This window comes from Diuraphis noxia, unplaced genomic scaffold (assembly GCF_037042655.1).
Source record: "Diuraphis noxia isolate RWA-SAM2 unplaced genomic scaffold, SU_Dnox_SAM2 contig0004, whole genome shotgun sequence".
NCBI lineage: Eukaryota > Metazoa > Arthropoda > Insecta > Hemiptera > Aphididae > Diuraphis > Diuraphis noxia.
In genome coordinates this window covers 32,239,517-32,383,695 of record NW_028301714.1, presented here as the reverse complement: position 1 = coordinate 32,383,695, position 144,179 = coordinate 32,239,517, and the positions used below count along the sequence as shown (strand labels likewise).

At 26.8% G+C, this 144,179-nt stretch overlaps 13 protein-coding genes across 20 annotated transcripts; 7 read left to right on the top strand and 6 right to left on the bottom strand.

Annotated features, from left to right (window-relative positions):
• Window positions 1-32,083: 32,083 nt before the first annotated feature.
• On the top strand, window positions 32,084-36,627 carry Or85f (Odorant receptor 85f). The gene is made up of 5 exons (XM_089227131.1): window positions 32,084-32,786; window positions 33,567-33,675; window positions 34,178-34,282; window positions 34,360-34,515; window positions 36,281-36,627. Exons 1-5 carry the CDS (start codon window positions 32,119-32,121, stop codon window positions 36,353-36,355), a joined length of 1,113 nt encoding a protein of 370 aa, XP_089083257.1. The 5' UTR covers window positions 32,084-32,118; the 3' UTR covers window positions 36,356-36,627.
• Window positions 36,628-40,665: 4,038 nt separating this feature from the next.
• LOC107170162 (sodium- and chloride-dependent GABA transporter 2-like) lies at window positions 40,666-48,728 on the bottom strand. Of its 3 annotated transcripts, XM_015520208.2 has the most exons (13): window positions 48,584-48,728; window positions 48,374-48,507; window positions 44,797-44,990; window positions 43,520-43,654; window positions 43,274-43,402; window positions 42,813-43,185; window positions 42,616-42,748; window positions 42,271-42,509; window positions 41,995-42,211; window positions 41,757-41,909; window positions 41,421-41,624; window positions 41,183-41,353; window positions 40,666-41,096 (listed from the first exon to the last, which is right to left on the bottom strand). In XM_015520208.2, the coding sequence occupies exons 3-13, from the start codon at window positions 44,987-44,989 to the stop codon at window positions 40,941-40,943; spliced, it is 2,103 nt and encodes a 700-aa protein (XP_015375694.2). In that variant the 5' UTR covers window position 44,990; window positions 48,374-48,507; window positions 48,584-48,728; the 3' UTR covers window positions 40,666-40,940. The 3 variants fall into 3 exon arrangements, with proteins under 3 accessions (XP_015375694.2, XP_015375693.2, XP_089083665.1); XM_015520207.2 differs by having other exon boundaries at window positions 48,374-48,725; XM_089227539.1 differs by lacking the exons at window positions 44,797-44,990; window positions 48,374-48,507; window positions 48,584-48,728 and adding an exon at window positions 44,081-44,131.
• A 6,621-nt stretch (window positions 48,729-55,349) lies between these two features.
• Window positions 55,350-72,465, bottom strand: aay (phosphoserine phosphatase). Of its 2 annotated transcripts, none has more exons than XM_089226084.1 (6): window positions 72,199-72,465; window positions 67,118-67,256; window positions 64,640-64,774; window positions 64,344-64,489; window positions 55,938-56,099; window positions 55,350-55,729 (listed from the first exon to the last, which is right to left on the bottom strand). In XM_089226084.1, exons 2-6 carry the CDS (start codon window positions 67,249-67,251, stop codon window positions 55,638-55,640), a joined length of 669 nt encoding a protein of 222 aa, XP_089082210.1. In that variant the 5' UTR covers window positions 67,252-67,256; window positions 72,199-72,465; the 3' UTR covers window positions 55,350-55,637. The 2 variants fall into 2 exon arrangements, with proteins under 2 accessions (XP_089082210.1, XP_089082209.1); XM_089226083.1 differs by having other exon boundaries at window positions 71,946-72,464.
• On the top strand, window positions 57,494-61,009 carry LOC149055969 (uncharacterized). The gene is made up of 8 exons (XM_089226085.1): window positions 57,494-58,138; window positions 58,915-59,158; window positions 59,274-59,432; window positions 59,492-59,679; window positions 60,061-60,157; window positions 60,252-60,523; window positions 60,614-60,779; window positions 60,853-61,009. Exons 1-8 carry the CDS (start codon window positions 58,088-58,090, stop codon window positions 60,957-60,959), a joined length of 1,284 nt encoding a protein of 427 aa, XP_089082211.1. The 5' UTR covers window positions 57,494-58,087; the 3' UTR covers window positions 60,960-61,009.
• Window positions 61,312-63,282, top strand: LOC149055968 (uncharacterized). Its single transcript, XM_089226082.1, has one exon. The coding sequence runs from the start codon at window positions 61,345-61,347 to the stop codon at window positions 63,280-63,282; it is 1,938 nt and encodes a 645-aa protein (XP_089082208.1). The 5' UTR covers window positions 61,312-61,344.
• A 5,870-nt stretch (window positions 72,466-78,335) lies between the features above and the next one.
• On the bottom strand, window positions 78,336-92,191 carry LOC107170158 (mutS protein homolog 4-like). Of its 2 annotated transcripts, XM_089225923.1 has the most exons (20): window positions 91,913-92,191; window positions 91,383-91,842; window positions 91,084-91,169; window positions 89,569-89,971; window positions 88,628-88,728; window positions 88,407-88,555; window positions 88,135-88,325; window positions 87,944-88,065; window positions 87,110-87,330; window positions 86,801-86,992; window positions 86,543-86,729; window positions 85,263-85,405; window positions 85,021-85,124; window positions 84,718-84,937; window positions 84,290-84,391; window positions 84,103-84,216; window positions 82,739-82,947; window positions 81,664-81,847; window positions 78,860-79,076; window positions 78,336-78,599 (listed from the first exon to the last, which is right to left on the bottom strand). In XM_089225923.1, the coding sequence occupies exons 3-20, from the start codon at window positions 91,148-91,150 to the stop codon at window positions 78,517-78,519; spliced, it is 3,009 nt and encodes a 1,002-aa protein (XP_089082049.1). In that variant the 5' UTR covers window positions 91,151-91,169; window positions 91,383-91,842; window positions 91,913-92,191; the 3' UTR covers window positions 78,336-78,516. The 2 variants fall into 2 exon arrangements, with proteins under 2 accessions (XP_089082049.1, XP_089082050.1); XM_089225924.1 differs by having other exon boundaries at window positions 78,336-79,076; window positions 91,559-91,842.
• On the top strand, window positions 91,909-96,864 carry Alg7 (Alg7 dolichyl-phosphate N-acetylglucosaminephosphotransferase). 4 transcript variants are annotated; one of them, XM_089225927.1, is made up of 8 exons: window positions 91,909-91,924; window positions 94,172-94,292; window positions 94,356-94,434; window positions 94,561-94,774; window positions 95,065-95,296; window positions 95,365-95,553; window positions 96,115-96,346; window positions 96,400-96,864. In XM_089225927.1, exons 2-8 carry the CDS (start codon window positions 94,264-94,266, stop codon window positions 96,463-96,465), a joined length of 1,041 nt encoding a protein of 346 aa, XP_089082053.1. In that variant the 5' UTR covers window positions 91,909-91,924; window positions 94,172-94,263; the 3' UTR covers window positions 96,466-96,864. The 4 variants fall into 4 exon arrangements, 3 of the variants coding, with proteins under 3 accessions (XP_089082053.1, XP_015375696.2, XP_089082052.1); XM_089225926.1 differs by lacking the exon at window positions 91,909-91,924 and adding an exon at window positions 93,907-94,049; XR_016191427.1 differs by lacking the exons at window positions 91,909-91,924; window positions 94,356-94,434; window positions 96,400-96,864 and adding exons at window positions 93,696-94,049; window positions 95,723-96,035 and having other exon boundaries at window positions 96,115-96,302.
• A 359-nt stretch (window positions 96,865-97,223) lies between these two features.
• Window positions 97,224-100,037, top strand: Bap55 (Brahma associated protein 55kD). Its single transcript, XM_015520211.2, has 5 exons — window positions 97,224-97,998; window positions 98,073-98,464; window positions 98,534-98,785; window positions 99,461-99,640; window positions 99,716-100,037. The coding sequence occupies exons 1-5, from the start codon at window positions 97,749-97,751 to the stop codon at window positions 99,929-99,931; spliced, it is 1,290 nt and encodes a 429-aa protein (XP_015375697.2). The 5' UTR covers window positions 97,224-97,748; the 3' UTR covers window positions 99,932-100,037.
• Window positions 100,038-100,590: 553 nt separating this feature from the next.
• Window positions 100,591-110,432, bottom strand: Nprl2 (Nitrogen permease regulator-like 2). The gene is made up of 9 exons (XM_015520209.2): window positions 109,978-110,432; window positions 109,618-109,709; window positions 108,810-108,966; window positions 103,911-104,040; window positions 103,213-103,346; window positions 103,043-103,140; window positions 102,832-102,962; window positions 102,602-102,771; window positions 100,591-100,852 (listed from the first exon to the last, which is right to left on the bottom strand). The coding sequence occupies exons 1-9, from the start codon at window positions 110,065-110,067 to the stop codon at window positions 100,688-100,690; spliced, it is 1,167 nt and encodes a 388-aa protein (XP_015375695.1). The 5' UTR covers window positions 110,068-110,432; the 3' UTR covers window positions 100,591-100,687.
• Window positions 104,398-107,238, top strand: LOC149055967 (uncharacterized). Its single transcript, XM_089225929.1, has 2 exons — window positions 104,398-105,019; window positions 106,066-107,238. The coding sequence occupies exons 1-2, from the start codon at window positions 104,666-104,668 to the stop codon at window positions 106,597-106,599; spliced, it is 888 nt and encodes a 295-aa protein (XP_089082055.1). The 5' UTR covers window positions 104,398-104,665; the 3' UTR covers window positions 106,600-107,238.
• A 3,700-nt stretch (window positions 110,433-114,132) lies between the features above and the next one.
• Window positions 114,133-119,087, bottom strand: CkIIbeta (casein kinase II subunit beta). The gene is made up of 6 exons (XM_089225930.1): window positions 118,884-119,087; window positions 118,587-118,662; window positions 118,422-118,524; window positions 117,603-117,794; window positions 116,221-116,410; window positions 114,133-114,380 (listed from the first exon to the last, which is right to left on the bottom strand). The coding sequence occupies exons 2-6, from the start codon at window positions 118,656-118,658 to the stop codon at window positions 114,275-114,277; spliced, it is 663 nt and encodes a 220-aa protein (XP_089082056.1). The 5' UTR covers window positions 118,659-118,662; window positions 118,884-119,087; the 3' UTR covers window positions 114,133-114,274.
• Window positions 119,088-119,285: 198 nt separating this feature from the next.
• On the top strand, window positions 119,286-129,045 carry LOC107170160 (Vav guanine nucleotide exchange factor). The gene is made up of 18 exons (XM_089225925.1): window positions 119,286-119,652; window positions 120,870-121,045; window positions 121,123-121,188; window positions 121,391-121,532; window positions 122,871-123,044; window positions 123,118-123,321; window positions 123,739-123,858; window positions 123,935-124,051; window positions 124,147-124,262; window positions 124,417-124,465; window positions 125,224-125,426; window positions 125,630-125,747; window positions 125,827-125,985; window positions 126,857-126,912; window positions 127,664-127,795; window positions 127,876-128,025; window positions 128,098-128,266; window positions 128,336-129,045. The coding sequence occupies exons 1-18, from the start codon at window positions 119,443-119,445 to the stop codon at window positions 128,399-128,401; spliced, it is 2,427 nt and encodes an 808-aa protein (XP_089082051.1). The 5' UTR covers window positions 119,286-119,442; the 3' UTR covers window positions 128,402-129,045.
• LOC107170161 (torsin-1A-like) lies at window positions 128,313-132,683 on the bottom strand. The gene is made up of 6 exons (XM_089225928.1): window positions 132,267-132,683; window positions 131,525-131,796; window positions 130,173-130,318; window positions 129,740-129,888; window positions 129,341-129,485; window positions 128,313-128,506 (listed from the first exon to the last, which is right to left on the bottom strand). Exons 1-6 carry the CDS (start codon window positions 132,463-132,465, stop codon window positions 128,398-128,400), a joined length of 1,020 nt encoding a protein of 339 aa, XP_089082054.1. The 5' UTR covers window positions 132,466-132,683; the 3' UTR covers window positions 128,313-128,397.
• Between the last annotated feature and the right edge of the window lie 11,496 nt (window positions 132,684-144,179).

Genomic DNA, 144,179 nt, shown 5'->3' with positions numbered 1-144,179 from the left:
CAATAATTTGATCTATATTTTTTTTTTTTTTTGATTCTTCAAAACCTTTTGCCTGCGGGCGCCAATACCCCCTTACAATTTTTATTTTCAAAATATGCCATTAGTTTATTTTTGTGGACACAATTTTCCAATTTTTTAACCAGTTGCAACTAAAAAACATAATTTTATCATGAGATAATTATCCTTCATTTATCTTTCTTGAAAATACATAGTGCTGTCTTCTTTGTGTACTCCAAGACTATAAATTTTCCAATTTCTTTTTTGATCCTATAAATTAATTTGCCTGTGGGCGCCAATACCCCCTTTCCATTTTAATTTTTAAAATATACCTCTAGTTTATTTTTGTGGACACAATTTTCAAACATTATAAATCACTTGCCACTAAAAAACATAATTTTATCATGATTTAATTATCCTTCATTTTTTATTTCATTTATTTTTCTTGAGAATATATAATGCAGTCTTCATTGTGTATTCCAAGACTATAATGTTTTTCAATTTCTTTTTTTGATCCTATAAATTCATTTGCCTGCGGGTGCCAATACCTCATTTCCATTTTTATTTTCAAAATATGGCTCTATTGTATTTTTGTGGATACAATTTTTAAACTATTTATCCTTCATTTTTTATTTTTTTATTTTTCTTGAGAATACAAAGTGCAGCCTTCATTGTGTATTCTAAGATCATAGTTTTTTCCAATTTCTTTTTTGATCCTTAAAAACTATTTGCCTGCGGCCGCTAATACCCCCTTTCCACTTTTATATTTAAAATATACCTCTATTGTATTTTTGTGGACACAATATTCAAACTTTTTTAACCATTTGCCACTAAAAAAACATAATTCTATCATGTTTTGTTATCCTTTATTTATTTTTCTTGAGAATACATACTGTAGTCTTCAATGTTTATTCTAAGATCATAATTTTTTCCAATTTCTTTTTTGATCCTTAAAAACTATTTGCCTGCGGGCGCTAATACCCCCTTTCCACTATTATATTTAAAATATACCTCTATTGTATTTTTGTGGACACAATTTTTAAACTTAATAAACCACTTGCTACTAAAAAACATAATTTTTTCATGAATTAATTATACTTCTTTTTTTTTTCTTGAGTATATATAGTGCAGTCTTCATTGTGTATTCTAAGATCATCCTTTTTCCCAATTTCTTTTATGATCCTTAAAAACCATTTGCCTGCGGCCGCCAATACCCCCTTTTCATTTTTATTTTTAAAATATAGCTTTATTTTATTTTTGTGTAGAAAATTATCAAACTTTATTAGCCACTTGCCACTAAAAAACATAATTTTATCAACATCTAATTAGCCTTTTTTTATTTTTCTTGAGAATACATACTGCAGTCATCATAGTGTATTTCCAAGGAATATAAGTTCTTCCAGATTTCTTTTTTTTATCCTTTAAATTCATTAGCCCTGTGGGCGCCAATACCCCCTTTCCATTTTTATTTTCAAAATATACCTCTAGTTTTTATTTGTGGTCACCATTTTTAAACTTTATTAGCTACTTGCCACTAAAAAACATTATTTTATCATGATTAAATTATCGTTCATTTTTAATTTTATTAATTTTTCTTGAAAATACGTAGTGCAGTTTTCATCGTGTATTTTAATACAATAATTTGATCTATATTTTTTTTTTTTTTTTGATTCTTCAAAACCTTTTGCCTGCGGGCGCCAATACCCCCTTTCAATTTCTATTTTCAAAATATGCCATTAGTTTATTTTTGTGGACACAATTTTCCAACTTTTTAACCAGTTGCAACTAAAAAACATAATTTTATCATGAGATAATTATCCTTCATTTATTTCTCTTGAAAATACATAGTGCTGTATTCTTTGTGTATTGCAAGACTATAAATTTTCCAATTTCTTTTTTGATCCTTAAAAATCATTTGCCTGTGAGCGCCAATACCCCCTTTCCATTTTAATTTTTAAAATATACCTCTAGTTTATTTTTGTGGACACAATTTTCAAACTTTATAAATCACTTGCCACTAAAAAACATAATTTTATCATGATTTAATTATCCATCATTTTTAAATTTCATTTATTTTTCTTGAGAATATATAATGCAGTCTTCATTGAGTATTCCAAGACTATAATTTTTTCCAAATTTCATTTTTGATCCTTAAAAATCATTTGCCTGCGGGCGCCAATACCCCCTTTCCATTTTTATTTTTAAAAAATACCTCTATTGTATTTTTGTGGACACAATTTTCAATCTTTTTTAACCACTTGCCACTAAAAAAACATAATTCTGTCATGTTTTGTTATCCTTTATTTATTTTTCTTGAGAATACATATTGCAGTCTTCAATGTGTATTCTAAGATCATAATTTTTTCCAATTTCTTTTTTGATCCTTAAAAACTATTTGCCTGCGGGCGCCAATACCCCCTTTCCACATTTATATTTAAAATATAGTTCAAGTTTATTTTTGTGTACACAATTTTTAAACATTAATAGCCACTTGCCACTAAAAAACATAATTTTATCATGATTTAATTAGCCTTCTTTTATTTTTCTTGAGAATACATACTGCAGTCTTCATAGTGTATTTCCAAGGACTAAAAGTTCTTCCAAATTTCTTTTTTTGATCCTTAAAAATCATTTTCCTGCGGGCGTCAATACCCCCTTCCATTTTTATTTTCAAAATATATCGTATGTTTATTTTATTGGACACAAACTTCAAACTTTTTAACCAGTCGCAAATAAAAAACATAATTTTACCATGAGTTAATTATACTTCATTTATTTTTCTTGAGAATACAAAGAGCAGTCTTCATTGTGTATTCCAAGACTATAATGTTTTTCAATTTCTTTTTTTGATCCTATAAATTAATTTGCCTGCGGGTGCCAATACCTCATTTCCATTTTTATTTTCAAAATATGGCTCTATTGTATTTTTGTGGATACAATTTTTAAACTATTTATCCTTCATTTTTTATTTTTTTATTTTTCTTGAGAATACAAAGTGCAGCCTTCATTGTGTATTCTAAGATCATAGTTTTTTCCAATTTCTTTTTTGATCCTTAAAAACTATTTGCCTGCGGGCGCTAATACCCCCTTTCCACTTTTATATTTAAAATATACCTCTATTGTATTTTTGTGGACACAATATTCAAACTTTTTTAACCATTTGCCACTAAAAAAACATAATTCTATCATGTTTTGTTATCCTTTATTTATTTTTCTTGAGAATACATACTGTAGTCTTCAATGTGTATTCTAAGATCATAATTTTTTCCAATTTCTTTTTTGATCCTTAAAAACTATTTGCCTGCGGGCGCTAATACCCCCTTTCCACTATTATATTTAAAATATACCTCTATTGTATTTTTGTGGACACAATATTCAAACTTTTTTAACCACTTGCCACTAAAAAAACATAATTCTATCATGTTTTGTTATCCTTTATTTATTTTTCTTGAGAATACATACTGTAGTCTTCAATGTGCATTCTAAGATCATAATTTTTTCCAATTTCTTTTTTGATCCTTAAAAACCATTTGCCTGCGGCCGCCAATACCCCCTTTTCATTTTTATTTTTAAAATATAGCTTTATTTTATTTTTGTGTAGAAAATTATCAAACTTTATTAGCCACTTGCCACTAAAAAACATAATTTTATCAACATCTAATTAGCCTTTTTTTATTTTTCTTGAGAATACATACTGTAGTCTTCAATGTGTATTCTAAGATCATAATTTTTTCCAATTTCTTTTTTGATCCTTAAAAACTATTTGCCTGCGGGCGCTAATACCCCCTTTCCACTTTTATATTTAAAATATACCTCTAGTTTATTTTTGTGGACACAATTTTCAAACTTTATAAATCACTTGCCACTAAAAAACATAATTTTATCATGATTAAATTATCGTTCATTTTTAATTTCATTAATTTTTCTTGAAAATACGTAGTGCAGTTTTCATCGTGTATTTTAATACAATAATTTGATCTATATTTTTTTTTTTTTTTTGATTCTTCAAAACCTTTTGCCTGCGGGCGCCAATACCCCCTTTCAATTTTTATTTTCAAAATATGCCATTAGTTTATTTTTGTGGACACAATTTTCCAACTTTTTAACCAGTTGCAACTAAAAAACATAATTTTATCATGAGATAATTATCCTTCATTTATCTTTCTTGAAAATATATAGTGCTGTCTTCTTTGTGTATTCCAAGACTATAAATTTTCCAATTTCTTTTTTGATCCTTAAAAATCATTTGCCTGTGGGCGCCAATCCCCCTTTCCATTTTAATTTTTAAAATATACCTCTAGTTTATTTTTGTGGACACAATTTTCAAACTTTATAAATCACTTGCCACTAAAAAACATAATTTTATCATGATTTAATTATCCTTCATTTTTTATTTCATTTATTTCTCTTGAGAATACAATGTGCAGTCTTCATTGTGTATTCCAAGACTATAATATTCAAAGTATTCAAAGACCATCATTTTTTCCAAATTTCTTTTTTAATCCTTAAAAATCATTTTCCTGTGTGCTTCAATACCCTCTTCCATTTTTATATTTAAAATATAGCTTTATTTTATTTTTGTGTAGAAAATTATCAAACTTTATTAGCCACTTGCCACTAAAAAACATAATTTTATCAGCATCTAATTAGCCTTCTTTTATTTTTCTTGCGAATACATACTGCAGTCTTCATAGTGTATTTCAAAGGACTATAAGTTCTTCCAAATTTCTTTTTTTGACCCTTTAAATTCATTAGCCTGCGGGCGCCAATACCCCATTTCCATTTTTATTTTCAAAATATGGCTCTATTGTATTTTTATGGACACAATTTTCAAACTTTTTAACCAGTAGCAACTAAAATACATAATTTTATCATGATTTAATTATCCTTCATTTTTTATTTCATTTATTTTTCCTCAGAATACAAAGAGCAGTCTTCATTGTGTATTCCAAGACTATAATGTTTTTCAATTTCTTTTTTTGATCCTATAAATCAATTTGCCTGCGGGTGCCAATACCTCATTTCCATTTTTATTTTCAAAATATGGCTCTATTGTATTTTTGTGGATACAATTTTCAAACTTTTCATCCTTCATTTTTTATTTCATTTATTTTTCTTGAGAATACAATGTGCAGCCTTCATTGTGTATTCTAAGATCATAGTTTTTTCCAATTTTCTTTTTTGATCCTTAAAAATCATTTGCCTGTGGCTGCCAATACCCCCTTTCCATTTTTATATTTATAATATAGTTCTAGTTTATTTTTTTGGACACAATTTTCAAACTTTTTTAACCATGTTCAACTAAAAAACATAATTTTATCATGATTTAATTATCCTTCATTTTTTATTTCATTTATTTTTCTTGAGTTTACATAGTGCAGTCTTCATTGTGTATTCAAAGACCATACATTTTTCCAAATTTCTTTTTTAATCCTTAAAAATAATTTGCCTGCGGGCGCCTATACCCCCTTTCCATTTTTATTTTCAAAATATAGTTATAGCTGATTTTTGTAGTCACAATTTTCAAACTTTATAAACCACTTGCCACTAAAAAACATAATTTTATCGTGATTTAATTATCCTTCATTTATTTTTTTGAGAATACAAAGTGCAGTCTTCATTGAGTATTCCAAGACTATAATTTTTTCCAAATTTCTTTTTTGATCCTTAAAAATCATTTGCCTGCGGGCGCCAATACCCCATTTCAATTTTTATTTTCAAAATATATCTCTAGTTTTTTTTTTTGTAGACACCATTTTCAAACTTTTTAAACAGTCGCAAATAAAAAACATAATTTTAACATGAGTTAATTATCCTTCATTTATTTCTCTTGAGAATACATAGTGCAGTCTTCATTGAGTATTCCAAGACTATAATTTTTTCCAAATTTCTTTTTTGATCCTTAAAAATCATTAGCCTGCGGGCGCCAATACCCCATTTCCATTTTTATTTTCAAAATATACCTCTAGTTTTTATTTGTGGTCACCATTTTTAAACTTTATTAGCTACTTGCCACTAAAAAACATAATGTTATCATGAGATAATTATCCTTCATTTATCTTTCTTTAAAATACATAGTGCTGTCTTCTTTGTGTATTCCAAGACTATAAAATTTTCCAATTTCTTTTTTGATCCTTAAAAATCATTTGCCTGTGGGCGCCAATCCCCCTTTCCATTTTAATTTTTTAAATATACCTCTAGTTTATTTTTGTGGACACAATTTTCAAACTTTATAAATCACTTGCCACTAAAAAACATAATTTTATCATGATTTAATTATCCTTCATTTTTTTTTCTTGAGTATTCATAGTGCAGTCTTCATTGTCTATTCTAAGATCATAAATTTTCCCAATTTCTTTAATCATCCTTAAAAACCATTTGCCTGCGGGCGCCAATATCCCCTTTTCATTTTTATTTTTAAAATATAACTTTATTTTATTTTTGTGTAGAAAATTATCAAACTTTATTAGCCACTTGCCACTAAAAAACATAATTTTATCAACATCTAATTAGCCTTCTTTTATTTTTCTTGAGAATACATACTGCAGTCTTCATAATGTATTTCCAAGGACTATAAGTTCTTCCAAATTTCTTTTTTTGATCCTTTAAATTCATTAGCCTTCGGGCGCCAATACCCCATTTCCATTTTTATTTTCAAAATATGGCTCTATTGTATTTTTGTGGACACAATTTTCAAACTTTTTAACCAGTAGCAACTAAAATACATAATTTTATCATGAGTTAATTATCCTTCATTTATTTCTCTTGAGAATACATAGTGCAGTCTTCATTGAGTATTCCAAGGCTATAATTTTTTCCAAATTTCGTTTTTGATCCTTAAAAATCATTAGCCTACGGGCGCCAATACCCCCTTTCCATTTTTATTTTTAAAATATACCTCTAGTTTATTTTTGTGGACACAATTTTCAAACTTTATAAATCACTTGCCACTAAAAAACATAATTTTATCATGATTTAATTATCCTTCATTTTTTATTTCATTTATTTTTCTTAAGAATACATAGTGCAGTCTTCATTGAGTATTCCAATACTATAATTTTTTCCAAATTTCTTTTTTGATCCTTAAAAATCATTTGCCTGCGGGCGCCAATACACCCTTTCCATTTTTATTTTTAAAATTTAGTTCTAGTTTATCTTTGTGGACACAATTTTTAAACATTATTAGCCACTTGCGACTAAAAAACATAATTTTATCATGAATTAATTATACTTCTTTGTTTTTTCTTGAGTATTCATAGTGCAGTCTTCATTGTCTATTCTAAGATCATAAATTTTCCCAATTTCTTTAATCATCCTTAAAAACCATTTGCCTGCGGGCTCCAATATCCCCTTTTCATTTTTATTTTTAAAATATAGCTTTATTTTATTTTTGTGTAGAAAATGATCAAACTTTATTAGCCACTTGCCACTAAAAAACATAATTTTATCAACATCTAATTAGCCTTTTTTTATTTTTCTTGAGAATAGTGTATTTCCAAGGACTATAAGTTCTTCCAAATTTCTTTTTTAATCCTTTAAATTCATTAGCCTGCGGGCGCCAATACCCCATTTCCATTTTTATTTTCAAAATATGGCTCTATTGTATTTTTGTCGACACAATTTTCAAACTTTTTAACCAGTTGCAACTAAAAAACATAACTTTATCATGATTTAATTATCCTTCATTTTTTATTTCATTTATTTTTCTTGAGAATACAAAATGCAGTCTTCATTGTGTATTCAAAGACCATCATTCTTTCCAAATTTCTTTTTTAATCCTTAAAAATCGTTTTCCTGTGTGCTTCAATACCCCCTTCCATTTTTATATTTAAAATATATATCTAGTTTATTTTTGTGGACACAATTTTCAAACTTTTTAACCAGTAGCAACTAAAATACATAATTTTATCATGAGTTAATTATCCTTCATTTATTTCTCTTGAGAATACATAGTGCAGTCTTCATTGAGTATTCCAAGACTATAATTTTTTCCAAATTTCGTTTTTGATCCTTAAAAATCATTAGCCTACGGGCGCCAATACCCCCTTTCCATTTTTATTTTTAAAATATACCTCTAGTTTATTTTTGTGGACACAATTTTCAAACTTTATAAATCACTTGCCACTAAAAAACATAATTTTATCATGATTTAATTATCCTTCATTTTTTATTTCATTTTTTTTTCTTAAGAATACATAGTGCAGTCTTCATTGTGTATTCCAAGACTATAATATTTTTCAATTTCTTTTTTGATCCTTAAAAATCATTTGCCTGAGGGCGCCAATACCCCCTTTTCATTTTTATTTTTAAAATATAGCTTTATTTTATTTTTGTGTAGAAAATTATCAAAATTTATTAGCCACTTGCCACTAAAAAACATAAATTATTTTCAAAATATGGCTCTATTGTATTTTTGTGGATACAATTTTCAAACTTTTCATCCTTCATTTTTTATTTCATTTATTTTTCTTGAGAATACAAAGTGCAGCCTTCATTGTGTATTCTAAGATCATAGTTTTTTCCAATTTTCTTTTTTGATCCTTAAAAATCATTTGCCTGTGGCCGCCAATACCCCCTTTCCATTTTTATTTTTAAAATATACCTCTAGTTTATTTTTTTGGACACAATTTTCAAAATTTTTTAACCATGTTCTACTAAAAAACATAATTTTATCATGATTTAATTATCCTTCATTTTTTATTTCATTTATTTTTCTTGAGTTTACATAGTGCAGTCTTCATTGTGCATTCAAAGACCATACATTTTTCCAAATTTCTTTTTTAATCCTTAAAAATAATTTGCCTGCGGGCGCCTATACCCCCTTTCCATTTTTATTTTCAAAATATAGCTATAGTTTATTTTTGTAGTCACAATTTTCAAACTTTATAAACCACTTGCCACTAAAAAACATAATTTTATCGTGATTTAATTATCCTTTATTTTATATTTCATTTATTTTTTTGAGAATACAAAGTGCAGTCTTCATTGAGTATTCCAAGACTATAATTTTTTCCAAATTTCTTTTTTGATCCTTAAAAATCATTTGCCTGCGGGCGCCAATACCCCATTTCAATTTTTATTTTCAAAATATACCTCTAGTTTTTTTTTTTGTAGACACCATTTTCAAACTTTTTAAATAGTCGCAAATAAAAAACATAATTTTATCATGAGTTAATTATCCTTCATTTATTTCTCTTGAGAATACATAGTGCAGTCTTCATTGAGTATTCCAAGACTATAATTTTTTCCAAATTTCGTTTTTGATCCTTAAAAATCATTAGCCTACGGGCGCCAATACCCCCTTTCCATTTTTATTTTTAAAATATACCTCTAGTTTATTTTTGTGGACACAATTTTCAAACTTTATAAATCACTTGCCACTAAAAAACATAATTTTATCATGATTTAATTATCCTTCATTTTTTATTTCATTTATTTTTCTTAAGAATACATAGTGCAGTCTTCATTGAGTATTCCAATACTATAATTTTTTCCAAATTTCTTTTTTGATCCTTAAAAATCATTTGCCTGCGGGCGCCAATACACCCTTTCCATTTTTATTTTTAAAATTTAGTTCTAGTTTATCTTTGTGGACACAATTTTTAAACATTATTAGCTACTTGCCACTAAAAAACATAATTTTATCATGAGATAATTATCCTTCATTTATCTTTCTTTAAAATACATAGTGCTGTCTTCTTTGTGTATACCATGACTATAAAATTTTCCAATTTCTTTTTTGATCCTTAAAAATCATTTGCCTGCGGGCGCCAATACCCCCTTTCCATTTTTATTTTTAAAATATACCTCTAGTTTATTTTTGTGGACACAATTTTCAAACTTTATAAATCACTTGCCACTAAAAAACATAATTTTATCATGATTTAATTATCCTTCATTTTTTATTTCATTTATTTTTCTTGAGAATACAAAATGCAGTCTTCATTGTGTATTCAAAGACCATCATTTTTTCCAAGTTTCTTTTTTAATCCTTAAAAATCGTTTTCCTGTGTGCTTCAATACCCCCTTCCATTTTTATATTTAAAATATATATCTAGTTTATTTTTTTGGACACAATTTTCAAACTTTTTTAACCATGTTCAACTAAAAAACATAATTTTATCATGATTTAATTATCCTTCATTTTTTATTTCATTTATTTTTCTTGAGAATACATAGTGCAGTCTTCATTGAGTATTCCAAGACCATAATTTTTTCCAAATTTCTTTTTTGATCCTTAAAAATCATTTGCCTGCGGGCGCCAATACCCCCTTTCCATTTTTATATTTAAAATTTAGTTCTAGTTTATTTTTGTGGTCACAATTTTCAAACTTTATAAACCACTTGCCACTAAAAAACATAATTTTATCGTGATTTAATTATCCTTCATTTTTTATTTCATTTATTTCTCTTGAGAATACAATGTGCAGTCTTCATTGTGTATTCCAAGACTATAATATTTTTCAATTCCTTTTTTGATCCTTAAAAATCATTTGCCGGGAGGGCGCCAATACCCCCTTTTCATTTTTATTTTTAAAATATAGCTTTATTTTATTTTTGTGTAGAAAATGATCAAACTTTATTAGCCACTTGCCACTAAAAAACATAATTTTATCAACATCTAATTAGCCTTTTTTTATTTTTCTTGAGAATAGTGTATTTCCAAGGACTATAAGTTCTTCCAAATTTCTTTTTTGATCCTTAAAAATCATTTGCCTGCGGGCGCCAATACCCCCCTTCCATTTTTATTTTCAAAGTATAGCTTTAGTTTATTTTATTCGACACAATTTTCAAACTTTTTAATCAGTTGCAACTAAAAAACATAATTTTATCATGATTTAATTATGCTTCTATTGTTTTTCTTGAAAATACATAGTGCAGTCTTCATTGTGTATTCAAAGACCATCATTTTTTCCAAATTTCTTTTTTAATCCTTAAAAATCATTTTCCTGTGTGCTTCAATACCCCCTTCCATTTTTATATTTATAATATAGTTCTAGTTTATTTTTTGGACACAATTTTCAAACTTTTTTAACCATGTTCAACTAAAAAACATAATTTTATCATGATTTAATTATCCTTCATTTTTTATTTCATTTATTTTTCTTGAGTTTACATAGTGCAGTCTTCATTGTGTATTCAAAGACCATACATTTTTCCAAATTTCTTTTTTAATCCTTAAAAATAATTTGCCTGCGGGCGCCTATACCCCCTTTCCATTTTTATTTTCAAAATATAGTTATAGCTGATTTTTGTAGTCACAATTTTCAAACTTTATAAACCACTTGCCACTAAAAAACATAATTTTATCGTGATTTAATTATCCTTCATTTATTTTTTTGAGAATACAAAGTGCAGTCTTCATTGAGTATTCCAAGACTATAATTTTTTCCAAATTTCTTTTTTGATCCTTAAAAATCATTTGCCTGCGGGCGCCAATACCCCATTTCAATTTTTATTTTCAAAATATACCTCTAGTTTTTTTTTTTGTAGACACCATTTTCAAACTTTTTAAACAGTCGCAAATAAAAAACATAATTTTAACATGAGTTAATTATCCTTCATTTATTTCTCTTGAGAATACATAGTGCAGTCTTCATTGAGTATTCCAAGACTATAATTTTTTCCAAATTTCTTTTTTGATCCTTAAAAATCATTAGCCTGCGGGCGCCAATACCCCATTTCCATTTTTATTTTCAAAATATACCTCTAGTTTTTATTTGTGGTCACCATTTTTAAACTTTATTAGCTACTTGCCACTAAAAAACATAATGTTATCATGAGATAATTATCCTTCATTTATCTTTCTTTAAAATACATAGTGCTGTCTTCTTTGTGTATTCCAAGACTATAAAATTTTCCAATTTCTTTTTTGATCCTTAAAAATCATTTGCCTGTGGGCGCCAATACCCCATTTCAATTTTTATTTTCAAAATATACCTCTAGTTTTTTTTTTTTGTAGACACCATTTTCAAACTTTTTAAATAGTCGCAAATAAAAAACATAATTTTATCATGAGTTAATTATCCTTCATTTATTTCTCTTGAGAATACATAGTGCAGTCTTCATTGAGTATTCCAAGACTATAATTTTTTCCAAATTTCGTTTTTGATCCTTAAAAATCATTAGCCTACGGGCGCCAATACCCCCTTTCCATTTTTATTTTTAAAATATACCTCTAGTTTATTTTTGTGGACACAATTTTCAAACTTTATAAATCACTTGCCACTAAAAAACATAATTTTATCATGATTTAATTATCCTTCTTTGTTTTTTCTTGAGTATTCATAGTGCAGTCTTCATTGTCTATTCTAAGATCATAAATTTTCCCAATTTCTTTAATCATCCTTAAAAACCATTTGCCTGCGGGCTCCAATATCCCCTTTTCATTTTTATTTTTAAAATATAGCTTTATTTTATTTTTGTGTAGAAAATGATCAAACTTTATTAGCCACTTGCCACTAAAAAACATAATTTTATCAACATCTAATTAGCCTTTTTTTATTTTTCTTGAGAATAGTGTATTTCCAAGGACTATAAGTTCTTCCAAATTTCTTTTTTAATCCTTTAAATTCATTAGCCTGCGGGCGCCAATACCCCATTTCCATTTTTATTTTCAAAATATGGCTCTATTGTATTTTTGTCGACACAATTTTCAAACTTTTTAACCAGTTGCAACTAAAAAACATAACTTTATCATGATTTAATTATCCTTCATTTTTTATTTCATTTATTTTTCTTGAGAATACAAAATGCAGTCTTCATTGTGTATTCAAAGACCATCATTCTTTCCAAATTTCTTTTTTAATCCTTAAAAATCGTTTTCCTGTGTGCTTCAATACCCCCTTCCATTTTTATATTTAAAATATATATCTAGTTTATTTTTGTGGACACAATTTTCAAACTTTTTAACCAGTAGCAACTAAAATACATAATTTTATCATGAGTTAATTATCCTTCATTTATTTCTCTTGAGAATACATAGTGCAGTCTTCATTGAGTATTCCAAGACTATAATTTTTTCCAAATTTCGTTTTTGATCCTTAAAAATCATTAGCCTACGGGCGCCAATACCCCCTTTCCATTTTTATTTTTAAAATATACCTCTAGTTTATTTTTGTGGACACAATTTTCAAACTTTATAAATCACTTGCCACTAAAAAACATAATTTTATCATGATTTAATTATCCTTCATTTTTTATTTCATTTTTTTTTCTTAAGAATACATAGTGCAGTCTTCATTGTGTATTCCAAGACTATAATATTTTTCAATTTCTTTTTTGATCCTTAAAAATCATTTGCCTGAGGGCGCCAATACCCCCTTTTCATTTTTATTTTTAAAATATAGCTTTATTTTATTTTTGTGTAGAAAATTATCAAAATTTATTAGCCACTTGCCACTAAAAAACATAAATTATTTTCAAAATATGGCTCTATTGTATTTTTGTGGATACAATTTTCAAACTTTTCATCCTTCATTTTTTATTTCATTTATTTTTCTTGAGAATACAAAGTGCAGCCTTCATTGTGTATTCTAAGATCATAGTTTTTTCCAATTTTCTTTTTTGATCCTTAAAAATCATTTGCCTGTGGCCGCCAATACCCCCTTTCCATTTTTATTTTTAAAATATACCTCTAGTTTATTTTTTTGGACACAATTTTCAAAATTTTTTAACCATGTTCTACTAAAAAACATAATTTTATCATGATTTAATTATCCTTCATTTTTTATTTCATTTATTTTTCTTGAGTTTACATAGTGCAGTCTTCATTGTGCATTCAAAGACCATACATTTTTCCAAATTTCTTTTTTAATCCTTAAAAATAATTTGCCTGCGGGCGCCTATACCCCCTTTCCATTTTTATTTTCAAAATATAGCTATAGTTTATTTTTGTAGTCACAATTTTCAAACTTTATAAACCACTTGCCACTAAAAAACATAATTTTATCGTGATTTAATTATCCTTTATTTTATATTTCATTTATTTTTTTGAGAATACAAAGTGCAGTCTTCATTGAGTATTCCAAGACTATAATTTTTTCCAAATTTCTTTTTTGATCCTTAAAAATCATTTGCCTGCGGGCGCCAATACCCCATTTCAATTTTTATTTTCAAAATATACCTCTAGTTTTTTTTTTTGTAGACACCATTTTCAAACTTTTTAAATAGTCGCAAATAAAAAACATAATTTTATCATGAGTTAATTATCCTTCATTTATTTCTCTTGAGAATACATAGTGCAGTCTTCATTGAGTATTCCAAGACTATAATTTTTTCCAAATTTCGTTTTTGATCCTTAAAAATCATTAGCCTACGGGCGCCAATACCCCCTTTCCATTTTTATTTTTAAAATATACCTCTAGTTTATTTTTGTGGACACAATTTTCAAACTTTATAAATCACTTGCCACTAAAAAACATAATTTTATCATGATTTAATTATCCTTCATTTTTTATTTCATTTATTTTTCTTAAGAATACATAGTGCAGTCTTCATTGAGTATTCCAATACTATAATTTTTTCCAAATTTCTTTTTTGATCCTTAAAAATCATTTGCCTGCGGGCGCCAATACACCCTTTCCATTTTTATTTTTAAAATTTAGTTCTAGTTTATCTTTGTGGACACAATTTTTAAACATTATTAGCTACTTGCCACTAAAAAACATAATTTTATCATGAGATAATTATCCTTCATTTATCTTTCTTTAAAATACATAGTGCTGTCTTCTTTGTGTATACCATGACTATAAAATTTTCCAATTTCTTTTTTGATCCTTAAAAATCATTTGCCTGCGGGCGCCAATACCCCCTTTCCATTTTTATTTTTAAAATATACCTCTAGTTTATTTTTGTGGACACAATTTTCAAACTTTATAAATCACTTGCCACTAAAAAACATAATTTTATCATGATTTAATTATCCTTCATTTTTTATTTCATTTATTTTTCTTGAGAATACAAAATGCAGTCTTCATTGTGTATTCAAAGACCATCATTTTTTCCAAGTTTCTTTTTTAATCCTTAAAAATCGTTTTCCTGTGTGCTTCAATACCCCCTTCCATTTTTATATTTAAAATATATATCTAGTTTATTTTTTTGGACACAATTTTCAAACTTTTTTAACCATGTTCAACTAAAAAACATAATTTTATCATGATTTAATTATCCTTCATTTTTTATTTCATTTATTTTTCTTGAGAATACATAGTGCAGTCTTCATTGAGTATTCCAAGACCATAATTTTTTCCAAATTTCTTTTTTGATCCTTAAAAATCATTTGCCTGCGGGCGCCAATACCCCCTTTCCATTTTTATATTTAAAATTTAGTTCTAGTTTATTTTTGTGGTCACAATTTTCAAACTTTATAAACCACTTGCCACTAAAAAACATAATTTTATCGTGATTTAATTATCCTTCATTTTTTATTTCATTTATTTCTCTTGAGAATACAATGTGCAGTCTTCATTGTGTATTCCAAGACTATAATATTTTTCAATTCCTTTTTTGATCCTTAAAAATCATTTGCCGGGAGGGCGCCAATACCCCCTTTTCATTTTTATTTTTAAAATATAGCTTTATTTTATTTTTGTGTAGAAAATGATCAAACTTTATTAGCCACTTGCCACTAAAAAACATAATTTTATCAACATCTAATTAGCCTTTTTTTATTTTTCTTGAGAATAGTGTATTTCCAAGGACTATAAGTTCTTCCAAATTTCTTTTTTGATCCTTAAAAATCATTTGCCTGCGGGCGCCAATACCCCCCTTCCATTTTTATTTTCAAAGTATAGCTTTAGTTTATTTTATTCGACACAATTTTCAAACTTTTTAATCAGTTGCAACTAAAAAACATAATTTTATCATGATTTAATTATGCTTCTATTGTTTTTCTTGAAAATACATAGTGCAGTCTTCATTGTGTATTCAAAGACCATCATTTTTTCCAAATTTCTTTTTTAATCCTTAAAAATCATTTTCCTGTGTGCTTCAATACCCCCTTCCATTTTTATATTTATAATATAGTTCTAGTTTATTTTTTGGACACAATTTTCAAACTTTTTTAACCATGTTCAACTAAAAAACATAATTTTATCATGATTTAATTATCCTTCATTTTTTATTTCATTTATTTTTCTTGAGTTTACATAGTGCAGTCTTCATTGTGTATTCAAAGACCATACATTTTTCCAAATTTCTTTTTTAATCCTTAAAAATAATTTGCCTGCGGGCGCCTATACCCCCTTTCCATTTTTATTTTCAAAATATAGTTATAGCTGATTTTTGTAGTCACAATTTTCAAACTTTATAAACCACTTGCCACTAAAAAACATAATTTTATCGTGATTTAATTATCCTTCATTTATTTTTTTGAGAATACAAAGTGCAGTCTTCATTGAGTATTCCAAGACTATAATTTTTTCCAAATTTCTTTTTTGATCCTTAAAAATCATTTGCCTGCGGGCGCCAATACCCCATTTCAATTTTTATTTTCAAAATATACCTCTAGTTTTTTTTTTTGTAGACACCATTTTCAAACTTTTTAAACAGTCGCAAATAAAAAACATAATTTTAACATGAGTTAATTATCCTTCATTTATTTCTCTTGAGAATACATAGTGCAGTCTTCATTGAGTATTCCAAGACTATAATTTTTTCCAAATTTCTTTTTTGATCCTTAAAAATCATTAGCCTGCGGGCGCCAATACCCCATTTCCATTTTTATTTTCAAAATATACCTCTAGTTTTTATTTGTGGTCACCATTTTTAAACTTTATTAGCTACTTGCCACTAAAAAACATAATGTTATCATGAGATAATTATCCTTCATTTATCTTTCTTTAAAATACATAGTGCTGTCTTCTTTGTGTATTCCAAGACTATAAAATTTTCCAATTTCTTTTTTGATCCTTAAAAATCATTTGCCTGTGGGCGCCAATACCCCATTTCAATTTTTATTTTCAAAATATACCTCTAGTTTTTTTTTTTTGTAGACACCATTTTCAAACTTTTTAAATAGTCGCAAATAAAAAACATAATTTTATCATGAGTTAATTATCCTTCATTTATTTCTCTTGAGAATACATAGTGCAGTCTTCATTGAGTATTCCAAGACTATAATTTTTTCCAAATTTCGTTTTTGATCCTTAAAAATCATTAGCCTACGGGCGCCAATACCCCCTTTCCATTTTTATTTTTAAAATATACCTCTAGTTTATTTTTGTGGACACAATTTTCAAACTTTATAAATCACTTGCCACTAAAAAACATAATTTTATCATGATTTAATTATCCTTCATTTTTTATTTCATTTATTTTTCTTAAGAATACATAGTGCAGTCTTCATTGAGTATTCCAATACTATAATTTTTTCCAAATTTCTTTTTTGATCCTTAAAAATCATTTGCCTGCGGGCGCCAATACACCCTTTCCATTTTTATTTTTAAAATTTAGTTCTAGTTTATCTTTGTGGACACAATTTTTAAACATTATTAGCCACTTGCGACTAAAAAACATAATTTTATCATGAATTAATTATACTTCTTTGTTTTTTCTTGAGTATTCATAGTGCAGTCTTCATTGTCTATTCTAAGATCATAAATTTTCCCAATTTCTTTAATCATCCTTAAAAACCATTTGCCTGCGGGCTCCAATATCCCCTTTTCATTTTTATTTTTAAAATATAGCTTTATTTTATTTTTGTGTAGAAAATGATCAAACTTTATTAGCCACTTGCCACTAAAAAACATAATTTTATCAACATCTAATTAGCCTTTTTTTATTTTTCTTGAGAATAGTGTATTTCCAAGGACTATAAGTTCTTCCAAATTTCTTTTTTAATCCTTTAAATTCATTAGCCTGCGGGCGCCAATACCCCATTTCCATTTTTATTTTCAAAATATGGCTCTATTGTATTTTTGTGGACACAATTTTCAAACTTTTTAACCAGTTGCAACTAAAAAACATAACTTTATCATGATTTAATTATCCTTCATTTTTTATTTCATTTATTTTTCTTGAGAATACAAAATGCAGTCTTCATTGTGTATTCAAAGACCATCATTCTTTCCAAATTTCTTTTTTAATCCTTAAAAATCGTTTTCCTGTGTGCTTCAATACCCCCTTCCATTTTTATATTTAAAATATATATCTAGTTTATTTTTTTGGACACAATTTTCAAACTTTTTTAACCATGTTCAACTAAAAAACATAATTTTATCATGATTTAATTATCCTTCATTTTTTATTTCATTTATTTTTCTTGAGAATACATAGTGCAGTCTTCATTGAGTATTCCAAGACTATAATTTTTTCCAAATTTCTTTTTTGATCCTTAAAAATCATTTGCCTGCGGGCGCCAATATCCCCTTTCCATTTTTATTTTCAAAATATACCTCTAGTTTTTATTTGTGGTCACCATTTTTAAACTTTATTAGCTACTTGCCACTAAAAAACATAATTTTATCATGAGATAATTATCCTTCATTTATCTTTCTTTAAAATACATAGTGCTGTCTTCTTTGTGTATACCATGACTATAAAATTTTCCAATTTCTTTTTTGATCCTTAAAAATCATTTGCCTGCGGGCGCCAATACCCCCTTTCCATTTTTATTTTTAAAATATACCTCTAGTTTTTTTTGTGGACACAATTTTCAAACTTTATAAATCACTTGCCACTAAAAAACATAATTTTATCATGATTTAATTATCCTTCATTTTTTATTTCATTTATTTTTCTTGAGAATACAAAATGCAGTCTTCATTGTGTATTCAAAGACCATCATTTTTTCCAAGTTTCTTTTTTAATCCTTAAAAATCGTTTTCCTGTGTGCTTCAATACCCCCTTCCATTTTTATATTTAAAATATATATCTAGTTTATTTTTTTGGACACAATTTTCAAACTTTTTTAACCATGTTCAACTAAAAAACATAATTTTATCATGATTTAATTATCCTTCATTTTTTATTTCATTTATTTTTCTTGAGAATACATAGTGCAGTCTTCATTGAGTATTCCAAGACCATAATTTTTTCCAAATTTCTTTTTTGATCCTTAAAAATCATTTGCCTGCGGGCGCCAATACCCCCTTTCCATTTTTATATTTAAAATTTAGTTCTAGTTTATTTTTGTGGTCACAATTTTCAAACTTTATAAACCACTTGCCACTAAAAAACATAATTTTATCGTGATTTAATTATCCTTCATTTTTTATTTCATTTATTTCTCTTGAGAATACAATGTGCAGTCTTCATTGTGTATTCCAAGACTATAATATTTTTCAATTCCTTTTTTGATCCTTAAAAATCATTTGCCGGGAGGGCGCCAATACCCCCTTTTCATTTTTATTTTTAAAATATAGCTTTATTTTATTTTTGTGTAGAAAATGATCAAACTTTATTAGCCACTTGCCACTAAAAAACATAATTTTATCAACATCTAATTAGCCTTTTTTTATTTTTCTTGAGAATAGTGTATTTCCAAGGACTATAAGTTCTTCCAAATTTCTTTTTTGATCCTTAAAAATCATTTGCCTGCGGGCGCCAATACCCCCCTTCCATTTTTATTTTCAAAGTATAGCTTTAGTTTATTTTATTCGACACAATTTTCAAACTTTTTAATCAGTTGCAACTAAAAAACATAATTTTATCATGATTTAATTATGCTTCTATTGTTTTTCTTGAAAATACATAGTGCAGTCTTCATTGTGTATTCAAAGACCATCATTTTTTCCAAATTTCTTTTTTAATCCTTAAAAATCATTTTCCTGTGTGCTTCAATACCCCCTTCCATTTTTATATTTATAATATAGTTCTAGTTTATTTTTTGGACACAATTTTCAAACTTTTTTAACCATGTTCAACTAAAAAACATAATTTTATCATGATTTAATTATCCTTCATTTTTTATTTCATTTATTTTTCTTGAGTTTACATAGTGCAGTCTTCATTGTGTATTCAAAGACCATACATTTTTCCAAATTTCTTTTTTAATCCTTAAAAATAATTTGCCTGCGGGCGCCTATACCCCCTTTCCATTTTTATTTTCAAAATATAGTTATAGCTGATTTTTGTAGTCACAATTTTCAAACTTTATAAACCACTTGCCACTAAAAAACATAATTTTATCGTGATTTAATTATCCTTCATTTATTTTTTTGAGAATACAAAGTGCAGTCTTCATTGAGTATTCCAAGACTATAATTTTTTCCAAATTTCTTTTTTGATCCTTAAAAATCATTTGCCTGCGGGCGCCAATACCCCATTTCAATTTTTATTTTCAAAATATACCTCTAGTTTTTTTTTTTGTAGACACCATTTTCAAACTTTTTAAACAGTCGCAAATAAAAAACATAATTTTAACATGAGTTAATTATCCTTCATTTATTTCTCTTGAGAATACATAGTGCAGTCTTCATTGAGTATTCCAAGACTATAATTTTTTCCAAATTTCTTTTTTGATCCTTAAAAATCATTAGCCTGCGGGCGCCAATACCCCATTTCCATTTTTATTTTCAAAATATACCTCTAGTTTTTATTTGTGGTCACCATTTTTAAACTTTATTAGCTACTTGCCACTAAAAAACATAATGTTATCATGAGATAATTATCCTTCATTTATCTTTCTTTAAAATACATAGTGCTGTCTTCTTTGTGTATTCCAAGACTATAAAATTTTCCAATTTCTTTTTTGATCCTTAAAAATCATTTGCCTGTGGGCGCCAATCCCCCTTTCCATTTTAATTTTTTAAATATACCTCTAGTTTATTTTTGTGGACACATTTTCAAACTTTATAAATCACTTGCCACTAAAAAACATAATTTTATCATGATTTAATTATCCTTCATTTTTTTTTCTTGAGTATTCATAGTGCAGTCTTCATTGTCTATTCTAAGATCATAAATTTTCCCAATTTCTTTAATCATCCTTAAAAACCATTTGCCTGCGGGCGCCAATATCCCCTTTTCATTTTTATTTTTAAAATATAACTTTATTTTATTTTTGTGTAGAAAATTATCAAACTTTATTAGCCACTTGCCACTAAAAAACATAATTTTATCAACATCTAATTAGCCTTCTTTTATTTTTCTTGAGAATACATACTGCAGTCTTCATAATGTATTTCCAAGGACTATAAGTTCTTCCAAATTTCTTTTTTTGATCCTTTAAATTCATTAGCCTTCGGGCGCCAATACCCCATTTCCATTTTTATTTTCAAAATATGGCTCTATTGTATTTTTGTGGACACAATTTTCAAACTTTTTAACCAGTAGCAACTAAAATAGATAATTTTATCATGAGTTAATTATCCTTCATTTATTTCTCTTGAGAATACATAGTGCAGTCTTCATTGAGTATTCCAAGGCTATAATTTTTTCCAAATTTCGTTTTTGATCCTTAAAAATCATTAGCCTACGGGCGCCAATACCCCCTTTCCATTTTTATTTTTAAAATATACCTCTAGTTTATTTTTGTGGACACAATTTTCAAACTTTATAAATCACTTGCCACTAAAAAACATAATTTTATCATGATTTAATTATCCTTCATTTTTTATTTCATTTATTTTTCTTAAGAATACATAGTGCAGTCTTCATTGAGTATTCCAATACTATAATTTTTTCCAAATTTCTTTTTTGATCCTTAAAAATCATTTGCCTGCGGGCGCCAATACACCCTTTCCATTTTTATTTTTAAAATTTAGTTCTAGTTTATCTTTGTGGACACAATTTTTAAACATTATTAGCCACTTGCGACTAAAAAACATAATTTTATCATGAATTAATTATACTTCTTTGTTTTTTCTTGAGTATTCATAGTGCAGTCTTCATTGTCTATTCTAAGATCATAAATTTTCCCAATTTCTTTAATCATCCTTAAAAACCATTTGCCTGCGGGCTCCAATATCCCCTTTTCATTTTTATTTTTAAAATATAGCTTTATTTTATTTTTGTGTAGAAAATGATCAAACTTTATTAGCCACTTGCCACTAAAAAACATAATTTTATCAACATCTAATTAGCCTTTTTTTATTTTTCTTGAGAATAGTGTATTTCCAAGGACTATAAGTTCTTCCAAATTTCTTTTTTAATCCTTTAAATTCATTAGCCTGCGGGCGCCAATACCCCATTTCCATTTTTATTTTCAAAATATGGCTCTATTGTATTTTTGTCGACACAATTTTCAAACTTTTTAACCAGTTGCAACTAAAAAACATAACTTTATCATGATTTAATTATCCTTCATTTTTTATTTCATTTATTTTTCTTGAGAATACAAAATGCAGTCTTCATTGTGTATTCAAAGACCATCATTCTTTCCAAATTTCTTTTTTAATCCTTAAAAATCGTTTTCCTGTGTGCTTCAATACCCCCTTCCATTTTTATATTTAAAATATATATCTAGTTTATTTTTGTGGACACAATTTTCAAACTTTTTAACCAGTAGCAACTAAAATACATAATTTTATCATGAGTTAATTATCCTTCATTTATTTCTCTTGAGAATACATAGTGCAGTCTTCATTGAGTATTCCAAGACTATAATTTTTTCCAAATTTCGTTTTTGATCCTTAAAAATCATTAGCCTACGGGCGCCAATACCCCCTTTCCATTTTTATTTTTAAAATATACCTCTAGTTTATTTTTGTGGACACAATTTTCAAACTTTATAAATCACTTGCCACTAAAAAACATAATTTTATCATGATTTAATTATCCTTCATTTTTTATTTCATTTATTTTTCTTAAGAATACATAGTGCAGTCTTCATTGTGTATTCCAAGACTATAATATTTTTCAATTTCTTTTTTGATCCTTAAAAATCATTTGCCTGAGGGCGCCAATACCCCCTTTTCATTTTTATTTTTAAAATATAGCTTTATTTTATTTTTGTGTAGAAAATTATCAAAATTTATTAGCCACTTGCCACTAAAAAACATAAATTATTTTCAAAATATGGCTCTATTGTATTTTTGTGGATACAATATTCAAACTTTTCATCCTTCATTTTTTATTTCATTTATTTTTCTTGAGAATACAAAGTGCAGCCTTCATTGTGTATTCTAAGATCATAGTTTTTTCCAATTTTCTTTTTTGATCCTTAAAAATCATTTGCCTGTGGCCGCCAATACCCCCTTTCCATTTTTATTTTTAAAATATACCTCTAGTTTATTTTTTTGGACACAATTTTCAAAATTTTTTAACCATGTTCTACTAAAAAACATAATTTTATCATGATTTAATTATCCTTCATTTTTTATTTCATTTATTTTTCTTGAGTTTACATAGTGCAGTCTTCATTGTGCATTCAAAGACCATACATTTTTCCAAATTTCTTTTTTAATCCTTAAAAATAATTTGCCTGCGGGCGCCTATACCCCCTTTCCATTTTTATTTTCAAAATATAGCTATAGTTTATTTTTGTAGTCACAATTTTCAAACTTTATAAACCACTTGCCACTAAAAAACATAATTTTATCGTGATTTAATTATCCTTTATTTTATATTTCATTTATTTTTTTGAGAATACAAAGTGCAGTCTTCATTGAGTATTCCAAGACTATAATTTTTTCCAAATTTCTTTTTTGATCCTTAAAAATCATTTGCCTGCGGGCGCCAATACCCCATTTCAATTTTTATTTTCAAAATATACCTCTAGTTTTTTTTTTTGTAGACACCATTTTCAAACTTTTTAAATAGTCGCAAATAAAAAACATAATTTTATCATGAGTTAATTATCCTTCATTTATTTCTCTTGAGAATACATAGTGCAGTCTTCATTGAGTATTCCAAGACTATAATTTTTTCCAAATTTCGTTTTTGATCCTTAAAAATCATTAGCCTACGGGCGCCAATACCCCCTTTCCATTTTTATTTTTAAAATATACCTCTAGTTTATTTTTGTGGACACAATTTTCAAACTTTATAAATCACTTGCCACTAAAAAACATAATTTTATCATGATTTAATTATCCTTCATTTTTTATTTCATTTATTTTTCTTAAGAATACATAGTGCAGTCTTCATTGAGTATTCCAATACTATAATTTTTTCCAAATTTCTTTTTTGATCCTTAAAAATCATTTGCCTGCGGGCGCCAATACACCCTTTCCATTTTTATTTTTAAAATTTAGTTCTAGTTTATCTTTGTGGACACAATTTTTAAACATTATTAGCCACTTGCGACTAAAAAACATAATTTTATCATGAATTAATTATACTTCTTTGTTTTTTCTTGAGTATTCATAGTGCAGTCTTCATTGTTTATTCTAAGATCATAAATTTTCCCAATTTCTTTAATCATCCTTAAAAACCATTTGCCTGCGGGCTCCAATATCCCCTTTTCATTTTTATTTTTAAAATATAGCTTTATTTTATTTTTGTGTAGAAAATGATCAAACTTTATTAGCCACTTGCCACTAAAAAACATAATTTTATCAACATCTAATTAGCCTTTTTTTATTTTTCTTGAGAATAGTGTATTTCCAAGGACTATAAGTTCTTCCAAATTTCTTTTTTAATCCTTTAAATTCATTAGCCTGCGGGCGCCAATACCCCATTTCCATTTTTATTTTCAAAATATGGCTCTATTGTATTTTTGTGGACACAATTTTCAAACTTTTTAACCAGTTGCAACTAAAAAACATAACTTTATCATGATTTAATTATCCTTCATTTTTCTTGAGAATACAAAATGCAGTCTTCATTGTGTATTCAAAGACCATCATTCTTTCCAAATTTCTTTTTTAATCCTTAAAAATCGTTTTCCTGTGTGCTTCAATACCCCCTTCCATTTTTATATTTAAAATATATATCTAGTTTATTTTTTTGGACACAATTTTCAAACTTTTTTAACCATGTTCAACTAAAAAACATAATTTTATTATGATTTAATTATCCTTCATTTTTTATTTCATTTATTTTTCTTGAGAATACATAGTGCAGTCTTCATTGAGTATTCCAAGACTATAATTTTTTCCAAATTTCTTTTTTGATCCTTAAAAATCATTTGCCTGCGGGCGCCAATACCCCCTTTCCATTTTTATATTTAAAATTTAGTTCTAGTTTATTTTTGTGGACACAATTTTTAAACATTATTAGCCACTTGCCACTAAAAAACTTAATTTTATCATGATTTAATTATCCTTCATTTTTTATTTCATTTATTTTTCTTGAGTTTACATAGTGCAGTCTTCATTGTGTATTCAAAGACCATACATTTTTCCAAATTTCTTTTTTAATCCTTAAAAATAATTTGCCTGCGGACGCCTATACCCCCTTTCCATTTTTATTTTCAAAATATAGCTATAGTTTATTTTTGTAGTCACAATTTTCAAACTTTATAAACCACTTGCCACTAAAAAACATAATTTTATCGTGATTTAATTATCCTTCATTTTTTATTTCATTTATTTCTCTTGAGAATACAATGTGCAGTCTTCATTGTGTATTCCAAGACTATAATATTTTTCAATTCCTTTTTTGATCCTTAAAAATCATTTGCCGGGAGGGCGCCAATACCCCCTTTTCATTTTTATTTTTAAAATATAGCTTTATTTTATTTTTGTGTAGAAAATGATCAAACTTTATTAGCCACTTGCCACTAAAAAACATAATTTTATCAACATCTAATTAGCCTTTTTTTATTTTTCTTGAGAATAGTGTATTTCCAAGGACTATAAGTTCTTCCAAATTTCTTTTTTGATCCTTAAAAATCATTTGCCTGCGGGCGCCAATACCCCCCTTCCATTTTTATTTTCAAAGTATAGCTTTAGTTTATTTTATTCGACACAATTTTCAAACTTTTTAATCAGTTGCAACTAAAAAACATAATTTTATCATGATTTAATTATGCTTCTATTGTTTTTCTTGAAAATACATAGTGCAGTCTTCATTGTGTATTCAAAGACCATCATTTTTTCCAAATTTCTTTTTTAATCCTTAAAAATCATTTTCCTGTGTGCTTCAATACCCCCTTCCATTTTTATATTTATAATATAGTTCTAGTTTATTTTTTTGGACACAATTTTCAAACTTTTTTAACCATGTTCAACTAAAAAACATAATTTTATCATGATTTAATTATCCTTCATTTTTTATTTCATTTATTTTTCTTGAGTTTACATAGTGCAGTCTTCATTGTGTATTCAAAGACCATACATTTTTCCAAATTTCTTTTTTAATCCTTAAAAATAATTTGCCTGCGGGCGCCTATACCCCCTTTCCATTTTTATTTTCAAAATATAGTTATAGCTGATTTTTGTAGTCACAATTTTCAAACTTTATAAACCACTTGCCACTAAAAAACATAATTTTATCGTGATTTAATTATCCTTCATTTATTTTTTTGAGAATACAAAGTGCAGTCTTCATTGAGTATTCCAAGACTATAATTTTTTCCAAATTTCTTTTTTGATCCTTAAAAATCATTTGCCTGCGGGCGCCAATACCCCATTTCAATTTTTATTTTCAAAATATACCTCTAGTTTTTTTTTTTGTAGACACCATTTTCAAACTTTTTAAATAGTCGCAAATAAAAAACATAATTTTATCATGAGTTAATTATCCTTCATTTATTTCTCTTGAGAATACATAGTGCAGTCTTCATTGAGTATTCCAAGACTATAATTTTTTCCAAATTTCTTTTTTGATCCTTAAAAATCATTAGCCTGCGGGCGCCAATACCCCCTTTCCATTTTTATTTTCAAAATATACCTCTAGTTTTTATTTGTGGTCACCATTTTTAAACTTTATTAGCTACTTGCCACTAAAAAACATAATGTTATCATGAGATAATTATCATTCATTTTTTTTTCTTGAGTATTCATAGTGCAGTCTTCATTGTCTATTCTAAGATCATAAATTTTCCCAATTTCTTTAATCATCCTTAAAAACCATTTGCCTGCGGGCGCCAATATCCCCTTTTCATTTTTATTTTTAAAATATAACTTTATTTTATTTTTGTGTAGAAAATTATCAAACTTTATTAGCCACTTGCCACTAAAAAACATAATTTTATCAACATCTAATTAGCCTTCTTTTATTTCTCTTGAGAATACAATGTGCAGTCTTCATTGTGTATTCCAAGACTATAATATTTTTCAATTTCTTTTTTAATCCTTAAAAATCATTTGCCTGAGGGCGCCAATACCCCCTTTTCATTTTTATTTTTAAAATATAGCTTTATTTTATTTTTGTGTAGAAAATTATCAAAATTTATTAGCCACTTGCCACTAAAAAACATAATTTAATCAACATCTAATTAGCCTTTTTTTATTTTTCTTGAGAATAGTGTATTTCCAAGGACTATAATTTTTTCCAAATTTCTTTTTTGATCCTTAAAAATCATTAGCCTGCGGGTGCCAATACCCCCTTTCCATTTTTATTTTCAAAATATACCTCTAGTTTTTATTTATGGTCACCATTTTTAAACTTTATTAGCTACTTGCCACTAAAAAACATAATTTTATCATGAGATAATTATCCTTCATTTATCTTTCATTAAAATACATAGTGCTGTCTTCTTTGTGTATTCCAAGACTATAAAATTTTCCAATTTCTTTTTTGATCCTTAAAAATCATTTGCCTGTGGGCGCCAATACCCCCTTTCCATTTTTATTTTTAAAATATACCTCTAGTTTATTTTTGTGGACACAATTTTCAAACTTTATAAATCACTTGCCACTAAAAAACATAATTTTATCATGATTTAATTATCCTTCATTTTTTATTTCATTTATTTCTCTTGAGAATACAATGTGCAGTCTTCATTGTGTATTCCAAGACTATAATATTTTTCAATTTCTTTTTTGATCCTTAAAAATCATTTGCCTGAGGGCGCCAATACCCCCTTTTCATTTTTATTTTTAAAATATAGCTTTATTTTATTTTTGTGTAGAAAATTATCAAACTTTATTAGCCACTTGCCACTAAAAAACATAATTTTATCAACATCTAATTAGCCTTTTTTTATTTTTCTTAAGAATAGTGTATTTCCAAGGACTATAAGTTCTTCCAAATTTCTTTTTTAATCCTTTAAATTCATTAGCCTGCGGGCGCCAATACCACATTTCCATTTTTATTTTCAAAATATGGCTCTATTGTATTTTTGTGGACACAATTTTCAAACTTTTTAACCAGTTGCAACTAAAAAACATAATTTTATCATGATTTAATTATCCTTCATTTTTTATTTCATTTATTTTTCTTGAGTTTACATAGTGTAGTCTTCATTGTGTATTCAAAGACCATACATTTTTCCAAATTTCATTTTTAATCCTTAAAAATAATTTGCCTGCGGGCGCCTATACCCCCTTTCCATTTTTATTTTCAAAATATAGCTATAGTTTATTTTTGTTGTCACAATTTCCAAACTTTTTAAACCACTTGCCACTAAAAAACATAATTTTATCGTGATTTAATTATCCTTCATTTTTTATTTCATTTATTTTTTTGAGAATACAAAGTGCAGTCTTCATTGTGTATTCTAAGATCATAATTTTTCCCAATTTCTTTTATGATCCTTAAAAACCATTTGCCTGCGGGCGCCAATACCCCCTTTTCATTTTTATTTTTAAAATATAGCATTATTTTATTTTTGTGTAGAAAATTATCAAACTTTATTAGCCACTTGCCACTAAAAAACATAATTTTATCAACATCTATACAGTTCTCAGTGTGTATTCTGACATCATAATTTTCTAAATTTTTTTTTTTTACCTGAAATGTATTTGCCTGTAGGTGCCATACTGCCAATCCCCTCTTCCCAATTTTTTTAAATTATTTATCTGTTGTTGATTTTTGTGTTCAAAATTTTTAAATATTAATAATCAATTGCCTCAAAAAACATTATTCAATCATGATTTTATTCATCTATTTTTATTTTATTTCTTTTTATGGGAATTATATACTTAATCTTCAGAGTGTATTCTTAGTATAGAATTTTTATTAAATTTTTTTACTTCTCGAAATTCTTTTTCCTGTGTCTACCAATACCCTCTTTCGTTTTTATTTAGTATTGAACTATAGTTGAATTTTGTGTACACAATATTATTGAATTTTGATAATTATGTGTTCTCTAAACCTTGCACCGTTGAGGCGATAACCTGTGTATGGCTGCTCTCGAATTTTTTTGCTGCTGCCCTCCAACTTTATGCTATTTGTTAAAAATTTTCATTATTTATTTTAATTATAATAAATGAAGTGGATTCATTACTATGAGGTATGTAATATTTCGAAATAAGTTACGAGTGAGAACATAATATTTTACAGAGTATATAATGAATATGCATTCCATAGTTGTAATATTATATCTTGTATTTTAGGTTTGTCCACTTATTGTTCAGGTTATTTAAGATGACAAAATTCATGAAACTAAGTAATATTATTTTTGTTATCTGCGTAACACAATATTAGGTTATACATTTAATTGTGTGTTATTTAAAAAAAAAAAATCAAAACTCATGGTTACCATAGTTAAAATTTACCTTCGGCGCAAATATTCACTGCACGCTAAGTCTTATGTAGGCGTACAGGTGCAATATGCCAATATATTATGTATAATAATATATAATATAAATAATATACGCATATCCTCTACATTGTATCCATAATAAAATCACTGAAGTGATATTTTTACAAAACAATATATTTTATTCATATATGAACGGTTATAAATTAATTATTTAATAAGATGTACCGTTGGTAGCGACGGATAATTATACGGTTTGTATTGTATGTACCTACGCCCATTTTCGTTTTAGAATATTGCGATGACGTTGGTGAATTTAAAGCGATGTAAACTTTATATATTATCATAACAGCATTTAACTTGCCGACTAGATAGGTCTATTTAGGTATAATATATATAATGCTATATTGTTAAGTTGCAGAAATTACAATAAATAACGAGTCAGCTAACGCGAAAATACGTAGAGGTGTAAGACAAGGGTGTCCACTTTCACCATTATTATTCAACTGCTATATAGAAAAAAGTATAACGGAAGTTAAAGATAATCTAAACAGGCTTGGGATTGGAATAAGAGTGGGTGGTATATTGATTCCAATGATCCGGTTTGCAGACGATATCGTATTATTAGCAGAAACAGAACATGACCTCCAGAGAGCCCTGGCAGAAATGCAAATAATTATAAATAAGTATAAAATGCATATAAATTCAGGCAAGACAAAAATTTTAGTCTGTGCACGTGAACCCACAATAAACGTAAATATTTATTTAGAAAACCAACTTATTTCCCAAGTTTCCAGTTTTAAATACTTGGGAAGTTTAATAACATCAGACGGAAGAAGCTCGCAGGAAATTAAACAAAGAATCGGGCAAGCGAAAACAACTTTTATCAAGAAAAAGAAAATTTTGGGTTCAAAAAAATTAACAGAGCAACAAAAAAGACATTTCTAAAATCATTTATGTGGAGTGTCGCATTATACGGCTGCGAGACATGGGTTATTAATGAAAAAGAAAAAAGATCCCTTGAAGCATTTGAAATGTGGTGTTGGAGACATATGGAAAAAATAAACTGGACAGAAAGAGTAACAAATGAAGATGTACTGACCCAAGTTGAAGAAACAAAATCCATAATTAAAGCCATAAAGCGACGACGATGGGACATGATGGGACACGTTTTACGTCTAGAATAGAAGGTGCAATTGAAAGACGGAAACCACCAGGAAGACCAAGAAACTCGTACATATCTCAACTGAAAAATGACGCAGGGATTGATACTTACGCCGGATTAAAAAGACTTGCCGAAGATCGTGATAAGTGGAGAGCGAAGTTAAAAATATTGTAAACCAACCCAATACAGGTTGAAAAAAAAAAATTGTTAAGTATTCCATTTGATTTATTATCTCGGGATGACGGAATCCCTTCATCGACAGCCCATTAAATCTAAAGTTAAACCTTTATATAGTTAGTAGTTACAAAATATATTATCAACAATAGATTTATAATATTTGATTGATTTGTTGTCAAATCTTAAAATACAAGCTCATATGCCTTTAAATTATTCTGGACGATTTAATTTTTAACAAGTTTTTTTAAAAACTTTTAATACAGTGGATGCACTTAAAGAATCAATTTAGGACGAACACAAAACGAGTCTCATAACCGAATGAATTTTCGTGGTCGAAGTGGAATAAAAAATAAAAAATACTCATGAATTTTATATTATTACATATCTAACTAATTTTAAACTACTTTAATGAATACATATCACAAATTACTTATTACTGAATAAATGAAAAAAATGTACATATACACATTATAAGGTACGAATCAAAACCAATAATAATCAACAAAAATATGTTATTTTTTAATACAAATTTATTTATTTGTTTAAAAAAAATTGTTTTTTACGAAATTTGAGTCTTATTATTAATGAAGTGGTGACTCTTACTATATTTATTTTATAATAAAAAGCAAATTAAAAAAAAAAAGTGGTGACTCTTATAACAGAATTTTTTTATATTGTATTTGGATACGTCTGGTCCGTTCCAGAAGATTTTGAGTCTATTAAGTGACTGAACCTAATATCAATGAGTCTATTATAAGCGGTGTCCACTACTGTATCTAAAATTGACATACAAACATGGTCACTAATTATCGACTTGATATTAATATGAGTAGCCATATAGAAAATTATAAGTATTTATTATTTGTTTTTTATTTTTAATAAAACTTCTTGCCGTCAATAATCAACTAAATATTTATAAGTAATATGCCACCAAAACGCCATCATGTTTTTACCTCTTATTTTTTTTTACCGATTTTCATTATAATTATCATTAGGTATCAATTTATCGAGTATCTATTCACGTTATATTTTACCCAATCTTAGGCACGGAAAACTAAGACTAATATAATTTTAATGAGATTATATAGTTTAATTTTGACACGCACAAAAATTCTATATGTATTATTTAGGGCTATAGTTATTCCTAGTATTTTTATTTTTTATTATTAAACACATTAATATATTATACCTTATTTTTATTAATAATTGTATAAATATTATGTTTAGATTATAGAGTGCATACAGGCCTATATAAAAAGAAACGTTCACATCCTGTGGTGCCTCAGTGGAGTAAAGGCTTTCAGCGATGGCGTGCATAGACATCATCAACATATTTTTGCAAATGACCGGGTGCACCGACAACAAGATAATGCTTTATTTGACCTACTTCGAATTTTTAATTACATTTTATTATTTAATCGCGGCGGCGTACTTATCAATTGATCAGAGCAGATTCGAGCAGAGTGTGACCATTCAGTTGTTCACATTGTTGTGCGTGTTGATAGAGTGTGTAATACTACTGAATATCACTTTTCGGCTCTATCATCAAAATCAAATCCGCGAGATGCACCAGTACTCGAGACGAATGGGAATACCGGACAGCTATCAGTCGAAAATAAACTTAATAACGAAATACCATCTGATAGCGTCGAACGTGTTCGTAATTTTCCCGGTCACGTATACGATTTACTACGATTCGGTGCGCATTGGAGATCCCTTCACATTCCCTTACTTGGATGCATTACCGATACAAACTAAAAATCTCACAATCTACACGTTCAAATACTTAGTATACGCAATATCCGTTTACATAGCACACATCGAACTTTGTTTTATAAACACGACGTTTATATTTTATGTGGGCGTTTTGAAACAAAGGTTAAAAACCATTGTACAAACGATTCAAGAAGCTTTTGTAGAAAATGATGAACAAAAATTTGAATACGCAATAATTCAACATCAAAAATTATTAACGTATGTTGAAAAATGTGTATGATAGTATTATATTATTTATTGACTGATATTTTGTCGTCAAACAATTAAGCCATAATAATTATTTCCGTTATGACGACATAACCTATTACGCGAAAATAATAAAGCTTATAACAGCTGAGACATATGATAATAATTAATAAAACAATAGCATATAGTTACTCTTACATATTCTATGATCAATATTCGTGATTTGTCATTTGTTTTAACATCATACATACATACACTTAAATGAAAAAAAATTATTTATGAATTTTCAATATAAAAACTCATGAACAAAATTTGATCTTATATAAATCGAAAATAAATTAAAATAATATTTTACTATTTGTTTAGATATTATCTATAAATAGCAACAAAGGAAGCAAAATATTTAAAAAAATATATTATAAAATATTTGTAAATGCCAATATGAATATTTACTGAGTACGTATAGCAAGTATTTAAGATTCTCATTTTTAAATTAGAAATAAATAATTTTGCTTGAATTCCTGTTATTCCTTAATTTCTTAATTTCTTATTGTTCTAAAAATTGGCGAATTTTTACTTTTGTAAACCACTGACCCACTGTCTCAACTACCAACTAGATTAAGTATTTTAACTGTTAACTCCTAGGCAAAGGTTCGTCAAACATAAAAAAGATATAAACGAGATATACCGTTGTTAAATCAATAGATACATTCATCACTTCGCTCAAAAATTAAAAATAACCGTCGATGGAGATCCATGGATAACTCACTGTAATTTTTATTGATTTTACAGATATCTTAATACAATGAAGAAAGTATTTACAAAACCGATATTACTATCAATGTCATTTAACGCTTTATATTTTGGTTTGACTACTTCTTTTGTGATTCAAGCCATTCAGGTGAGTATTGATAAAATATAATATAGGCCATTTTATAGGCAATTTGTTACTTAACATTATTTTCTTAAAATTAAATTTATAAACATAGAACGAGAAGTCCACACTCTGCTATAATTATTACTAACTTTATGTCATTTGTAATCGGGACTATTTGGGTAAATTATAATAGACAATTTTTGTTACCCAATCCCAGAGCTTGGATTGGAAAAAATAGAAAGGGTATGTAAAAATATTTAAAAAAATTGCATATCCGAATATATAATTTTTTTTATTAATTAAAGTGTAATTCCTTGAGTTGTGTCCAATCAACCTTTTTAAGTTGATAAAATTTCCCAGAGTTCTCATTTTTCGATTAAAATTGTTAAATACAAAACATAGAATAGGACCAATATATCATGATGGTATACGTTTTTTAATGTAAACATAAAAAAAAAATGTTTTGAAATAGCATTTATCATGTACCTAATTCATTAATATTTTAAATAATAATACCTGTTTTTAGGGTTATATTAATCAAGTAATATTATCAATTTGCATAGCAAGTAGTGCAGCAGCTGTTATAAATATTACAATATATACTTTTTATGGAAGCGTGATTTTGGATTTAGTAAGCATAGCATTAAAATTTTGAATAACATGTGTGTTAAATTTTTGAAAATTTATTATTTTTGAAAATGTTTTTAGCACGATGAAGTATTACATGCCCTTTTTGATAATGCATTTTTTTTTGTAAACAAATCATTTAAACGTTCTATTTTAATATTTATGACAAGAGTTACAATACCATTACAATTTATAGTTGGTTACATTTTTTTCATCAATTTAAATTTACTTCTAAAGGTAAGTGATGTATTATAAAATAAGTCAAAATTGTATGCAAAAATATTATCTTTAAGTCAAATATGAATAGATATGTATGAAATAATGTATATAGAATTATATAAAAACCATTACGATTTATTAAAATAATTATCAAGAATGTTAGGATTATTATTCATTTTCAAGTGTAATAAATAATAATGCGTAATTGACTATCATTGAAGGTACATCTTATAGAAAAACAACCAATATACCTAGCGTACAATTTAAAAATATTCGTATAATATAATATAAAAATTACAACATCACAAATTTACGAAATCAAAAAAAGTCTGATTGCGGCGAAAAAGATAAATAATATTATATTATTATTTATTATTAAAAATGTAAAATATCTATAATTTATTTATTTATAAAATATTGAATAGGGGATAAGATTATAACTGTCAGTACTACCAAAAATAAATTAATGAAGAGGTACGATACATTTCTACCAAGATTAAACTACAAATAATATTTTTTCAAAATGAATACTTTAATCTTAATATCAAAAGTCCATAAAATATTTGCATAAAAAGTAAAACTAATAAAAACTTTTGTAGAATCATTATCTTTCCAGCTTCATACACTTAAAAATTATCTTTATAAACTTAATTTCAATAATACTTAAGTTCTGAATATTACTTGCGTTACGATAGTAAGTTATGGTACTAACAAATTGAGTTGTATACCTATTAGTTTACGACTAGGTACTATAATTCGATAGTACCATGGATTAAATAAGCATCTACTCGTATCTCTTGCAATCATAGGCCAATATAGTAAGTCAAATTCATATTAAAATAATGAGCGATAAATGATTGCACTATTGTCGCTAATTTATAATATTATATAATTTATTTTACTATCATAAGTCCATAACCATTCAACACTTGTTTTTAATCAGTTGTGTACTTAGTATTTTATATAAATTACAAAGCATATGCCTATAATAACTGGTCATTTTTTAGGTTTTTATTTTAATTTTATAACTTTTATTAAAATACTATAAAATTATAATATACTTTTGTTAAAGCTATAATAACCTATGTAGTTGATGCTTAACCAATATATACAGGGCGATTGATTTATCATACAACACTCATTATTTCAAAAAGTATTAACTTTCTATGGTTTCAAGTTGTTAAAAAACCAACGTTTTTATTAAAAAATTATATTTTTTAAATAGTTTTTATTCTTACCATTTTTTAAGTTTTTTACTTTTTTGAATGAAAACATAGAGTTTTAATTTCATACTCCAAAGCAGAATATTTTTCTAAGTATTTTGATACATAAAAATTGAGACAAACGGAGTAGTGGATACTGGATAAACATATTGAGGGGTAACCCCGTACCACACCACTCTGCCAAACTAAACTTTAAATACTTATAACTCATAAACTATTAGCCTCAAATTTGATTTTTATATATCGAAATACTTAGAAAAATATTCTGCTTTGGAATATGAAATTAAAACTCTATGTTGCCATTCAAAAAAGTAAAAAACTTAAAAAATGATAAGGATAAAAAATATAATATTTTAATAAAAATGTTGGTTTTTTAACAACTTGAAACCATGTAAAAAAATATTTTGAAAAAGTCAATACTTTTTGAAATAATTAGTGTTGTTTGATAAATCAATCACCGTGTATATATAAAAAAAATATATATTTTTTTACTAACTGAGCTAACAATCTTATATAATATTTAAATAATATTTAATTTATTTAAAAATATTTAATTTCAGGTTGTAAAAATATCGTATACAGTGCTGAACGTGGTACTGTCATCGGAAACTATAAAATCTCATAAGTTGTCATAATAGTGAAATAAAATATACTTAGGTAAGTTTGTATTTTGTAATATTTTAATTGACTTAAGGTTTATCATAGCTCTAAACAACTTTTTACTATGTGTTAGGTATGTCTGCAGTAAGTTATTTAAGTATGTAGTTACCTATCTACAAAAAAAAGTCCCAATTATAGAGAAATAAAAGTCATGCATACTCACATAATCACGTGATACATAGTTATGCACAGTGATTGTACTTTGTTTTTATTATTATTGCTTGATGAAACTGGCTAAGTAACTTATTTTTCTTTGATCCATAAATCCTATCTACCATATTAAGGATAATTAATTATACATAATTACAATGTATTTTGAGCTTTTGAGCTTTTAAAAATAACTAGTAATAAGTATTTATATAATAAACTAATATATTATAATATCATGTTACAATTTATTTAAGTGATTAAATTCATCATTAACAAGTAGCATTAGAAGTTGTGTGTATTGCAACGATATTTCAATCAAACGAGATTTGTATAACTACCTACGTAATGAGTCTACTTAAGCTCTAATGCGACGAAATTCATCACTAATTTTCTAAGAAGGTGTTTAAGATCCAAAAAATTCACTAATCACTATTACTTTAATAGTATAATACGTAGGTAATAATTATATTATCTTATGCTAAAAGGCTTATAAAACAAAATACTGTTACACTAAGATGACAATATTTTCAGGAAAATAAAAAAAATAATGATAGTAATTTTTCCCAGCATGAGAAAATAGTTATAAATCATAAATTACCTTAACTATAAAATAACAGTCGGGAAAATAATTATTACGTAAGTGTATAAAGTTTCCTAATTGGCCTATAAAGAGAGTATCATATTGAGTGGATTAATAATGAAAGGTGTAAGGTTTTTTAAACATCTTGAGAAAATCTAAGCCATGCGTGGAATTATGGAAAACAAATCATAAATCATTGAATACCTACTATACAAAAGTACGTTTTTACCATATTCAGATATTAGATATTCTATAATCTATAGTAGGTAATTACAGAGTTACAGATTATTCGGAGATTCTGCAGAGATTTAGTCGCTGAAATATTGTTCTAACTTATTGCGTTGATTTTATGTAATACAGCCATGCAAGTATTTAGATACACTATGATAATATTATAAAATCAACACTGTTTAGCCATAGTATCATTTTATACTCAGAATTTCGAGCCAATAAAAATTTAAAATGTCTACAAATAAGAACTTAGTGGTATCGTTACAGTGGCTAGTAGGTATACAAGATAATATGTAAAGTGGAAGTTATATAATATTTTAAGTATTACAGACACCATTTTATAACAAACACATCAAACAGAATGAGCGAGTACTTGCAGAATAATTACGGAAATTGTCAGTGGCTCATTGCACAGGCTATATTGGTGTAAATACCTACAATCAATAACACCATTCTAAATGAAATTTCAGGCAACACAATAACATACCAGTCGATACCGTAATGAATCAAGACGTAGTTGTTAATTATTCAACTGAATTCTTAAATTCACTTGATTTGCCAGACATGTCACCGCACGTTCTAACATTGAAATTTGGCGTGCCCATCATTCTTCTACGAGACATCAATCCACCACTACTCTGCAACAGTTTCCGGCTTTCAGTGAAAAAGTTGACGAACAACATTATCGAAGCTACAATTTTAAACAAAAAGCTTAAAAAGGCGAAGATGTACTAGCTGTTGCCACGGATTCCAATGATTCCAACAGATATGCCTTTTGAATTCAAACTTAACAGTTTTCTGTGCGACTCGCCTTTGCAATGACCATCAACAAAGCACAAGGACAATCGCTACAAGTGTGTGGACTGAATTTGGAAAATCCATGTTTCTGACAAAGACAGCTGTATGTGGCATGGTCAAGCATCGGAAACCTTCTGATTTATTTATGTACGCACCAGAATGACAAAAAATATTGTGTGTCCAAATGCATTTCAATAAGTATCATTCAATTGAATACTTGAATTGTCAGACATTTCTCGATAAAACGAATACAATTACATAATAATAATTAATAAACTAAATTGATTATCAGTGTAAGATTATTACTTACTAAAATAAACGATCACAGGTAACGAATTTAATACACAGTTTGAGCCATTTAAGAGGTAGGCTTTTTAACGGACTATAAAGTGCATAGGTTTAGCTAGTTTATATATAATTTATAACAATTTTTAAATTGTAATAAAATATACGCTTATAACTTACATACAGATTAAAATATCATAAAATAGTAAACGTAGGGACACAGCTAATGTTCTTAATTTAAAGTTTGATGATGAATTCACTTTAATATTAAATGTAATAACACAGAGTTGATCCTGCTAAACATAGGTACATTTTCTGTTTAGTGTGGGTCAGAGACAGAAAGAGAGAGAGAGAGGAAAAGCAAATGGTGCACTAACATCCTCTTAAGTGTGTCTACTATATTTACCATGTGTAATCTATATATTGTAATCACAAGATTTTGACATCACATATAGTATTTATTTATGTAACGTTATGTCACATTAAATGATAAGTTGAACAATTTATAATAAATAATATAAATATAATAACAAGAATGTGTATAAAACGAAAATTATATGCAACCGCGAACACATAAAATAATATATTACACTACGTTTAAATAAAGAAGTACCTACGGTCATTCCTCAATTTCAGTTTTTACTTGGAGGAGCTTTACATATGATTTAAATGAAACAGACTTTTCTTTTTAGTTTTTTCCTGAAAACGTCGATAAAAAAAATTAATTTTTACACCGGTTACAAAAATACCAAACGTATACTATATACTAAACTACAAGCCAGATAAATTAAAATTCCACCTGCGTGTTGACGCGTTTATTAATAATAAATAATAATCAATTAAATAATACCTAAAATCAAATAAAAACTAATCAAATAGGTAACATACCAAAACGTTTATTTGTGTAAATCATAATACGATTTGTAGTATAACAAATGTTATGATCTAAAATATATGACCTTTTGTTTCAACTATTTTAGTGTTCGAATGGCTGCAACCCGATTTGTTGATATCCAATCGAGCTGCAGGGTCTATTTTTATTTTATTTTTTAAGCGATACCTGTACCAAGCAAAACGAAATATGCGTAAATAATACACGTTGGTAGTGCTTGGGTTTAACCACCGTGGTGATTACCGGTTCTGTACCACCATTGCACTAGAAGATACAGACATCTACAGCAAAATCACGTATATACTGCAACTATATGCACATGAAATTTAGTTCGGCTATGTTTCAATCTCAAATTTATCGGTTGAAAACTCAGCAATCGATACGGCAGACAGTGGACGAATCTCGACTTCGGGTGATGTATTCTGTACTACAAGCACATTAATATTCTATGTGATCGTAAATATGTATATTATTTTAAAAGTGTGTTATTACTCTTTGAATATAATAAATTATTCATATAATGTTCGTTATAAAGATGAAACAAAAATAATATTATACTGTTACACAATATTAAACACTTTATGGCTGTCTATTGTAAAAAGATTTTAAACATTTTTTTCTCAGAAATGAATATACGAGTTTATTAATTATTGCTAAATGTTAATTTTAAATTTATTGGGCCGAAGAATTTAACAAGTTAGGAAAGTTTACTCTGCGAGTGTTAAGTCAATATTAAACTAATTGAGCATTTTATGATGTATACGTTGTATAGGGTAGTTGTTACCATAAAAGGGGGTCGTGCGATTAAACCTACAACAATTAATGTTTCATTCTGACTTTCTGAGGTAAGAAACAAAATAAGATTAATAAATGGTTAAGAGCATCAACTTCACTACTAAGAAAGGAAGAGATAAAAGAAGTATTGGAATATGGCGAAAGTAATATTAATTTTACACAAGTTATATTTTTGATGGTTTAAGTTAAACTGAACCATTGTCTATGGCTAATCGTTAATAGGTAGAGTGGTAAAATATTTCATATTTGCATGGTATAAATAAATTACCAATTAATTTACAAGCCATGAAAGATTATTAGCTTATTGTTAAATTGACTTAAGTTACAACACAATGAATGCCATATTATAATTCACCCATATATAAATAGTTTATTTATTTTAAAAGTTAAATAAACTGCTTCGACACTTTTTATACTTTTGATTTATTTATTATATTAGCATGTTTCGAAAAAATATTAGCATATGAACTTAGAACATCCAATACTGTATGAATCATAAACAATTTATTTTTTGTCAATATAACGAAAAATTAACTTTAAAAAGTTAAACACTATTGTATAAATGTATAATGCACCTGCAATCTTTACTATGTAATATATACCATATAATATATAAATATTTTTTTATAATTTAATCAATATAAAAAACTTACAAGACACTAATTATCTTATTTAAATCGACTTTTACAAATAAAATATAATTCTATATGTCAAAAATATAGATATTTATTTTAGTGTTAACTATTTGAATTGATAAACACAATACTCAATACTGCTTTTATGTAATAATAATGAAACATAAACGCTATAGTTAACTAAAATTAATTTCTTATATGTTTTTACTATCATTATTGTCACAATATACCAACGCACTGCGTTCCATCATTTGTATGTTGATTCTCTTATCAATGATGTTTTTAGTTTCTTTTTTTATCGTAGTTCTGCATTTGACTTCTGGTATAGGCGTAAAGCCTCTTTGGAGTTTCTAAAACCATTACGAATTACGATTTAAAAAAACAAACTATTATGGTTATAACCAATATTATTTATATGACTATTTAATATTCTTACTTGTTTTAAAGTCCCTGACTCCGTCATTAAATAGTATATAGCATAAAGTGGTATCCAGATCATAGAAATCAACGATATCGTTATTCCTAACCCTTCGCCCCACCATGGATATGTATAATGGTTTCCATACTTCACTGGTTCATACTTGATGATGAAAAATATAAATACCGTCTGTAAAATGATACGTTTAGATATTATTTCGTAATTTTATCACAAATAGAATATAGTTAAATCTTACAATCATGACTAGAGGTGCAAGATACACCCAACAGATGTACCAAAACAAATTTGGTCGAAAACCGAGCATCTGATTGATACATTCACGAAACCTATCAGCTCCAAAAAACCATGAAATGGCTATGGTCTGAAAGAAACACACCCAAAGCAATGATATTCCCGATGCCGAATATGTATCCATTAATTGAAATATATACATTCCACCCTAGAAATCATCAATAAATAATTTATATATTTTTTGAATAATCGTCTTAGCGATATAATATATTTTATCAGTTCTAAAATGAATATATTATTATGATACAATAAATTAAAGTTTTGTTGTTGGTTTACTTACGTTAGTAACCATAGACGAACTTAACACAAACATGCCTATACACACCAACAATGTGAAAGTTTTTCGTTTAGCGTGTAAGTGCTTAGGCCACTTATCCGTCAGTCCAGTTATAAACGATTCGACATTACAGAATTCACTATCAATACCAATCATCTAAATACGACAAATCAGAATAGATTTTTATATTTATAATAATTCATACGAAAATGTACTCAAGTATTTAAGCAGCCATACCTACAGCAAGCATAACGAAGAACACAACTGCCCATATCCTTGCCCCTGGTAACTGAAGCACCACTTGCGGATAAGTTATAAATACCAAACCCGGTCCACTTTCCACGACATCGCTAACCGTAGCTCCCTGGGAAGCAGCAATAAAACCTAATATACTGAATGTAATTACACTGGGTATGATAGACGTGAGCGTGTTAATAACACAAGTTAAAACTGCATCCCTATAAAATAATTTTAGGACATTCGTATCAATATATATTTTGTGATACAATATTCGTACCTATAACAATTGTGATGAAATCGATTGAATGATCCAAGAGCTGGTAAAGTGCCTACTCCGACACTATAACCAAAGAAAATTTGTGTTGTTCCTTCTATCCAAGTGTCTGAGTTCATGAGACTCTCCCATCTTGGAGTGACTAAGTACATGATACCTTCACCAGCTCCTTCCAGCGTCACTGCTCTAATCAGTAATGCTCCCATTATTAAATAAGGAAACATTGCTATGAACCACACTATCTATTTATCATTAAAATAATAAAATAGCACACTTCATTAGATATTTCAGACAGTTATTTAAATTGTTTATTGTAGCATTTGAAGCTATTACTTATTAGTTTATTACCTTTCCACTCTGACTGAGACCTTTTCCCAAGATGATGTAAATCAAGATCCACGATAGTCCTAATAAGCACAATAGTTCCCATTGCATTCCTCCGATATTTTCAATACCACTAGTCAGCATGAGCACTCTTCTCCTACAACAATATTCCAACCCATGAGAATTTGGCAAAATTGATCATTTTGATGCACTTCACGCACTCCCAATATTCTTCAGCTGGTGTTACAGTAGTCACATTAAAACAATTTCGAAGTTGGTTCAAAAATTCGATACCTTGTCTTGGATGAAGAACAGATGAACTGTTTATTTCTATATCAGTGAAGTTCAATGGAACTTCAGCATACGATAACGACTTAATAGTGCGACAGAATGTCGTAAGCTGACCATTGTTTTTGAAAACATTATTTTGCAGTGCATACGTTTTATTGAAATACATTTGATTCCATGAGTCTAAATTTTGATTGAGCGTCAACGATGTATTAAACATACGTTTTATTGTATCAGTACTAAAGTATTCGTGAGTCATATTAACACTATTTGGCTTCAAACAATTTTCCGTGTTCCACCAATTGTCTAAAATAAATATAACCATGTCATAAATGTAATATTTTAGTTGATTTCAATACAGTAATCTCTAAAGAAATTATTAAATAAATCTTACTACAACTTTCCCACGGTAAACTCGGAAATGATATGAAGCAACTTGCCAAATAAAAAAATGTCCATGCAACAATAACGCAATAGTACACATCTAATAAGAAAACTATGGTCATCGTTGCATAACCAGTGCCTATACAACATATAAATGCATATAAAATATTAAAAGTAAAACAACTTGATTAAAAATATAATAATAAAAATAGTAAATACTTTAGTTAGGTATTATTTAATGAAATGTTATTTTTACCAGAAAGTATTGGACATATCTTTCCGACCAACGTCATTCCACCAGAACCCAAATACTGTCCGATGGCCACTTCTTGAAAAAAAATCGGTATTCCACAAAATACCATGGCTATAAAGTAAGTCACCAAAAATGCCCCTAAAATATTTTAAATCGTACTATTAATATAAATAGTTATGATGAAATAATATTTAACAATCTATAAAATATAATGTTTTGTGTATAACATAGGAAATTATATTTAAAATGTATTGCTAATTTTATAAAAAGTAAAAACCATTTGATATTAAATCATTTAATATGTGCTGCCTACATAATTTTAGATTCTGAGCGGAGCTAGGAATGTATTGATTTTACCATTATGTGTGTGTTTTTTTTTTAATTTCAAATTTTTTTAATTTAATTTTTTTTTTGTGTCTGTCATAATATACATACTACATAGGTATATGATATCAAAAAATTAAAACGATAAAGCTTCTAATCTTAACAAACGATATGCGATAACACTGTTTTCTAATGTAAATAAATCTAAAGGTTTATGGATCGAGATTGTTATGTTATTACCAGCAGTAGAATAACACAAAATACCCATGTTTAGTCAGCTTTAAACTGAATACTGACAATAGAAATGGGATTGCAAAGCCACATCTAGATTCAATTACAAAATTTATCTGTTCCTAGTTATAATTAATAACAATCGTTTTAATTTTAATTCATGTTAGCATGTGTTATTATAATTATAATTATAAATTGTTATGTTATTAATCAACATACAAAAATGTGAGTGCGTATCTATTTTATAAGGTAGACTATACAAGGCTATTGCAATAAAACAAAATATTATATGTATCATTAGATTTATATAGAGGCGCTTCCGGAGTTCACTATAACGAGTTATCTGAGTCTTTTAATTTTAAATATAAATAATCTAAATCTCCGATTTTTCCAATGTTACTATTATCATAGGTAACCCAATTAAAAAGACTTAAAAGACGGTGGTGTCGTAACCTGTTGGATTAACTAGTTAATAGTAGTATCTCCACTAGAAATTCGATCTACAGTCTGTCTAATCTGTAATTTTATTTTATTTTTATTTTATTAATTATTCATCGATTTTTCTTATTTTTCTATACTGAAACAGATTGAATAAAAACCCTTAAGTAACAAAAAAATTAGATAAATACACAAATACTTCAGAATGACGGAATAACATCAAACAAACATAACATACTTACCTACATATATCCTAGTTCAAAAAAATTCAGTGATCAATAGCTTACCTCCGCCATGTTTGTAGCATAAATATGGAAATCTCCACACGTTTCCCAAGCCAACAGATACGCTAATACATGAGAACAAAAAGTCAAGTTTGTTTCCCCATTCCTCTCTTTGTTCTCTCTGAGGTGACTGTGGTGATGTTGGCTGTTCATATATTATGTTCAGTTTACTACATTTTTCTTCTACGTCTAACATACTGTAATAATTTATTTAAAAATACAAAATGTTAATTTATTTATTATATGTATATTTAAATAATCATAGTACATTAAGTTATTAAACTAAGTATAAATTTATCAAAGATGATGAACAACTAACACTAAAAATATTTTCAATTAACTATTTTATTTATTTAAACTAAAGCGAGAAAATGAGAAAAAAAGTATTAGAAATTACTCTACTAATATAATTTTTGAATTTACAGTTTTCAATTAATTAACAAAATTATTATTATTAACCTGGCTCAACATATTTAGGAACATTTAAAACTGTCGGAAAAATCCACACACACATTTTCAATTTCCTATTAATAAGTAAAATGTTATAAGTGCACTAAAGCCTAAGAGTTATTTTAAAGCTGTATTATTAACTATTAATTACTACCTATTATTCGATATTTAATCAAAAAATAATATTTTAAATATAAATTTTACTTCGGTAAAATAAAAATAATTTTGTTATGGTGTAATAATATTATGATGTATTACTGAATATAATACAAAATTTAACAGTAAATACCAATGTAATGTTCAACTTGTTTAGGGATGTAATTTTGATGCAAATGAAAAATTCAATTTGTTTTAAACTGTAAAAAATAGATATAATAACCTAAAATATAAGAAATCGGTTATTTTGTTATTAATAATAACTTCAGAAAATAGGGTAGTTGTGTTATCCATCATGAAATATGAAATAAACTACCTACGCCCATTTCACTTTCAAGGTGAATGAGAAGTTGAAACAATATACCATCACGAGTTTGACATGAATAATAATAATAATATGGTGCAGGTAAATAATAATAATATTCTCTATTGTTGCCACAATAATACATAGGCACTAAATAAGTAGGCAAATAAAATTGTTTAAGTGTAAAATACACTTATTTAAGGGAAATTTCCCAAAAAGTCTATCTGTGCAGTATATTTTTATATTTTTAATCTATTTGAATTTGTATAATATTCTTAGGTAGATAGGTAGACCTGTATACAATATTATTGTAATGACACATATTTTTCAGCCACCGTATATACAATAAATTAATTTGATTTGTTTTATAATGTAGGTAGCTGGTAGAAATTATACATTAATATTATAAGTTTATACTTAAAGCTATAATCATGATATAACGTCATGTTCCCAATTACTTACAGACTAGGTATATAGCTTAAACTGAATCAAGGTTGAAAGTAAATACTTTAAATATTAATTCAAAAGTTCATAGTATAGTCATATTTTTTTTCAATCAATTTTTTTAATTCGTGTATACATTTTAGTAATCAGCTAGTGTAGCAACTTTTTAGTTTTGATATGAAAATATAACGGGTATATTATTAGAGCAACATATTTTATTGAGTTTTAAATAAAATTAAAATTAATTAATATCTACATTGTATTACCTACTAATAATTAATATCAAGCTTTAACAAGCATAATTTTCATTTTTCTATAATTTAATTTATGATAATATGTATTATGTTATTGACTTAAGATATGTGTTACAAATTATTAAATAATATCAAAATATTAAATAATTTTGTTAGCTTTTTGACGAGCAGTGGATAAAAGTATACCTTCATATTTGATTATTTTGATTTCCGTATAAAATAATTTCTAAAATGAACTTTTGTCATGCAAGCAATATGAACAACATCGCTCTTTTACGACATTTTTGATTAGTTTGTTCAGATAATTTGTATATAATATCTGTTCAAATATCTATACGCAGATTGTTATGCGTTTAAAAGTGATAGTTGAAAGAATAGTTTTAGTCCTTTTTTATTTAAATTGTGGTGAAAGTAATATAAATACTAAAACTTATTTGAACAATAAACACAAGCACTATCGTACGCACTATACAAATGGGTACATAATATCAAATCAAGCAATTATTGAGATAAATTAGACGTTTTCCATACCAAATAATTGGTATTTTATAACAAAACCTTGAATATTTTAATTAAGCGCACTTAAAAATTATAATGACCTTTCCAATCGGTCCTTATTTTTATACTCAGTATCAATGTTAATAACAGTTATTAAATGTTGAATTGGTACATTTTTGATAAATTTTTCTTTGGGACCAATTCATTAAACAGCTTTTATTTAATATGGTATTTTAAGTTGTGTCTCTTAATTTAATGTGTGTAAGTGTCGAGTGTGTGATTTAAATTTACGTTTGGGATAAAATAAATAAACTATTGATTTATTATATAGGTAACTTCTATATAGGTAGTGATTTATGTATATAATCATAGGTATCTAAATATCTAATGACTAGAAATCAAAGAAAAGCAGTACATTATAAATAATATCGTCGACGTAAACATGACGTCCAGCTGTGTATGTCTTTGTCAATACATTGTTTTTTTAACACAAAAAAGAGTAATAAAAAGTAATAACAACGAAAAACTAACAACAGTAATATAGTAGTAGTAATACTATATACGGTATAAATTACAATTTATAATATATTATTATATTATTATAAATTATTAATAATTGTATTGAACATCTTTTTGCATCTTTTTGGGGAAATATTAAATTTGTTACTCTGCATGTAGTGCTAAATTAAAAAGTGTCAAGTAATCATTGTCACAGCTTGAATTTATTATTATTTTAGCTATTTATCTCGCAATGATTACCATTTGCCAATATGGCCTCTCATTATTTGGCGTATAATCTAAAATGGTAGGCAATCAAAATGTATTATTACTCTGCATCTGTATTTACTATTTATCTCTTACATTGACAAAACTTATTCAATGAGTAATATAATAATATAGATTGTGCATCATCAAAAATTATTGATTCCATGTAAAAAATAAATGCCACGATACAGTATATATCCACGATAATAATTATCGCCATTATCAGACAATTCCAATTATAGTAACTCATTATGTTATGAGGAATAAGAATTTTTAATTTTTAAATTAAACATTATTTTCGATAATTTTTAATTTCTAATTCATTATTTTAGAATAAATTATTAGAGCTAGCATAAATTTATTAAAATTTACCCTTTGAGGTTTAATATATTTCAATAATTTTTAAACCTAGCTACAAGATATGTCTTATGATTTATAAGGTGCCAACCATACTCGATAGAGGAGTTTAAAACTTATAACATTATATTATAATGTCAACGCTTTTGTTATTATGATATATTTGAATAGGTACCTATAGTTACATTAAATAGTTAGGTTACACTGTAGCTGTATAAGTAGGTACTACCTACCTAATATCTATAGGACAAACGTAAATACAAATTGATAAATATATAATATCTGACTATAAACAATGAAATCAATCTGTATTAGATATATTGTAATGTTGTTAAATAAGACAAATACGTACGCAGAGCGATGTGATGAGTGTATGGTGTATGATATAATAATATGCTGTATTGATAATTATAGCTGGTAAATATTTAGACGTGACAAAATAAATTTAAAAAAAAAACACTGCTTATTAACGAAAATGAGAAAACACTGGAATGATTGAAAACAAGATGTAAAAAAATTGAAGAACATCGAAAAAAAAATCAAACGTTTTTAATTTTTATACTTCTCCATTTCTCGATTCGGACGTGTGCCGTTGCCGCGGATGACTATAATATTGTATACTAATCCAACCACCCCGCGAACATGACTGGGCCCTCGGACAAACCTTTCGCAGTCCGTGCTGCGCGCGTATTCGCGGTCGCCAAATTAATGCGCGTACTTCTACATCGTCGTGTGTCGTCGTCGTCTAACTATAGTAACTACTATATTATGCAACACAGGTACACTCTGCCACAGATTTAAAAATTGTTTTGTTTTTTTATGGTGGGTGCTAAGTACTAATAATTCTCCTTTAGATATACTTATAAGTGATGATATTTTAAAAAGATTGCACTTTATTGAGCCATTGTATAGTAAATAATTTGTAATCACTCAACGTAACATATAAATCCAAAAACAACTAGAAAAATTTGAATACCTATTTAAAATATCTATAAAAGGGACATGACACAAAATAAAGAGACGAATTATTTTCAAAATAATTTTATGACTATCAATTAATTAATATTCTGTTATATCAGGTGAAAATTTTGAGTCTTTGCACAGTTTGTATAGATTTTAGTTAAAGTAGAAAAAAAGCTAAGTAGAAACCCCAGTTTTTTCAAATATATTGTATTATTGTATTTTTAAAGTACATGAAAATGTTGACGTTTGACCACCAGAATACTAATTACCTACTATAGATTCAGTTTGCTATACAATAAAACACCACCGAGATAGAAGTTTAAATATTTTTCTAAGTAATTATCAGACAAATTATTATTAATCATTAGAAAAATTATCTTTCAGTCATCATCTTTATGCTTGATAAAAAAAAAAAGGTAACATATCATGTGACCCTCTGATTGAATATTTGTTAAGTATATTGGCATAATATTTTGTGGCACCTAGTAGATACCCGCGGGAACATGGTGATTTTTTTTAGTTTTCTTATATTTTCAACTGAATACAGTCGTCCTTTATAGTTTATAAAATTAGTGGTTAATTTTCATTAACCACCTCGGTAATAAGTAATAACATATAAGTTATTTACATTTGAATTCTTAAGTATAGGTGTTTTTATTTTTTGTGACTCGTAAAAAAATAATGTCCTTGGAACATTTTAACTCTTATCTCAAATTAAAAATTATATTATACATTGTAATAGTTTTGTTTTTAAGGGTTCTTCTTTTCTTGACATCAAGCCCCCCCCCTCTCCAAGACAGTGTGGGTTTGTCTACAATAGTATGGTCCTCAGAAACATCCTCTTGATCCAACACATATTATTTTCAAAATAACAATTAGCAGCAACTGTGCTACACTTGTTTAAACCGTAGGGTCAAGGCTTGTATTATACTGCAGTCACATAGGTATTAACCCTGAGTAGAAAAGTATATACTCGTGTAATCATGTGGCTGCAGTGACGTCAGTGGTTGTGCATGCATTTCGATTGGTTAACTATATTTGGTTTAATAAAACTGATATTGAAACTAGGAAACAGGAGCTTGATTAACTCAACAACGGTTCTGATTTTAAGTACGAAAACCATTACACGGACTGAACCTAAATCTTTCCGATGATTCGCTCACTAATAGAGTGTACCGCAACAAACTCACTAACCATCGTACAAAAATAGTCTGACAAAATCACTACTTACCTGCAGCAACAAAACGCACGTAGCGAAAACAGTACCACACACAAACACACGTATTAAAAACATGTAAATATATGCGACCCGGTGCTAGTTACATAAAGTTCAAGCGTAGCGTATACTCGACCATGATTTATAAATAGACTTTTAAAAGTCATACACGAGCAGACAAAACCGTTTATCGTTTATGTATGTTAAACGGTCGTATTATAATATATACAATTATTATGCATATATAAGAACACAGTACTAAGTAGCGGTCGTGACCACATGATGGTTATATCTACAGTTGTCCAAATCATTGGAAATCATATGATCACACGCGTGTTATACTACTACACGTATACCAATTCAATTCACCAAAATTCGATGCTAAGTTGCATATATTGTTATAAAATATCGGCATCTATAGAAAAATACTCAATCACCTGATTATAAAGAAATCGCGCGATTCGTTGGGTGTTGAATTAGTATTGATGTAAAAACGGCCATCAAAATGTTGTTATTTTGAGTCAGAAGCGAAACGCCCATATATACCTAATATGTATATACTGTAATAAGTGTAATGATATAAATTTTTTTTAAGCCTCCTTTCAATGTATATCAGGCGTAATTTTTGAATTTTTCGTCATAGGTTCTATATCATAATGTCTATTATTAAAACGTTGCTATTTGTTTCGGCGCCAAACCCGTGGAGTACAATATACATATATACAAGTTTATTCGTCGTTATATATACATACGTAATCGCGGACAGGAAAGGTCACGGTGAGGGTGAGGGTGTTCGGCCTGGTGGTATATAAATTATTATATTATTATAAGGATTCGCATGTACTATATATATATATGAAATATAGTATGTATATTGTATACACACGACGTACCTATATAGTAATTAATTTAACCTCTCACACAAACGACGCAAATTATACGTACCTATATAGAAGTGCAGTATAATAGCATACACCTTGAACTCTGTGGAATAACACTTCAAGTGCTCATCGTAACCCCGTTTATTTTTATTTAATTTTTTCATTTTTGTGATCGATAAAAAAACGGATGATGCGCGAACCGCGGCCGCTGTTGCCACTATATATTGCACAGACTATAATAACGGTCCAGGAAACGATGATGGAGACTGGAGAGGTGGGACCGTCAAAGACATAGTATTGTCCGAAGTAAAATATGTAAAATAACTAGTGAATGAGAGGAAGATATTATGGAGCAAGATAGTTGGTTTCAATGGCAATGGACCTAAACAGCCCATAAAATATAGCCAAGAAAAACTATAGAAGATGAGATTATTGGTACCGGTGAGCAATGGGCATCAGTGCGTCACCGTTTTCCGCCAAAAACCGACCTTTCCGTTTACCACCAGCAATCCAGTAGAATAATGTATATTTCCGTTTTCCATCATCACAAATTTCAGTTTTCATATTTTGGGTAATCCCTTACCTATGGCTTATTGTAAGAATTGAAATATGACATTTAGGAAATTATCAAAAATAATTAAAATTGTTTGAACTAAATTTAAAATTAGTCAGAAAAGGATAATAATCATTTTTAAGTTGTAAATATTGATAAAATATATTTATATGTGTTATACTTGTAGAAATACTAATTTGTGTAATTTAGTAAGGTACTTAACTTCATCATAATTTAATTTAATTGTGTAACTATTATTGAATATTAAATCTATTACTTATTTTATGTATTAACTTTATACCAATAAATTTATATAAACTTCATTGTGTTATTTATATATATTTTTTAATGTTTTCGTTTTTGTTTTCCCTTTATAATGTATATATAAATATATAATCCTTATTTATGTGGTTTTGATACTTGATAATGCATTATACAATAGGTATCCTAGTTATATTTAGGTACAATACAAGAGTATTTATTTAATTTATAAATTTATGATTATTGCTTGAATATGTTTTTTTCTGATATATCGAATTAATAATCGATGAACCTAATTTTTTTTTTAATTTAAAAGACATTGCTAATAATTTTCATCAACTTCACATATTTTCATAAAAGGGGCAATAGGGGTACTAAAATATAAAAACTGACATTTATGATGGTAGAAAAGGGAAATAATGTATATTAGGGAGCAGCACGTTTAGGTACATAGCATTGTTTTTACCTGTAAATGTAGAACACATTTGGATACATAAATACATACCACGTTTGGCCCGTTTGGATACATTCACACTAATCGCTAATCGCAATAAGACAGAATCGATTATTTATCTTTATAAGTGTTTCAAATTACAGCGTTCAGCTTCAGTTTCGATTTGGATTTCTAATCGGAAATAGGATTATTTTACTCTAGAAGATATGGAACCACAGAATAGATGAAATTTTCATCAAAAAATCTATATGTATTATGTACTCAAACGTATTATTTTTCTAAAAATATGGTGTACCTAAACGTATTATGGCCATGTATTATCGTACTGGCAGTAAACCGTTATACCACTGAACCGCTGTCGAATCATCCGTATACACTGTTGTCAAGCCGATTGTTGAAAATATTAAGATGTCAACGGCTTGCAATTGACAACAGTCAACGTGTTTACGAAAATCGTTCGTTCACTAGCCGTTTTAAAACTATTTAAGTTTATGCCGTGTACAGTATACTATTGTATGAGAATAAAATAAGTGCTCATTTAAACATCATATTAAAAGACCTACTCCTGGGGTCGTTAAACTTGTAAAATATATAATATAGTAGGTGCACATTATACAGTTATTTAGAAACATCTATATTGATTTTTTCAACCCTCGTAGCCCATTTAAACCGTAGTCGGACATTGCCGAAAACAGCATACTTAAATATATATATATATATTATACCTTCAAAAAGTCATTACCATTTGCTTTTAAACTTCACAACTTGGTATCGCAACTTGTCAACACACAATACGTATACACTATAAAAGTTTGCATTATTTATAACACGCATTTGACATATTATTATTATTGGTATACCTACATGGTACACTATATCTACACCATCATCGTTTCTTGACCTTTTTAGTGTCACGACCCCTAAAATAGGATAAAAATAAAGTCAGTCACCTCACAACCACTTTTTAATAAATATTAATTTTTAAGCTTAATTAGTAATTATGTCGTTACAAATATTTTATCACACATTTTATCTAACTAATCTATGGGTGGTCATAATGAGACAAATAACTACATAATATAACAAATAACGATTGTTACAGATAAACTTTTAAAATATGTTAAATAATCACAACCATCATTAATTTATTGTATATTTATTAAATTATTATCATTGAATTAAATTACTTAAATTAAAATAACCTTTTTTTCCTGATTAAAAACCAGGAACGGGTAACTGTTCATCACAATACTGCCACCCGTTCCTAAAAAAATTTAATAACCTACATAAGCATTTAATTATTTCTAACCAGTGTGCCAGTGTACCTAACCTATGTAATAGGAAGAGTTTAGTAGTAAACATTTTTTAAATATCATAAAAAAGGACATGGGGGATCTGACCCCCCACACACCCCTTGTATGCGCCTCTGTATTACAATGTACATAAACATAAATGTATGATTAATAATTTTAAATTCATTTTACAATACAATTTAACACGTCCATTTATTTAAAATACTTAAATTAGAAACAAAACTTTATCTTTAAATTTGATTTGAATTGATATATTTTTAAATTATAACATATTCAAAAGTAACGAGTGTATAAAATACTAATCACAAACATAAATTAAATAAACCATTTGTTGTAATGTTACACAGTATTATGTATTTGTACGATATATACATTGATACATTGTAAACTAAATAATTGTCCAAACATTTAAAAAATTATATTTGTACAACTAAAAACTTCAATAACTTTGACAATAATGAAGTGTATTGTGCGTTAAAAAATATTTCGAAATGAGTTAAAAAGAATGTTTACAAAATAGTAGGTATCAGTGTAAATACTCATCTAGATGTAGGTACAAAAAGAAATAGGAATTAATAAGCGTAATTACTAGCGAAAAAACCAAGAATGGAATTATTTTATGATACGGTGATATTAAGTACCTACATATAGAATACACTCCGTTTTCAAAACTGTTCTCACCTCATAAAGACGAATAAACTGCGCTGAATTACACCGTAAATTGATGACACTTGCTCATCAAATTCAAAATAATGTATCAACAACTGTGATGAGCGATACCCGTTTCCACCAAAAGTGTACTTTTCCCTTTTCCACCGAAAGTGTATCTTTCCCTTTTCCACCAATATCCGTTTCCACCAAATAAAATTAATTACCACGTTTTTACAAAAATAATTGTACACTACAATATTCTACGATTGAAAAAAAAATATCAACCAATTATATATATATATAAGTAAATACAATATATACATAACTAAATACACTAATATATCATTTTTTCAATCCAGCATTAGTATTTTAAATAAACTTATTACTGTATTAAAGATTTTAATATAATAATACAAATTATTTTGGTAAATTAACCGTAGTTAAATTATAGGTAGATCTCATTTGGTGGTAGCGGATATTAGTGGAAAAAGGAAAGATACACCTTTGGTGGAAACGGGTATTGGTGAAAAAGGGAATGGTCTACTTTTGGTGAAAACGTGTTACGCCCACTGTGGTGTACCCTTTATGGTCTACCTACAATGCCGTATAGTGATAATTTCATGATTAATATAATAAATTAAAATCTTCTAAAAATGTACCTGGACAAAAAATGAAAGTAAAATATTAATTTAATAATTACTATTTAGAAGAAAAAAAGTTACATAATATGTTAATATAATATATTATCTATTATAGCATAGAGTAGTCCTTATAATTGTTGATTTTTTTTTTCTCAATTTGATTGTGAACTATAATCACCAAATTTATTCAAAATAACTTTATTATAGTAAAATATGGATTCATTTTTTTTCTACATTTATATAAATAAGAACCAGTCTATTATTATATAATAAAGATTATAAATAAATATTTATTATTATAGTTATAGGTTAATGGTTATATAGAACTATAGAAGAACAAGATATTAAGAAGTAATTTATAAAATGTATGGTTTTTGATAAATAAAATACGCCTATAGATAAGTTTATATTTAATTAAATACATCTGTACTAGATGTTAGGTACAAATTATTCAATAAAAATATAAAACAATTACACAAGGTTCATATATAAAATATAAATATGTAAAATAATTAAGTATAACTGTTGTCTGTTGTGTTTGTTATCAATAAGTATTAATTATCCATAGTGAGTACAGCTGCTTCAGTGCTTGTCGTCTCATACATTTCTAGAGGTACAGAATTATTTAGACACAATACTTAATAGTTCGAATTATTATAACAAAAGTGAAGTCTTTTAAAAAATCACTGCAGAGTATTGATAAGCTCTTGAAAACTTTCAATGTACCATTTCGACTTCGCCTTTACTTCTTCTCGAACGACATTACCACCAAATCCTTAACATAATAATTTTACAATTAAATAAATAAATTTATAAATTGAGACAAATAATATTATTAGATAGAAATACAAAAAATACCATAGGAAAGCTTTAAAAATCTAGTAAGCAGTAATAAAAAGTATAAATCAAACATGAATATTGATGAGCCTGTGGTATTTTTTAATTTTCCTGTTTAATATAATATAACATTTTTAGAAATTTACCGATGAATGCGTCAGCGGGTGGAGATGCTTCTAAATCAGTAATTCCGTCTCCAATCATAAACAATTTCGTATAACCATATTTTTCTTTTAACATGTGTATTACTTCAGCTTTACCACCATTTTTTGACGTAGGTTCTTTTTCGTCAAATCCTGCATAGTCTCCTATACATATAAATATTATAAGTAAATATAATAAGTAGGTATATATGAGATGTATATAGGTTTACCTTCTTCGTCAAAAAATTATTATTCTATATAATAATCACAAAAATAGTATCTATTAAAGTATAATTCTGAATAATTTATTTGAGTAATATTAAATTTTACAAAAGTTTTTATTCCTACATATTTTACATGAATTAAGATCATAAAAAATGGTAAAGTGTAATATACATTGTAATTACTAATAACATACAACAGTATGAATCAGCTGTAGTTACATCAAATGAATCAACAAAGCAATAAATATAGTATATACTGATATACACTAATAGGTATTTAAAATCTTGAAACAGTTGGAATCCACGAAAGAGAATTTTAAAAACTTAACATTTAAAAATGTAAAATACAATAGGTGAACAACAATAATCAATATAAAAACAAAATAAATATAATGAATAAAAAACTATGAAAATACTACACAAAATATATTTAGTTAAACTTTATATGCAAAGTGTATTTTATTTAAAAATGTTAAATTTTCAATATTACCCGAAAAATATTGAAAACAAAAATACATTTCGTATTTTAGATTCTGAGCGGAGCGATGAATGTATTGATTTTACTATGATGTGTGTTTTTTTTTTGTGTCTGCATCACGTTTTTGGGCAGTAAAAGTGCTTCGATTTTTGACTTCAATACCTCGTTTGATCAGAAAGTGAATCTAGTTGGTCGAAGGGGGGTCAAAAGTGAAAAATTCTTAATACTTTTCTAAATAATCGAGAAAAACAAACTAAAAATTAAGGGAAAAACGGGAAATTTTACGCACAATCATTTTTCGACAAAATCGATTTTGGTTTTTGATGTAATTTTAAAACAAATGACCAGATACATGAAATTTTAACCGAATGTTTATAAAAGTATATTCTATCCACTACGCAATTTTCAAAAATTTTCGACTTAAGTTGAACTATTCATAGGCATTTGAAATTTTCGATCATTATTAGTTTTTTTTAAATTAATATTGATAAAAATTTATTTGTTGGGCAGAAAAGCTTGAAAATTTAATACAAGGCTTCTAACACATTGTAACAATAGCAGTTAAAAAATATTAAAAATACATATGCACGATTTTTTTTTATAAGCATTCAAAGTTTGAATTTTGACAACATATGTAAAAAACACGAAAATTCACAAATTATTTCAAACTAGAAATTCATGACAAATTGTTTTTTTAAATCTAAGATTTGAAAATTTTTAATAATCTATAATATATCCTAGACAGATAAACCGTCTTCGCTCAGAATCGTTTTCGTATACAAATACAATGATATAATATCATTGGATTCAAATTTAATTCCATCCATTACAGTAAGCCACTTGTAACCTAGGTTACAAATCGTTGCCGCTATGTTAAGTTTCGATCACATAAAAATATTACGAAGTATCAATAATGCAATATTGTAAAATTATTCCATAAAAATAATATCTAATGTATCATAAAGTAACATTATTTAAATATTTTAAGCGTCATACGCATGTAATGCTACAAATGAACATTCGTGAAATGTTCATTTATTATTGTATTGAAATAATCTTGTTTACGCGTTAACATGCAATTATAATATTATTATTACTTTATTAATAATTTTAAAAATATACCCAAATAGTTTTATCTCATTGTTATAAGCAATATAGCATTGTATTTCTATTTCCGATTTCGGGAAAGCTGAACCCACATGACGCGCAACGGACGGCGCAAACAGCGCACTGTGTAGTGTACTAGTGTGCGGATATTATGAAAGTAATATTACACTACATATTATTATAAACATAAAATTCGTAATCATAACCCATGTGACATTGTGACCGTTTAAGTTTTCATTTGTTTTTTTCCGAGTTTCTCTTGTTTGAAATTGTTCAGTTATTGTTTTTCTCTTTCATTCTGGTTATTTTCATTTTACCTATACTTCACGTCTATACGGAAAGAAATGGATTACCAAAATAGCTGTGAATACTCAACTTCTGCAATTAATAGAAAGGTAATTAATAATTATACACCTATTTTGCATTTTAGTCTCAATGTGGTCATCAAAAAGTAAGTAATATAATTTTTTTTTTCGTATAAATGGTTGTAAACTTGTAACTTTATTAAATAGGTAGGTTTATAGACAGTGTTGGGAAGTAGGTAACTTAAGTAACAAGTTACTATAACGAAATTACTTTTTTATTAATTTTCTGGTAATTGAATTGCATTTTATTGTAAGTAATTTATATGTGATTTAAGTTACTCTTTTGAAGTAATTATTACTTAATTATTCATTACTTTATTTGGTTTAATACTTTAATATAGGTACTAGGTATAACCTATGCACTAAAACGCGATCTAAAATTAGTGACTGTAATTTTTAATATGCACTTTTTTTAAAAATAAATTTGAAAGTGTGAAGAAATAACTAAATGTGTAGCAAAATGAGTATTTGTTAATAATTTCATATTGTTGGTTGTCATTATTTAATATATTTTAGTTTATGTATTGTCGTATTGAACACATGTGATATTTGCTCCAGTGATATTTTTGAAAAAAAGTAACTTTTATTGTAATTGAGTTACTTTTTAAACTCAAAATAAATGTAACTTGACCAATTAAAAAAAAAAAAGTGACTTAAAAATAATTTAGTTACAATTTTGAAGAGGAATTAGTAATGTAATTTAATTATTAAAAAACAGTAACTTCCCCAATACTGTTTATAGATAGGTACACACATAAATATTTATAATTAATTAATAATTATTCATTTTCCATACATTTTCATAGACACTAACGTCACTAACCAAAAAACGTTGGGTGATAGCTACATTTCCTGACAGTCAGGAGTATAGTGTCATACCAACTAATTGGGTTTTAAAAACTGTTGATGGACATGGCAATGCAATAGTAAAATGTATGTGGCCACCTGCTACATTACATGTTACAAGTGATGTACTAAAAGAGGCTATGGAACCATTAGATGATTGGAATACTTACAGAATAAAATTATTTGAAAATGGAAAAGAGTATAGTATGTATCTATTATATATCTAAAATTTTAAAGTATTAATGAAAATAAACCTACAAAAAAAAGGCTAGCATAGATACCTACCTAAATTTACTATATTTACATAAACAATTTGTAGGTGATTTTGGTAAAGCATGGTATAGGCATGGCGCATTAACTGAAGAATCAGCATCCGAAATTGAACAGCAACATTTAAATAAAAAAAATAAAAACAAAAGATTGTATGGTCAGTCATCATCAATGATGTGTGGAGATTCTGATACTTCTAGTGATGAAGGTAAACAATTCATTAATTTTTTTTACCTAATAGCTTACTTATTTTATTTTTAATTATAGGTATTAACATTATTCAACAGAAAAAAATAAATAAAGGTCCACAAATTGGTATGACAGAACAAACTGTTGTTAATAACATTTCTGAGCCTCAGTTTACTGAATTAAATAATATCAATTTAAGTCCTTCCACAAGCTCAGAGAATGTATCGTTGAATATGGCAATATCTCGCAGTTTTAACATACCTGAGGTAAATAAATTTAACGTCATTTTTAGTTACTTAAATAATAACAGCTAATAAAAGATTAAAAATTTTAATTTTTAAAAAATAATTCTTAACATTCATAAATACTAACATTTTTTGTAATAGAATTTCCTTAGAATTTCTAAATTAATTATTTTTAGTTACCTAGGTACTTACCTATTCATTTTTTTTAAAATGTTTAACTCATTCTGATTTAATCCTAAATTATTTAAGTATTAGGTTTAGGTAGGTATGTTATTTAATTAACATTGCATTTTAAGCTATTATAGGTATGTGATGATAAAAATATAATTCATGTTTCATTTAATTTTTACCATAAATTTCATTAGTCATCTATTTAAAATAGTATTTTTGTTGTAAACTTAGAGTAGCAGTGCATTACCTCAACAAACTCAAATTAGCCCAATACCACATTCGGTATACAAATTAAATTCAGTGGATTGTTTGGACAAAACTCAACCAGGTTTAATGAAATATAATAATTCTTATGAATATTTTCCCTTGTTTATATTGCACTTAAACATTTTATTTCATATTTTTATATTTACTATTTATAGAAATCATTCAGATAGATAAATCAAATACAATTATGGAATTATTAAATGTAATTTATATGGAGCAAATTCAAAGTCGAATTAAGTATGACCATTTATTGTCTAAACTTAATAATATTGAAAGAGCTGTTAATAAAATTGGATTAATTAATAACGCTTCAACTGTATTACCCAATTTCGATGACAATTTTATGTCAAATTGGCCCATGAACAATGAGAAAATGTTTCAACATGTTTCAAACTGTTTGTTGGACGATTCATTTGTTTCATTAGTGGCACGTATATTGTTATAATAATAATAATATAAATCATTAATTTAAATTCATACCAAAATACCTAATTTTAATTCTATTTAAAAACTTCAGGAACATTTTTTTATATCTATTGGTGGGAACGCAGTTAAAGATAACGTAAAGAGAGTTCTTGCAAAATCTTTTACTGATGAGTTTGCCATACGTTGTTCATGGACAGGAAGAGGAAAAGATATTTCTACTAAATTATGTGATTCTAAAATTGTAGTTGTATTAAAAAGTAAATAAACTTATAAATAGTTATTTTTTTACATTTAACTTCAATATTTTTAAATTTATAATTATTATTACAGGGTGTATAAAGAAAGGCCAAAAAGATTATAGTGATGCTTTATTTGAGTCAATTTTAGCTGATTGGTTCCGTTATGCTACAACAAGATACAAAAGATCATTAGAATAATATTTCTATCTTTTTTAATAATAACTATTTTATTAAAATTAATATTTTATGCACAGTGTTCAAAAATTTTACATGAATCTAAAGTAGTTAACAAAAGTATAAAGACTTATAATTTATATTAATTAATAATTATATATAAAAGCTTAATTATGTTGGTATTTATGAAATAAATGTCAAATGTTTGATTGAAAGTAGAATATGTTTTAGTTTTTGTTTGGGATCTATTTTGTTAAGTACCTATTTACACTATTTCTAGAAAAAGAGAAGGAAAGAGCTTTGTCAAATAACAAGTCGTCACTTGAGGAGAATTATTCAAACTGAGCAAGATAGATGCATAACCAATTTAAGGTCCTCTCTGCAACAACCTACTTCCACGATTAATACAATGCCAGAAATTACAACTTCTCCTGTACAAAATGAAATTTCAAGTAACACATTGATATCTGATGATATCCCAAGTTTATTAACTTGTACTGATGATATTAATAATAGTGAAGAACCTTTAATTGATAATTTAATACCTGAAATAATTGTCAATAATTTTGACAGTACTATTTCAAATGATCAAATGGGTATATGTGATAAATTAAGAAATTGGAATGTAGAGTTTAATGTTTCTCATAATTGTTTAAACAAATTATTAAATATCTTAAAAAGTGAGGGTCTGAATGTTCCTAAAGATGGTAGAACGTTAATGAATACACCCAAAAAACATAACATTTTGTCTATGAAACCTGGCGCTTATGTACACTTTGATATTAACCAAATTATAAGTTCTTTATTACATAGGCATGAATTTGATTTATCTGACATTACTGATTTAAAATTAGGTGTAAATGTGGATGGTTTACCGATATCAAAGAGTTCAAAAAGCCAATTTTGGCCAATTTTAATTAGTATTTGTAATGTCCCAGTTTTATCGAGATACGTTTTACCCGTAGGTATTTATCATGGTTTAAAAAAACCTGATTCATCAGACGATTTTTTAAATTATTTTTTAAGTGATATTTTAAATATCATACAATTAGGTATTCAAATAAATGGCAAGGTATTTAATGTTACAATAGGACATATTGTGTGTGATGCACCAGCTAAATCATATTTGCTAAATGTTAAAGGTTTTAACGCATATTTCGGATGTAATTCGTGCTCTGATGAAGGTACATATATTGATGGTAGAATGGCTTTTTTGTCCATGGATTCTTCTTTAAGAACAAATGAAAGTTTTAGAAATAAAACAAATGAGTATTACCATAAAGGACCTAGTGTACTTGAAAAATTACCAATTAATATAACAGATGATGTGCCACTTGACAATATGCATTGTACATATATTGGGGTGATGAAAAAACTTATTGAATTTTGGGTGAAAGGAAAAAAAGATGTACGGTTATTGGATGTAGCAAAAAATGACATTAATGATAGTATTTTAAATTTAAAAGCTTATGTTCCATCTGAGTTTTCTAGACTTCCTAGGTTACTTGACGATTTTTATTTTTGGAAGGCTACAGAATTAAGATGTTTTTTATTATACTATGGGCATATTGTTTTAAAGGGAAAGTTAAAGAAAAAGTTTTATGTACATTTTTTGCATTTGGTTACTGCTATAAGAATCCTTGTTACAGCTGAAACATGTATTTCTTTAAATGAAACAGCCAAAATATTACTTGACACTTTTGTAAATGATTATGCTGCTCTATACGGTCAAAAGTTTATTAATTACAATGTTCATAGCTTAATACATCTACCATTTTTTGTTCTTAAACATGGCCCACTGGAATCTTTTAGTTGTTTTAAGTATGAAAACTACTTGCAAGAAATAAAAAAATTTATGAAATGTTCAAGGTTTCCTTTACAAGAAGTTTCTAATAGAATTTATGAAAAATTAGACCAAATTAGAAATACTCCAGAATCTAAATATCCTAAATTGTCTAAAGAATTACATAAAACCCACCATTTATTGAGTGACAGAGTTTATGAAAAAGTGGTTTTGGAAAATTTTTCAACCATAAATATAAATACCATAAATAATAATTTCATCATGTTGAAAAATAATGATTTGGTGTTTGTTGAACAAATTTTAATGACTTCAAACAATGAAATCAAATTTCTTGTCAAAAAATGTAACAGCTTTTCATCTTTTTTTAATCTACTTAATTTTTCATCCAAAGATATTGGCTCATATATCATAAATCTTCAATTTTTAAGTACACCTCATCTTATCCAAGTAAATGATTTTAAATGTAAGTGTTTTTATATTCAAATATCAGAGAATAAAGCAGTAGTTATCACTCTTTGTCATAATTTAGATATACCACAATAATTAAAACAAAATTTTTAATGTGATTTAAAATATTTGATAAACTCCTCATGATAAATGAATTATATTTATTGAAATTATTAATTATTGTTTTTTGTTTATTAGAATTAAGGAATGTAAATATTTAATGAATATAATGTAGGTAGATATCTAATCAATTTGGATTAAATATATTTTATATTATTTTATATATTATGTATTGCAATACCTATGTACAAATATGTTATTAATTTGTATTATTTTAAATGTAAATGTTTTATAAAATATTAAGTTTGCTATAATATTATAAAAATTATTTTAAGTTAATTAACATTTTAGTTAGATTACCTTTGTGCCACATAGACGTTAATTAATTCATATTTTTTTTATGTATAACATAAAATTATAGAAATGTATATTTAATAAAAAAAAAATTGTTTTGAAGTCAAATAAAACACTTGGTTATATTAATTTGTTTTTTAATTTTAAATAAAATGTGTATTCCTTTTCATATTTGATAAAAGTATAAAAATAATATTATGATACCTTAAAAGAATAAGCTATGAATTATGTAGGTATTATTGTAATGTTTTATTTATATTAATATTCTAAAATATATTTAGAATACGATTGAAAAGGTTTAAAATTATTTGATAACGTTTATTGAATGTTTTTTGGGAACAATCATTGAATGTTATTTGGTAACAATCAATGGATGTTATTTGTAACGTGCTTGGAATATTACCAGATTACTTGTATGGAATGATATACAGTAATATGCATGGAACATTGGGATAAAGCATTGTATTCATATTACGAATGAAGTTACTTTCTCGGGACATAAGCAGTTCCGTGCACATTGCAATCACACAAATGTAACTTAAAGTGTAACATTACAAGTTATAAATTAATATTGTAAAAACATCGTAAAAATATTCCATTGCACAGTGGGCTACTGTACGGCAGAGCGACATCCACGACTTACCCGCCTTTTTTTAAAATCTAATTAGACTAAATTATTTATTATTTTTTTTGCGCTATTCATATTTAAACAATATATTATTATATGTGCATATTAATCTCACCATCTAAAAAGAACTTTAATTTATTGGCATAGATGTGTTGTAATGGAATGCTTAGTTTGATAGCTATTGGTCCAATGAGGCCACGGAACCCGCCAGATATCAAGTACACGGGAATATTCTTCTGTTGCAATAATCCAACAAGTTCCCTAGATGATAAAAATTATCATTTAATACTCAATAAATGATTAACTTTAAAGTGGCTAATCAAAACTAATCGTAGAAATTGTATGAAAAAAAAATACGCCTAAACCAAACAATTATTTATTTATTTTACATATTTAATTGATTCAATTTACTTAATTCCCGGAGTTAAATTAAACGGGCGGTCTTTGATGAAACTTTGAATTTGTTTCAGTGATGGTTTGATTATCTGAAGTCGAGCCGACAGTGCTTCTCTGAAGTCCATCTTGCCTGACATTGCACTGTTTGTTCTGAAACACAAAATTCATATTAATATTACTAGACATACAAATATAATATAATATATATATTTTTACAACAGATTATCCATATTTTACTGTGGTATCATATAATGATGTAACTTAAAAAATGTCAATGTTTATAATTCAAAAATGCGGACATAATGAGAAATTTACCTAAAACATAGTTAACATAACATAGATTGTTTAATCACCCAACAAACATATAGTATATACAGTAGAATCTCGATTATCCGAACTTATTGGGACCGCACCTAGTTCGGATACGCAAAAGTTCGAAAATTGGAAATTAAAAAAAAAAAAATTAGAATTACATATGTATTAACTATTTATTATTTTTATAATTAAATATTTATTATTGTTATTAATATTTTATTAGAATTACATACATTACATTATCAGAAACATTATCATACATTATAAGAAATAGGTACATTACATTTATTTTATTTACATATGTATGTATTTAGTTATGATAAATTCGATAACCGGCCGACCGGCCGGATATGAATTTTCATGTTCGGATAACAGAACGTTCGGATACGCTAATTATAGTTCGGATAATAGAGGGTTCGTATAACGGAGGTTCGGATAATCGAGGTTCTACTGTACCATATTAAATATTTAATCAAAATAAGGGTTTTTTTTATTATTATTATTACTAAACCATTACAATAATATGTACTTATATAAAAAAAATTACTCAAATAAAATAACAAGAACTAAAATATGCTATTTATTATTTATATTCATGATTATTGATTACGGATGAATGATGATTATTAATAAATTAATTGTTAAATACAATAATTTATTATTTTAACGCAGGATCACTTAATTGAGATTTTGTCATGATTAATATAAAATACTCGAATATAATTTTGCATTTACACGTGTACAAAATTATACAACGATGTAAAGTTTTATTATCCGTACCTATACACGAAAGCGGTTAATAAGAATGTATGTCATCTTTAAGTATACTCTTACCCAACTTGCCCCGACTTAAGTGATATTGTATCTTACATCTACGTTTTTTCAATGATGAATAAGTAAATACATTTAAAATTGAAAATAAACTGACGGTTTTTTAAACATTACGGCAGATATTAATGTGTCATACATACCTATTTCTTATATTTTTGCTTCACAGCCATTATAACATATAAAACCTATTACGTTGAAACATTAAAATTGTAAAGTTATGAAAACAGTGATAATTATAAACAATCTTAGACAATTTAATATAGGTGATCTAAGATATTTTAGAAATGTAATATTTGAACGAACCTGTATATAGTTAGGTACCTACCTATAAAATACTATGAACGAAAGTGCTAAGATCTGCCTTTTAAAAGTATTAATAATAATTCAAATTAATGATGAAACCCAAAACTTTTATGTGGCTTCTTGACCTTGGAACATTAAGGTACCTCTAATTTTTAAATGGCTTATCACGTAGATAGGCTTATTATTAATTAATTTGATGTAATTTATTTTGTAGTATATATTATCATCGTATTATTTTTAAGGACATGTATGTAACAAATTAATTAATCATCTACCCGATAAACAACGATATAGATACCTAATTATCAAATTAAATTTGAATCAATTAATAGTAATCAAACCTAATTTTATAATAAAATATTAATATACGCAAATAAATGAAAAACTTAACATATTTTGAATACATACCTATATAACAATGATGATTAATAAGTGCAAGAGTTGAGATTGATTATATACCATTGGCAACCGTTAATATTTAATATTAAATATATTATACAACTCCACAATATTATTTCATTTAAAAAAGCGTAAAAATAATTATAATATGGTACCCAATATTCATTATTATGGTACCTATACTACCTGGCACATTAAATTTTATAATAAGGAGATTGAAACCGAATGTCTGTATTTAACGCGTCATGCTCGACATATTTCAACGAACCAATTATTCCAGACTTCTAGCTAAGCGATAACAACTCTAAAAACAGATGTAAATTTGTCGTAAAGTCTACTTAGACTTCCCGCATATTTGAATTAAATTTCTTAAAAAAATTAAATAATATGACATTTTTTAATTTCTACATTTTAAATTTTGCTTCTTAGGATTTAAGGGGATAAAATCAGTGATAAGAAATAAACGATTTTAATTAGACTTCACGAAAAATTCAATTTCTTTCTGAATTCTTATCACTTCACTAAATCACTCAGTACGTAAAATCGGAAATAAATAACAGGAAAATTCCTATATTGCGCATGAATAAAAATAAAAATAAAAATAATTTTTTTTAAATTAAGAATTTGAATAAACAATAATCATACAGTTTTTGAACTTCCAATCCTTTATTGCAATATTTAGCAACTTCGTCAATTGCTTCCTCTTGTATAACTGTTGAATCCACGTCGAAACAAACTGCATCTGCATTGCGCCAAAGATCTTTTATTGTGTCAGTCATAATGCCTATAAATAAAAAAAACTTAATCCATTAAACAAGATTATACACTTAGGTATATAAATTTAAGTTCTTGTCACGCCTGAACAGAAAGTTTAATTTTCGATACTGGTTAAAGCGTTGGAAAATTTACATTATTTTATCCTAATCAGATTAATTCTGATTAAAAAATAGTAAGTAGGAACATAATCAAGTTAGTGAATTAAAACTATTAAAACTTATAAAAATTATAATTGTTAATTTATATAAGCACTAAACAATGTAGTATTAAGTAGGTACTAGATTATATCTATACTTTATTCGGTTCGCAATACTCATTTAATACTATTGTACCTACAGTCGATAGCTAGGTACCTATATAAAAAGCAAAATTTAATTTTTTCAGTTCTACATGACAAACATTTTAATGAGGGTAATTTCTAGTTCAAATACTTTATTCCAGCATCACATAATATAAGTTACAACCATTATAATTTATAACTAATTAAAAATGATTTCGGTTCCAAAGCAAGTAGATTTAGTATTAATTAATATGTACGTGAATGAATATTGTCAGATTGACGACAGAAAATGATTATTTATTTTCAGACCAGTTTAACAAATCGGAGACAATTAATTTACCATTGTAGACTTTACAGCCATGCAATATAAAACTATCTTTTTATATAACTAAATTTTTATAATAGTTATAATTGTTCAAACCAGGACATTATATTATTTATACATAAGCGATATCTATTGATAAATAAAAATAGCTGATATTTGGTACTAGGTAGATATAATACTATACAATACCTTTATCCTATACCTAGTATTGCAATTGTAATTAGTAAACATTCAGTGTAGACATTATTTAAAATATAAGTACATATATACAAGGGAAGAGAATCCCTAAAATCACGATTTATATTTTCATTAACTTGAATGTATGCGGTATACCTAAGTACCCAACCAATATTATCAATCATATATATAAATATATTAGAACCTAGAAATCCTAGTTGAATATACATATTCTATGACTAATTTTAATTTTAGCGATATCTATTAATTTATAATTTAATTAATAAAATAATAATATGTTTAAATAATTATGCCGTACGAACATCGTCTGTCGCCTGATGGTCATTACATCGACCATTTATTAATTATCACTGAAACATGCTACAGTATAAATCAATATAATGTTTATTTAACCTTGATAGTGATAAAAAAAAATGTGTATTAATAAGAGGTTGTAGAATTTAATTTAGTCGTTAAATTTAGATGTATAATTAACAATTACACATCGGACTGCAAACTGAAAGTTCAACGTTTGAAAAATACATAATATACCTAACTGTTAAGTTAACGAGACAAGAATAAACTATGTATCAAAATTAATATGGCATAACAATAAAATCATAATATTTTCAATCACTCAAATACTCATGTTTTCCAAACAAAGTCAAAGCTTTCATTTTGGAGACAAATAGTGGCGTGCCTAGAAATTATCAATGGGGATATTACTCGTATAAGTAGTAATACATTTTACAATAATTTTTTGCTAATAATTAATACAAGTATTAAGTAACGACTCTTAAACAGCTCTTAACTAACAAGTTGTTTTCTGTAGGTCAGCAAAAAAAGACGATGTGGGGATTAACTCCTAACCTCCTCCTCTCGAACACGTCACTGAAGACAAACTTAGTTAATGTTAAATATCGAATTTGATTGAAACATCGAATCAATAGTACATCGAAAACTAATTTGCGTGTCCTACATATGTATATATTCAACATGAAAATATATAAATATATCATTATATTTAGGTAACTATATTTTGTACAATAACGGATTTATAGTGTTTTCGGATACAACGACTATTGAATATTGATAATAAAATCATTCTACCCTCAAATATTCTGAGATTCTGACTTTAATTGCGTGTGTACTGTATATAGTATGTACCTACCAGATGAATATACAAAATTCAAACAATGTTTAACAAGCAGACATTTTAAGCTAACATAAATTATACAAAACATAAATGATTCATTATTACTATTTGTATTCTAAATAAATGAACGATACACAATGGTATTCATTTTTTATTTCTTTGGTGTATAGTGACAAATTATAGATTTCAACATGTTAGAGACATCTATACAATATTGTAAGGTGAATATGGAATAGGTATAATATATTAATATTATTTTGTTATACGATTTGCATTTTTTTTATTAATAACACTTGAAAATATAATACAAAAAATTAACCAATATGTAATACCTAATATATTATAAGAACTTTAATACTTTTCGCTTTCTTCCGACACAATAATTGTGTTCTCACATGTACGGCTCGGATATTCACCCATAATCTGCTACCTCCCCATTCTTAAAATATGCTATATTCCTCAATTCTTCCTCACCGACACAATCATTACTCAGCATAAGCGTGCGTAGGTATTCTTGGCAGGGGAGGCAATACCTTAGCTAAGGAGGTCCAGACTCCAATCCCCCCACCCGATTTTCCCCAATTGGTAGGTATAATATTATATTTTGGTGTAGAGGAAAATCTCGCAGGGGAGGCAGCCGCCTCCCCTGCCTCCCACGTGCGCACGCTTATGTTACTCAGTATATTTTGTTTGATTGTCATTCCACTTTTTGTGTTTTAAATGAAATTTTTTAAAGCTTATATAAATAAAAAAAAAATGGTTTTAATAAATTATTCAAGTTAGTAGATATAACTTTATAATTCCATATATATAGGTATTATGATTAGTTTCAAGCTTATGTCCTATATAATTGTTAAAGCACATTCATATATTCATTATCTTAAGTCAATACCAACAACTACACAAATAAATGATAAATTATAATCTATTCATATTAATTCAAAATATATTTTATCTCGAACTAGTATTTAAAAAAATATGCATATAATAAGTATAAACGAAATAATATAAACATAAGCTAAATATAGGTACAATTATAAAAACAATATCATTTGTATAAGTATTGGACAATTTTAAGAATATCTTATTCAGAGTAATAATAGGTACATATTAGGGTACATATATCAATGATGATATCTATTAACTATTAGAAGTTTTAAAATTTAACTATTTTTACACATCCCTTTTTGAGAGAACTTTGGAACTAGTATCACTGAGTTTTCATAATTTTAAATACCTACGCATACTTATAAATATCACATATCTGTATGTGTATATAGGTACACTGCGACTACACACACGTGTATTATAAATATTTATAATTCATAATTTTACATGATACTCCAGCAGTCCGGCTATATGAGTTAGGTTTAATAATCCTCAACAATGTCTCAATATGTATAAAGTGTACCTATAAACGTTTCTAAAATGTAGATAATACTTTAAGACGTATAGGTACCTAACATAGACGTAAGTGTCGTTGTCCACATGTGTATGTCCGTAGGTTTTCAACAGTTTAAAATTTAAATATTTCCTATAGACTATAGTACAGATAAGTGATAATAACATGCGTAAATATTGAATATACCTACAAGATTGCACCGAATACGAGAATAAAACGAAATACATCAATACTCTCAATAGTCAATACCATATTATTATGCATTATAGTATTATACATTTATACATTATACTACATGTAAAACCTGCACACGCCACATTGCAGGTCATAGGGTGTCTTCCCTTGTTTACCTTCGTTACTTATATAGTTATATCCTTACAAACTCGCTTATTTACATACTCCTCGACCCGTTTTATAAACTGACTAATAAAAGCTTTTTATTGAACAATGTAGAATTAAAATTAAATAGTTTAAAGCAACGCGGTTCTAAGACTTTTATAAAACACGGACCCCCATAAGAAAAAAGTTTTTAGAAATCGAGAACCCTCAAACTAATATTCTATCAAATAATTTTTTCCGTTAAAATATCTCATATTATTAACTATCATAATCAATATTTTAATATTTATAATGCTACGGACTAGTTTAAGAACTACAGGTTTTAAGCATAAAATAATAAATATTTATAAAAAGAGGTCTAAAAATTGGCAAGTTAAATCAGGTAACTACGAAACCCGAAAAAAAAGATTCCAATATCACAGTGTTATATGCAGAATGTTTTTAATATTCACTAAATTAATTAATATTGTTTAAGTAACACAATTCTACTATACTTATTTGTCATTGACCAATTAATATACACTTTTAAGTGTTCGAATATTTTTAACAGTTTAGTTAGTATATTATAATATGATATCGTGTTAACCACACGATTTACATCAAAAATTATGACAATAAAGTAGTAAATTAATTATGTCTCTTCACATCAGTAATTAAATTCTAACATCAAAAGAAATTCGGTAGTGTGATATTATATTATAGTTTATAGGTACACCGAACTATAACATCTAACCACATACCTACGTAAGTACTTTAGTAAATTTGTAAAGACAAAAAAACGTGTTGTGCTTGTTTATCAAATCGTTTTGTACTATAATACCTGCTTAAGTGCACATAACATAAACTAAAATTTAATACTCAAAACCTACGTCTCATTTGTTTTCTCAAAAAATTAAAAATTGAATTATAACGCGCACGTACACTATTATACTTATCATTTATCATTCATCAATATACAATAAAAAACAAAATCATAACGCATAACTCATAGAATTTAAAAAAATAAAATCATCTTACAGGTTCGCAATATTCGGCAGCTGCGTGTGTACGGGCGGTGGTCGTTTACGGTGTGGTGTGCGCGTTATTTGGTATATATTTGTATGTGATATTACGGCACAACCGACGGGCCTGTGTAGTTTGTTACTACAGACAAGTGACGACAGGTATGGCGTATACGATTGAGTGTTGACAAAATAATATGTCGAAAACGATTACGATTAGTAAAAACCTGACTCCACGGGTAGAAAAAAATAATATTAACGTGTACTACCTGTTAAACGCAAACGACGTTGCACGTGTAGGATTGCTGCACGCGGTACTGCCTCGAAAACGTTTGGTTTGCGTGGTCCACGGTAGTAGTGGTTAGTCGAAGTCGGTCGGGCGGCTAAAGTGTCGTGGTGGGACTAGGCAATCATGGTTTCGTCGTGTTTTCGCCGTTTTCGGTGTACCTAATCGATTTCGGAATAAAAAATATCAAACGACACGATTCCGTAAATCGTAATCGGTTGCGGCGGCAACTGCTGCCGTGAACGATCGTCTGCCAAACGGGTGGGGCGGATGAGAGGCGACCGCGCTCGAACGGAATTCGAGAACACTCGTTCCGAATCGCGTCGGATCGACAGCGTAACGAGGTCGAGTTCAAGACGCCGGCAGATTTCGTCCCGAATCACACACACGGCGGATCCCGCATTCCCGCATTCCCGCGCAGTCACCATGAGGACTGGCAGGTGAAGTGGGCGCTAGTTGGAATAGGTGCCATTTATGAGATGGCATAATAATAATAGTAATATGTAATATTTTTGTACAATATTAACGCCTATAACGCTATAGGTATTAATATAATATTATTCTGAGTGTAAGTTAATAACGTAGTCACGTATTAATATACGTAGTAATTGTACCTAGGTATTAAACAAAACTGCAGATACTATGGTTATGAAATCATAGACTTAAAAAAGGAGATTCTTTAAAATGTAAACACTCATAATCTTGAAAAGAATTAGGTATCGTTTTTAGAAATATTTGAGGAAGTAATTTAAAAGCAAAATAATATTTTTTACTATTTTTATTCGTTTGTTTTTAATTTTTTTAATTATTGCAAACATTTTTAATTTAAATTTTCGTACTCCGAAGAATTATAATTTTTGAGAATTTTAATAAATGAAGAAAGGAATAAAACAAAAATTGCTAATCTGTATGAAACTATCTTCTATTTTTATTGATTTAAAAATATAGTCAATTACATTGATTGATGAATTAAATCTATTTGTAATTTCTCCTTAAGTATTATAAGCCACGCGGTGAGCACGCATCATTGTGTGGGTAAATTTATATTATATTTATACAACAATGGATAGTCATTTAGATAAAGAACATTGTTATAAAAAATGTGCTACGTAAAATTATACATTTGAATTATTGGTAACCTGAAACAAATTTATACATCTAGTTGGTCTTTTTTACAATTGCGTAAAACAACTACCTATGCAAATATTTAATACTTGAAGTCATTTGCCCTATATGCCCTATAGTAATAACTAATAAGCATTTAAAATGACGACAAGCATCCCAATAAACCAACATTTATAATTGGGTAGGTACCACATCCTTTTGCACACTAAATAGGTACTAATTTATTTAAAAAATAATAAGTTGTAACTTATTATCTAATCGTTAAAAATTTTATCTTTTAACATTGAAATTCTTAAGAAAATATTCAATTTTTAAATAAGAATTTTTAAAAAAAAATATAGTAATTATATATTAAAAGAAAATAAGAAATTTTTCTCATAAATTTTATTTTGTCAAAATTTAGTATAAAAAAATTTCATAACGCTAAATCCGTTTGTTAATAGTTGTTAAATGCGCCTACTACATGGTGAGCAGTATTTCGAACGCTACTATAAAATCTATAATATATATAGAATATATTATAATATATAAGAATTAATACCTATATTATATAGATAGCTATATATATTTAGTCGTCGGTTAAAACGGAAAAAAAAAAAGATAGCTATATATACAGGCTATATATAGGCTATATAAACATATATTATACTTACTGCAGCATACTTACACCATATAGACGTCACGTCATTATGTAAAGGCACTTGACCACTGGATAGTAAAGCATATAAAATAGGGTCTACTTCTGTTATACTAATTTACTATGAAATAGGTAAATAATAAATATAGACTTCTTGAAACAGTTTACAAAAAAATCTTTGCACATTTAATAAAAGCAGTAAAGACACTCATTAAATTTATAAACAAAACTGATCTTTGTCTACTAACTTTATGGTATAAATTAAATTTTGTTTATTATAACATTTTCATTGATTCTATAAATATTCTAAAAAAAAAAATGTTTATAAATAAATATGCAAACCAAAAAAAGTGTGTTCCTTTATATATTAAAAGAAGGTTTATTAGAAAACATTGTTGCAATGAATAAACCGTAACTCAAAAACAATCAACGGTAAAATTTAGATCTTTACCATTATTAATTAACAATAAAATATATTGTATAATATCATTCATTCATTCAGTAATTTATTATTTATCATTAAGTATTACATATTTATTTCACATAAACACTCAAGATGACGACACATTGCAATTATTATACACATCATGAATGATGAAGGCTTCTAAATCCCGTGTTTGATTAAATACGCTGATAAAAAAAAAGTTATATAATTAACTACTGGGTCAAACTGTCAAAATGATATTATAATACATACAACTATATTGATATATTTAAATTAGAAAAAACTATTGAAATGACAAAGGTAGAGTCACATTAGTTATACACAAAAACCTAGCGCAAAATAACTTTTTCATGCGATAGGTTATAATTAGGCATTAGACATATTACAAATTATAATAGATACTGTTTAAAACCCGACTAGCCATGTTCAAAACTTTCCGTGGATTTACTCTATTTTAATTTACATAATAGATTTTTAACACAGTCATATAGAATACAGTATTAAAATTATATTCAATCATAATATTTTCTCGCATTTTTATCTTTAGAAAGGTGAAGCAATTTTTTAAATTGGTAACTAATAACAAATTTCTGATTTCTTATTCATCCATGCTAAATTGTATAACCAATAGCTATCAGCAACCCCATAATAAACTAAAAAATGTTTGTTATTATTATATATTTATATCTATTATAGCTGACCCGGCAAACGTTGTTTTGCCATATAAATTATTTCAAATGAGTATATTGGAAGTAAAAAAAAAAAGCGGGTAAGTCGTGGATGTCGCTCTGCTGTACAGTAGGTTACTGTAATGGATGGGATTAAATTTGATTGCAATGATAGCCGATAGGTATCATTGTATACGAAAAACGATTCTGAACGGAGATGATTTGTCAGTATAGGATACATTATATTTAAATATTGTCATATATTCTATTTTGAAACAAATATTTTATTTTTCAATTGAGACGCATTTTGCATAAGGCATGGTTAATCAATTAGTGTAGTTATCATAATTCATAATACCTTATATTATCATAGATATACATATACCTGTTTTGAGGATAAATCGTTATCATTACGCGATTTCATACAAAAGTAAAACTCAAACGCTCAAAACATTTTTCCAATAATTACGCTTCAAATTTTCTCTATAGCTAATTGAAGCAAAACTTATGGAAAACTTAGTGTTGAATTTTATAACCTTAGATAAAAATACAAACAATATTATGAATTTTGAACTACAAAATAATTTGCAAATATTCATGGTTTTGACGAATTAATGTCAATATTTGAAATTTAAATGCTTATAAAAATTTAATTTGCAAATTCCTGTGGACATTTTTTTTGTGATAAAGATCGAAAAACTTGTAAGGAATCTTATATTAAATTTTTAAATCTTAGTTTAAACAAGAAAATTTTTTATGAATTTCTAGCTTAAAATAATTTGTGAATTTTTGTGATTTTTACGTAATTTGTCAAAATTCAAACTTTGAATGCTTATAAAAAAAATTGCAACTATGAATTTCTTTTATATTTCAACTTTTATTGTAATAATATGTTAAGAGAGCCTTGTATTAAATTTTCAAGGTTTTCTACCTAAAAAATAAATTTTTATCGATTTTAATTTAAAAAAAAACTAATAATGATTGAAAATTGCATATACCTATGAATAGTTCAACTTAAGTCAATTTATTTTTTAAATTTCATGGTGGATAGAACATAGGTATTTATATAAACATTCGGTGAAAATTTCATGTATCAATGGTCATTCGTTTTAAAGTTACATAAAAAATCAAAATCGATTTTGTCGAAAACTGATTGTACGTAAAATTTACCTGTTTTTCCGTTAATTTTTATAGTTTGTTTATCCCGATTATTTAGAAAAATATTAAGAATTTTTTACTTTTGATCCCCCAAAGTATCAACTAGATTCACTTTCTGATTTAACAAGGTACTGAAGTTAAAAGTCGAAGCATTTTTACTGCCCCAAAACGTAATGACAAAACACAAAAAAAAAAAATATTCATGGTTTTGACGAATTTTTGTCAATATTTGAACTTCAAATGCTAATAAAATAAAATTGTGCATATGCATTCTTATAATTTTTTATTCACTATAAGAATAACTTATGAGGAACTTTGTATTAAATTTTCAAGTATTTTTATAGGGCCAAAAAAATTTTATCGACACTTCAAAAAAATGTTTTCAGACCAATTGAAAATTTCAGTCGTCTATAAATCACTCAAAAAAGTTCAAAATATTTTGAAAATTAAATCATATAAAGAAAATGCCAATCTAAATAACTGGTAAAATTTTCAAGTATCTACGACTCATATTTTTTAATAATAACAAATATTTAAAACCGTTTCAGGATAAATCGTTATCGTTACGCTATTTCATAAAAATTTAAAATTCAAACGTACTTAAAATTTTTCCTATAATGCTGCTTCGAGTTTTCTCTATAGCTACTTGAAGGAAAACTTATTGAAAACTTAGTGTTGTATTTTTAATCCTTAGTTATAAACACAACAAATTTTATGATTTTTCAACTTCAAAATTACTTGCAAATTTTCGCGTTTTCGACAATTTCGTAAAAATTTGAAATATAAACGCTTATAAAAAATAATTGTGACTAACGATTTATAATTTTTTTTAGCTACAATAAGAATAATTCATAAGAAACCTTGTATTAAATTTTCAAGTTTTTTTGGTCATCCAAAATTTTTTTACGGACACTTCAAAAAAAAATTCTCATAAAAATCGAAAATTTCAGTTGTCTATTAATAACTCAAAAAAAGTCAAAATTTTTTGAAAATTAAACTGTATATATATAACACTAACATTAACATTTGGTGAAAATTTCAAGTATTTACAGTGATTAATTTTTGAACTACAACTATATAAAAATATCGATTTGGTCGAAAACTGGTTTTGCGTAAAAATTCCCGTTTTTCCGTCATTTTTTTTTTTTGTTATTCTCGATTTTTTTTGAAAACTGTTGGAAAATGTTTACTTTTGACCTCTATAATGCACCAAGGATATTCACTTTTACATCGGAAACCACCCCCAAAGTTTTAAATTGAAGCATTATTTCGACTAAAAAAACACACACATCATTGTAAAATCAATACATTCATCACTTCGTTCAGAATCTAAAAAACCAAAAGCGTCTATAATTTTATAATACTTTATAGTTTATATAAACTATATAAAATATAATATTATTAATCTATATACAAACAATTTTTTTCATGTTATAAATTATAATATAGTCATTACTCGTTAGTTTAGCTAATTCAGATTTTGGAATAACGTAATATTTTAAATACCACATGATCATTATAATTATGAAGTATAAATAAATCTTTATGAATACGTCATATTAGTGTTTATTCAATTATTATGAACAATGTTAAGTGTTTTAACCAAACAAATATTAACCTTTACCTATTTAAAAATTATTATAATCTATATAGTTGTTATAGCTAATAATGTACCTTTATTATATATTTTTAACTATTTTATAATTTTATAGATAAAAAAAAAAAATAGTAGTCTTTTTTTATACCTAAATGAATTACTAGTATCATAAATTGTATATACAATGCACATAACTTCTGTTTACATTAACTACCATCCATAATAGATAATATAGGTACATGAATAGGTCATGCCACTTATGCATAATATTATATTCAATAGTGTAAAGTTGGGTTCACAACTCACTGAGAGGTGTGACGTGTTGTGTACTTAACATTTAATACATATAGGCAACAAAATAGATACCTCAATGTTTTCAACTCTACATGACACGGCGAGTTGTGAATTCCCCTTGATTAAATAGCATATTACTATAGTTACCAGAGCTAGTGATTGCATGCAATCGAGGCTGTCCAGAAAAGAAACAATATTAAAACTTATTAAATGTTTTAATTTCTGTTTAAACTTATATAATATGAGTAATATAATATACAACTTCTAACACATTATAAGGGTTTATATTCAGTTGTGGTGTTATAGTAGGTTTGATGTAATCAATGGAAAATGTTCAATGGATTGAAGATTTGATACTTGATATCCAACGAGCTCACTTACACACCACATGCACTTAATAAGCACATATTGCAAACATATTTATTTGTTGATAGTAATAGTGATGGTGATTTCCTATTACCTATTTAGTAATATTTAAAAATGTTATTTGAAATAAAAATATAACAAAATATTGACAACCGCTATACCTATTCTATATTATATAATATGGATTATTTTTATTTAGAAAAGTTAAAAGTGTTCTTATTACTTTAAGAGTAAATATATAATAATTATAATAATATTAAGATATTTTTAAGTCATATTATTTTAAATTTAAAAAAAAATTTTTTTTTTTTGTTAATTATGTAAAATTATTTGTTAACGATGTATTATAATCACTTAATCTTTGTGTATACATTTCCTCTTCGGAGTCTATGCATTCAATCAATGGATCAATATTTTTTCTTCTGTTTTCTTTTAATTTATTCATCATTTCGGATACTACTGACTGAAAGTTGGATATATTGAGACATTCTGTATCTTTCATGCTTAACAACTTTTGAATACAATTATCCAAAATCAGGTCTGCTTCATTTGATGGATTGTCTGGTAACGCCTAAATATGACATGAGAACGATAAATAAATTAGAGTGATATATTATTTACTATCTCAAATTGTTTGATTGCTATTTTTGTGTATTTAATATTAAATAGTGCTCAATTTTTTTTTTTTTTTTTTTTGATTGGGGAGGAATTTGCGCAGAAAGGCGGAACTCCTTTACTATTCTAAATTCTTATTTATTTTTGCGTGCCCCAATTTTTTTTTTTTTTACTTAAACGGGGGACGGTATAACTAATGCCCGAAATATTTTTTATTAAAATGTGGAATTTACTTAACTTATTGTTGTCGATGAACAATAATGATTCCTACCTACTAAATTTTACATTTTTAAATAATAAAAATATTTTTCTATATTCTATGGTTCAGAATCCCTAATACCTTATATTTTTTTATATAAATATATAAATTGTTTATACTATAACATGCTCTATGCTCAAATATATGTGGATTTATGTTAAAAATTGACATAGATTTGACATGCGTCTGAACCACAAATTACAATATTATCACTGATAATTATGAGTTCATTTTTTTTCTACTGAAATAGTGAAATATGTAGGTATTATTGCTATTAAAATAATAATAATAATAATAATAATAGAAATGAAATATTAAAAGACTAAATGTAAACCTGTCGACACCAGTTTATCAGTGATGACATAAAAAATATACATAAGTCACTATTACAAAAACGTGTCTAACGTTATATAGAAAAATATTAAAATAGTTCTTCCTCTTTTCTTCTTAGACTGAGGTATTAGAGCATATTCATAATAAATATATTTTTAAAATCAACTTTTTAAATAGTTAATATTGTTGTATAGTTAAAATTGAAGAACCTAGAAGAAATCAACAATATCAGTAGGTCCAATAATCTCCGATTTCTAGGATATGGTTATACCAAATCGTAAAGTAACATTGTAACCAGACAACTCATTTTGTTCGCTGCGGTACTACACTTGTCAACAATCTAGATACCTACTGTCAAAAATCATCAAATCAACCATTTATATACGGCATACGCACTATGTGACATCCCTCTAACTATAAAGTCTGTCCTGAGTATAAAAAAAATATAAACCACACGTCAAACTAGAAAACTACGAGACAAAACAACAAAACACAAACCCCCCCCCACCACTGAATAAAAATGTGAACCTCAATTATATAGCACTACTTTAACCTTGACCCGCACAAATTCAAAAGTCTAATATTATTCTAATCCAATCAAATCTAACAGTTGTTGTAAAGATCAACCCTCTCCAAATACTGCAGCTATCGACGATATACAATGCACCACTTATTAAATAGATTAACCTCTTTCCCCGACGACTTAAAATCCCTAATTAATACCTCAATCTTTCTATTATCTGTAATAAATAAATTCCTAAATGACAAATAAACAGCATAATATTGATCATGTAATCATTAATAATAGTATAGGTAATATAATCCTAAATAACGTCGCGTAGTATAGCATTTAAGATTGTCATTTTATTCTTGAAGTGTACATTATACTTATAGTGTCACCGATAGCCCCTTCAATCACATTTTCCAGTTTAATAACGTCAGACTTTTAAAAAGACTCTTTTTAGTTATTAAATAAATAATATTCATAATATTCAATACAGATTGACATTTTTTTTTTAAGAATTTGTTGATACTTTATGATATTAACATAATAATATAAGAGAGAAGCCACCGCCCCCCACATGGACATGGCAGAAACCCCAGTCTGCCCATTAGAAATTCAGCCAAAAAAATACACACGTGTACCAAAAAACCTACTCAACTTAAAACCCATCAGTATCCTCCCTACACCCAATGGCCTAAATGTTGCTGCAGGTTAACTAAATAAAAATAATAATATAATTTTTGAAGCCGTAATTATGTCCCAGAATCAATAAAATACTTTAGAGTGCCATCGATGAGCGAGTCTTATTTCATTTATATACATTTTGTAGGTATGCATCCACATTTTACTCTATGAACTTCTATAGTATTGAATGTAGTTTATTAATATAGATAATATAGATGGGTAGATGGGTAAATAGTGCGAAATGAAATACGTAAAGTAAGTAGGCTAATAATAATTTATTATTTTGTTTATTTTATTAATATTTTTATAGATGAAATATTAACGATCTAACAAATATTTTTTATAATAGTAGGTAACGCGTTATAAAATTACATCTGACTCTCTATCATCAAAATATCAAATGTATTATTTTGGATGAATTTTAGAAGTGCTTATCTTATTTGTTTAGATACTTTATATAGTATCGGAACAAATTTAATATTTTAATTAATATTATCATTCATATTATTGAATACTAAGATATTTGATACCTACATCAGTTATAAGAATTAAACTGCAGGTGATTTAATTTTAATACATTGTAATCGTCTGTAGAAAATATTAGAGATATATTAAATAAATAAGCTAATAACTAATTTACTGTGAATTCTTTACTTTTAGTATTTAGTTAATCTTAATTCTCATAAACAAAGTATTAGGTTTTTAAACAAACTAAAAATTAAAACTGTATTATATTGAATAAAATAAAGTTACTTTACTTACTGTTCTTGTTTGATGTAGACATTTTTCAATTTCTGTAGCATGTTCGATTAAATACTCTGGCATTTTTACATCCCTAGCCAAGGTTAAACCATAATCATCTATATTCGTTGCTCCCGGACATAATTTATACGTATAAATCAATCCATTCGAAGAATCTCTCGCAGGCAATGCCTCCATATGATAACTAGAATAATATATATTATATTATTATACAATACAAATTATGTTATCAAATTATATTACAGTCATTATTTTTCATTTCAATAGTTGAATATAAAAATATGGAATACGCAGTTTGTAAAAAAATACCTAAGTTATTAGTTATTATTGGTTTCAAAAACGTAAAAACTATAACGAGATATTTGAGTTAATTATCAAAGATAATGCTCTAAGCCATTGGAAAATGTTAACTTGTTCAAACTTCTAATGAAGGCCGAGTGAGGAACTAGGTACTTATAATGGTGTACATTAAATATTTTAATTTTAGTGCAAACTACAAACTCTTGAGTGAGGGTGATCCTGGGTGAATTTAAGCATCGTGAACTGATATATAATACCATTGCTCTTGTTCGAAAATAATAAAAACGATTGACGATTAAGAAGCTTATGAAATTAGTACACCTATAGGTATCAATCGGTTTAAATTGGCCAATATTATTGTATGAAAAGCATGTCCTCAAAGTTGGAAAGTGCTAAGATTATGAACAGAGGACCAAATGGAATATTGCGTCTGGAAAATTAGCTAAAGGCTTCTTTCCTTGGAGGAAATTATAATATGTTTTCAAAAGTTTCAAATTCGTTGGAAGCATAAACACTGTATAGTGTGTTTAAAAGACACTATTTTAAACCTAAGTTATTAAAATAAGTTATACGTGTTAAATATACCTAATTTATTCATTTTTTTTTAATGTATAATTATTTTAACATATCTCGTATAAAACCACATTACGATTTCGTGCGGCAATTGTTGATAATTCATCTTTACCTATGGATTCAAATCTAACTACAATTATTAAAATTATGACCACTCATTAAAAATTTATTAAATATAAAAATATATGATTATTTTGTTTACTTTAATACGTTGCAGTATAAATCTTGAAGTTTAGTTATCAAAGTACTGTGCGTAGCAAAAAATATAAAAGCACAAGATTGCATTATGTGTTCACAAATTGCCCATGCTAAAGTTGATCCTTCTTCACAAGAAGTAGCTCGACATAATTCATCAATAATTACTAAACTATGTTTAGTCAGTGAAGGAAGTATGCCATTTAATTCTTTTATCTAAAAAAATATAATATTGATTTCAATTACCAGGAAAATATGTCTAAAATTATAAATATTACATCGCAATTCCATATTAAATATATTTCATAGAATTATAAAATCATAATGACTAATAAGATAGCAAAAACGTAATAAGTACAACAATATTACTAATAAAAATAGACAACTTTAAAATTATAAACCTATTTAAATATTTTTTTATTAAACTAAACAGTTTAGTTTTTACCAGTATAATTTTATAGTAAAATGATTAACCCATAATGAAATAATGGGTTATGTTTTCCTTTCAATAAATTAGTTTACGGATTCAAAAAAGTAATAATACATGTTAGTAAGTATATAATATTAATTATAATAAATTATTGAATATTAAAATATTATTAATTATTATCCTTGAAAATAATCACTCAGTTCATACATTTTTCATACAAAACTTTTCATAGAAAAATATGGCCAGTGAACAATGTTGAGTTTGGCGCCTACTGATTAGTCATTTACTTATTTATATAGTATTTAACAGTTATAAATTACACAAAATATATAAATATTATATTTAATCAATAATATTACCGACCAGAAAATAATTGTCTTTCGTAAATTACTAAATTATTATTATAACAAGGCAAATATATAGATTTATTTTTAATCCCTATGTAATAAATTAAGAGCTATCATGATTAGTGATTACATAACAAAATACAACCATCAACCGTTGGCCATACTAACTCGTAAGGTATAAGAAACTAAGACACAGATCGATGGATATTGTCTTACAATAAACCGATATTAAATCTTCATGATATTAAATAAGCATAATACTATGACTAAAATCTACGATTAAATATAGAAGCATAAAATAAACACTTGCATGATAACCATCAGTAATAAATGTGTTAGGTATAAGTGGAAAAGTTAAAGTTGTATTGAGCAATGGACCAAAGAAAATTAAATTACAAGTTACAATTAATCAAATATTCAATGGTATAAAATGTACTATATATTATATCCTGTATGTACTATACACCAATCAATTCGTGTTCCTATTTTTATTGGTATTTCCTTATTTCTAACTTTTCATTATTAAGAAAATTTAGTTCATACAACTTTACATTGAAATATACCTATAATGAATATTAAAAACATAATAGGTACCTCTAAAACCCAAGTGGACGCATTCGATTCTATACTGTCTCCAAATCCAATTCTCGTAAACAACCGATCGCAAATACGAAATTGAGCAAATGTTGCAGGTACAAAGCATCCAATCTGGAATTTTAGATTTATTAAAGTATGTTGGTACTTTAAAGTTTACAAAATTTTATTTTTGTGCCTAGCCTACCTGAGCAATAATCTGTAACAATGCCACTTGACGTATATAAATGCTTTTCCCGCCCATATTAGGGCCAGTTATGATATTTAAATTCCTATCAGTTGAAGCAAACTACAATCATAAACAAAATCTAATATTACATTTTTTTTTTTTTTTTTTTTTTTATTAAAAGAAAATATATACAATCTGTATAAACAATACAATAAGTACTATGGTTGATTAATAATATTACATAAAATTTAAAAATTAAAGATAGGAATGTCGATTGTCAAACCAAGTTTGTTAGCAAAAATTAGTTTTTACTTCTTTATAATAATTAAATACTCGTATACTTTATTTAAAAAAAAATATTAATACTTTAATTTTTAATAATTAATTTTCTCTTACTTAAAGTTCTATATATTTTGTACAGTCATTTATTTATTTTTAAAACTTACTATATCATTATCGATTGGTATAATTGAATTAATAATATCTAATATTGGATGTCTAGAACTTTTAATGTCCATGTATTGACCAAATTTTGGTCTAGTTAATCCTGAACGCATACTGTATTGAACAAATGAAAATATTAAGTCTAAATCGGCAATACCATTACACAGATCGTAAATACAACTAATATACTTTCTTAGCTCTTTTAACATTTCATTTAGTATTCTAAAGAAAATAAATATTTATAAAGTTTAATTAAATTTAAATTAAAGTGTTAACATTAAAAATTGCTAGTTCATTTAACTTACGCATTAGTTAATATTTCTACTTCATTTAATGCTTGAGTAATACGGACATTTAGTACTAATAAATCTTCTGTCGTAAATTTCACAATATTTTTTACGCATTCAACCTATAAATATTTAATTTGTTAAAATAGGTACACATAATATAATAGTTGTAGGTATTTACTATTTAATTATTATAACTTATTAATAGATTTTGTTAAAATTATTCATTTATTTATCACAATATTTAACAATTAACTTACATTTTTACATATGCTCGGAGGATGTTTGACATTGAAATTTTTAATATTCTTTAATTCAACCTGGACATGAAAACCTCTTTTACATGAATTTTGTGGAAACAAATATTCCGTTTCTAATTCTTCACCTAAAAGTTTTACTTTATCTAAAACAGTAAATTGTATTTATATACCAGTGATATATAAATAATATGTATACACTATTTAGTAATAGGCATTGGTGGTAGTCGGTAGAAGGGTTCGTCAGCTAAGCCCCGCATGACCTTCAAGCCGCTTCGATAGCAAATTGTATCCAATCGTCCTAGGTTAGATAACTTAGATTAAGTAAAATCTACAAACTTTATACGACTTTGAAACCTTATAGTTTAAAATTATACATTCGCGTATGCAACACGTGGGGTTCCCAATCCACCGCAAATCGATTGCTTATAACTGATAGTATACTTCTCGCATATTCACAAGCTAGTCTCACGGGATCCCTATAGCCATATTAATTAGCACAGGCAACGCTAGACAGGATGGCTATATATTATATAATATAATATAGGACGTGTCCTCACTGACTCACTGACAGATCAACGTAACTTGAGACTTGAAATTCTTACGGTGCCTGCGTACCACGTGTGTAGTAAGAAATAATTTACCAAAATTCACATTTTAAAATGTTGCTTGCACATATATCTGAAGATTCACGATGGTCGAATGAAATCGAACGTTCTTATTTTGGATTTAAATAATTTTTATCAACGATAACAGTCTACTGATTATAATAGAAATATGTTAGTAGAACATTACTTTCGAAATTTTGAACACCGTTACACCGAATATTAAATAGGTAACAAATTAAAGTATATTGAACAAAGTTTGAATCATATAGAGTTGGCATTTTAACGGTCAACGAAGTGCTATTTTAATATTTTAATATTAGTAATATTACAAATACATTGTTTTTTACAAAAATTAATTCAAATTACCTGATTACTAATAGTAATAATACTCAAATAAATTACTATATTAGCAATATAATTAAATAATAAGATATACTTAGAAATATAACTGACAGAACATCTTCGCTCAGAATCGTTTTTTGTATGCATGATTTACTATTGAATTCGGATTTAATTAAAAAAAGATTACCTACAGTGATTTACTTAATGAATAAGTACACTCAGTACAGCAGAATAGTTATTTACAATTTTTTAATAGGATTCTGGTATTTTCAGTTGTTACCTTCCCCCTCCCCACTCCCACCAATGAACGTTTGTATAAAACTTTATAAATACCATGAAATTCTTCAATTAATTCACTATAAATGGTACGAGCAACGTCTAATAAAGGATTTAAATTAGATTTAACAGCAAAACATCTTTGAAATTGAGATTGTGAAAATCCTTTTGATCTAGTAGACTCTTTATTTATGGTTATCTCAATTATTTCTAACATCTTTGAATATCCAGAATTGGATAATGTCTAAAAAAAGGGGACAGTAATATTAATTAGAAATCCAATTTGTCTTCTTTTAATTTAATCCACAAACAAACCTTGCGTATGGAAGAAATGTATTCAGATTTGAATGGTTCTAAAATATCTACAAGGGCTGGCAATGCTTCTAACGTAGTTTTTAACAACAATGTATAATTTCCTTGTAATTTAGATAACTGTTGAGTATTTTTAGAAACTTTTGAACATAACCAATATAACTGTTCGACGTCAGTGAATTTTTGGATTACGTTCTATAAAATAAAAATGTCACAACAATTTATAGGTTGGTACTGACTTATAAACTATTAAAAATAATATTTAAAAAAAAATGAATATTGTATGCTAATAAGTAACTAGTAATTAATTACTTTGAGTAGAATGAAGTTTTGTTCTGAGCTGCTTAAGATTTCTTCAACAGCTTCTTGGCGATTATGTATCAACAGAATATCACTAGAGGGCTGAAGGATAGATGATCGGAGTCTTCTTTGACCTCCAATAGTAGCGCAACGGTTTAAGACATCAAACAGTGTATTTTTGGAATTTAATGAACTATTTAGTACTAATTCTAATCTCAACGCCGTATTTACATCTATAGATATGAGAAACTAAATATTTATATGTTTTTACTTGGTTCTATAATATTTCTAAAATCTACTCAACAACATACCGATTGCCAATAAGTTTGGTATAAAATTCCGAACTATTATAGTCTTATAGGTAAGTATTAAGTAACATAGAAAACGAAAGGTGCTTAATAAAACCCCTTCCCGCTGAAATTCTTTCATTCCTAAATTTGATAGTTAATAAATTAACATATAACTGTAAATGCGTATAATTTAAATGGTGACTATATTGTTATTACTATAAAAATAAAAATATATTTTGTAAAATATAAATATTATTATAAAACTCTGGTTAGACTATCTAATCATCTAATCAGATCATCGAATTTATATAGTACATTAACATAATTATGAAAATTTACAAAATAATATACATCATTATGATGTCATCATATTGTATTGCACTTGCAATAAAAATAATATATTTATAATATAATAATATAATAATATATATAAGACTATATTAATAGTTTAGTAAAATATATGACTTTGAAATACAATATACTATTTAATAGGTCCAACGCCCAAAGGTAGAAGTGTACATAACAAATAATGATATAAATTAATAAAATGATTCACCAATAAACATGGACTTTTCAACTCCTTCGTATTCTATTCGCAGTGTACTTGAAGAAAAAATCACATTATGGTTAAACTCAATGTGTTTTAACAATGCTGCCGCAGCAGAAACTGCGTAGAATCTGTAAAATAAATTGTGATATAAGATATAGTATGAAATTGTAAACTTTTATCAAAACAATATTTCTTACTTCGGCAACACCTGCTCTAATGTAGAAACGCATTCTGGTATAATCGAATTTTGTAGGTAAAGTCTACCTTCATTTTCAGAAAAATGTTTTCGAGATGCAGTAAGTATAGTGCTTAATGGAAATTGACTTTTAATAGTATTATATAACATTGTACCTTGCATCTGATCCATAAATGTATTTGGAACTAAAATCTATCAAACACATTAACACAAATTATACTATTAACTTTTATAATCAACTAATTATAGTTTATAACGGTTGAAAAAAAATACCTCTGCGGGATTAAGAATATTTATTTTATTAATTGTGTTCATATACGTTTGAGTATCACTAATTTGGCATAAGATTAAAACTGGTCTTTTTAAATCAATTGCAGCCAATCCAATTTCACCTTGAGCGGAACCTCTGCCCTCAGTTAAAACTGAAAACAGTTTGAAAATACTTTTATCATCACTGTCTACAATAAGCTAAACTTATAACGTAGGTATTTTACCTAATACAACACTGTTAGTCATTTCACTTTTACTGTCAGTTTTCTTTGCAATTGATTGATTGCGGGATTTGTTTCGCACAACAGCTGAAACCGCCGAAACACTAAAAACAAACAGTTCAACAACCCCCATTTCAAAAGATAGCTTTCATAATATGTTATAATTTACAAAAGATGTAAGTGCTATATATTATGCAAGACAATTTTAATAAAATCAAAGACAGCAATGTTCATGTATAGTCTGCTACTATTATATTTAACATTTTTAATTAAATTTTCTAAATAAGTAATAAGCGATTTGTAAGTTCAACCGTTTTCACTTATCCATAAAAGTACCTATATACCGAGGCTAACTTTATCATAACTTGGCTGCTTTGTCGTTACTCGTTTCTGAGTTTTGATTGTGCCAAAATGGTGTGTGGAAATTAAAAGCTTTTAAGTCATACCTACCTAAATTACGCCTTACAAAAGTATAAGTCATACGTAATTTATTTGAACTTAGACCGTGTTCAATTTTATTGCACAGTCATAAGTATTTATAAGCACACGTCCATAGTTTGTAATGCAAAACCTACACAACTTTTTGTTGATAATTTACAATTATTTGTACAATTTCATGCCAAACGAGTACCTAGTACCTACTAATTATTGATTAAAAAAAAGCAATGTATTTTAATGGTTACTGACGTTGGTGGTAGCGCAATGTATTACATCCGCCAATCTTATTTCTTCTACAACAGTTCAGTATATTATTTGCTAATTTTTTGCAAAATGGTTAAATATGATTTCTAAGAAATTGGTTTGAGTAGGGAGGGGGAAAGTTTCACAAACGTCAAGTTTACTGTTTAGTAGGTCTTAAATGTATAAATGGTGGAAGCAGATTTTCCACATTTAACAATGAATGTTATAGAATAGGTTAGAGTCTAACCGTTAGACATTATCACCTGCAGGCTTGTGTCGTTGCAAACGGTTGAGGTTTAATAAGTTGACGAGGAGTGCTGTTGACCACAAAATCTTCAAGTTTTTGACTAACATCGTATTCTGGCACGTAAATATGTTGATTGGCCTCCATATTCGGAATATCAAAATTGTCACTTTGGGTTGTTCGTCTAGGTAATGTCAGTGACTGAGTGTATTCAATATCTGAAGTTTCTGCAGTTAATCCGCCATCAGTCACTCCAAAATATCTGCTGCTAGGTGAAATTAAATCAGACCTACATATCGAGCGAGAGTGCAATACACTGCTATCGATAATCAAATTTGTCGATTGGTGATTCGTATGACTTGTAATTTTTTTAGGCATTTGACATGTTTTATACCGCGACAAGTTGTACTGACCAAGTCTTCCTGTTTGAAAAAAAAAATAAAAATTTAATAATATATTATAACATATATAGGGTGATAAATCCAATTAGTCAAATTAGTCGATATGTTAGTTTAAGTAGATTAGGGTCCAAAGTGCAATACTAATCTTTAATTAATTGTTATTTATTTCGTTGGGTGGCCCCCTTTTCGGGCTTTCAGCCAATTTCACTTTTTGGCCAAAACTTACCGTTTCCCTTTCGGCCATTGTTCCTTTTCAATCATTAGTTTTTTTTTTACTAACATAATTACCTACAACTGTGTGAAAAAATAATAAAATAAAACAATTGGCAATAAACTGTTTTAACATATTAAATTAATCGAATAAAAATTAATATAGTTTTACAATACCAATAAAATATGCATTCATGAATATTATGTTGAGAGTTAAGGTTCCTAATACAATAGTTAAATAAAAATTAATATTATCTTATAATATCTATTTAATAATAATTTTGATAAAAAAAATATGCGTTCGTTGAAAGTCAAGTAATCACAGTATTTTTTTTATTTTTCGTCATCAGGACAGTCCAACATAAAATCATTGACAAAACATTTTGATACTACATTATAACTTGATTGGGTTGCTTTTTACATTATATCATACCTATATCATATCAAACAACTAACAAGGAATAATAATATACTGGTTTATCTTTATTTTTAAAAATCAACTATGAACAAAATTAAACTTACATTGAAGAGTCCAAACTATAAAACAAGTAAAATTTTTACAAACAAAAACTAATTGTTAATTTATGCGACGAAGCTAATAATATGTAAATTGCATAGGTACTGGCTGAAAAGTGAACGGTAAGTTTTGGCCGAAAAGTGACACTGGTTGGAAAGGGAAGGGTAAATTTGGCCGAAAACGGCGATGCTCATTTTGTTAACTTGGATTTAGCGATATCGAATTTATCACTAGCTCCTGGTCAATATAATTATTGAAAAAATAGTAATAAATATACAGATGTACAAAGAAAAAATATCCTTGATGCATTTTTTTTTTTTGTTTTGTTTTTTCGTATACTATATACAACAATGGATCACACATTAACACTTATTGAAATATACAGTATATGCGACTTGATATTTACGTATTTGAAAATCATTCTCTGTGGTTTTTCGATGAGTTCCTGTTTTGTTCTTATTCACAACGTTCATTTTTAATGTTTATTTTCAGCTGTAAAGTAGTAGAATATTAATTAGGTATTTATTAGTATAGCTTACAGCAATATTGTAAAATCTATATGTATAACCGTTTTAGATATAGGGTCGTTATTTTAGTTTCTCTTGAGGCGTAGGGTTGGGGGTGGGACTTGTAATGATACCATTAAATATATAATATAGTTAAATATATAGTTATAATATAACATAATTGCATATAGGTATTTACGGAATATAATATGGCGGGGTGATCCAGTTAAAATCCATAATTAATCCAAATTCGAGATTATAAAAATAAATATGGAGGTTACGACGAATCACAGAACAATGATGGTTATACTCTTGCCCTGCTATGGGACATGTATCGCCAATCATGTTTTTGTTTTATTACTTGTTACATCTTACTCAGTTATCAACGTCAAATCATCGACCGCCAAAAACTCTTAATAGTTGGATGTCGTTGTTGGTTTTTTTAATTTACGGTTTGTTCATCAAACATGGACTGATACGTACAATTTACTAAATGATATAATATATATACCTAATACCATTGATTATAAATACTATTTATAATCAATGCTAATACCTATAACCTAATAACCTATCAATAAAATTGTTATTTATCATTTATTATTTTTTTTTTCAACGGCTCCACAACTTGGATAGCAACTAAACCAGCTACTGCATTACTACAAAATAATAAGCTACAGTTACAACATTATCTATAAGACAAATCGTATTATGAATTTGGAATTATACCTGTACTCAGTAGTAAGTATGTACTTACTACTACCTAGTTTATAGTTTATACTTTATATAGTACAACTCTTGAGCTTGAGTTTTTTTTTTTGGAGAAGACATACACATTTTCCTATTTTCCTTTCACACAGGCACACAGAACACAATTACACAAGTAATCAACTAACACTAAATTTCATTTTTCAATAACAATTTTTTTTAAAAAAAAGACCTCGAGTTTGGCGAACGGAGCCGGTAGGCGAAGGGAGCCACTATATAAACTTATATTACTTTAACTGACAAGGTATACAATATACAATGTACAATGTACTCATTAGCCTGTCTACTTGTTGATAATTGCAAAATAACTTTATAGAGCTTATTTTATTATCATAAAGATAATTTAATTAACAATTACGCAATAATGAGATAGTTATGAAATAGCGATATTGATATAAATATAGAACGTAGTCCAATTAAAATTGAGCGCAATTGGTGTTGAGCGCATGCGTATAAACGTAAAATCGCAAACTTTGGAAGGCTATAACTTCCAAAATAATGGTTTCCGCACAAAAATTCAAACAGTTTCGAAATCAGCGTTGAATAACAAGTCTTTTAAAAAAAAAATTCGAAATTCGTGAGGCGCGTGGTAAAATGCATTTATTACAAATATATATATATCCCAGCAGAGGCGACCGCAAAAAAATCAATATGCACATGGGATTCATAACTATATTTTATAAAATTTCGGCGTTCATAAAAGCCCGCATTAGTAAATTATACCTACTACACAAAGCAAAAATATTTTTGATCATCTCAATTCTACCAAAATAACACAATAGGTATTGGTGCGACAATGCGACGTTGTGAGTACGACAATTACCGGGAAACCCAAAAAATATAAAACATACTATATACACTCATCCACTGACACACCGTGTGTCTGCGTAGTGTATTTTGGACTAAATGTCAGACGTTTATCATTTCTATAATAGTATTTAATTCATATTTTATGCAATATTATTAATAATACCTATGTTTAAAATTGTATAATAATTTGAATTTGTAGTATTATAATTTTTTTTTTATTACATTTGGAGTTATGTTTATTACATCGGTAGATGTATAGCCAAATACATAATAATGTGAATATTCGACTAGGTATGTGAATATATAAAATGCATTTCATTTCGCACCCATTGAGCTGATTTTCTGCGGGCGCCACTGTAATCCCAGATTACATTTATGAGCTATGACCATAAATATTTATATAAATTAAAAATAATTAACATTGAACTTTCATCATCTCGATAGTTTAGATAGAGATGTTATATTATGTATAATTATTATAAGAATTTTTAAATGAAAGTCCATAAATAGACTACGTTGCTTTCATAAAGACAATTACCTATTAAATATAAAAATAGGACTTACCTTAAGCAACAAAAAAGAATATATTTAATTTGTGTTTGAACTTTTGAAACTAATAAACCTATATCAAAATCGACAAGTAACTACTAAATGACAAACAAAGTTTCTTTATAAATTGTGAACTAATACTAATGTGAATTATTATATGATTGTTATTGACAAAATAATTCTTTATTAGTTCCTAAATTAGCGCGAAACTATGTGTTATATTTTATTCCATGAAAAATCGTGTTGTCGACTGTCCGAGTGCGATATATCCCACCTTGCGATTGTCGTTGATTATCAAAATATTATATATGAACATATTTTAACAATCGTGATTATATGATAACCTTTTAATATTGCACATACAATAATTTAATTTTTGTTTTTTATTTTGTAATTTGTTGTTTATACAAGTAAATAATAATTCTGTATGACCAAATAAACCATAAAAAATATTCATAATCTGTTTTAAATTAAGTTATTTACTAATTTTATAATTTACACGTAACATGTCATATGACGTGTATTTTTTATTTCTGGGATAATGTTAAGTGTTTGTATTTAGTTATAATATTATAATTTACATTTTAACCATGGAAACTCTTTATATAATTTCTATTAATATTATACTTAGTGTATTTGCCTTTTTTTCTACTTATAATATTATACCACATTTAAAATCTGTGTTCATTGGTGCTAATTTATATGGAAAAGATTTAAATAAAAAATCTGAAAATAAAATGTAAGCTTAAAATAACAAGAATTTAAACTTTATTTTTTTTTTTTTACCATTGATTATAATTTTTTTTATATTTGCACAATTGATAGTTGTATGATCAATAATCTATTATTATTTTGATTTAGTCCTGAAGCTTTTGGAGTAGTAATAGGATGTACATTTCTGATCACAATATTTGTGTTGATACCAGTCATCTTTGGCCGTCACATGTTACAAAATGATACAACTCTATTTCCTCACAGTGAAGTAATTTTTCCATATTTTATTTAAAATAAAATATTCTGATATTAAACATTTTAATAAAAACAGTTTGGTCCGCAGAAATTATTATTTAAAAATAATATATTTCAATATTTTAGGATTTATTCAAACAATTATCTTAGGTGAGGTGAGAAATATGTATCTTAATAACTGATTAACTAAAATATTTAGTTGGTGCTTTGGAATAGTTTTATTAATAATTTAATAAAATAATCATTATTCAAGAAATCAGTTGCTTAATTATTTTTTTCAGTTTGTTGAAATGCTAGCTGCTTTGTTGTCAATTTGCTGTATGCTTCTATTGGGATTTGCAGACGATGTTCTGAACTTACGATGGCGACATAAACTATTATTACCAACTATTGCTTCATTACCTTTACTTGTTGTTTATTACATAAATTTCAACTCTACTACAATTATTGTACCTAAACCTTTCAGAGATATTTTTGGAGTATCTGTGAACTTGGGTAAGCCTTACATTTTAATTAAGATGTATTATGTATTTCATAGGCGTATGCAGACTTTATTCGCAGGAGATGCCAATATAATTCAAAATAACTCAATTTTTAACTCTCTTAAAAAAAAAATCACAATTTTTTTCTAAAAAAATGTAATACATAACTACAAAACTCTGTTACGTTTGTGATAAAAATTATGATAATATTGATAGTTTTCAATATTAAAAGTAAAAACAAAACAAGCTAATGTTAATGTTAATCTTTACTTGTCTCAATGTATTATTTTATAATTTCTACAGGTTTACTTTATTATGTGTACATGGGAATGCTAGCTGTATTTTGTACAAATGCTATTAATATTTTAGCTGGAATAAATGGATTGGAAACTGGACAGAGTCTTATAATTGCAATTTCTATTTTAATTTTTAATTTAATTGAACTATCAGGAGATTGTGCTCAAGCACATTTATTTTCATTGCATTTTATAATACCATTCATATCTGTTACTTTTGCTTTATTAAAATATAATTGGCAAGTAAACTATTAGTTGTTAAAACTTTTTTTCAGTTAGTAGCCATAATCAAATATGTTTGTTTCAGGTATCCTTCAGAAGTGTTTGTTGGTGATACTTATTGTTATTTTGCTGGTATGACTTTTGCAGTAGTTGGAATTCTTGGTCATTTTAGCAAAACTATGTTATTGTTTTTCCTACCACAAATATTCAATTTTTTGTACTCAATTCCCCAGTTATTCCATTTCGTTAACTGTCCAAGGCACCGTATTCCAAGGTATTAAATGAATACTTATAATATTATAATACAGGTTATGACAAAAAAATTACATGATTGGTAAAACTAATAAAAATCTTAACTAAATTACATTTCTAAAAATATATTTTATTTATGAATTGTACATTCAAATATTTAATACCAATTGATGTAAATTATATGACTTCAGTGGCAGATCTCATTATAAATTTACATTAGTCTCTTGGTGGTTATCTATGGCCCTAGAGGTAATTTCGTGTAAGATGGCATTAACTTCAGTATGCATTAAGATAGCCTAGAGAAAAAAAATCACAGAGGATTAAATCTGGTCAATTTGGCCATAGAAAGAGACAGTTTATCTGGAATCATTTCTTATAGAATACTGAGTGCTAAAGAGCTCTGGCCGATTTATATTATCAATGATATCAATAAAGCTTTCTGTCAATGTAAATACTACTGATGTACCTCCACCCAAAATCAAACTATAACCTTTTCAAATCAAGGTTTATTATTACTGCATTCTGTATAATACGCACATTAAACATGAATTAATGAAACAAATTAAAATTATGTTATATGTAGATTGGATAAATATGGAACACTATCACCAAGTTTTGCTGAGTACAATAATAATAATATTTCAACTATTGGAAAGATTTTTTTGAAATTATTTTCAATTTTTAAAATTATTCATATTCAAGAGAAATCTGATGGAATTAGTAAATGTAATAATCTAACACTTATTAATCTGTGTCTACTTAAAATGGGACCGACTGATGAGAAAACATTGACTGTAACATTGTTAATCATCCAAGTAAGTTTTGATTATGACAATGCTATACCCATTTCTGATTTTTTTTTTTTCAGGTTTTTTGCAGTTTATTTGCATTCATTATAAGGTACCCATTAGCATCATTATTTTATGATGTCTAATAATATTGTTTGCAATATTTTATATATGGGCCAAATAAGTTAAATTTGGAAACATTTTTGTAAACATGAACAAAATTACCATAATAAATTGTTACCATTTATTTATTTAAAAAAAAACTTATAATACTATAAAATATTCCTGTAATTAAACAATTTTAGCTTGATATTCATTCAGTTGTATTGGATCAGCAAGTCACTGAAAGTTTTTGAGGTTCAATGGGGCATTGAAGGTAACAATGAGTCTTAACGGCCATAATAAAACTGGTGAAATAATTGTAAAATTATAATCAAAACTACTAATCAAAGAATAATGTATTCTAATGAGCAGTGATTAAGTGATTATTATTATTGCATATGTCGTTATTATTCAATATATGATATGATGATGCATTAAAACTATTTTAAGATGTTTAGTCTTTTTGAAGTTGACTTTTTACTTCTCTTTTTTTTGTTTGTCAGTTCTCAGTTATCACGTTTATAGAACAAAATAATTGCATTGTTTTATCATATTTATGTAAATTTTTAATTAAGTCCATGATCAGCCGATCAACATGTCCTCACTCCTCAATAAGCACGTTATGTTCCTTGTCTATCATATACATTAAACAGTCGCACATTGTGATCATCCCGCCAAAACATTTTAAAAAGAACTTGATGAAATATTTTGATAAACCAGAGTGGGCAGTGGTTTGTTTTAAATATATATATATGTATAATTCGTTTAAATATAATGAAATGGAGACAGTTCTACCAAAGAATAATTTAAGTTCGGCTCCTCGATTAGAAATGATGTTATACATACAACCATGACAAAATATATTTATATTGTCATGCATACAACAACTAAACAGCTTATACATTACATACATTTATCGGAATAAATATCCCCGGGAAAACATTACAGTTTTTCCGATTTTGATAACAACTAATAACAGTGATGATTTGCGCTCAAATCGATTCCATCTCTCGCTTCGAATTTGGTTACACTGCAAAGTATAAACAAACCGGCGTCTCGTATTATCTGGCTTCTGTTCAGTATTCAATTCTAATTTCTAATGTTCTATTCTATGGTAAATACTTATATCTCACATAATTAATGAATGATGATGATTATGGTAGTGTAATATACTAATACATAACAATAGGAGCTTAGTTTATAAGTGTTTTGCTTTATTCGTCTTAATTCTCAACGCGGCATGAGACTTCATTAATTTAATTCTTACTCGTAAAAATCATTTATTATTATAATTTTATGTTTTACAACATTCAAACCACAATTAAACATGAATAGTGGCATGCTATATGGTGGTGACGAAATTGGAGCTTTGGTGTTTGACTTGGGGTCTCAATCGTTTCGTATCGGTTATGCCCAAGAAGACACACCAAAAGCTGAAATACCAGCAGTGGTCGGTGTTTCAAGCGATGGTACTGCGGACACTAGTATGTTAGAACCTGGTGCTAAACTAAGTAATCGTATCAACGAAAACACCAAACATTATATTGACATTAACTCATTGTGTGTCCCTCGAAAAGGTACTTGTATAATGATATGAATACTTATTAATTATTAAAGAATTATTTTTCTTTATCAAATATTGTCTTTTTAGGTATGGAAGTAGTAAGCTATATGAAAGATGGCATGATTGATGATTGGGATTTGTTTGAGAAAATATTGGATTACTCTTATTCGAAGTGCTTACAAACAGAATCACAGTATCATCCTGTATTATTTACCGAGTCACCATTAAATATCAGATCTAAAAGAGAGAAATTGGTCGAATTAATGTTTGAAAAGTATAATGTGCCGGCCACTTTTCTGGGGAAAAATGCTGTATTAGCTGCATTCTCTTGTGGACGCTCTACTGGTATTGTAGTAGATAGTGGAGCTACACATACCTCTGCCATCCCTGTACATGATGGTTATGTTATACCTAGTGCTATTGTGAAATCTCCTTTAGGTGGAGACTTCATTAATATGCAATGTAGACAGTTCCTAAAAGTAAGTAAATTATATGTCAAAGCACCTGTTTAATCTATTAAATTAAATTTTTAATTTCCTCTTTTATAGGATAATGATATCGAAGTGATTCCACATTATATGGTTGCACAGAAAGAACAGGTTAAAGAAAAAGACAAACCAGTATGGACAAAGAAACATTCACTCCCCGAAGTAACAACTTCATGGCATAATTATATGTGCAAAGCAGTTATTCAAGACTTAAAGCATTCTATATTACAAGTATCTGAAAGTCCATATGATGAGAGAATAATATCAGCTCTTCCAACTTCTCATTTTGAGTTTCCAAATGGCTACAATCAAGTAATAATTTAAAAGATATCAGTTGATTAACTGTCTAAATTGAATATTCTTAATAGCATGCATGTGGTGTCCTCTTTGAACACTAATATTTTTTATTGAGCTGAAAACTAAAAGCAAAAGCCATATATTTATTTCTATTTTTCTGTTCAATATTTTTTGTTAAATATACTTTATACCATGAGTGGTTAAACGGTCAATCTCAGATAATTTCTAAGTTGATCTCCTAATTTGTTATGATAGCACTTATTTTTTATATTTTGTAGATACAGTTAATACATAGTTTGGATTAACCTTCTTTTGTATAAAATGGCATTTTCTAGTTATATAAAATAATAAATATCAACCTACATTTTCTCATGATAATCAGAACAGCATCTTAGCACGTATAAGTGTATACTATCTTATATATGTAACGTGTATGTAATATGTAATAAAATTTGTTAACATTATAAATTTAATCGTGAATGGTTTTTTGGAAAAAAAATCTAGAAAATATAAAAGACAATCACTAGACTTATTACATTGACTTGATGGATTTCTTTGAGATTATATTATAAAAGAACTTTGAAAAAAGTATAAAATTATTTAAAATAACTATACATTTAGTTATTAAAAAAAAAAAAAATGCTATATAATTAGCTTATACAAACAATTAATAAATTATTTTAAATTTAGGAATTCGGCAATGAAAGATTCAAGATACCAGAAGCCTTATTTGATCCAAGTGCAAGTATGGGTGGTTCTATGTTGGGTGTGAGTCATATTGTTACCACAAGTGTTGGAATGTGTGATGTGGATGTGAGGCCAGCCTTATATAACAATGTTATCGTCACTGGTGGAAATTCATTTTTACAAGTAAAATATTCATTGAATTGTGAATTAAATTTAAAATTGAATGTTTATTAATTACTGGCATTTATAAATCTAAAGGGTTTCCCAGAAAGATTAAACCGAGACCTTTCTGCCCGTATACCAGCTAGCATGAGATTGAAATTGATAGCACCTAATGGATCCACTGAAAGAAGATTTGGTGCTTGGATTGGTGGTTCAATATTAGCATCTATTGGAACTTTTCAACAAATGTGGATTAGTCATCAAGAATTTAAAGAAGGGGGTAAAAGTCAAATTGATCGCAAGTGCCCATAATAGATTATTTAACATTTTATAAAATACAAATTTTTATACATTTACTTGTAGTTTTGTAGTATGTATTTTATACTTATTTTTTGTATAATAAAAAAAAAAACACTTATTTGATGATTACGCTAACCTTAAATTAGTTATAATAAGCAAATAAAATCTAAATTTAATGTTTATGTCTAAAAGCCTCCCAGAATGTGTTTTTTTTTAAAAAAAAAAATTAATTGTAAAAAAAATTTCATTCTGTGTATATATGTATAATATATATTAAATATATGATGTTTAAAACCAAAATTGTTGAGGAGATACATCATAGATGTCCAATTCTCAAGATGACAAACATTTATAAATTTTTCATTTACTAGAATTAAATTGACTTTAATTCAGCATGTTTTCATTTCAATTTTGGAGCTGTTTACAGTTTAAATAACTAAATATGTCCATACATTTCATTCTAACATTGTCACTTCAATTTTGAAATGAATTTTTTATGTATTAAATTTATTTTTCTATTTTGACTGCCAATTAATCAAATTCCAAATTAACATTTTATATTTTTATGTTTTATATATTAATACATCTTTAAATAAATGCAAACAAAAAAAATTAAATGTTCAAATATTTTTTTTTTAAGTACACCACACGATAAATAATTTACAATAACATTATACACATTTAATTTTTATTTACAATTAAATTTATTAAATGATACTGAACATGTTCAAATATTTTATATTTTAAACATAATATAACAGTGTGAAATTATTTCCATACTGATACTATTCTTATATCTCTTTCAATTTCTTCGTCCAAATGATACAAATCTGTATTTGTAAAACAGCTAATTATATTGAGAGAGTTTAGGCCATTATAGTAGCTCCCCATGTATGTTTTTTCTACATCTTTTTCTTTTAATACCACTGGATACTAAAAAAAACATTTGTTAAGAAAAATAAATCATTTCAAATGAAAAATTATTCCATGCATATATTTTTACTGTTAGTTTTTAATACTTTAACTTAACTTAAAAAGTGATTCAGAAAATAAATATATAAGTTGATAAATAAATAACAATTTTAAAAATAAAATGTGTATAGCAAATTTAATTAACTCTAAATATAGTAGTTACATAATTCATTTATTCCAGAATTAATAGAATGCTATATTTTTATGGTAGCAAAAATTTCTTCACTTGGTAAATATAGCCTAGTGGCAGACAATTAATTTTGTGGGGGAGAAACAAAGTCCTCTATTTGAAGGCAGAGCTGGGCAAGTTAGTCATTGTTTTCAATTAGTTTAAGCCAAGTTACTTTAATATAAAAACTAACCAGGCCTGGCGAGGTACTGAGTTGAACTCTGTGGGCCGTGTAAAATCTAGGTCAATTTTTGATATGTTTATTTGAAAATGGATGGCCAGTTAAAATCCTTAAACTCAGTGGGCCGATACCTTGTCTATCCGGGTTAGGTTAGGTTACCATGTATATCTATACTAACTAATTAGTTAGAATATACGTTAGTTTCTGAAATTTTCCGAATTTTTAACTAATTTAAAAGTTGGTTTTTTTTAAAGTTTAACTTAAAAACTGGTTTGTTCAAATGTAAATAATAAGTTATTTATCTAAAATTGTTAATGATTGAAAAATTAAAATAGTCACATTCTTGATTTAATAACTAACATCAGTTATTTACATTATTAGATCATAAATAATAAATAAAATGTATGACTTTTATTACCTATATACTATATAGGACATAGGTATATAATAAAATATATTAACGGTATAAAAAAAAAAAAAAAAAAAAATAGTAATATTTTATTCAAAATATTACAAATTAATATTATAAGTATTGAATTTTAATACATGTGACATTTCAAAATTGTCATTAGATCCACGTTTTTCATCAAATAATTGGCCCCCTGCATAAAAAGTCTGTTGACATGAGCACTAAAGGGGATACTTGTTTTATACTTGATGTATAATTTTTGTATTTCATTTGAAAACTTTTGATGGTATATACAGGCCAAAATTAATGAAGTGAGAATTAATTAGATATAAAAAGTCAAGAGTGTATTCATCAAAAAGCTCAAAAAGTACTAAATATGCAATATTAATTATTTATTAATGCAATATAATTACTAACTAGCTGTTTTTGATTTTAACAAGTTATATTTGAAGAATTTTGTACATTAAATTCAACTGTATATGTAGAAAGTTGTTAATTGTAAAAACTAACTAGTTAATTCCCAACTTTGTTGGATGGATTATTATTTCTATTAACATAGTGTAATATCTATGAAACAAATAGATCATCAATTGAGGAATAATCAACAAATAAATTCTATTTACTTATAAAAAAATAAAAAATAGTATTAGAAAGAGGAGTGAAGTAGAAAATTACTCTGAACAGAAATAAACAGCTGATAGATACAGCTAGACAGCTACTGATAAAACTGCATGGTAAATCTATATGTAAATAAATATTATTTAAATATACAACACAATATTCTGTAAAAAAGATGATGTGTTCTTGTAATACATCATTAACCTTAAAAAATTATAATCAAGTAAAATAATAAATACCTATCATCGTATCATACTACCATAACATAAAATTAGTTTCAATTTGAAATATATTTCTCACAACATAAAACAAATTCTGTAATTTACCATTTACCTTTCTCAACTGACGAATGTAGCCATTAGCAAGACCATAGAGTACTAAATTTCTTTCATCAATATTTATTGAGACTGGATTAAACCTTAAACAGACATCAATAAATCGTGATCCTTGTCTCATTGCAGAGAACACAGTGAATATATCTTTAAATGTTGCTTTTGGTCCATCTACAAGATAAAGTTATTAACATACATATAATATTAAATAAAATTTTTAAATTAACTAACTAGGTCGTGATATAGCACTGATTGCTTCATCATAACGACTTTTATTCCTTGCAAGTTGTCCAATTTTAGTAGTACATACATACATGTTACTATATCGAAATAGGTCTACTAAAGAAACAGCATTACAATAACTAAAATATAAAAATAACAAAATATTTTAATACATTGTATCAACTGAACAACCTTTTAATACATTATTGTAATGGATTACACTAAATTTTGAATACATGCAGCAACTACTTCAATATCCAATTTAGAAAGTTTAGAAATTTTGGATACATGATTTACTCCATCAATAAAAGGAGCTACCTGAAAAAGATTTAAAATTTTTAATTACATAACTATTACAACAATATGATGTAATGTGAAGAATACACTCACTTGTCTGGTAGTTAAATCCCACTGTTCATCTAAAAGATCTATTGCAGATACTGGTAATGGAACATCAAAATCCAATGGAGTAGGTGGATTACAGGAAACTTCAATTACATTTAAATAAATAATGGACTGTCGTGCTACAAAAACCATGATTATTAATATACTAATACTACTATCACAGTTATGTATGCTAATATGATGTACAATGTACTCCATAGTGTGCACAGAATAATTAGGGTCACTATTGCCTATTAACATTTTGTATATTACCCTATAAGTTAATAAGTAAAATAATAAAATTGTTATAGTGGTTCTAAGATATGTCATAGATTATTTACTAAATTAACCGTTAATGTTTAATTTGGAAAAATATGCCATATATATCTATAATATAAAAAATGTTGTAGGTATCACAGTGTTAGTTATTGAAATCCTCCATAACAGATCGACCGATTTTCATCAAATTTTCTGTGCATATTTGGCAGGTCTGAAAATTCATTTTAGGCTAATTTAAAAATGGAATTGATCACCCCCAGGAGGTGCTCATACAGGAATTTTGAGATTTACGACAGAAATTTTTAAATGGTTGCTATGGGTTTTAAAGCTATTGTAATAATAATTATTGGTTTCCGTTGGTTAATAGTGATTGCTATTGATCTAGGGCATTTTTAATTAAATAATAAATTTATTAATAGTATTACCTATCAAGGTACATCTTTTGTACAGATTTAAATCATCCATTACTTTACTCATAAGACACAATAATTCTTCTTGAGTCTTTTCAGATTGGTCACTTTTAGAAAGAAAGTTATCTTCTATTTCTAAGTTTAACTGCAAAATATAGTAAACATTAATTTTTTATTTTTATTTAAACATGAGTTTTATACTAAGAACTAACACAAATGAATAATAAACTTATAATTAGGGAAAACATATTTTAAGTAAATGTAGACTATTGAAAGTAAGCCAAGTTACCAATTTAATGAAAAGAATACTAATTTAACAAAGGGCTTGGGAAATCCGAGTGATTCTTTTACCACAGGACACTTTAATATTCAAAAAGTAATTATATTTTTGAAAATTCTTTTTATGATTTCTAGTCGTTAAAATAAACATATTTTGTTGAAAAAATTACGTTTTTTGATTTTTACTTTTTTGAATTGCATCATATAGTTTTTTTTATATGAAAACAATATTATGTTATTAAGCGTCGATTACATTGAGCGAGTTTACAAGCTGATAGTTGGCTATTTAAGAAGCGGACTAGTCGGCTAGTGCGATTGTAATGATTACACGCAAAACGTGTACTACTCGCTCAGTAGCCAACTAGCTAGCGAGTAAAAACCACGTGTACTACCCCGAGGCGGTTTGCCGTTGTGAATATTAGGTACCTACGTTTTAATTAAACTAATATTACGATTTTTAATCGACATTTCTGCTTGTAACTACTGTTAAAATGAAGTGGAACACAAGTAATATTATACAATTTCTTAATGTGTACCAACAGTACCATTTGTTATGGAATATAAAAGATAAAGACTATTGCAACACAAAATTAAAAAATGAAATTTTCCAACGTTTTTATAATGAACTTAATGAAAATCAGTTAATTGTAGAAATGGATGTAAAGCAATTGAAGGCTAGAATCAAATCCATTAAAGATGTGTACAGACAAGAACTACACAAAATTGAAAAAAGCAAGAAAAGTGGAAGTGGTACCGAAGAAGTTTATTCACCAAAGCTTGCTTGGTTTAACGAAGCAAATTATTTGTCAGAGGTTTTGAGTACAAGAAATAGCAAATCAAATTTGGTGAGTAAAAATTTTTATTTTTAATGAATATTTAGGTATTTATAAATTAATAATAATTAACAGATCATTTTATATTTATTATTTAAATTGTTATTCCAACTTTCTCCCACTGCCACGGCAGAGGATTTTCTTCTATGAAGTGGGTAGCATATGCTCGTCTGACATCCTCAGCAGCACGTTTGTAATTATTGCTGCCTAAATTATTAATAGGTTGCAAAATGTTTGCATTTTCCCTCCATAGTCCAGGTGTTATATTTCCAGTATTTAAATCCTCTCTATCTACTGCTTGTGAAGGTAAGTAATTTCCTGGAGCAGTCTTTCGTAACCAATTATGAAGACTGCAAGCTGCCCAAATTACTTTATCAGTAGTTTCGGGTTTTAAATCTATTGGTCTTGAAAATATTCTGAATCTCCATGCAAGTATGCCAAAAGCATTCTCAACAACTCTTCTGGCACGTGAAAGACGATAATTAAATACCTTTTCCATATCACTTAGCCCAGTTTTACTATAAGGTTTCAAAAGATTTGTTCTTAAAGGGAATGCATCATCTCCAATAATAACAGCATGGTCAGGTATTCCAAGAGTATTACTTTCCATTGCAATATTTAAAGTACTATCTCTAAATATTGCGCTGTCACTTGCGCGTCCATTGCCACCTACGTCAATATAAGTAAAGCAATAATCGGCATCAACCATGGCAAATAATATGATGCTATAGGTTTTTTTGTAATTAAAGTAGGTTGAACCGGAACAAGGAGGTCTTTTGATAATTACGTGTTTCCCATCAATGGCCCCGACACATCTAGGGAAATTCCAACGTTGGGAAAATTTATTTTCGATTTCTTTCCATTCATCAACTACTTTAGGTACCTGCAAATAATAAGATTAATAAATTAAATCAGTTAACATATTATTAATAAATAATAAATATTATAAAAATAAATATATATGTGTAATATATTATGTTATTTATTAACTCATCGTTGCGAAATTTATTTAATAAATCTACTTTATTTGTGCATTATCATTTTTGTACTATTTCTAGGAGCTATCGCAAAACAGTGAAGAAATAGAGCCAGATGAGGACGGTCAAAACTGCTCGGAATATGATGTGTCTAACAACGAAAGCAGCTGCCCAAAAGAACTCCACAAAGAGAAGCAATCAACAGAAATGAGACCACCAGCAGCATCAGTGAAAAGGGTCAAAAAACGAGTAGTATCCGACGAAAACTCAAATTCTGAAATATCAGTCGCGATTCAGCAATTGGACAAAATTGCACAGTCTGCAGCAGAGGAGAAGCCATATGACCAGTTCGGAAAGTTTGTGGCGGCCGAGCTTCGTCAGTTGCCGCAGCGACAAGCAATTTTACTACAACAGGAAATTCAGAATTCTATCATTCGTTCTAAGCTAACATCTTTGGAGCCTACAGTTAATTTAAATTCCCGAGAAGCAAGTCATGTTCCATTTTCACCAGTCCCATTTTCACCATCTTCTGACTATTCATTGTCTACCTCCTCAAATGACGATGATGTTTTAAAACAGGTTATGTTTCAAACATTTGGACCAAGTTCGCTGTAATACTAAATATTTACATATAAATATTGTAACTATATTTTTATTAAATACATTTCTTTAAAAAAACGTACTGTTTTAGTTCGCAAATTAATTGAAAATCATGTTTTATATATTATTTTCAATGGTAAAGGGGGGCTTAACCTATTTATAGTGGTTTATGTATTTTTTTTAGAATGTAATTTAATATATTTTGCATACCTATACCTGTAACTACCTACAACTGTTTAAAAAAATTCTTAAAAAAAATATTTGAGTAGTATTTAAAATCAATTTGAAAAAGTATATAGAATACTACTAAAAAAAATTTGTGGTATTCGAATATTACTTAAATACTTGTAATATAATATTTGAGACAAATTTTAAATACTAATGTATTAGTTATACAAATATTATTTTTTTTATTTCAGTCTTGTGTCAATTTATCTTACATTACAAGAAATATAGAAATTATTTTAAAATGGCATTTTTAAATTAATTTTTACATACCTCAATGAATGGTCGAAGGACGAAAGAAATCGCCGATAGCACTTCAGGCAAAAATATCGATATAGTCGATTCGGGAACTCGAAAAAGGTATTGCAGAGACTTAAAAGAATCGCCAGTTGCTAGATAACGTAGTGTTACTTCAAGTTTTGTGATTACTGGGATTGCCATTCTCATAACTGTATCTTCTTTTTTGAGCATTCCATCTACCATCTTCAGTAAATCTTCAAAATGGGTACAGTCTAATCTCAAAATATTGCGATAAGCTGAAGCGTCTTCGTCCTTCAACTCTTTCAGTAAACTGCTCGATGCACCATACATCTCGCGTCTGCCTATCCATTGTTTCACCCATATATTTCTTTGCCTTTTCCGCTTTTCTTTTTTTTTTAACTCCTTTTTGATAGCATTAGCTAAAATAATGACACCCGCACGTACAATTTCCGTCGACATTTTGTCGACACTGAAACCATAAACGCCAGCGAGTAGCGAATAAAGTAGACCAGCTTTCAACTTTACTCGCGGATAGTTAACAATCTGCTAGTTGGCTAGTGAACATGATTACACTAGGCGAGTTTACTAGCAGATAGTGAATTTGCCAACTATCAGCTTGTAAACTCGCTCAATGTAATCGACGCTTTAAACACTGATTTGTTTATTTTTTCTTTATTCTTTATTTTGTTTATTTTTTTCTTTTGTCTTATCCATTCGCTTGTTATTCGTTAATATATATTTATTTGTAACTGTAGTTAAGCTATAATAATTTTATATTGGTAGCTTTTATTGAAAAAAAAACATACATTTATAATTTCAATTACAAAAGCAAAATATTTTTCTGAATATTTTGATACATCAAATTTGAATTTAAAATTATTAATTTTACAATTATAAGTATTAATGGTTTAAATGAGCAGAGTAGTGGATCAACATTTAGCAGAGTTCCTGTATTCCATTCCACTTATCTAAAGTTAAAATACCTACAGCTTGAAACTATACTCTGCTCAAGTTGAGAAACATAGTTGGCAGTTGACTTGTGCGTAGAAATTTGGCAATACTGCATGATAATTAGGTATTGAAATACTTAGAAAAATATTCTGCTTTGGAATATGAAATAAAACTGTACATATTAAAAGTCATTCATAAAAGTAAAAAAGTAAAAACCAAATAATATCAAGGATTAAAATGCTTAAAAATGTATATTGTAGAACTTAGATTATCCTAATTGAAACTGCACATAGTTTGGAAACATGAACATTTGGTTACTGGGAATTCGATATATGTATATTTAAATATTAAATAATTTTAATACATTCATACATATTACAAAAATACATACATGTTATATGATTATTGATATGTAAAATTTATTATTAAAAATATCAAATTATTGTATAAATTTATTTATTCTACATATTTACATGTCTATGTGTACAAGCACTACAACGCTTATTGATGTATGGATACGTAAATTGCATTTAATAATTCTTTGGATAATAGAGTATTCATACAGCAGAGGTTTGGATAATCGAGATTCTATTGCATATTTTTTTTTTTTTTTAACAACTATAAATCCTGTAACATTTATACTTTTTTCAATACTCAATGTTTAATGATAAAAGAATCACACGGTATTATGTATTATCTATCACTCGGGGAGGAGGAGGAGCAAGATAAACTTCTGTGATTGTTTCATTTCCTAGTTCTGAATAAAACTTAACATAAAAAGTACATACCAAAAAAGAAGATAATTTTTTTACAATGGGTTCATAATGTAGTGTATGAGAATTATGATCGCAAACAAAGCACAAATTAAAATAGTATGCATTACGAAGATATTTTTGATCATTAATTTGTATCGGATAACCCAAAATTTTGTTGTCCCTGGTTGTTCTAGAAAAAAGTATGCAAATTATAAATGTTCAATGTTTTAAAAATAGTATACCATTATAATGTTGCAGAAAAAACGTCATTATATAGTTGATGTTGAAAATATAATTTTCTAATTATTCCATATATCTATTATTTTCAAAATAAAAATCATTACAATGCCTTTTCGGTTAAATTTCAAAATCATTGTATTTTGTATTGGTTCTAAACAGGCAATATATCGTTTTATTTTGAAACTATTTAAGAATTTTAAGCTTACTTCCTTGTTAAAAGTAATAATACAAACGCAAATTTGGATGCTTAGAATTCAACACATCCGCTGACACTGAGCACATATTTTACTATAGAATACTTATGGGACCTAACTTCAGGTAGTTCAATTAAACTTCCTTAAAAAAATTAGAATACTTAAATAATTAGTCAAGCCTGTTACCCGGTATTTTAAAGGGCTGGATGGATTAATCAAACCATATTTTGTACTGCTAGTTAATTTCATTTGACATCAATGAACACATTAATTAAAGTAATAATGCCAACCAGCAATTAAATTTTAGGAAGTTGAAATTTTATTTTGCCATCTATTTTTTTACGCAACATTATGGCATGGAACCTTTAAAAACAATCAAAATATATTTCAGTTATGTAAATACTTACATTGTAATTATAAATTTTTGAAGTTGGCCTTTTGGTATCATGTAAACACTGACTGTCTCAAATGTATCCTTGCTCATAAAATTCTTTGGTACCTATCGGGCACAACATATAAAATATAAATATTATTGTTTATACCTCATGAAAATTGTTACATGTAAATAGCAATTTAATATTTACTACATTTTCATATTTTGCCACAACCAAGTGAACATTCATATAATTATACTATAAGGTTCTAATTATTAATGTATTAATAAAATTGTAAGAAAAATAAGTGCCCAAGACAGTTATGTAAATTTAGAAATATCATTTTTAAACAATTTTTAAGCATAGATGAATAAAATATTAAGTAATATTTACCTGACACAAAATTTTTGGTCCAGCGGTGTGATGAAAGTGGCAAACAAAAATACATTTTATGGGATTATCGTACGGATCTAATGGTTCCATTTATGGAAATTCAAATTTAAAGAATAACAGATAGGTAATGATATCTAAAATATTGACACAATATTATGTATTACTACTTCTTCCCTATTTATATACAGGTAATGTAAAATTTAAAAAAATTTTAAAACCGCTAAAATATCTATCCTTTAAAATTGTAATTAAAAAGAATAAAAAATTAAAAAGTAAAACTCCAATTGTTAACGATGATAACACAATTGGCGAATTTGATAACAATTAAGTAAACACAATATTATATTTTCGTAGGTACGAGGGAAACGCACGTTCATCGATAAGTTTTTTAACTTGCCCATTTCGACACAGAACAAATTGTTCTGCGATTTCGATTCCACATAATTGATAATTGTCTTATATTTTGATAATTTATCATGGCATGTGTATTGTGTATCATTCAGCATTCTATAGACTATAATAAAAATCAGGGTTTGGAATGAATGCAATTCATGAGTACATTCAATTTTTACATTATGAATTATGATTGTGAATGCATTTATTTCTCAAACAAATATGAATGGAAATTGAATGTAATTATGCATTCTTTTTCTAATCACATGGAAAATATATTAATATTATATTTTTAATACCAAAAAATAGTTTTTACTAGAGTCTATCTACTATCTACATAATCTGCGGCAAGATTAGAATATTATCGTCTCAGTTTCAACCACAATAACAAGTAATAATTATTTTTTATTTATTTATATATATATATACAATATTATATAATATTGTTAATGCAGTTAATGTTTAAAATGTGTGTTATTTCAATTTGCTATACCTACCTCGTTTATTGATATGGTTCATGCAATATATAAAATGCCTCGTTAAACATAAAAAATAAATTAATGTTTATGTTTTATTCAAATAAAATAAAATATTTTTTTACATGAATGTGGTTAAGAATGCATTCTTGTAAGAAAAGAATGCAAGTATGAATGCATTCTTTTTGAAAAATTGAATGTTGAGTGCTAATACATTCAATTTTAAGCTCTATGAATGTGAATGCATTTATTTTTTGAATGAATGTTCCAAACCCTGATAAAAATATTAAAAGATTTGAATATTTGAGATTATTAATTTTTTATTCATCCAACAATTTTGTACTGTTGGTTATACCAGGGTGGATTTTATTATTTCACTTTGGTTTTAAGACTTCCTTAATCCTTAATACGTCTGATATAAGCATATTATAGACAATTATAGTACTAATTAGTAATTGCTGTATTATATAAAATATAATATCTCGTAGTAATAAATACAGTAAAATTTCTCTATAACGGAATCGCGTGGGACAGGCACGCCCGGAGGAGGGGGCCAGGTGGTGCAAATGCACCACCTAAGAATTTTAATCATTTGGATTTTTATAAAAGTAGTAAAATATAAAAATTCCTCCTCTGTTAATTTATAATTTATGTCCATGATTATTCCCGATATAGTAAATATTAAATACCTATATTAGCTATTCTGGCTATTCTGAGAAACCGCCGTTTGCCACATTTTAGTACTATATGTCTATATTATGTACAGTCACGTCTAACCTCGCGGTCCTCGTGTGTACATTTATTTTGGTCACTAATGTTATTATTATAAATTTCGTTATCTGACATCTATTCTGCGGTACACTATTATTGTTCTGTGCTATTATTTATTTTGGATAAATTCGAACAATTCATTATAATATATTGGTGTATTCTGTACATATCAATATGATTGTATAATTATTATTGTATATTTGGGTTTTAATTTTACTCATGTTGACATCACCTTAAATAAACGTTTAACGTGATTTGTAATATTGTGGTATTATTTTATTATTACGAGTTACGACTTTCGATGCCGAACATTACAAGAAATATATCTTATAAATGAAATTTAATAAAAATTAGAAATTTCTTTAACAAAAATCAAAGACACGAGAACAAGATAAAAACGTAAGTATTCTAGATTCATTCATATATGCAATAATTAATAAACAATATTTTATAAGTATTTACTCTTATTTAATACTACTATCATTAGTATTATTTAGGTACTTTTTGTAGTTGGTGTATATTATCATTATGTAAGTAGATGTAAATGTAACACAACTTGTATTCTAATTAGTAGATTAGTCTGACTAATCTGAATTAATCTTTACTATGTAGGTAAAAAATATAAATTGTTTATTCAACTTATTGTATTGTTATACAGATGATTCAAAATTTATGTTACAACTTACAACCATTTTATCATATAAAATATAAATATTCAAAATAATGAATAATTTACTATACAAAATTTTATTTTATTTAGAAACATCAGCTATTATAATTTCTCAATTTTATAATTGTTAATAACATTTTTGGGGGGTCAAATTTAGAAAATCAAATGTAAACCTATACCTTTTGGCAATAACTCTCAAGAATATAGTTTGCATTAATTAATGTTTTTCATGCACTAAAATCTATTTCAAAAATTCCACCACGTTATGTTTGCAAAAAAGTATAGGTTTCCATTAGAATTTTTTGAGTTGACGCTTTAAAACCATAATAAAGCTAACTAAGGCCCTAATACCCTAAAATATTGTAAACAATTATATAATTATAATATCATAATAGATGTTACTAAATCAAAAAACTTTTTTTGCATATATTATTCAATATTTTGATATTTAATATAATTTTATTTTAGATAATATTACAATCTATACAGGTGTGCAATAAATAATAATCGTGGTAAAAATGAGAATAACTGTGAATGATGGCATGAGAATTATTCCAGTAGGTCATTTATAGGAAATTTTACATTAGAGATACCTAGCAGCTTTTCATTTACATTTACAATTCACAATATATACAAGTATTAAGTCACAGCACCAGTTTCACTTGAATCATCTGGTTGGGTATTCAGATAAGGCTTGTATGGAAAGGTTTCTGATACCTAGTTGTGGGTATCTGGTGGAAGCGTATATTAGTACCTACCATGAATAATTGAATGCAAAAGCTACTATACTAACAATTTGTGGTTGAATGGCTTAAATCAATCTTGATGTTAATAAATGATAAATTTAAAAATGTTCTAGAAAAATATAAGGGCTTTCACAACAAATATGAAACATAATTTGTTCAAACAATAAAAAATTAAATTATAGCCAATAAATGGCCATAATAATCATTCATTTTAGAAACAATTTATTTTAAATATGCTCCTATTATCTCTTTCAACGTGAAGCAGTTTTTAACTTCATTTTTAAGGTACATCAGTTTTTATAATGAAAATATACTAAAACAAATGAAATATAAAGTTCTTAAAAGACTGAAGGAAAATCAGTTAAATTTAAATTTAATAATTTTTTAATTTTAACTATACCTAATGTCACTTACTAATGAAAATAAATAAATTTTTTAGTGATATTTCTGGTGTTTTACTGCACTAATGTAATCAATTTTCAAAGTGCAATAAATTCCAAGACCTATTCATAATATAATATGCATAAATTAAATTCACGCTATATTTTAATCAAAACAATAAGGTATATTAAAATGCTAAACATAAAAAATAGCTATTAATGAAATTATGTGTACACATTAATTATTACTTTTAATACATTTTTTAATTTCAAACCTTTCACAATAGATTATTTTGTATGTATTCATGAAAGCTAGATTTATTTATTATTATATAAATATTTATCATGACAAACTTATACAATAATTGTATTAACTGGAATAAATATTTAAAATAGATTTTGCATTACTACGGACTGAAGTCATTTACTGTTTACTTGTATTGAGATTCATCCAAAATGTACTGAACTTTCTTTGGCACAAAACTATTGTATTGTAATTATTGCAGTAATGATAGAATTAAAAAATATATATATATAATAATAGAAAAAAGCTACATAATATTTGTAAGTTAGGTCAAAAGAATATAATTTTAAATTGCCAAATAATCCAATTGTTCTAAATCCTAACAGAAATTTAGATTGTTTTCTAACATAGATACACAACATAAATTGAAATTGCAAAAAGAATTACTATTTACAATTGTGATAAACAAATAACATAAATGTATAAATATAATTTATTAATGTAATGTACAGCTGACAGCTAGTGATAATTGTAACTGAAATTAAATCTTTTGTTTTTGTTAATCTAGTAATGTTTAAGAATAAAAAAAAAGTGGATACGTTTTCCATTAATACATATTAACGTTTTCCATTAAAGCTGGTCAGTCTAAGTGGTGTTTTGACATTAGCTGCTGCCTGCTGTTGTATTTGATAAGCCAGGCCATGTATCTTAAAACCATAAAGTCTAAAAAACAATACATTAATTATTATTATTCTACTTCATATTTTTTTTAAACTTAAATTAAGTAGATAATAAATGCTGAGTTGCATAATCACACAGTGACACAGTCATTAAACATTTAATGAATCAATAAAGAGGATATAGTCTCTAAGATAATTGGTTCATCAAATTTTAACTAATAAACTTTTTACACAACCTGACATAAGATTTTAATTTACAATACTTAAACTACAATATAATACCATTGATTATACATAGTACCTACATATTATTAATATTATTACAATCTATAATGAATAATAATACTTATGAGTTATGAACAATTTTTAAAATAACACAAGACAATAAATAAAAACCTTTTTTTTTTTTTAAGTCTTATTAAGCTTATTGGTTTGATAATTCTAAATCATAATAAACCAATCATAACCTATATATCCTTATTAGTTATTATTTATTTAGTTTAGCAAATTTTTATATAGGGGGGTCACCTATGGCCGAGTAAGCCTGAACTAATGTTCTTGCGTGCACGGTTGGGTGGTCAATTAGGAGGTAGCCTTGAGCATTTTGCACGTGGTGGCGTCTGGACTCCAGAGCAAGCTGACCAGTAATGACCGACCCCCTGTTCATCCTTGGTGTAACTATACTTGTCTAGTTAACCAAGAATTAGACACCTTGACATGTGATATGGGGCCAGTCCCCAAAAAGTAACATGTCGCTTAGAAGGTAATAAAAGAGGATAAAAAACTGATGATTTATTTTTTTAGCAGACAAAGCTAGAAATGCATTCTATAAAATATTGAGGGTAAAAATAAAAATGAAAAATATATATTTTTAAATACTTTGTGAACTTCAATAAATAAATGCATATTATAGTATAATTAAGTGATGCTCACAGGAACCACTACTGCCTGAGTTCATTCCCTTTCTTCATTGAATAAAATATACTGGACTGTGCTATACTGAATAACTCATACAGAGGCCCAATAGATTTGATCATTGGTTTTTTCTTTTTATTCACCATAAATGACAATTTTAGTATTGTAAGAAATAGAGTCCATACCCTTTCCCCTCTATTTTTAAGGAATACCAATCCCAATATCCTCAGAAGTAAAATACCTTGGCGTCCTTATTGACAAAAGATTGACCTGGGGTCCTCATATCAAGTCAAAAAGAAAAATTCTTAATAGTCAACTTCACTTACTTCGCCCAGTTCTGAAATCAAAATTATCCATCCACACAAAAATAATCATCTACAAATCCTTATTACGGCCTACCTAGGCTTATGCAATCCAAATCTGGGGATACGCTAAACCATCTCAAATCTCAAACATGTACTCTCCAAGCCTTCCAACCTATCACCATTCTGCAATATTTCTTCTGCGCCTTGGTACATATCAAATTTCACACTTTAAAATGACTTCAAAATAGAAACAATAAATCAATTAGCCACAACACACTATAAATAATTTCAGTCTCAATTTAACCACTGAATTGTTGAACTTGCTTCCTAGTAATCCCCCACGCCGTCTAAAGAGAAAATGGTGTCATAATTTCTCAAATGATTGATGGTTCAAACCATTTAATTTAAATTTATTGTATGTTAAATTAATAAATAAAAAATAATGTTGGGTTCTATCACTGGATATTCTCCCTCCTCATGTGTTCAGGTGGTAAAAATGTTTATGTACGTGTTCAAATTTGCTTATTATGCTTTGTAGCATAGGTTGTAAATATTCTTTTTTTAAATAAAAATTATCTATTACATCTTTAGAAATTCTAAGACTAATTTCTACTAATTTCTACTAAAATTTGTTTATAGAAATTTAATTAATTTCACACATACCTAGGCACAAATTGATTGCTAGGCCTTGGTGGTCTATATTCTGGATGTACCATAAACAACATATGTGGAAAACCTGTACCAAAATAAGCACCGTCAGTGTGATGATGACGAGATGATTTTGGTGTGTACACATCCATACATTTAGGACAGTAAAGCTTAACCATTGCTTCTCCTGGAACATCTGACAAACCTGAACACATTTTTTGTTTAATTACAATGTACTCTTAAACATATTAGAACAATAAAAAAAATTAGGTTTTTAATTGAGATTTAACATTTTGTACAAAAAAACATATAAATTAGTTTAATATAGTAAATGATGTTGAAATAATGCATTGGGTATTTGATTATTTAATTAAATTATTAAAAGATTATTAAATAAATATTCTGAACTAACTAGTTATAGATCAAAAGTTAATCAAGATTAATTACTAACTCAAGAATGATGAATGTATAAAAAATATACTTAATAGAGTATGACTAATTTGGTATTCATTGTAAAATAGCTCAGAAAATTATTTTATGGTTGATTAACTACATTTAATCAGGATCCTACCTTTTAGTTAATTAAAAGGGTATACTTCAACTTCTATATAATAATTATCTAAACACTCATGTCTTTTAATAGACATTGAATTAACAACTTTACTGATTATTGACTACTTTGATAGTGAGACCACTGATAGTCAAAATTTAAAATTGCATTGTCATTTAAAAGCTTCGAGAAAAATAAATTCAGGAAAAAATGATATTTTTACACAAACCCAATTTTTAACATAACTGATTTTATTATTTTTTTATGGTCTAACTTGAAAACTAATAAAGTAATTAATAATAGTAAGTAAGTAAGTAAAGAATCAACCAAATTTTAAATTATTAACATTGGATATTTTGTTCGAAAACTAATAACACCCTATATTGAAAATATCTTGACTCTTTTGGTGGATTTATAACTATAAACATTTGTTCACTCAAAAAGCTTAAAAATAGAATTCAAGGTTTCTCATTAGTTTTTTTAATAGAAATTCAAAAATATGTAACCCAATTAATTTTCAAACACATCACATTTAATTCTAAAATTTTAACAAAATCTTGAAAATTTTAAATTATATTTTTGCAAGATATACATAGATTTTTTCTTATATTATTTACATCATAAATTTTAATAGAAGATTTCTTACTAGTTTACCTACTTCATAAAAATAGATATAAACAAAAAGTTACACTATTTATAATAATGAGAAATTTTAGATTTTTGTTAATATATAAACACTATTATTTTTATAGTGGTCTGTAGAATCAGAAATTAGTTTTATTTTTAAACTATTGACATACCTATATATATATAAATATTTTAAAATATGATTGCATATAATATTTACCTATTGGGAGCATTGGTGAATTTTCACAATATACTCGCGGACAGTGTCCAAAATCACCAGTTTGATATTTCTCAATCATTTGAGCAATACCACGGTTTGTCAAAATATAACGAGCATGTATCAAACCATATAACATCTCAGCAGCCTGTTCAATTAAGTCTGAATGATTTGGGTTATCATCCAAATCATCATCTAAAAAATAAATTTAATTGAAATAAGAAAAATATTATGTAATCAAAAATTACATAATATTTCAATATTAATACTTAAGCATATAAAATTAAAAATATGTTAATAAATCAATATATCAATGTATTTACTTTTATTACTTTATTTAAGTCCAAGAATCATTAATAAAATTGTAAAAACTTTTAAAACAAATTATATTACAAAAAGTAATATCTAAATCAAGGTATTTTATAATTGATTATATAAATAACCTATGGTGTTTAATTTGAAATTTATTTTCACATATAAAACGAATATTTATGGATAATGCATAAATTTTATCATATTAGCTAAAAAAACTCTATCTCAAAAGAGAATAATCAGTCAACCAACCAATTTACGCTCATCTCTCACCTACTTCCCAGTGTTAGTGTGTTCATGTGGTTCTCAACAGGCTAAACACATCAATCATAATGTACAAAAAGTGATTTTTCTCTTTAGATTTGAGACCAATTATAATATAAAACTAGTTAATGTACATCAAATATCCAAATTAAAGAATTTTCAAAGATCAAATATTATACTCTCTAATATAAATGTAATTGATATGTTAAATTGATTGCAAAACGCCTAATACTAAAATATACAAACCGGGTTCAAGATCCAAAATCATATCCAAAGCTTGTCTATAATGAGGCACTTGTTCATTAAGTCCAGTCAAATTGAATTTATCTTGAATATAATCTTCATCGACCTATTAGAAAATCACTATTTAAGTATTAACTATACGGTATTATTGTAAAAAAAGATATTTACCTCGCAGAAAAACTCATTTCCTCGCAATCCACAGAACCATGAGATCCAAGAAACTTCTTCGGAACTGCTCATCCTCCTATCATAAAATTAAGAACCTTAAGTATATATACATTTATAATATTGATAGATTATATGATCAAAATGACGAAATGCTAGCAAAAATCTAATACTGATAACGGGTCTTGAGAGAAAACTAACATATTATTAATTGTAAAACACATCAATTTTTGATAGAAAGGTTTAAACGAATATCCAACACGTATAAAGATATGATAATGTATGGCTAAAATATTTTACCTTCTTTTACTTGGGCTAGCCACGCTTTTATGTTGGGCACAATTTCTTAAATAATTGACGTATTTATTCTATAAACAATGATTACTACTATTTTGACTAAGACCTAATGGTTATAACTGAGAAATGTGTAATGACTTATAATAGGAAATTTATTAATTAAATAATGAAATTGGATAAGAAATTTGGTGTGGAAAAGAAATCACAAAACAGTAGAACAGTAAAAAAGTGAACACCAATAATATTCAGTGTGACCAAGTGCTTATTGATTTTATTTTATTTTCTATGGCTGCGGGAGAACTTATATGCTTACCGCTAAAGTATAGCTACACTGTTAACATGAGTATTTATTCGTTATCAGCAGGAAATTACGTATCATCGTATACATTAATTCATATGCTTCGAATCAAAATAAACATTCAACAAGTTGATTGTTGTTATTTATCAAAAATTGTGTTGACATTCCTTTTCAAAACTTCGTTTTTTACTTGTACTTTTTTTCAAACAATTTTTGATTTTATCATGAACTTTTATTTAATTTTTACTGTATTCCATTGATGTCATGGCGAACGGTGGTTGGCGTGAATGTGCAAATTGGCTAACAAGGTGTGGCGCTATCAGATCTGATCATAAAGTCAATTGGCCAGAATCTACAATCGACGATTTAGCACATACACTTAGGGATGGAGTAATTTTATGCAATCTTTTAAACATTCTAGAGCCAGGATGTCTAGGGACAAAAGACATAAATCAAAAACCACAAATGGCTCAAGTAATGATATATCTTTCATAACAACTAAATTGAAAAATTAATAAAATGATACATACATACCTCACATTCATAAATTATATTATAGTCAATAAGGGTTTAAACACTGATTAATACAGCAATTTGTCATAGGATAAACTTATTTATGTAGAATTCAAAAACGACAATGCTTAACACTATCCATTAAATTTTAATCTTAATTTTCTTTATTTGTATAATTAAATTGCATCACTGTATTTATTTATAAACATTTTATATTGTTCAAAAAGAATTTCTTTCATTTAAGTTCCAACAAGTGTAATAAATTTAAAATAATAATATGTTTTTGTTAATTTGCATCTTTGGTCACACACATAAAGTTTTAGAATTACAGATGATCACCGGCGATCATATGGCAGTCAATGTATTAAAAATATTTTTAATAATTCTTGGGATTTATTTATTTTTTGGAAAATTTTGATTTGAATTAATTTAAATTTGTGTACTCCCTATAGACAATAAGTCCATAATAATGTGGTTGTAAAATGTGGGAACTAAGGTAATTCAACATGTTTAGTATTTATTATGTTAATCTATCAATATATAATCACAAAAATTATCCTAGTATAATAAATATCCCACATTATATTTGTAATATATTACTCTAAAACCATTTTTAAGAACTATTATCCTTAACATAAATATTTTGATAACTGAAGTACTACTCCAACCAAATTTTGAAGTAAATATCAAAATTCTCAACAAATTATTCACCCATTAATTAACATGATTTACAGTAAAAAGAAGGTTCTCAACTTAAAAACCAAATGTTGTATCACCATGGGATACCTACTCATTAAATTAATAGTACATAACATCCTAAGAATTTTAAAATATAGTCTTTAACCACAAATTTCAAAAATCAGAATTTGTAATAATTAATATAATGCATTTTTGCAGTTGAATAAGTTCAGTTTACCTTGGCTTATTTTCTTAGACTTATATTAAAGTATTTAATCTATATAGTATACATTATGTGCTAATTTGGATAAATTTATTTATGCGGTATATTTTTATTAAAAAAAGTGTTCATTGTTTAAACTTTTTAAAAGTATAGACACTATAGCTTAAACATAAATAAAAATTGTTTACATTCTTGAAAATGTATGTTGTTTTTAAAAATTAGATAGGTTTGCAGTACATTCAATTTCTTTCTTATTATTTTTATTTTTTGTTTTTAGTTCTTATGTTTGCGCAACATAAAAACATTTCTGCAAGTATGTCAAGAAGTTTTTGATGTTAAAGAGTATGATATATTTGATCCAATTGTATTGTTTGAACTATCTGATTTTTTCAAAGTTATTCGTACCTTATCAATTCTATCACAAACTCAAAAATTGCAAAGACTTCATATTCCGTATGTATCTATAATAAATACAATTTATTATTTTTTTTTACACATGCAATTTTTTTTGAAATGTCTTTTGATTGCAGTGGATTTATTGTTACTAAACCAAGAACATTATCACAAGAAGACATATACAGAAACATAAATTCATTGTAAGTTATATTATTTTACAAATATTTTTAGTGATGGGTATTGTATTGGTATTATAACATATATTTCATTTATGTATATAAATTATTCATCTAAAAAATGTATTTGTTTATTTTACTAATAGTATTTTACTAATACCCATTACTATAATTAACTACCTAATTAATTATTGTTGTTTTGAATGATTTTAAAATTATATTTTAGAGACCTTGTATCTTCTAGAAGTGCTTTATTAGATTCTTTTCATGAAAATGAATACACCAGTTATGATACTCATATTCGAAATGAAGAAATTTATCATGATTTGTGTGCAATTGATATTCAATCTTCTCTAACTATTTCAGAGGTATTTTATTAAATATTATTAGTTATCTAATTTTTTTGTGATAAAAGTCTGTCCGATAATTTTAATGACTATTTAATAATGAAAAAGCAGGGATAGTAAGAAACCTCTTTGTTGTATAATATAGGTCTCAACTCTTGTGTGTACATCGTCATTGAAGAGTAGATCTTTGAAATGTATATGTTAAATTTGAATTAATTGTTTACAAAAAACATTACCTTCAAAAATTTCACTGTGATTACAAAGTATAAAATACTTATCAGTTATTGTGTCTACCTTAATTTACACGACATAATTTTAAAAAATGAATTAAAAATTATAAAAAGTATAATAAAAATTAGAAATTCAAGTTTTATAATTAACTTGGGAAGGAATATGTTTAGACATGAAACTTAAGATGTCTTTACATAGATTTTCGTGCTTTTGACACCACATGAATTCAACTTTATAACTGTGTAGATGTTGACGAACTGTACCTCTATATTTCTTGTTGTGCCATTTAGAGGACCCCCACAATCTCTCGACACTCTGTGTGTAAGCTCTAGTGCAGGGGTCGCCAACCTTTTCAAACAAGTGAGCTACATTTGAAATTTTTAGCCCCAGGTGATCGACATCTAGGAGAATTTAGGTCTTTAGGAAAAGATTTGTTTTATGAGCAAAAAAAAAAAGGTCTAAGCTCCAAAGAATAAATATTTATTGTTTCTTCATGATGATAATAATAATAATAATTTAATATATTGATAATACACGAAAAATAGTAAAAAAAATTACATTATCCGATTATTTATTATTAGGCGATCGACTGATAATGGTAAAATTAATTTTTATAACAATCGACCTATATTCCTAGAAAGATCGACTGGTTGGCAACCCCTGCTCTAGTGTGTTCACACTAAATGAACAACTTCTGTGTGAAAGCTAGTATGTAATTTTCAATGTAATTTTGAATTGTAATAAAATTTTTTAAAAATGTTAATGTTGTAATAAAACATTTCTAAGAGCATCTATAGAAAAAAAATTGAAAATATTTATAAATAACTCAAAAGGTATTGTAAAGAATACTTTTATTTTTGTATTCAAATAAATGAGTTTTGTAGTATTCAGAATACCTACTTAAATAATAAATTTACAAATAATTATTGTACTTATAATAAGTATTTAATATTTAATGGTCAAATACATTAACATTATTTTCTTAAAATGTTCATAGGTCATATATTTTTTAATAGCCAATAAAATAAAATATATGATATTAAAATATTATATGATCAACTTGTTTCATTATTATGCGAGATTTTTAATTAAACTTCACTTATTTTTATACTTTCATACTTATTTTAGCATCCTGTAGCCCCACAGCAAATTGTTGAAAAACGAGATTATGTCATTAATGAACTAGTTGAAACTGAAAAAAATTATGTTGACGTATTACAGACACTGTTAAAATGCTTTATAAAACCACTTATAAAAATAATGAAAGAAGATGACTTTTGTACAATATTTCAAGGAATAAAAGTAATCTTTAATCAAAATCTCATTTAATTTTTTTTTAATATTTTATTATTATTCATTAATTTAATATGTTTAGGAACTCCATGAAATACATAAGGATTTTCATTTGGATTTAATAAAAGCATGTTCACAGTATAGCTCCTTAAGGCTTTCTGATGTCTTTCTTAATTGGAAAGATAAGTTTTTAGTTTATGCAGATTACTGTGCAAACCTTACAACAGCTCAAGATCGAATACAAAACATTTGCAACCAAAATGAACATATTAATAGAGAAGTTAATGTATGATTTAAATATATTATAATTATTCATATTTTGCTGTATTTGTATTCTTTTTATTTTCATTAATCCTCTGTTTTAATAAAAAGTTATTAATAATTTCATGTTTTAACTTCTTCATTTTATATTATATATATATATATTTTGGTTTTAAGTTATCTTTAGTTTATTGTCTAAATTTCATTAGTTAATTGCATATTTTGTTAAAACATTTTATAAATGAGAATTAAATTTTCTGATCCTTTTAATGTTTCTAAATTACCTGTTATAATATTAAATTTTGAGGTAGTCTTTCTTATTACATTCTAATTCAAGTACTAGTTAATAGTATATGCAATAAAAAATATAAAATTTAAAATTTAAAAAAAAAAATTATAGTTTACAAATAACGGCAAAATTGTATGATTATTATTTTTTTAGAGATGTCAAGAAGAAGCTAATAATGGAAAATTTAAATTACGAGATATATTGTCTGTACCAATGCAAAGGATACTTAAATATCACCTATTATTAGATAAACTTATACATGATACTCCACAGGTACAATAACCATAATTTATCTTATTTGTTATTCTTGTAAAATAAAAATCTTCATATAACTATGATTATAAATTAGACACATAAGGATCTTCCTGGTTTAGAATGGGCAAAAGAGTGTATGGTTGACATAGCTCAATATATAAATGAAGTAAAGAGAGATAGTGATACTTTGCAAATCATGAATGATGTTCAGGTAATAATTATTAATATATGTTATCGTAAAAATTGCAAAATAATATTTTAAAATGTTTTATAATTTATAATAACGATAAAATTATAAAATTTCAGAAAAGTATTGTTGATTGGAATATCGTTGGAATGATGGAATTGAAAAATTATGGCCATTTAATAACTGATGGTGAATTAAAAATTAAAGCCCATAATGATCAGAAATTAAAACCAAGGTATTTTAATTTGTTTAATTGATTTTAAATTTTTAGTTTAATTTAAAATTAATTAGATTTTGCTTATTGTGCATGCTAGTATAAGTACATGTTTTATTTTTAATGATTTTTTTTTTGATTGTATGTAGATATTTTATTATTTTCATTTTTGTAGATATGTCTTCATTTTTGACCAAGTTGTGTTGATGTGCAAATCAATTAGAGTAAGTCAAATATCTATCCATGTATTTACAAAGTTAATTATGTACCAATATTGACTAACTCTTAATACTGTTAATTTATTTTTTTTTTCATATTAAATTACAAAACAAAAAAATTTATTAATAAAATAAAATAATTTAAGGGGATTGGAAGCGGTGATTTTCTGTCTTTGTCTAACACACTTGGGACATACAATATGCCTGGCAAAAATTAAGGTACTTCTATTTGTTCAATTCAAAATATGTAAAGATGTGTTAATTGGTATACAAGTTGACTTTGCATCAGTTGAAGCACATTTTTGATTGTAGTAAGATATTTTGATAAGAATAAATATTTAAAATTTTATAAATTTGTCAATTTTTTAATGAAATATATTAAAAATATGCTTCGACCGATGCAAAGTAAACTTGTACACCAATTCAAAAATCTACATATTTTAAATCTAGCAACTAGAAGTACTTTAATTTTTATCGGGCATATTGTATGTTCCACGTGTGTTAGACAAAGACAGAAAATCACCGCTTCCAATCCCCTTAACTGAAATTAGTTTAACAAATGATAAATCTTTATTAAAAACAGTAATTATTTTTGGTTTTAATAATTGATTTTGTCCAAATTTAAACTAAAAATAACTATGTTTGTATTTTTTAGTTACAGAATTAATTAATTTTTTAATCTTTAAGTATATAAATCGAACATTTTATAAATCAATTTCGGCAAAAAAAATTTGTTTTTTTAAATTAAATTTATTGGTTTCCAGAGTGATCAATATTCTTATAAGCAATCACTTATTATATCACAATATCGTCTAGAAGATTATACTAGCCGCAAATTCTTATATAGAGAAAATAGATGGTCCCATCAGTTTCACATGGTTCACAAGTCAGAAAGTATTGTGTATACATTTTATGCAAGATCTGAAGAACAAAAAATGAAATGGATGAAAGCAATTAAAGATGCCATGTAAGAAACCTATAACATAATTGATTATATACATTAAAAAATACTAATAAATATGATTTATTTACTTCAATTTTAAGAGTTAACATTCCTTGTAACTTGTATTACATATTATAGATTTTAGACTAATCAATAGAAATCAATATTTTAAAATGTATACACTGAGTTTTCAGATATGTTTTTATTAATACAATTTTTATTTTTAGGGACAATATTGAGCCATCAGTATGCAATTTAACAAGTCACAAATTTGTGATGCAAACTTTTGACATACCAACCATATGTTATCATTGTTCAAAATACTTGAAAGGCTGTATATTTCAAGTAAACTATTATTTAAACTTAATTTGTTTTATTGTTTGTACTTTTCATATCTAAAAAATATTTTATTTTATTTTTATAGGGTTACAAATGTGAAGAATGTTTTATTAGTGTTCATAAATCATGCATACCAGAATCGGGAAGATGTGGTTTAATCAGTCCACAATCTACTATCACTCAAAACACTATGTTTTCAAATCGTTTTCCAGCAGATCATGCTAGTTTCAATCAGCGACACAGAGTATGAATCTATATAGATATATATTAATATAATAAAAATTTTTAAAACTTTTGCATTGACTAAAAAAATATAATTCAATCCAATTATTTCTTACGTAATATACAGCAGAAACTCGATTATCCATGTTTTTTAGTTGGACTATCAGGGTTTTTATTAAATTTAATTTACTTAAAAAAAATTATATGTACATAAGTATGTTTGTTTATTGTAGATTTTTTAGAAATAATATGAATGTGTATGTAGTTAATAAAAAAGAAAAAATAGTAATTTTGTATAATGTGATAAAAAAAATGTATGTATAAAATGTATAAATACTGCAAATATTTAAAAAAAATCACTCAATTTTACGTCAAGGCTCTGGTTCAATGACTGACAGTTAAAAATAAATTCTACTGTATGTTTGATGTTTAAGTATTTTGGTCATCAAACTAATTTAAAATGAAAAGTTATTATAAAATAATATGGTCATTTTTTTTTTTTTTACAAATAATCTTTAAAATTATTATTTATTAAAGTGTATGTTAAAAGGAAAAAAACGTTTTATTACAATAAACCATGTATAATTTTCTCTTAGTATAAAAAATAAACTCATTTAGAAGCATATGTAGATCTTAAACAAAATAAGTTTTAACTATATTAAAATCACTAGTTTTTTTAGTATAATATATCATTATTAGTCTGATGAAACTTTTTAAAATTATTTTTAACTAATAATAGTTGTTTGTTATTCATTACATTTTAATTTAATTTTCAGTAAAATTAATATATTAATATAAAAAATAAATTCATAGCAAATATAAATGTATATATTTATTTAATTTGTATTTACATAAGTAAAATAATTCATAAAAAAAATAACTTCTTATTTCAGTCACCAGATTGGACAAGAAATTGGTCGGACAATGATACTTTAACAGAACATTTGTGGTGAGTAGTAAACTTGTAAAAAATTAAAAATAAAACTAAATATCCCCAGCAATTTGAAACTAAAGCAAAACTCTAGAATTTTGTTTAGATTTTCAATAAAAAATGTTACAAATATCATAAGCAAAATGGCATATTACTCAGTATGGCTCTAAGCTAATTTAGTTATAATTAATAATGGACTTTGGTAATTATCAATAAAATTCCTTGTTTGTAAGATTTTGCAATTATTTTTTATCAGAGTAAGATATTAAAATTTAGTTGAAACTACCATTAAAACAATAATTACTATAAAATAGGTCACTTTAAAAAACACTAGACATTTTTTTTTCTAAATTTATCTTGCACAAACCGCATATCCACATTTTGCACTTCTATGATTGCGACTAAATTCGAGTAATTAAGTCACAAATCCATCATATATTTAACTGAAAACAATACTTTTGCTGTCATTGTATGCATATTCTGACTACACACAAGGCTCCTAAACGATCAGGCAGTTGCAGCTCTTGAAGTTTTTTAGTATATTCTTTCAAAATGAATCAAAAAGTATAAAACATTGGTTTATAAATTGTACACAAAATAGAGACAAAGAAAACGAGTAGTCAAAGTATACTAATTATATTAGAACTCTTCAGTTGGGTTTTTACTAATATTTAGTTTTCTAATTATATTTATAAAAGTGCACTAGTGCACAGCAAGGTTTGTTATTAATAATGATAACTATAATTCAATAAATTATTTTATTAAATAGGTTTGTTGGAGAAATGGATAGAGATCGTGCAACAAATTTATTAGAAAGTGAATCTGGTGGTACCTATTTAGTACGAATACGACCTAGAGGACCTACTAGACCAGTAGAAACTGTTTATGCGTTGAGTTTAAAGTATGCTATTTTACAATAATTGAAATATCAAGTATCAAAATTATGAATTCATTTAATACAACATATGTAATTATAATTAGATCCAATAACCAAGTAAAGCATATGAAAATATGTGAAAGATTGGAAGACGGAATTAGCAGTTTTTATTTATCAGAAAAACGGTTCTTTCCTAACCTAGTTGAATTAGTTAATTTTTATGAACGAAATAGTTTGAGTGAAAATTTTACAGGGTATGTAGATATAATATATAACTATAAACATAATATATTTATAATAGGTTTATTAAACTATTAATTTTACAGGTTGGACATTAAATTGAAATGGCCATTTTGTCGAATACTCGCCATAGCAAAGTATAATTTTTCTCCTACTGAATCAAACCAGTTACCATTAAAAGAAGGATGTACGTTGAAAATTTTGAGCAAAGAAGGGGATCAAAAAGGATGGTGGAAAGGACAAATTGGAGACAAAGTAATTGACTATTATATTAATATTTTTAGTAATAAAACATTAAACATATATTTTAATATTTATTTTCAGATCGGTTTTTTTCCAAAAGTATATGTACAAGAACATACCCAGAGTACATTAAAAATATCAACTTAAATTGTATTTAATTCAGTTGTAACCAATGCTTTTATTCTTTTACAACCAGAAGAAGAAAATAACTTTTGAGGCTCGGGACCAAATGTAATTATCCGCAATATTTCACTGAAAAAAGTTAATATATTTAGTACATTTTACATATAATCTGTCAAATACGTTTGTTTGTTTTTAACTATATATAAGTCTCAAAAATGTATCATTATGCATTGATATATACAATTATACACACAATTTCACATATATTTAATCGATTGAATATTCGTTGATGTTTATGTTTGTTAAGATAGAAAACAATATTTTATTTTATGTGCTATATAAGGAATATTTGTAATTGAATATTTATAATTTTGTAAAGTTAAGGTATATATTAAAATTGTGTCCATAATTTATGTTTCAATATACCAAACATTTATACATATTTTTTTTTACTTTTTTAGTCATATCGTAAAAAACTGTGTCATTACATATTATTAAGCATTTTTAATTTTTAAATACCATACTTTTGTTGAGAAATTTATTTCTATATTAATACTGCTATATACTAATAGTATAAACATATTTTTAATACATAAAAAGTATAATAAATTAATTGTATTTTTGTATTTGAACACTTTTTAACTTAATATAATAATAGAGTTAACATATATTATGTTTTGATTTTTAATTTTTATAGTTTATGTTCTATTTTCTTAACGTTTTTATGTAAGACATTTTTTCAAGAAATTTTTTTTACATAACAATTAAATTATTTAGATGAAATAAATGTAAATGTATAAAATATAAAGTATGTGTTTGAAGTAAATTTAATATTTTTAAATATTAAAATGATTGCCAGTTGATTTCAATTCAATAAAATAGTATCATAATGCAATGAAAAAAATAAGCGAAAGATTTAATTTGTCATAAAACTAATTTTATATATTTCACTTATTAAATTACCTTTTTGTTTTAGAGTCCAAATATTTGTTTAGATTTTTTAACTCTGCATCTATACATTGTTCTACATGAACTTTTTCAAGTGGTAAAAATGGAACATAATGATCAATAATATGAGAATCTATTATTGCACTTCTCTTGAATCCTCCTATTAAAATAAATACATCAATAAATATAATCATTTAAAAATGTATCTATAAAATTACCACCAAAGTTTTAAATGATTTATTTTATTTCAAAAAAGTTATAAGACTCACATTTAAATTAAATAAAGATGTAAATGTTTTTTGTGTCACCCTTTAAATAGTTATAAAATTATGTCTTTTGACAACTATTATGAATATGAAACATATTAATTAAAAATAATAACTATAACTAAATAATAATGAATATAAGTTTTACCTTCTTCATTGAAAGCAGATTTTAATAAAATGGTATCAAAATCTTGAACTTTCATCATCTCTCTAGAAAATCCATTATCCCAAAGATCTAAGTATTTTTTTATAATAGCATCACTGCCTGCATTAGTTAAAAATATAAAAATTGAATTCCTGTAATATTAATAAAGCAATTAAATATGCCTCTTTTAAAAATGTATAATCAATCATTTAACTTTAATATTCATGTACCTATAGATACATTTAAGTAGTCCAATTCTATTGTCTTTTTTGTTCAAAAAAACCTTTTTATTTTAATAATATATTTCTTTTACATTCAAAATGTATCAACATTTATAAAGACAGAAACTCTGTGCAAAATGTACATTCTTTTGATTTATTAAATAGTTAGACAATATCATCAGACCCTAAAACACAATTATTAACTAATAAATTACCTAGAATCAATAGACACATCATTGTTTTCAAGAATTGGTATTAGTACATCTAATATACCCAAAGGTATATAATGGATTTCATCAAAAACAAATAAATTTGTATCGCATGATTTTATAGCGGATTTCACATCAAAACGAAGTTTTTCCTGAAATATTAATTAATATTAAGTACCTATCAACATGTGAGTGTTAAACAAATAATTAAATTTCATCAAAATTACAAAAATGTATTATTAAAAGTAAAAATACAAAGATTATACATTAAATTATGGTGAGATCAAAACAGAAGTGAACATTACTATTCTATATTCTGTTATTTTTATAGATGGGTTTACAATAATCAAAACTTATTATTTTACATTCAAACACACAGAATATACGAGGTGTGGCAATTAAATAACGAGAATTTGTTTCTATCTCCTATAGTGGTAACACTAATACCTTGAAAATTTGTTGACCTTAAGTTCACGAGGTAATACACAAGTCTGCCAAATTTGATAGTGATCGGTGTTATATTTTGTGCTCTCCGATTTTTTAAAGTTAGTAGTGTAGTGTCGTGACGTACAAAAATGTGTGACGTGAAAAACGAGCAACGAATCGTCACCAAGTTTCTGGTGAAATCTGGTGAAAAAACGGCCAAAATTTTTCGTAAATTACAGCGTGTGTTTGGTAATGACTGCTTATCAAAACCACGTGTGTACGAATGGGCATCACGCTTTGCATCAAGTCGAGAATCAGCGCAAGACGATGCAACGTCAAATCAAAACCATGCTGATCTGTTTCTTCGATATTAGGGGTGTTGTGCACAAAGAATTTGTTCCACAAGGTCAAACAGTGACAGGGGTATTTTATATTGAAGTTCTTAAGCGATTGTGTCATAGAATGTCTCGTGTGAGGCCGGAATTAGTCAAAAATGGTTGGATCCTTCACCATGACAATGCGTCTGCACACTCATCATTAAAAGTTCAACAGTTTTTGACCAGTAGGAACATAACAACGCTCCCCAACCAACGGTACAGCCCTGATCTGGCTTCACTGGACTTCTGGCTATTTCCAAAGTTAAAGGAACTTAAAAAGTTAAAGTCAATGAAAGGACATCGCTATGAGGATTTGGAGGACATTCAACGTGCCGTAACAACGGTTTTGAAGAGTTTAACTTCTGGAGACTTCCAGGAGTGCTTCCAGAAATGGGAAGAACGCTGGACCAAGTGTGTTAGACTTGGAGGAGAGTACTGTGAAGGCATGGGTGTATTAATCATTGTAAATATTAAATAAATGTTATAAAATTAAAAATTCTCGTTATTTATTTGCCACACCTCGTATCTACCTATCTACCTAAAGAAAATGTTTACCTTATAATAATTTATATTTGAATGAATAGGAAACTCAGATTGTCCATGAATAACATGATATCGTATTTTCTTAATTTTTTCGTCTTTGAACATATGACTAGCAATCAAATCTGACAAAAAATTTTTTCCAGAACCAGTGCAACCATGAAAACTCATTACTAATGGTTTCTTGTTATTTTTGCTCCGATGCAAATTACCTGCCAAAGCAGATACTATAATCTTTGATGCAATATGTTGCCCAAAAAAGTTTTTTTTCATTTCACGCTCTAAATCTGTGTAAAAAATAATGAAAAACTATAGTATCTTAAGATACAAATTTAAAGTTAACACTAAATTTACATAATATATATATAAATGAACATTTTTAATTGAGATTAAATTTTTAGTATTTTAAACAAAAAGAAACAAATAGGTATATCAATTCTACCAAAAAATCATAAGAGTAAAAATCAATGAAACGTAAATAGTGTATAATATTATGCTTGAAAATGCCTACAAATGCATTCATTAAATTATAATTATAAGTCTAAGTTAAAGAAAACCACAAAAAAAAACAACTGCATGGGTTTAGTATGCAGTGAAATCAAAATTAATTATCAATCAGAAATTTAAATACCAATTTAGTATTGTAGGTTAATTATAATTGAACTTTCTTTAATTATACTAAATAACTTTTCTTTTCTTTTACTATTCTTCTGTTATTTATTTTTAGTTACAATATACAATACTATAAAATATTTACCTTTAATTTCAAATGTTTTAGGACAAGTACTAAAAAAAGGGAATTGATAATTTGATTTATTTAGAAAATATCCAGTCACAAAAGCTCCTACAACAAAAGTCCCTGTGATTGGATCTATTAAAGCATGGACAGTACTTGTAGATTTAAAAAAAATTAAAAAACTTAAGACACATAATAAAAAATATTTTTCACATAACATGATGCACCAACTTTTATTTTTAAGTAGGTATATTGACTGTTAGAAAAAAATATTATCATGTATTAGTGTTAGTAAATAATTAGAACTTTTAACTTAGTTAATAGTCAATAATAATATATAAGTCATATTAATATACTATTTTTATTAATACTTTTGTGCAACTAGTTAAAAGTTTTAATTCGTTTACATTTCAAAATGTCTTAACAGTTAAGTTAACACTCAAGTCTTGACTATTGTTATCTAATATTTTTATTTGTATTGATAAGCAAGAAGCGATTAATTTTACTAATATTACTACTATGAAGTTAGAATCAAAAATAAAAAAATAAACTGGGTATAGATAAATTACAGAATGACAAAATATACCCAAACCATTGATTAAATATATATATATATAATTAATGCCCAAACCATATTGTATATAGGTGTATGGTGTTTTATAAGTCTATGGTGTATATATACAATTGAATTTTAAGTTTATAATTGTAATTGTTTTTTGAGCATTTGAGCGAAGCAATGGATATATTGATTTTACAATTATGAATGTTTGCATTTTATTTATTTTGCACTTTATTTTTTTTTTTTTTTGTGTCTGAATACCTACACGATAAATTGCCCAAATAGTACTTAGATTGTTCAATTTTAATTTTCAGTAGTTTTTCCGGTTAAAAACTGAATCTCATTCGTGCATTGGGGAGGTCAGTAGTTTTCAAAACGCCGGGAAAAACAAAAATAAAATTAAGGGATAACGGGAATTTTACGCAAAAAGGCAAATTCGATTTTGAATATGAGTGTAACTCTAAAAAAAACTGGGTACATATTATTTGACAAATGATATGATTAAATAGTGGGTTTTCAATAAACTCGATATTTTTCTACACACTAACAAGAAATCAATAAAAATTACATAAAAATATCGAAAAATTACGTAAAAATGTCAAAAAATGACTTAATCCTAAAAAAGCCAAAAAAATGCATATAAATGCAAAATAATATTTAATTATTCAGATTCACAATTCACATGCTAATTAAACAAATTTGTGGCCAGGAGAGCAGCATCTAAAAAATTCCAAAAAAAAATATTTCTTTTAGTTTTCAACTGCTATTGTAAAAATATGTTAGGAACCTTGTGTAGTGATCCCTCACTAACGCCTATTGCCTATATATTTGAGTTCAGCGACGTTGAATGACGATCAGGTTTTTCAAAGGAGCAGTGTACAGAGTTTATAATTGGCACAACGTTAAAAGTTATAAAATATTTATTAATTAAAAATGAAATTTATTATATAAATTTGAGGACAGAACGTAAAGTATCTGCCCGAGAAGTTAGTAATCTTATTCACTAAAAATATAAGGGAAAAAAAACTTAGTCTGGCGGCTATGTAGAGTGCGCGGACTCTACGACCAAATAAGTTCTACATGTGATGGAGATTTAACTAATTCTAATTCTGCTATGGACGAAGTCCTGTATTTATGCAGAATCTTAGTGGCTAAACTGTTACACGTAAGAGACAAGGAGGTGGATCAAAAGGTGCCGTCGTAGTTGTTGTTTCCAAGTGTATAGTTGAAAGCGGTTTTCTATTCGTAGCTATCAAATATATCTACGAATTGTAATAAATCCGCAGCAGTAGTTAAATTACAAGGCTGAAGATGCGCATTGATATATAATATTGTAATAAATACAGTGGCATGTAACCTAGGGTCCAAGTGTTGCTCAAGCAACACCTTAAATATGGGTGGGTGGGTGGGTACTAGATGGGTATTGCTAGAAGGACAATATTATTACAATAATAAACTAATTAAGTGTTTATAGAAAAATATAATTATAGTATTTGAGTAGTGAGTAGTGTCATAGTGAGTACCAACTTATATAGGTACCTATAGTATACCTATAATTTTATTATTGAGAGGACGTCTAACCCGCATGTGTTGTCTCCGTCTTATACACGTACGACATAGGAAATGTTCAAAACAATAGTAGGTACCTATATTATAATTTTTAAGTTATATAACCAGGGTTAAGATTTTATAGCATTTGCTACTTATTATAGGATAGAGATAAAAATAGCAGAGTGGGCTGTAAATTTGTTTAATGCACCACGAACTCTAAATATGAAATTTTATTTTGCTATTTTTTGCATATTTGAAGAATTTTAGAATTTTTGTATGCCGATAAAGCTCCTAAAAATTCGGTGGTTGGCTATATCGACTCGCGATGTATAGGACTGGTATAGGTTACCCAAGACGAGTACAGACTTACTTAGAATAAAATAATTAATAAAAAGACAATATAATTATAAAATTTCAACGATTGTCGTTAATTCACAATGAATAATAATTAATAAGAATAAGTTAGGGCGCCCCAAATAAATTATAATGATAGACAGCTAATATTATACAGCTATAAATCACACTATTACAAGACAGCTCCGATTATCGGGCCATATATATTGTACAAAATACATAAAATGTTGCAACTCTATAATAATAGAATGCAGTATACAAAAAAAAGGGGGGAAAAACAGCTATAGTTACGACCCGGTTCCAATGGTGTCGCCAATTCACCACCACGCGGATCCGCAGCTATGGTCGATGAAACAGTCCGTCCGGTCCCGCACCTGCACGCTTTTCCAGTGTCCACGCAGACAGCACAAGGTGGTTGTAATTGGCAAAGGTGCCGACAAATGGCGATGACACTGGATTTGCTGGATGTACCGCCAGGTACGCAGACAGACGACGAAGGCCAGTGGCCAGTGGCCCAACAACAACAAAACCAAACAAGGCACGCGACGGCGAACGAGCACAACTATGTTTCAAGATCGACCGCTCGGAGTGGAACACACAGACAAAGTCGTCGGGCGCCGGGCTGGCTGGCGGCACGGTCAGCAGCAGACAACAATGTCGTCGGGCGATGGGAGGGGGGAACTTGCTGGATGACACTTATCTCATCCGCCACCACGCAGCTGTGGTGTACGGGACAAGTTTATGCTGTCGCACAACGTTCCACGTTCGAACAATTTTAGTGCTACTTTTAAAGTTTTGGTGCCATGTTTTGCTAATATTATTAATTCAACGCTTTATTTTATATTTTTCATAAATCTCATGAAAAATGGTAATCATTAATGCGAATCAATAAGAATTGAAATTTTATTCTTATTTACTCAGATAATTTTGAATAGTTGCATACAAACGATGTCATAATATTCAAGGTATCAATAGTTAATCAGTACATACAAATTTTTTTTAACTGCATACGGAGATTTTAGTTTTTTTTTTATAAATATATGATTTAATAAAGATATTATATGATTTAATAAAGATATATGATAAATTGAATAAAATTTTGATTTGTATTTATTTTTATTTGTTACTATTTTTGATTTTTTTAGGGAATATTTATAGAGCATATTTTACGGTTTTTTTTTGGTCATATCATAGCGCATATTTTAGGATTTTTGATGCTATAAAATCCGAACCCTGATAATAAACATAATATACAAATTGGACATCTAAAATAACTGAAAGAAACAAAAAAAAGCTAAAATAAATTGGTTTATTTGGAATAAGAATAGCGTGAGTCTAATTTATATATATAAAAATTAAATTTCTATCTCTTGCCTATATTAAAAAATAAGTATTTGCATTAAAAAGTAGTATTATAAAATATACCTAGGTATCTATGGATTTCTCTTATTGATTTAGTACAATATAATCCATGGCGATTGTCAATGTCGTTGCGTAGGACGCAGTCTATTAAAGGTTCTAACATTTCAATTAGATAGCAAAGTAGACATGAACGAAAAACATCCTGTTTTCCGTTTAATCTTTTTTTTCATAAATCATATTATTTTTAGACTTCAATTCAGCAGTATCTGATGCGTTTCCATTTCAGCGTCGGAATGCATACAAGTCGCGGACTCTAACAAAGCCCAAAATAATTGATATTTAAGGTAAGTTTGTTTTAATACCAATTCTTTTGCGGCTTAATATTATAAAAGAATTGAGGTACACGTTCGTACACTTTTACAATGGTGATGTTTGCAAAGAGTTCTTCACCTATATGCATTTGAAACTAAAAACTACAATAGGCACTTTAAACATACTTTATATTGTGACTTTTTCAAATATACTAAAATATTCGCTTGAACCCAAAAAGTCAGACTTATTATGGCCTTTTACAATCTTTTAAATAAATGCAAGACTGTCATATTTTGATATGTGGCTGTATTGCATATAGAAATTGATTTTCAGACATACCAAAATATGGCAGTATTGAACTTTAAATTATTAATGAATAATAAAATATTATTAACTGTTAGTTTTTTTGAAATTTGATTAAAATTGTTGTGTTATGATTTAAAATTGTACAGGTAATATATAAAAGGATGAAAATTAATCATTTAATAGTTGTAGGTATGTAATCAGTATCTTTAAAAATAATTTACTATAAAACACTAAATAAAAAATAATATAGGTAATACTTGTTTGAAATACAATGTAAAAAAAAAAGTTACTCATTATAATTATCATGGCCTTATGTTTAATAATATTATGCTACCTATGGCTTTGAAAATAAATAAATAATAAGTCTAATTTTATTATATAAATTAATCACTATCTTCATAGTTTTTTATTATTATTGTTTTATTAGTATTTGTTATAAGTATTATCAATTTCAGATATTTTTAAGTTTTTATAAAAATGATAATAAGCAGGTATCTGGAATAAGTATCGCTTTGCGCGATAAAATTAAATCTTTTTTATTTGTAAGATTCCAGGCTTTTCAATAAATGCAAATTTCATATTATGTAATGTATGTTTGATAATTTTATTTTTGAATTTCTATTTTTCATTAAAACTATAATTTCTTGATAATTTGCTTGCCCATAAGTTGTTTAAATTGTTGTAAAAACAATTTATCAGGGAATTATTTTTTAACTTTAATTAATTTTATATCTCTCTATAAAACCATTTGACCGATAGTATTTTTATTAAAGTTGTTACAAAAATCTTTACTGTGACAGTACTGTACTAGTTAAAATGTCAAAATCAATCAAATTCTGATTTTAGACCTTTCTTATGATATTCCTGAGCTTTTATTGTCCTTCCAGTCCTTGTCTTTAATACTATCATCAAAATCTTCATTATCTAAATCTGTAAACAGAATACAAACTGTGTAGTAACATAATACATAAAGTTCATATAAACACGAGATCAAGATAAAATAATTATTTATTAGAGTCAGTTATTTAATCACACTAAGTTTCCATTGGCACCTATACTAGCTCAATAAAATTTTGTTTGATTTGTTTGAATGTGTCATGTGTGGTTTTCAATGGTAAATCGTTTAAAAAAATATTATAATAATAAAGCTTGTAAAAAATTGCAACTGTGTAGCTGCTAAGTACCTACTTACTGTTCTCATATTCATGTACTTATCACTGAAGGTGTAGTATTTAACCATACAATATTACTTTATTTGTAATATTAAATTCTGCATTTTTAATAGCTGTTAATATTTTCATAGAACAATAACACAATTAAATTAAAATTTATGGTTGATAAGGTTTTGTACATTAGAAATTATCAGAAAATGATTAATATAATGAATTGCATTCGGTATTTATTAGGGTATATAATATTATACAAAATATATACAATAAGCCAACAACTGACATAGATTAAAATATTATTACCTATTTATACATTATATTTTTAATTCATATTGCTTAAAAGTTAAACCATTTAAAATTAAATTAAATTTTTACAGATTTATAGGTAAACAATTATATATATTTTTTTAATGAGCATAAATTTTAAACATCATCGAAAACAAAGGCCATTAGTTACCTACACTTATTTACAATAATGATATAATATAATATGTAGGTACTGATACAATGGTAAGTTATTTAAATAGGATAAAATATTTTTTTTATATAAGATTGAACAATTTTGTTTTTCTTAAAAAATTATTATGTCTAGCTTTTTTTCATGAATAGGTTATTTTATATTTTACGTAAGTACCTAATTCAATAATTTATTAAAATTGCATTTATTATTTATTTTCTAAAAAAAACACAATATATCAAAAATTCATAAATAATAAATTGGAATAATTATTTTAAATTATCGAAGTAAAATAAATAAATATTAATACAAGTAATTATAATTAATCTTTACGTTATTAAAATAAAAACAAACCGGTAGGTATCCGAGTTCTAGTAGTTAACTTGTTGTGGTTAGTGAACTAGCGAAGAAATAATAAGATCTTGTATAAAATATTTAAAACATAAATAAACACATTATAACTAGGAAGGGAAAATAAAAATCAAACATTAATCGGATTATTTTGGATATATAATACCTGTAATGCATAAAATAAGCATGATCGTAATCAATAATCAAACAAAAATAGGCTAAGAAAAAAAAAATATTATATTATAATTTAAATTTAAAATTACAAATATTTTTTGGTTATTGTTGTATCACATTTAATTATTTAAATGAACATTATTCATAAACGTGAACCTCCTTGGTAATAGAAGTTTTATTGAAATATTACATATCTTTGGATTTATCCTATTAGCGTAACATAATATAATCTGTGGCAATTGTCTTTTCAGAACCAGAAGTGACAGTCGATTAAAGATTCTAAAATTATAATTTCAATGAGCACTAGAGCAAACACGAACTAAAAATATTCTGTATTCCGTATAATTTTAATTTCATAATTAATAATATTTTCAGACTTTAATTAAGTATCTGATGCGTTCTTACGTCGGTATCGGAGTGTACCCATACACGTCTTGGATTTCACCAAAACCCCGAAAAAGAGTCGATGTTTGAGGTAAGTTTATTTTCATATTTCAATCAGGCTTGAATCTTATGTTTGGCTTTAAATAAATATTTAACGTCACGAAAAATATATTCCCAAGTTCCAAGTATCGTTAACGCATATTTTATTTCTAAGCGCGAAATTAAGAAATACACGAGATCGAATAATATAAACGCGTTGCGTCGTTTTTCAGGTTGCCAAACATATAATAATTATAATTTCATAATTATAACCTAGATATGTGTTTGTAACGACATTTTTCAATTTTTGTTTAATTAGTTAATTGTTATATCCGTTTTAATTGATAACTCCAGTCTCCAAAACTCATAGGGAGCAATTTTAATTCGTAAATGGTAATTTGTTCCAAATCCAACGTTAGAAGTCAGGAATTTAGAATAAAATATATTTTATTTCAATAAATTAGGTATATTATAGATATTTATAGTTATTTATAATCTTTATTCTTTATCTTATAACTAATATCATAGGTATCTACTTATTAAGTTATTACACTGTAGGTACACCTATAAAGCCCTATGACCTAAAGACTAAAAGAATGTTGACTGAGTGGTGAACTAAGCGGTTATGAAAAATATATTATAACTTAGTTATCATGCATATAATAAATATCTGTTAAAATAGTGTATCTACCTAATACATACACACAGGAGTTATTATTTTCTTCAAAATTGTACAGTTATTATTTATTATGAAGTTGCGTAAGGTTAGGTAGGTAAATAACCAAACTCTAATTTATTGCAATCGAATTTTTATTCATTTTATAAAACTTAACCTTTCAAAAATTAATATAGATTAATCATTATAATATTCATGAATTCTTGAAATAAAATAAATAAACAAACTATAATACGCAATAATAATTAAAGTTTGTATAAAAAATTATTAAAATAAAAATGAATCGGTACTAGAGTTTTAGTAGCGTAGTAGCCATACTGTAGGTATAATGTTTTTATAGCTATATAAAATTAATAAGTTCTTGAATAAAATAATCAAAACACATAATAACATTAAACGGATTGTTTAGCTATATTTTATCTGTAATGATAAAAAAAAGTGGGTAAGTGGATGTCGCTCTGCTGTACAGGTTAGGGGATGGGGTGGACCTCTGACAAGGGTAGGTTAAATTTGAATGCAATGATAGGTATCATTGTAGACGAAAAACGATTCTGAACGGAGATGATTTGTCAGTCTAGGATATATTATATTTAAATATTATCATATATTGTATTTTGAAACAAATATTATATATATTATATATTATATATATTCTATTTTGAAAAAAATAGTTTATTTTTTAATTAAGACGCATTTTGCATAAGGCGTGGTTAATCAATTTTTCCAAAAACATTGCATGTAGTTATCATAATTCATAATACCTTGTATTATCATAGATATACATAATATATACCTGGTTTGAGGATAAATCGTTATCATTAGGCGATTTCATAAAAATTTAAAACTCAAACGCTCAAAACATTTTTCATATAATGACGCATCAAATTTTCTCTACAGCTATTTGAAACAAAACTTACGGAAAACTTAGTGTTAAATTTTATAACCTTAGATATAAATACAAACAATATTATAAATTTTGAACTACAAAATAATTTGCAAATATTCACGGTTTTGACGAATTTTTGTCAATATTTGAAATTCAAATGTTAATAAAAATTTAATTTGAATTTTCGGGAGACATTTTTTTTGTGATAAAGATTGACGAATTTGTAACGAATCTTGTATTAAATTTTCAAATCTTAGATTTAAACAGAACATTTCTAGCTTAAAACAACTTGCAAATTTTTGTGATTTTTACGTATTTTGTCAAAATTCAAAATTCTAATGCTTATAAAAAAAATTGTGACTATGAATTTATTTTTATTTTTCAACTGCTATTGTAACAATATGTTAAGAGCCTTATATTAAATTTTCAAGATTTTCTACCCAAAAAATAAATTTTTATCAATATTAATTTAAGAAAAACTAATAATGATTGAAAATTACATATACCTATGAATAGTTCAACTTAAGTCAAACATTTTTGAAAATTTTATGGTGGTTAAAATATATACTTATATAAACATTCGGTGAAAATTTCATGTATCAATGGTCATTGGTTTTAAAGTTACATCAAAAATCAAAATCGAAAACTGATTGTGCGTAAAATTTCCCGTTTTTCCCTTAATTTTAGTTTGTTTATCCTGATTGTTTACAAAAATATTAAGAATACTTTTGACCACCAACTAGATTCATTTTCTGATCGAATAACGTACTGAAGTTAAAAATCGAAACACTTTCAGTAAAATTGAAAATTTCAGTTTTCTATAAATATCTCAAAAAAAGCTAAAATATTTTGAAAATTTAATCTTATAAAGAAAATGCCAATCTAAATAACTGGTAAATTTTTCAAGTATCTACGACTTATACTTTTTGAATGATAACAAATATTTAAAATCATTTGAGGATAAATCGTTATCATTACGCTATTTCGTAAAAATTTAAAATTCAAACGCACTTAAAATTTTTCCTATAATGATGCTTTGAGTTTTCTCTATAGCTACTTGATGGAAAACGTATGGAAAACTTAGTGTTGTATTTTTAATCCTTAGTTATAAACACAAACATTTTTTGATTTTTTAACTTCAAAATTGCTTGCAAATTTTCAGTTTTTTGACAGATTTCGTAAAAATTTGAACTTTAAACGCTTATAAAAAAAACTGTCCTTATGTATTCTTATAATTTTTTAATCACTATAAGAATAACTTATGAGAAGCTTTGTATTAAATTTTTAAGTTTTTTTATTGGGTCAAAAAAATTTTATCGACACTTCAAAAAAAAATTTTCAGAAAAATCTAAAATTTCAGTGGTCTATAATTAACTCTAAAATTAAACTATATATAGATTACACTAAAATAAACATTTGGTGAAAAATTCAAGTATTTACAGTGATTAGTTTTTGAATTACAACCATATAAAAAAATCGATTTGGTCGAAAACTGGTTTTGCGTAAAAATTCCGTTTTTGTGTCATTTTTATTTTGTTTTTCTCGATTTTTTTGAAAACTTAACTGTTGGAAAATTTTTACTTCTGACCTAAATAATGCACCAAGGATATTCACTTTTATATCGGAAACCACCCCCAACTTTTGAAGTTGAAGCATTATTTCGACTAGTTATGCTGTACAGACACACACAAAAAAAAAAAAAACACATCATTGTAAAATCAATACATTCATCACTTCGATCAGAATCTAAAATGAATAGGTCAGAAAATATTGTTGAATATTTTATTGAAATTTCAGAGATGGTATTCGTCAGTGAAGATTTGTCAACTAAATATCATATTCGTTGTGAAGCCTGTGTGGCTGTGTGAAATGTATTAACAATGTTTCAAAGATGAAGTTTTATAGTAGATTCAGATATTAGGTAAGTGATTTTCTATTTTTCAGTAGGTTTATTTTAATTTTATTAATTTATTAATTGATCAGGGGATAGATAACTTGCAATTTTTAAATTATTCGTTTCTAACCACTGGTATAACACTATTCAAGTTATCAAATAAAATCGTGATAAAAATTAGGAAATTTATCAGGTAAATCTTTAAAATTTTTTTTTTTAATAATTTCCTCAATGATATTTAAATATTTTTCCAATTATCAGGTACGATGACCTGTAGGTACTATAGGGACTGGGAGTGTGAGAGGGGGGGCAGAGAAGGATAAAGCGATGGGAGAGAGAGAGAGAGAGAGATAGTGAGAAGTAGCGTAGAGAGATAGATAGTGTGAGGTAAGGTTAGATTAGATTAGGTTAGGTAAGGTAGGTACTATAGTGACTTGTAAAGAGAGGGTGAGTGAAGGATAGTGTGAGAGGGAGTTAAGAGGTAGATATGATGAAGGATAAGGAGATAAAGTGAATGAGAGGGTGCAAGTGTGAGAAAAACGGATAGAGGGGGAACGTTAGACGAGTGAGTGTGAGATAAACGGATAGAGGGGGAACGTTAGACGAGTGAGTGTGAGAGAAATAGGTGAGGGAGGTGGTGTGAAAGTGATAGGGTGAGAGAGAGGTAGTGTCAAAGGAAGATTATAAGGTTAGGTAGGGGAACAGAACAAAAAGCGAGAGAGAATTGTGAGAGGTTGTGAGAGACAGTGAGATAGGTGAAGCGGAGGGCGTGATAGTGATAGGAAGAAAGAGGGGTAGTGGTAGAGAGAGAGAGGATTAGGTTAGGTGGGGGAAGGGGGATAGTTAGGTAGAATAGTTATGTTAACAATTCTGAATATGTAGGAAAGGATCTTAAATTGCAAAGGTCACTCGACCCATTGAGTGATACTACCAGGTTAGGTAAGGTTTACAACCTTCGACTTATGGGATAGAATAAAAAGAGAAGGTTGGTTAGGTCGATTAAGAGGATGTCAGTGGAATTTTTTTTCTCCGACTCGTGCGCAATATAGCAAATTTTTTGTTCACAATAATCTTAATAATTTCTAAAATTAGATAAAAATGAATGGTTAGATTTTTATGTAGGGCATATCATAGGCTTATTATACTTTAATTATTAAGTGAGGTATGACTATTTTAAGGTATTCATAACTCGCTTCAAATATAGCCTATAAGATGCTCTAGGTATTAATCATAAGTATCTTAATAATTTCTAAAGAGGGCATTTCAATCTAATTTTAGAAATTATTATGATCATAGTGAACGCAATATTTGCCATGTTGTGCGTGGGTCAGAGAGAAAAAAAAGAAATGCACTGACATCCTCTTAAGTGTTATCAAGTCAAAAAAGCTCTTGATTGTTGATTGTTTACGTTAGGATAGGTTAGGTTAGGTTACCTAACAAAATATTTGTTAAAATATCAC

Coding starts and splice junctions, on each gene's coding strand:
- LOC107170158 (XM_089225923.1), bottom strand. CDS start 91,150: ATGAACGTTGTGAATAAGAACAAAACAGGAACTCATCGAAAAACCACA. Junction 88,729..89,568: donor GCAACGACACAAGCCTGCAG/GTGATAATGTCT, acceptor GTTTGTTTTTAG/TGTTTCGGCGGTTTCAGCTG. Junction 82,948..84,102: donor CGTCCACTTGGGTTTTAGAG/GTACCTATTATG, acceptor ATATTTTTTTAG/ATAAAAGAATTAAATGGCAT.
- Or85f (XM_089227131.1), top strand. CDS start 32,119: ATGGCGTGCATAGACATCATCAACATATTTTTGCAAATGACCGGGTGC. Junction 32,787..33,566: donor CAACATCAAAAATTATTAAC/GTATGTTGAAAA, acceptor TTGATTTTACAG/ATATCTTAATACAATGAAGA. Junction 34,516..36,280: donor ATTTAAATTTACTTCTAAAG/GTAAGTGATGTA, acceptor ATTTAATTTCAG/GTTGTAAAAATATCGTATAC.
- LOC149055967 (XM_089225929.1), top strand. CDS start 104,666: ATGAAGTGGAACACAAGTAATATTATACAATTTCTTAATGTGTACCAA. Junction 105,020..106,065: donor GAAATAGCAAATCAAATTTG/GTGAGTAAAAAT, acceptor TACTATTTCTAG/GAGCTATCGCAAAACAGTGA.
- LOC107170161 (XM_089225928.1), bottom strand. CDS start 132,465: ATGTTATGTGAAAAATATTTTTTATTATGTGTCTTAAGTTTTTTAATT. Junction 130,319..131,524: donor CAAATATAAATTATTATAAG/GTAAACATTTTC, acceptor TTAATATTTCAG/GAAAAACTTCGTTTTGATGT. Junction 128,507..129,340: donor TTGGACTCTAAAACAAAAAG/GTAATTTAATAA, acceptor AACTTTTTTCAG/TGAAATATTGCGGATAATTA.
- CkIIbeta (XM_089225930.1), bottom strand. CDS start 118,658: ATGAGCAGTTCCGAAGAAGTTTCTTGGATCTCATGGTTCTGTGGATTG. Junction 116,411..117,602: donor TTCACCAATGCTCCCAATAG/GTAAATATTATA, acceptor AAATGTGTTCAG/GTTTGTCAGATGTTCCAGGA. Junction 114,381..116,220: donor AGCAATCAATTTGTGCCTAG/GTATGTGTGAAA, acceptor ATTGTTTTTTAG/ACTTTATGGTTTTAAGATAC.
- LOC149055969 (XM_089226085.1), top strand. CDS start 58,088: ATGGATTACCAAAATAGCTGTGAATACTCAACTTCTGCAATTAATAGA. Junction 58,139..58,914: donor CTTCTGCAATTAATAGAAAG/GTAATTAATAAT, acceptor ACATTTTCATAG/ACACTAACGTCACTAACCAA. Junction 59,159..59,273: donor TGAAAATGGAAAAGAGTATA/GTATGTATCTAT, acceptor AACAATTTGTAG/GTGATTTTGGTAAAGCATGG.
- LOC107170162 (XM_015520208.2), bottom strand. CDS start 44,989: ATGTTAGACGTAGAAGAAAAATGTAGTAAACTGAACATAATATATGAA. Junction 43,403..43,519: donor GATATGTCCAATACTTTCTG/GTAAAAATAACA, acceptor TATGTTGTATAG/GCACTGGTTATGCAACGATG. Junction 41,910..41,994: donor TGTTCTTCGTTATGCTTGCT/GTAGGTATGGCT, acceptor TGTCGTATTTAG/ATGATTGGTATTGATAGTGA.
- Bap55 (XM_015520211.2), top strand. CDS start 97,749: ATGAATAGTGGCATGCTATATGGTGGTGACGAAATTGGAGCTTTGGTG. Junction 97,999..98,072: donor ATTGTGTGTCCCTCGAAAAG/GTACTTGTATAA, acceptor TTGTCTTTTTAG/GTATGGAAGTAGTAAGCTAT. Junction 98,786..99,460: donor TTCCAAATGGCTACAATCAA/GTAATAATTTAA, acceptor TTTTAAATTTAG/GAATTCGGCAATGAAAGATT.
- Nprl2 (XM_015520209.2), bottom strand. CDS start 110,067: ATGGAACCATTAGATCCGTACGATAATCCCATAAAATGTATTTTTGTT. Junction 103,141..103,212: donor GGGATTTAACTACCAGACAA/GTGAGTGTATTC, acceptor AATCTTTTTCAG/GTAGCTCCTTTTATTGATGG. Junction 100,853..102,601: donor ACATTCGTCAGTTGAGAAAG/GTAAATGGTAAA, acceptor TGTTTTTTTTAG/TATCCAGTGGTATTAAAAGA.
- LOC107170160 (XM_089225925.1), top strand. CDS start 119,443: ATGGCGAACGGTGGTTGGCGTGAATGTGCAAATTGGCTAACAAGGTGT. Junction 125,986..126,856: donor GTTTCAATCAGCGACACAGA/GTATGAATCTAT, acceptor TTCTTATTTCAG/TCACCAGATTGGACAAGAAA. Junction 128,267..128,335: donor AAGGACAAATTGGAGACAAA/GTAATTGACTAT, acceptor ATTTATTTTCAG/ATCGGTTTTTTTCCAAAAGT.
- LOC149055968 (XM_089226082.1), top strand. CDS start 61,345: ATGCCAGAAATTACAACTTCTCCTGTACAAAATGAAATTTCAAGTAAC.
- Alg7 (XM_015520210.2), top strand. CDS start 93,901: ATGGAAACTCTTTATATAATTTCTATTAATATTATACTTAGTGTATTT. Junction 95,297..95,364: donor GCTTTATTAAAATATAATTG/GCAAGTAAACTA, acceptor TGTTTGTTTCAG/GTATCCTTCAGAAGTGTTTG. Junction 96,347..96,399: donor TAACATTGTTAATCATCCAA/GTAAGTTTTGAT, acceptor TTTTTTTTTCAG/GTTTTTTGCAGTTTATTTGC.
- aay (XM_089226084.1), bottom strand. CDS start 67,251: ATGACTGACACAATAAAAGATCTTTGGCGCAATGCAGATGCAGTTTGT. Junction 56,100..64,343: donor ATTAAAGTTCTTTTTAGATG/GTGAGATTAATA, acceptor TTATATGTATAG/GAGACTATGCAGGATTTGAC. Junction 55,730..55,937: donor ACCCGCTGACGCATTCATCG/GTAAATTTCTAA, acceptor TATTATGTTAAG/GATTTGGTGGTAATGTCGTT.